General features: G+C 40.6%; 1 protein-coding gene, 1 long non-coding RNA gene and 2 pseudogenes across 3 annotated transcripts; all 4 read left to right on the forward strand.

Moving 5' to 3' along the window:
- The first annotated feature begins 10,896 nt into the window (after positions 1 to 10,896).
- Positions 10,897 to 13,200, forward strand: LOC143657936 (uncharacterized). Its single transcript, XR_013163027.1, has 3 exons — positions 10,897 to 11,140; positions 11,817 to 11,880; positions 12,891 to 13,200. It is a non-coding gene; the product is annotated as an uncharacterized LOC143657936 (long non-coding RNA).
- A 3,137-nt stretch (positions 13,201 to 16,337) lies between these two features.
- Positions 16,338 to 76,831, forward strand: LRRC2 (leucine rich repeat containing 2). Of its 2 annotated transcripts, none has more exons than XM_077129547.1 (9): positions 16,338 to 16,472; positions 23,153 to 23,296; positions 33,937 to 34,144; positions 35,068 to 35,224; positions 55,197 to 55,333; positions 63,357 to 63,502; positions 64,891 to 65,046; positions 70,318 to 70,454; positions 73,006 to 76,831. In XM_077129547.1, the coding sequence occupies exons 2-9, from the start codon at positions 23,172 to 23,174 to the stop codon at positions 73,053 to 73,055; spliced, it is 1,116 nt and encodes a 371-aa protein (XP_076985662.1). In that variant the 5' UTR covers positions 16,338 to 16,472; positions 23,153 to 23,171; the 3' UTR covers positions 73,056 to 76,831. The 2 variants fall into 2 exon arrangements, with proteins under 2 accessions (XP_076985662.1, XP_076985663.1); XM_077129548.1 differs by lacking the exon at positions 16,338 to 16,472 and adding an exon at positions 22,444 to 22,578.
- Positions 76,832 to 86,470: 9,639 nt separating this feature from the next.
- LOC143656806 (coiled-coil domain-containing protein 62-like) lies at positions 86,471 to 89,059 on the forward strand (annotated as a pseudogene).
- Positions 89,060 to 111,521: 22,462 nt separating this feature from the next.
- On the forward strand, positions 111,522 to 113,966 carry LOC143657937 (ATM interactor pseudogene; annotated as a pseudogene).
- Positions 113,967 to 144,179: the final 30,213 nt, after the last annotated feature.

Below are 144,179 nucleotides of genomic sequence, written 5' to 3' on the forward strand. Positions count from 1 at the left end.
ATCAATCTTATTGATTTTCTCATAGAACCAGCTTCTGGTTTTATTGATTTTCTCAATTGTTTTCATGTTCTCAATTTCATTTATTTCTGCTCTAATCTTTGTTATTTCTTTCCTTTTGCTTGCCTTGGGGTTAGTTTGCTGTTCTTTCTCCAGTTCTTCCAAGTGGACAGTTAATTCCTGAATTTTTGCCCTTTCTTCTTTTTTGATATAGGCATTTAGGGCAATAAATTTCCCTCTTAGCACTGCCTTTGCTGCATCCTATAAGGTTTGATATGTTGTGTTTTCATTATCATTTGCCTCGAGATATTTACTGATTTCTCTTGTAATTTCTTCCTTGACCCACTGGTTGTTTAAGAGTATGTTGTTGAGCCAGTGAGTTTAGATTTTAGGACCTCATTAACTGTAGGCCACCTTTGTGTTCAGACTCTGCTAGCCAATTTGGCAGACCAAGGGTCTGCAAACTTCAACTGCAAAGGGCCAGGTATTAAGTGTTTTAGGCTTTGAGTGTCATGCAGTCTTTGACACAACTACTCATCTCTGTAGTTATAGTGTAAAAGCGGTTATAGTGAGAACATAAATGAAGGGGCAGTACTATGTTCCAATAAAATTTTATTTACAAAAATAGACAGTAGGCCAGATTTGGGGCCATAGTTTGTTGGTCCTGGTGGTAGAATTTTTTTTTTAAAGATTGTGTTAAAATATATACAATGTGACAATTCATGTAAGTATGCAATTCAGTGGTGTTAATTACATTCAGGGCTCTGTGCTACCATCACCATCCTCCATTAAGAAAACTTTTCCATCACCTCAAACAGCAACTTTATATCCATTGAGCAGTCACCCTCCATTTCCCACCCCTGGTAACTTATAATTTTCATTCTGTTTCTATGAATTTGCTTATTCTGGGTTTTTCATATAAGTGAGACCATATAATATTTGTCTTTTTGTGTCTGGTTTATTTCACTCAATATGATGTCTTCACGGTTCATCCATGTTGTAGTATAAATCAGGACTTGATTCATTTTTATGGATGAATAATATTCCATTGTATGTATTTACCACATTTTGTTTGTCCATTCATTGCTTTCAATTTCAATCTATACCAAGCAATGGGATTGCCAGGTCATGGACAATTCTATACTTTGCTTGCTGAGGAACTGCCAAACTGTCTTCCACAGTGGTTACACAATTTTATATTACCCCCAGCAGTGAATGAGTGTTCCTATTTCTCCACATTCTCTCCAACATCTGTAGCTTTCTGTTTGTTTAATAGTGGCTATTCTAATAAGTGTGAAAAGAAATCTCATCGTGGTTTTGACTTGCATTTCCCTAATGGTTCATGATGTTGACCATGTTCTTATGTGCTCCCTGGGGTAGATTCTCTATTCTGAATTCCAAGTGAACCTACATGTCCTTCCCCACCAAAATAGATTCATCTCAATTGAGTCTCTTGGATCTTTTTTAAGAATACCTGCCTCTCTATCATCCCCATGCCCTTGTCAATATATTAATGAGATCTTGCATCTCTGTTGTGTAGGCTACCTCCTTCCCAGGAAGAACTGGGAGAGGTTCAAGGGAATTTGGGGTTCAATATTCTTAGCCTCATCCAAGTCTGCCCAAATGTCCCCAACTAGTGCCCTTAGCTTAGTGCAAGAGTCCTGAAGGGACTGGACACTTGATTAGTTTGTCTACAGCCCTTATTATCAGATCCTGGGCTTGACCTCAGTTTATTTCCTGTGCTTATAGGAGAAGAGCGTCTCTTTCAAAGTTACCATGGTTTAATTGTTTAAAATAATAAACTTTATTTATCAATCAACGAGAGAAAGAGTTTATTACTATGCACATAGTAGGAGGGCAGGTGGCCTAGCAGCCCAAAATCTGTCTTCTGGAACTGAAGTAATTTGGGTAATTTTATTAGAAAAAAGATGGACTGGGTTTAAGGCAATGAGCACAGTGGCCTCAGATGATGTAATTAGAGGTGATTTAATTATACAGCATGCTCAAATTGATTACATGCTGTTTTAGTTTGCCAGCTGCCAGAATGCAATACACTGGAAATGAAATGGATTTTAAAAACGGGAATTTAACAAGTTGCTACTTTACAGTTCTAAGGCCATGGAAATGTCCCAATTAAAACAAGTTTATAGAAATGTCCAATCTAAGGCATCCAGGGAAAGATACCTTGGTTCAAGAAGGCCAGTGAAATTCAGAGTTTCTCTCTCAAGTTAGAAGGCACATGGTGAACACAGTCAGGGTTTCTCTCTCATCTGGAAGGGCACATGGCGAACAGGGCATCATCTCTAGCTCCCTCTCCTGGCTTCCTGTTTCATGAAGCTCCAAAGGTTGCTGGCTGGTGGACTCCTGGTTCTCATGGCTATGTCATTCTGCAGTGTTCTGTCATCTTTCTCCGCTCTCTCCAAATCTCTCCCACTCTCCAAAATATTTGCTCTATTATAGGATTCCAGTAAACTAATCAAGACCCACCCAAATGGGTGGAGACATGTCTCCATCTAATTCAGTTTAACAATCACTTTTTTTAATTGATTTTTTTAAAATTTTTTCTTATTAATTAAAAAAAATAAACTAACACAACATTTAGAAATCATTCCATTCTACATATGCAATCAGTAATTCTTAATATCATCACATAGATGTATGATCATCATTTCTTAGTACATATGCATCGATTTAGAAAAAGAAATAGCATGACAACAGAAAAAGAAAGAAAATGATAATATAGAGAAAAAATAAAAATAAAAATAAAAAATACAAAAATACATAAGAAAAAAAAAACTATAGCTCAGATGCAGCTTCATTCAGTGTTTTAACATAATTACATTACAATTAGGTAGTATTGTGCTGTCCATTTTTTTTTTTTTTTTTAGAAATCATACCATTCTACATATGCAATCAGTAATTCTTAACATCATCACAGATGCATGATCATCGTTTCTTAGTACATTTGCATCGGTTTAGAAGAACTAGCAATATAATCGAAAAAGATATAGAATGTTAATATAGAGAAAAAATAAAAGTAATAATAGTAAGAACAAAACAAAACAAAACAAAAACCTATAGCTCGGATGCAGCTTCATTCAGTGTTTTAACATGATTACTTTACAATTAGGTATTATTGTGCTGTCCATTTTTGAGTTTTTGTATCTAGTCCTATTGCACAATCACTTTTGATTGAGTCACATCCCCAGGGAGATGATCTAATTACAGTTTCAAACATACAGTACTGAATAGGGATTAGAAGAAATGTCTGCCTTTACAAAATGGGATTAGGAATAAAACATGGCTTTTCTAGGGTACATACATCCTTGCAAACCAGTACACATGCTTAGTCACAGAATGTGTGTAAGAAAATGTCAGAGGTATAGGTGACTTGTAGGTTAAAGGCTAAGCTGCTGCTCATCATGTCAGGCAGGCCCCCTTTGGTTAGATCCAGTCTCGATTATCAAGATAACTTTAAATTGGGGGGGGTATTTCTGGGTTGATTGAAGACCCTTCATTAATAAACATTAGGGGCTGTTTTAGCAATGACAAGACTCTAAAGTTGAAAAACTGGATAACTGGGTACAAATGAAGGTTAGTCACAAGGTTTTTACAATCTCAGGGACAGAAGATAAGGGCTGTACGATCATTAACAGAGATTAAGGCAGAAGATTACAATTTAGAGGTTTCAGGAATTTCACTCTTTCTACTCCAATATACCAGAAAGCAAAAAGGAATATCTACATACTGATTCAGGAATCAAAATCATCCGTTAAATCCTAATTTCTTGGTTATAGTTCCTCCCTCTCATTTGATAATTATCTCTCGATCTTGAGGAGAATCTGGGTGATGACTCTCTAACTGCTTCAAGGCGGAAAAGGGGCATTGTTATTAAGGGGCAAGGGTTGAAACAATTAAGCCGGTTGTTATTCTTGCAGAGTCCAGTATCTCTGGGATTCAGAGCTTCTCTGGCATTGAAATAATCTGGAGGTTTCAAGTCTCTGAAAAAGAAACTTAAGCAAAATTTTATAGAGCACAGGATATCTTTCAGGGTTTCCAGGAATATTATTGGTTGGCGTTTGCCATATTGTGGCAGTTTGCAATATCTGGCTGAAACTTGCATAAGAGTAACCTCCAGAATGACCTCTCAACTCTATTTGAAATCTCTTAGCCATTGAAACTCTATTTCTTTACCCCTTTTTGGTCAGCTCATCCATGATGCCAGGGCCGGGCTTATCCTTGGAACTTGTCTCATGATGCCAGGGCCCATGATGCCAGTTATGTCTCAGAATGCCCATGATGCCAGGTCCGGTTATATTTTACACTGCCAGTGCCAGGCTTACACCCCTGGGAATTATGTCCCAAGTAGGGGAGAAACTCAGAGTTTGGCTTAGAGAGAGACCACATTTGAGCAACAGCGAGATTTTCTGGAGATGGCTCTTAGGCACTAATCCTAAGCAAGTTTAGTTTACTATTACAGAAATAAGTTTCATAAGGGCAAGCCTCCAAATTGAGACCTTGGCTTATTAAATTGGGAGCCCCTCTTGCTTAAAAAAATGTCAGGCACTCCCCAGGTGGGGAAGCTTAATAGCTCTATCTTTCCCAATCCTTCAAAGGACTTTGCAAGCACTTTTCATTTTCTGCCCAAAATACTCTGAAATGCATCATTGCATAACATTTATTTGTATAGAACGTTAAGATTTTGTTCATTATCCCAGGTTCTATATCAAATAAAGCTGAATTAGGTTGTTTAACTGACTAGACAGATTAAATTAGATAGTGCAAATTTGGGGCAAAATGAACATTTTTCTTTTTCTCTCACACAAATGTTAAAGCTTTAAAATATAGGCATTTATTCTTTACCTCATATATTGATTTACCTTAGTTTTAACCAGATCAGTTTTATCACATCATTAATTGGAGTTTGATCATTTTCAGTTTTTGTTTTTTTTAAACAGTTGCAGTGTGGATTTATGTTGACTTTCAGCACTGGAGAACTAAATCTGAGTCTCAGGTGTCACATGGATACTTAAAGTTTCAAGGAACTACTAGGTTATATAAAGAGCAAAGCATTTCAGAATTTAAAGATAGCACTTACAATCTGAGCTTTAATTTTTATAAGTATTTTTAAATGAAGCTGCTTTCATATATTAAGAAACCATAGCAGAGGTTTTGTTCTCTTTCCCTTTTACACATTTACCAGTTGTGTTAATTAACAGATACAATATAATATATATATATATATATTTGTAGTGCCTTTCCTTTAAAGTTTTTCCTTGTTGCAGATGGAGCTCTGACCTATAGTTGATCACGTTTACTTTTGGAGATGTATTAGAGCGAAGCAGTGCAAATGACAATTTGGCTGTTTCTATGACCTGTAGCCTTTTAAGAATAGCTAAAACCATGACTAACAACACTGTAGCATTGCTTACCATCATGCAGACTAGTGTCAGATACAACATGGGCAGTGAGAACATTGTCAAATTTTTATGAATTTTATGTAGTCTCTAAATATATGAATATTTACCTATATAATTTTAACCAGCAACAAGATAGAAAATCCCTTTTAACCACTGTAGTCTACCCCAAAACCTCCTTTGTAATAGGTTAAACTATTTGAGCACCTTACTTACACTAGGTGAAAGAACAGACTTTGTAATAGTTTTTCCCTTAACAGTGAGAAGATTTGTCTTCTGAAATAAAAGAGGAGAGGGCCAAGGATATTAACAAGAATATTATTCTGATGTAAGATCTATGTTTTATAGACAGAGTACTCAGATGATTAAGAAGAACTTTAAAAAAAAAATCTTTACATTTAAGAGCAGACTAATAACCCACGTTATTTTAACAGGAATAAAGCTAAACTTTAGTTTTGCCTGAATACTCGGCTTGATGCAAAAACTTTCTTTCTTCTTCTTCTTCTTTTCTTTTTAAATATATGATAATAAATTTACAAAGCTTTTTTTTAAACTTTTTTTATTAATTAAAAAAAATTAACAAACAAAACATTAAGATATCATTCCATTCTACATATACAATCAGTAATTCTTAATATCATCACATAGTTGCATATTCATCATTTCTTAGAACATTTGCATTGATTTAGAAAAAGAAATAAAAAGACAACAGAAAAAGAAATAAAACGATAATAGAGAAAAAAAAGATTGTGCATACCATACCCCTTACCCCTCGCTTTCATTTACCACTAGCATTTCAAACTAAATTTATTTTAACATTTGTTCCCCCCTATTATTTATTTTTATTCCATATGTTCTACTCTTTTGTTGATATAGTAGCTAAAAGGAGCATCAGACACAAAGTTTTCACATTCACAGAAAACCTTGTGAATGTTTTCACAATGAGAAAACATTCATTGTTAAAGCTATATCATTGTTCAATCATCATCAAGAAACATGGCTACTGGATTTACAAAGCTTTTGACCCTACGTACTTCCTTCCAATAACAGTACTCATGAAGGGGAGAATAGACAGAGATACTACAAAATAATGGAAGAAGGAAGAAATTTATGCTTGGGTTTGGAACATAGCCAGGCATCTATACACTTTATACTCAGAACACACAGGTAATTACTTTACAATATGTCTAAAATCTATCAATCCAATTCAGCACTACCTTCAAAGGTCAGAAAAGCCCCAAGCTTAAAATATAATCAGTTTTTTAATATTTAAGGGATTTATATCCAGAAAAAACCCTCAAATTTTTCTCTACATTATTCCCAACTACCTAATAATACCAGGAATGTGTTAATTTGCAAAATCAGGTATGGCTTCTAAAAAACTAGTTCAGAGCTCTATTTTTTTAAAATGCTAGTCTTTTATTTGGAAGTCTTACAAGTCTCATCTCTTCTATGAAGTCTTCTTAGGTCATTCTTTATCTATCTGCTTTTTAAAGTTTTCCAGCATTTTTATTCCTTCCTTATTACTCTCTTACACTATATGCCCTTGTACAACTAAATTCTAACTAGAATACAAACTCTTTGAAGCTAAGAACTAGGTTTTCTCTATTTATGACAGCAATTATTCACAGAAATATTCTGATTGACGTTAACAAAGCCACTACAAACTTTGAAGTTTTATTAAGTTTACTGAGGTGGGGTTTTATCCATGTCTAGTACATTCCAGACTGATTTAATTCTCACCCCCTTACTGTATTCCAGCTTCTGTCCCATTGATCCGAATCAGGGATTTGTTGTATTTCTGGTGTCCATGGCAAGGCTATTTATGTAGAGAGCAGAGATGACAGATGCAGCCATACTGGGGGGAAGCTGTAGGTCAGGAGACTTGGCTTCTGTGCCTGGCCTGACTTCTCAGTGTAGCACAATGGCTTCTATAGTCACTGGAGCAGTTTCAGACAGTCTATTTTAATCCCCACCTATCCAATCACTTCTTTCAACTCAACATAGATAATAGAGCTCATTTATTGGGCTGCATCCCATTTATTCTCTCCCCTCAACAACCCAGGAGAGAATTCCTCAGTGTCTAAGGCTCCCTCCCTTGGGTGCCTGTGGCTGATGGGGTAATGCCATATTAATCACCTTTCTGAGTTGACTATGTGGAATTCCTGCCAAGGTCCCAACTGGAGAAAGAGCAGGAAAAATTTGTAGGGCACTGGCAAATGGAAGAATTTTTTTCTTGTTCTCATTTTTTGGCTATTTTGAGTTCCTTGCATTTCTATATGAATTTTAAGATCAATTTGTCAATTTCTCCCAAAAAGGGCTCCTGGGATTTTGATAGAGATTGCATTGAATCTGTAGATCAATTTAGGGGGTATTCCCACCTTGACAATATTAAGTCCTCTAATCCATGAACATGGGATGTCCTCCATTTATTTAGATATTTAATTTCTTTCAATAATGTTTTGTAATTTTCAGTATATGTGCACTTCTTGTGTTACATTTGTTCGTGTGCATTTTTATCCTTTTGATGCTATTATAAATGGAATTGCTTCCTTGATTTCATCTTCAGATTGTTCGTTTTTAGCATATAGAAATATAACTGATTTTTTTGTATGTTGCTCTTGTATTCTGTAACCTTTTTAAACCCATTTATTAGCTCTTATGGTTTTCTTTTTCCCTTGGCCATGGTGATTGGCTCAGGGTTGACACTTGACCTAGACTAGTCCAATCAGAGTGAACTTCAGGGCTTCCATGGGGGATGCAGGCCAAAGACTGCTGTTTTTCCCAGGAGCTGGGGCTGTGGAGCTGTGAGACTTGGCCCTGCTGTAGCTGCCTGTTGTGTGTACTGCAGCACCCTACAGGGGGAGCCCTCCTGCCCCACTGTGATAACTGAGAGGAAGCTGAGACAAAACGTGGATAGCAGCATTGTAGTCTGAGTCCTGGATCAAGCTATGCCTGAGCTCTTCAGCCAGCACGAGTGAGGCATTAATCTGTGCAGTTAGTTTATTTAAGCCCCCACCTTGATGACTTTACTGCTCACCCCCTCGGCTCCACCTTGGTTCCCGTCACTCCTGGATCTGATTCTGGTGGAGTCTGTGCTGTCCCATCTCCTATCCCGGTGCTCCACTGACAGCCCTGAGGCCAAGTCCCCCATGACAGGACTTGGTCTCCAACTTGGATCGCCCCTCCTCATCCTACAAGTGAGCAGCTCACTATGTGGTCTGCCCCTGCCTGGTGGGGGAGACCCTGGAACCTTCTTTATTTCAATAAACTCTTCATATATAAAGAGACACACTGATGCTACATCTGACAACCTGAACACCAGTACATAACCATGATGGAAATTAATTAGCAAGATGGCCAGTGACACCAAGCAGACCAGCGTGTCTTAGGGTTTTCCTAAGAAGGTTTATTCTGGGGCTCAATCAAGAGTTGCTATTGGTTGGGCTTTGTTTACAAAGCTTTATTTTTAGGTATTCTTTGTGTCTGTGTTCCAGAGACACTGCTATGCCAGCTTGATGCCAACACATAACACCATGCTTCTTGGACTTTCTCAGCAAATACATTTAATGTGAGGGAGCCAGATGGATGCATACTCCTGGGCATATTCAACTTGCCTTAGGTTTCTTCAGTTCCTTGTCTTTAAAATGGGGATATTAATACCTATTAGGCAGAGATGTTCTAAGAGAAACAACGAATGTTACTCTCTTTTTACATACCTCTTCCTCCTAAGGCAGGGTCAAGTGGTATCCATTCATTTATTCTTTTATTTATTTATTATTTTTTTTATCATCACAATAGATTTTTTTTGTGAAAAATAGCATATACAAAAAAAGCAATAACTTTCAAAGCACATCACAACAATTAGTTGTAGAACAGATTTCAGAGTTTAATATGGGTCACAATTCCACATTTTTAGGTTGTTACTACCAACTGCTCCCAGACACTGGGGGTTAAAAGAAATTTCAATATAAAGATTCAGCACTTATACTCATTTGTTAAACCCGGTCTTCTCTGTATAACTCCACCATCACCATCTTTATCCCACTCTTTAGTGGTATTTGGGCTATGCCTATTCTAACATTTTCATGTTGGAAGGGGCCATCAATAATATGAGATAGGGGGATGGAACTTATTGATGTTCTGGGGAGGCTGGCTTCTCTGCATTTTAGGAAATATCTGGTCTAGGGACCCATCTGGAGGTTGTAGGTTTCTGGAAAGTTATCCGAGTGCATGGAACCATTGTAGAATCTTATATAATGTCCTAGGTGTTCTTTAGGATTGGCTGAAATGGTTTTGGTTGGGGTTTGGCAAGCTATGATAGGTAGTAAGGTCTAACTGAAGCTTGCATAAGAGTGACCACCAGAGTAGCCTCTTGACTCTATTTGAACTTTCTCAGCCACGGATACCTTATTTGTTTCACTTCTTTTCATCCTTTTGGTTAGGATGGAATTGTTGATCCTGTGGTGCCAGAGTCATCCCAGGAAGTCATCCCTGGAAATCATCTCCCATCCTGCCAGGGATTCTTTCACCCCTGGATGTCATGTCCCATATTGGCAGGAGGGCAATGATTTCACTTGCAGAGTTGGGCTTAGAGAGTGAGGCCACATCTGAGCAACAAGAGAGGTCCTCCAGAAGTTACTCTTAGGCATACCTATAGGTAGGCTAAGCTTTTCTGCTACATACATAAGCTTCACAAGAGCAAGCCTCAAGATCAAGGGCTTGGCTATTGATTTGGGTGTCTCTAATGTTTGATGCAGTACTGGGGGTTTCCCTGGTGGTAAAGTTTAATACTTTCATATTTTTTCTCCCATTCCTCAAGGGACTTTGCCAATACTTTTTAATTATCTGCTTAATGTACTTTGGGATGTATTCAGGCATTACATTAGGCTATACAGGATTAAAGGCCCTCATTCTTATTCTGGGCTCCCTGTGTTTGGATTGTTTAAATGATCTATCCATACAGGTTGAGTTGCATTATGTGCTACAGAAAATTTAGGTCCTGGACAAAATAAACCTTTCTTCCTTTGGTCTCAAAGACTAGGCGAAGTTCTAAAATACAGATATTAAAACAGACATCCTGCTCTCAGATGGACACTTACCCATTCATTTATTCTTTCATGTGGCAGGTAATGGGTAAGGTGCTATGGCTGCCAAGATTTAATCAAACAGACAATGTTCCTATGCTTGGGTTCACAGTCAAGAGGAAATGGACATTTAATTAAGTGAGTCTAATGTTGGAGGGTCTGTGGTCAGTACGCTATTGTGGCAGAAAGGAATAAGGAGCCATTTTTCTAGGAATGAGGGAGACAGAGAGGAAACGTGTTTGTAGGTGTATGAGGTAGAGAACATTTTTGGGAGAGAGGACAGAGCAAGGCACAGAAGCATGAATGAGCCTAGCTGAAAGAGTGAACAGGAAGTGAGGTTGAGCTGGCAAATTGTGATGGAGGTCAGTGACAAGTGAGGCCATGGAGACCAGCAGGAGACAGGTGATAGGGACCTTAGATCCCAAGGACCTTACCTTCTGATTGTAGAAATGCAAAGAATTCAAGCAGCAGGAAGGTGACCTGAGTACAGCTATGTTTTTAGAAAGATCTCTTTGGATCAAAGGGACACAAAGCTGGAGGCAGAAGCTAAGGAGAGACTGTTGTAATAGAGCAGAAATGCAGAGGCCTTAGGCGACACTCGGGCCGTGGGGATGGAGAAATGGGCAGATGGGATAGATGGTGAGACGGCAACTTCTGCAGGGTCTGCAATGACCTGCAGAATATGTTATAGGTTGAGAGAGGTGGTGGTGGCTGATTTGAAGACCAATGTGAGGTTCTAGTTTCCTAAGGGTTTGGAAACAAGATAGTTAAGCAGCAGTTTGTGTCTAAAATAAGGATAAATAGGCATGGTATCTCAGAAAGATCATTGGCTTTGAGTTTTACAGCCCTAAGTCCAGGGCAGTGTCCATCTGAGAGCAGGATGTCTGTTCTAGTTTCCTAGGCTGCCGAAAGCAGATACCATGACATGGATTGGCTTAACGATGAGAATTTATTAGTTTATACTTTTGAGATTGAGGAAATTGTCCAAATTAAGGCATCATCAAGGCATGCTTTCTTCCTGAAGACTGTCTGCCAGCAATCCTTGACTTTTCAGCCACATGGCAAGGCACATGGTAGCCTCTGCTGGCCCCTTCCTTCTCTTCTGGGTTTCATTGCTTTCACCTTCTTCCATGGCTTTCTCTCTCTTTTTTCTGAATATCATTTCATATAAAGGTCTCCATCAAGAGGATTAAGACCCATCCTGAATGAGCTGGGCCAATCCTTAACCAAAGTAACCTCCTTAAAAGGTTCTACTTACAATGGGTCCACACCCACAGGAATGGACTGAATTTAAGAACGTGTCTTTTTGAGGTAGGTACAGCTTCAAACCACCAGTGTCGTTGAGCAAGATGCTTAACTCCCCTGGCCTTATTTTCTTGGTGAGTAAAATGAATTGAGTAATGCCTCCCTTTCAATGTTATTGCCAGCATGAGATGAAATAAAGGTCAGAAAGTACCTGATATAGCTCCTGCAACATCTAGGATGGTGGTATATTTTATCTCCTGTTTGTTTCTGATATTTTCCAAGGTTAGATAGGATGTTATAAAGCACCTAGAACTGTGACTGGCATATAGTAGACACTCAAAAAATGGTTGCTATTATTTCTGAGTGTGCAAGTTTTTAAAATTTTTGCTTCATGTGTGTATGTTTCATTTTAACCTTCCGATAGTCATACCAAAAGTTGACCATACAGAAAAGTTAAACAAAATTAGCTTTCCAACCATGATTCCACTACTATACATATGAAGAGTGTCTGATGAAAATTTTTGAATTGGTGTCTGGTTGGAGTTTGGCTGAATGGAAATGACCAAAGCATCCTTAGACTTCTGTATAGATTTAATCCAGTGCAAAGTCATCGTCCAGGGGTGCTGGTCACTGAACGTGTGCCTGTTGGATGTATGGTCAGCTTCTGGTGTACAGATGACTTTGCCAGCAGTCCAGATCTGAGGGCTGGCCTCTTCCAGTTGAATTAGATTACGTCTGGGAAGAAACTTGGCCAGAGAAAAGCTGAATAAATATAAGTTTTGGTGAGAAGGGCAGGTACAGCATTCTACTCTGATCCTGGGCTTCCTGTGCTCTGTCTTTGTGGTGAAGGGGAGCAGGTGCCTGGAAACTGCCCACTGGCATAGACCAACTCTCGTTTCTGTGACCTGAGGCCATGCTGCCCAACAGCAATACCTCGCCAGCCACAGGGTATCAGTTTAAATATTCTGGTAGCCACATTTTAAAAAGTACAAAGAAACAGGTGAAATTAATTTTAATACTGTATTTTATTCAACTTAATTATGTCCCAAATATTTAATTATGCAATTAATGCAAAATGAAGAAAGAGATATGTCACATTCTTTTTCTCATACAAGTTGAAAATTGATGTGTGTTTTATACTTAGAGCACATCTCATTTTGGACCAGCATATTTCCACTGCCTAGATGGAGCTGAATTACATAAAGGCGTGGTGGGTTCTTGGAGGCCAGCCAGGGTTGGAAACCCCAGGCTGTGTATGAGCTGGGGTGTTAGCAGCTGTGAGGAAGGGGTGGCTGTGAGACAAGTTCGGGAAGTGACGACAATAGGGCACGTCCCTATCAGCCACCACGTGGGAGCTCAGAAGCTGGAAAGTCTTTCTGGATACACTCAGCCCAGAGGTGCAGCGATCTATCCTATATACAGCAAGCTTAATACAATAATAACAATTCCTTACATGAGCAGAAGGACATTTTGTATTTTAAAATAATTCTTGGTTCACATTCCTGGCTGTGAATCAGAATCAACTGTGGGGCGTGCTAAAAATATTGACCCTAGGGCTCTGCGCCAGATTTATTGAGTTAGACTCTCCCTGGTGGGGGTGGGGGTGGGGGAGGGGAAGGGCTTCTCTAGGCCATGCAGGAGGAGCCAGCCCTGGGTACCACTGCGTCAGACCACGCCATTCCAGAGTCTTGCCATTCATGGTGTGGTCTATGGACCAGCGACATCAGCGTCGCCTGGAGCTTATTAGAGATGCAGACTCTGAGCTCCTCTCCAACTCCTGAGTCACATTCTGGGTAGTTTGGATGTAGGGCTGCCAGATAAAATATAGGATGCCCAGTTATTTGAATTTCAGATAAACAGCAAATAATTTTTTTTTTTTGTATGCTGTATGGCAGAGTCACATTTCATTCTTTTTCCATGTGAGTATCCCATTATTGTTGCAGTATCATTTGTTGAAATTTTTTGTTTGTTTTGTTTTTGGGAAGTGCCTGGGCTGGGAATCGAACCTGGGTCTCCCACATGGCAGACAAGAATTCTTCCACTGAACTACCCTCGCACCCCCAATAAATAATTTTTTTAAGTGTAAGTATATCCCATGAAATATTTGGGACATACTTATGCTAACAATTGTTTTGTTTATCTAAAATTCAACTCTAACTGGACATCATGTTTCTTAGTTTGCTAAATTTTGCAACCGTATCTGGGTGCACCTTATAATTTGAGGAGCTGGGACTATACAATGGCACACCCCTCCAACACTAGCATCATAAAGCTGCCCCACTATAATTTGAATGCTTTTGTATAAAAAATAAATGTATCTTTACCATTTCAATATGATTATGCCTTTTGTAAGAGACTAGATTGCTTATAAAATTGAAATAGCATTAATTAGTATCAGAACTGAAATTGCCTTTTCAATTTATATATTTTTTGATCAGAATACCATGATAAAGAAGAGAAAAGAAAAGAAAACAAAAAATAACTAGTCACAAATTACTAAATAGGTAGTTTACACTATTTATCAAAAGAGAAAGATGATTTTAAAGTTCTATTCTAAATAATTACAAAACATATCCAACACTTCAAAGTTATGGTTTAATATAGTCAAAGATTTATTTGAGCCCCACCAAAGACTTAGTATAAATTTAAAATTATAATCTAATTACAAAAGTTATTATACATGATGCCTAATGAATGCAGGTGGCTGAAGAATGCACTGACTGAGAAGTAGGAAAAAAAAGTCAACAAACAAAATATTCCATAGAGAATATAACCCTTTCAAAATCAAACCTTTTTTTCTAATTAGAATCATTATGTATTTAATTGGATAAAAGCATTTTTCTCTTTTAGAGCAAATGATCTATTTTTGCCATTAAGGTGTACAAGGGGTTTGCACGGACTCTTGGAGCATTGAGGGGCTTGATGAGCCAGAGCTCTGTCTGCCGACACTCTCCAAGTCGTTTCCTGCAGGAAATGTCACACCTGTCCACTTTCCCCCCAACCTCCCCCAGCTTGCACCTCCCCTTGGTCTGTGCTGTTCTGAGAATTCCTGGTTGATGGTCACCAGTGACACAGTTTAGCACTGAATTCTTTTTTTTATTTTTATTGAGAAATCTTCACACACATACAGTCCATCCAGTCTACAATCAATGTCTTAGAATTTCATCGCATAGTTGTAGATTCATCACTATGATCATTTTTAGAACATTTGCATCACCCCAGAAAAAGCTAAAAAGAAAAAGCTCGTAATACCATATCCCTTACCCCTCCCTCTCATTGACCGTCAGTATTTCCATCTACCTAATTTTTTTACCTTTATCTCCGCCCCTGCCCATTATTTATTTATTTTTTATTCTTATTTTTTTACTCATCTGTCCATACCCTGGATAAAAGGAGCATCAGACACAAGGTTTTCACAATCACACAGTTATATTGTAAAAGCTGTATCGTTATACAAGAATCAAGGCTGCTGGAACACAGCTCAACAGTTTCAGGGACTTCCCTCCAGCCACTCCAATACACCATAAACTAAAAAGGGATATCTATATAATACATAACAGTAACCTCCAGGATAGCCTCTAGGCTTTATTTGAAATCTCTCAGTCACTGAAACTTCATTTTGTCTCATTTCTCTCTTCCCCTTTTGGTCAAGAAGGCTTTCTCAGTCCCTTGATAGCACTGAATTCTTGTAAGTGGGTAAGTTTTGCCTCTTGATTAGCTGAAGCAGTGCTTCTCAAACTTTAATATGCCTCCAAATATCTGGAGATATTTTGAAACTGGGATTCTGAGGTAATTAGACTTCAAGTTGGGCTTGAGGTTGTGCATTTCTAACTCGTTCCCAGATGATGTTGGTCTTAGGGACACACTTTGGGTAGACGTTTTAGAAGACAAGGACTTTGCCAGGGACATTTGTATTGCTACTCAGTGCTATGCAAATTGTAGATTTAAGTACATTTTTTTTTTGATAGATAAGGACCACTTAAATTAATGAATGAATCAGAATTCAAATACTTTGGATTCTATCCTTCTAGAAATGCCTTTGAATCTGTTGAACACAGGAAAAATGAGAAGATTTCTATTTTATTAGCTTATTATCAAATTGTCACAGTGTCAGATATCAGCGAAACAGATTTTCCCAATTAATAAAATCTCTAAAGAGAACGTAAACTCAAACATTTTAGGAAATTAAAAAGAAAAAGCGTAACCATGAAATCAAAGCTTTCAACATCTGTTGCTTCAAACATAAAAAAAAAAAATTACATTCCCTTGGGTCACATGGCCTTCTTATCCTGCTTTTTATTTGGTTCCTAGCTTAGAGAGCTAAGGACACAGGGCCCTTGCCCCTCTCTAGCCCTGCCTGATTTAATAAGTTTCAGGATATCCAACATAAAAAGGCCTAGCCGTCTGTCTGTACGTGACATGTGAATAATCCTGGGTTATCAGGCTCAAATTAGTGACTGGTCTTTGCTCTGTGCCAAGCGTCATCTACGAAATCTGTTTTGTCTCACACTGGGCTGAGTCACATAGAATAGAATAGATAGTTTATCAGCACATGTCCTACAGATCATATTATCAGCTTACAAATATAGCCTGTTAGCGCACAGGCTCTGGGCAGCTCAAGCCCTTCCGGCTCAAGTGTGTAGCTGCTGCTGGTGTAAACAGTGCCTGCAGCCCCCGGCTCCCAGGCTGCGGTGGGCACTGGGTTTCGGGACTGTCACAGTCACAGGTAAGTGGCCGGGTTTTGCAGAAGGCATGGTTCCAAGTGGCCGTGGTCGAGGCGGTGTGCGATGAGCAAGTCTGCACGGCTCCTCCTGAAACGCGGTGGGAGTGGATGGGGGAAGGGTGTGGTCCATGTGGGAGGGTGGGGGTGGAGAGTTGGTTAGCTGCACCCATGTACTGCGCTTATTTTGAGTCTCCCCTCTTCTGATGGTGACCTCAAACCAGCTCAACTGACAAGGATCTGCACTGGGGAAAACAATCCTAATGTGACATGGGTTGAGGATTATGCAGTTAGCTTTATTTGGAAGACAAGAACTAGAAGTGAATGGGAAAGGAGAGAACTAGAAGTGAGTGGGGTGGGCGGTGGCAGGGTCCGCACAAATCCTGCTCCTGGTTACATAGTGCTCCAGGATGCGAGGCTGAGCTCCAGACTTACTGGTCCAAAGTGCTGTCCAGGAGGAGTTAAACCAACTTTGTTTTTGTCTGCTTCAGTGCCCTGAGAAGTGTGATTGGCACCTGACCCAGGTCTTTCCTCCTGCACAGTGTCTTGGACCCTGGCATGGCTGGGAGGGTGGCATAGAAAAGGGATCGAAGCTCCCCAGGAAAACTGCCTGGCTTTGTAAGTCAGCAGCTCAACCGTGCCTCTGGCTCTTCTGCTGGACAAAACCTTTTCCCATAACCCAGGGGCTGGGGTGCTCTCCTTTCCCAAAGAACCTCTGCTAACCCCCTTAGGTGGAGAAATATATTTAACTGATGACATCAAGTCTGCCTTACTTGCTTTCTTTTTTTTGCTTGTTTAAATAACTGATTTTTTTTTGAGCTTTACTGAGTGCCGTGTTCTTTTACCCTCTACAAATTACACTTAATCCTCCCCACAATCCTACGAGTGAGGTGCTATTATTATACTCATGTCTAGAGGAGAACAGCGAGGTTCAGAGAGGGTAGGCTATGTTTTCAGGGACTTGCAGGCAGTAAGCCGGGTGGGCAGGGCTCCAGCATGAGCGGTCTGACCCTCAGTTCTTAATCCTACCCTGTACCCTCTGCCTAATCCGGCTTGGATTTTCTGGCTTAATAAATTGCCATGAACATAATCAGGTGTCCCCCAGGGGAACTCTGAACATGTGACATAAAATGTCATTTAACTCAGAATTTGTCTCTATGCTAATCTTTTTTTAATATTTAGCGCTTATTTGCCCCACCGTTTCTTTCAGAAAACTCATTCTGCATTCCAACTCTGGGGTCCAGGCTATGGCATTATATGAGGGCAGAGTGGAATTTGTGGGTCACCTTGGCTGCCAGGTTATCACCTCCAGTGTACCTTGGTGTCACAAGAAATTCCCATTGGTACAGCCAATCCCTTGATGGGTATGGTCTTCAAATCAGGAATACATCTGGAAAGGGGCTGCAGATGCAGGCTACACCTTGGGCTGTCTAGAGACCCCAGCCTCAAGTGACCAGGCGGGAGGCCTGGAGCTCACTGCCCAGGGGAACAGGAGGTCCTGGAAGCACGGGGCCTCTGGGGGGCAGATGGGGCTGAGGGGGGCCAGGCATGTCCCCGTGGCTGGTACAGGCCAGCCCTGGCACCCTCCTCTCCCTCCCTCTTTGCTGCCCCTCTCCCAGCTTCACGAAGGAACTGCCAAGAATGGCTTGGCAGCTAAATGGCCACCTCCCAGCCTCTCTCAGGTCCTTCCCACAATTATCCCAGGTGTTAGCCCTGCACTCCACCTCCCCCTGCCCAGTCCTTCAGTTGACAATGAAGGAGAGGACTAGCTGGCCTGAGGTCCCCCCACTCCTCCACCCCATGCCAGAACCCTGGCATATGACTCAGAGCAGGACCAGAGCTCTGTGCCAGAGGACATGTTTTTCCAGTCACACACCTCCGGCTTGAGATTGTGGATGGTTCTGTAAAGTGATTCTGATATATCTGGGTCATGGAAAGGTGCTGAAAATTATTCAGCCAAACCTGCAGTGGTGGCCCTTTCCTCTTGCAGATCCCTCTGCAGGACCATCCCGACCTGCCCCCACTCCATCCCGGCCGAGGGGACCCCTCCTCTTTGGCTCCCAGTGCAGTTTGCTCAGCCTCCGTTGTTCAGTCAGCATGCAACCTTGAAATGTATCCCTTTATGCATCTGTTCTCCCCTCTAGATTAAGAACTTGGAGGCAAGCTCTAACCCTCATTCATCTTTCTGTGTTTAATGAGTGCCCATAAATGTCAGTTATTTAAGGTTCCCAGGGATTGAAGAACATAAACACACACCAAGCAAACTGGCTCAGTAGACATGGCTTCTGTGTTGAGGTCCAGGAGCAGGGGCCTGGCCTCTGGGTGGCCCTTGCAGAACGAGGAGCGATCTCTGTGGGGGTTGGACAAGGTGGAGGAGACCCCCTTCCAGTTCTCTTACCACATCACCTGCTCAGGGCTGGGCAGCTGAGTCAAGGGGGGGTTTGAGCCCAAATCTGGGGACATGTTGGTGGTGGGCACTCTTATCAGAAAACCACGGTACTTGAACAGCTCGGTCCATAGACAGATAAAATATACTCAAACAAACAAATACTTGAACTTGCAGTAAGTGCTCTAAATAAGCCACAGATAGAGAGAGAATGTCGGGGGAGGGGAAGCTACCTTAGAGAACACTTAAGCTGCATTCTGGTGGTGAGGGGAGGAAGCCAGGGGAGTGGGGAACGGGCCTACTAGGTGGAGGGAGCAGCGGGTACAGGGCTCTGAGGTGGGAGAAGCACAGGGTGGATGAGGGACTGAGGAGGAGGGTTGGCCCAGAACAGGTCCTGTTAGGGCCTTGTTAACCCCTGTGAGGGGCTTGGCTCTCACTTTTGTTCCAAAGGGCAGGCTCTTCAGGATTTGAGCCAGGTGGTGGCATGAACTATTTCTCACTGGAAAATGGCTCATGGTTGTGTGGAAAATGGATTGGAAGTGAGTGAGTGTGAAGCCAGGAGAATGGTTGTGAGGCTGCTGCAGAACTGAGGCAAGATGTGGCACTGGCTGGTGGTGAGAAGAGCATGCCCTGTGAGACCCAGGTGACGGGTGTGAATGCTTGTGTGTGTGTGCACCTGCATAGCGGGAGGGCAGAGAGAGGGAACAGAAAGCATAAAGAAGTGCCCTCCAGATAGTGATGGAGACATTCCCAAGATTGGGAATTAAGGCAGTTGGAGAGGGATGTATTCTAAAGGAACAGCGTGGGAATCATGTTCTTTAAGATATGTGTGACATCTAAGTGGGGATGTCAAGGAAAAGCTGGAATAAGGACAACAGGTGTCACTATATAAGACTGATTTCTACAAGTATCTTTTATTTTACTATCAACTGTATTAGTTGTTTATTGCTGCATAATCCTAAATTACCCTTCAAATCAGAAGCTTACAACAAACAAATATTTATCTCGTCCTCCCCTTCTCTGAGCCCCTCCCCTTCTGCAGGGGGGTGGGGGCTGGGGTGGACACTGTGGAAGATGGGAGATTCTCAGTGTTGGGGGATCCAGTTAGAGCTGGGACTCCCCACAGCTGACGGCCTCTCTTTTCCTCTCATGCTGAAGCTGGGGCTGGTGGTCTGGGGGCCCTGACTCCTTGGAGGCCATGAGGACCATAAGGTCCACCATCCTGTTGTTGTAGCCAAATTCATTGTCATTCCAGGAAATGAGCTTGGCAGAGTGGTTGTCGAGGGCAATGCCAGCCCAGCATCAAAAGTGGAAGAGTGGGTATCACTGTTAAAGTTGCAGGAGATAGCTGGTTCTCAGAGTCACCAGGCTGCCCATTAGGGGGCCCTCTTACTCCTGCTTCACCACCTTCTTGATGTCATTGTATTTGGCCACTTTCTCCAGACGGCAGGTCAGAGCCACGACAGACACACTGGGGGTGGGGACACGGAAGGCCACACCAGTGAGCTTCCCACTCAGCTCTGGATGACCTGGCCCACTGCCTTGGTAGCTCTGGTAGATGCAGGGCTGATGTTCTGGGTAGCCCCATGGCCTTACGCCACATTTTGTAGGAGGGGCCATCTACAGTCTTCTGAGTGGCAGTGATGATGGTGTGGATGGTGGTCATGAGACCCTCCATGTTGCTAAAGTTGTCATGGATGACCTTGGCCGGGGGGCCAGGCAGTTGGTGGTGCAGGAAGCATTGCTGATGGTCTTGAGGGAGTTGTCATACTTCTCATGGTTCACACCCACCACAGACACAGGGGCATCGACCGAAAGGGCAGAGAGGACGACTTTTTTGGCAGTACCCTTCAAGTGAGCCCCAGCCTTCTCCTGAGCCGTGGAGACATCCGTGGACTTCACAACACATTCAGCATCAGCATCGCCCCATTTGATGTTGGTGGGATCTTGCTCCTGGAAGATAGTAACGGGATTCTCATTGATGACAAGCTTCCTGCTCTCAGCCTGGACAGTGCCTTTAAACTGGGTAGAATATACTGGAACTTGTAGACCATGTAGTTGAGGTCAATGAAGGGGTCATTGATGGTAACAACCTGCGCTTTGCAAGAGTTTCCAGCAGCCTTGGTGACCAGGTGCCCAATACGGCCTTTACCATCTTGTCTCAGGGATGTGGCTGGCACTGCATGAAAAGATGCAGCTGTCTGTCAGAAGGGAGAAGCAGGGAGCCTGAACTTCACTTTTAGTAAAAAGAAAATGCTTCTTATTCTTTAGATAGTTTGGGGGATATTGGAACTGTTAGGTCGGGGGAACAGGGAAGGTCACCATGACTCGAGCTGTGTAAAATGTGCCGCCCGTTCTAGACATCACCTAACCCCCTTGCTTAAAAACCGTCAGCACCAGGACCCAGTGGCGAGCTCACAACTCCCTACCTGGAGTTCTGTGAGCTCTGCCCGGGAGCGCAGGAATAAACTCGCTCATTCTAAGGTTTTTTGGTCTGCCTCTTCTCTCTTTCGCCTCCTAAATCTTACAGGAACAAATAGGGTTAAAAAGAGAAGAGGACAAATACCTGAGAGGTTACATTTGATTACCATAAACTCAAAATGAGTTTTAGGTAAAGGAGATGGAAGGGAGACAAGAGGTAGTCCCACATGTCAGAAATTAAAGGAAACAGGATAATAAATTGAGGTCAGCATTTTCCACTCTTCAGACTAAAATTATGGATTTCAAATGCTCAGCTGCACAAATGTAAGCCAGGTCTCCCACTCTTTTTTTTTTTTTTTTTTTTTTTAACATGGGCAGGCACTGGAAATCGAACCCGGGTCCTCTGGCAGGCAAGCATTCTTGCCTGCTGAGCCACCGTGGCCGGCCCTGCCACTCTTTTCGATAAGCCATTTATGCAGAGCATACACTGAGTCAGATGATTAAATATTTGGTTTAGTAACTCCACTGACTGCTATCTAGAATTTACAGTCTAGAATTTGGGAAGAAAACAATCAACATATGAGTACATATATGCAGTGAGCAAAAAATTGCTTAAAACAAACAGTAAAGATGAAGTGGGAAAGTAAAAATAAGAGGAAACTCCTTGATTGGCTCGAGCATGAAGCATTCCGGAGGCAAATATTTATTTACTCATTCATTCATTCACTCATCTACTCAACAGGTATTTATAGAGAGCCTATTTTGTGTCAGGACAGTGCTAGGTGCCCGGGTTACAGACATACGAATTTTCTGGGCCTCCCATGTTTCATTTGACGAAACGGAGCCTAAATCATCGCTAAGGTCCCACTTGGATGGGACAGCCAAGATGTACCTGAGCCTGACTTTCCTTTTGCTCGGCCAGCCAGGTAAACTGAGATCAGCAGCTTGGGAGGGTTCGTGTTGCAGGCGAAACTCAGGAGCCGTGTCCCGGCACTGCGTGGCGTGACCGCCGCAGGAACCGGCTCAGCGCGTCTCAGCGCGATGGTGGGTCTTGTTACTTCATGGCGGCGGGCGCGCAGATCCCTTCAAGTAACGTGGAAGGGTGCGGCAGGAAGTGCCGGGGAAGGGTGCGGCAGGAAGTGCCGGAGGCTGACCGGAAGCCGAGGGAGGAAGTGGGGTTAGCTCCGCGGAGTAAGCAGATGGGAGGAGGAGGGAGAAGGGGAAGAATCGAACTGAGGAATTGCTGAAGGAAGACGCAGTTGTGTCCATGTGTCTTGCGCTTAAAGGAAGGAAAGGAGCATTCAAGTATATTTAGGACAAATTTCTGACAAATAAAAGGGGGGTTTTCTGGTTCACCATTAGTTAAGTAGAAAAGTAATCATAATACTTATGTGACCTTGTGTTTTTATTGAGGTTTATCTAAGAACTGAAAGGTTGTATTGTATTCTACTTGGTGTGTGTGTGTGTGTGTGTGTGTGAGAGAGAGAGAGTATGAGTGAGTTCTGTTAATTTATTAAACTAACCCTTGAGTAAGTTACAACCTATTGGAAAGATTTGATGCATATGCTAGCAAATTTGATAGAACACGAAGCTGTGAGGCTTGGGGAATGCCGGATGGGCTTTGGGAACCCAGAGTTGAGCTGAAGTTTGGGGAAAGATGTGATGTTCTGGAGGAGATGACCCAGGGTGAGTGCTGAAGCATGATAGTGCTAGAGCACTATCAGACCTTAAGAATATTAGCAAACTGTCATCCTGGATGTAACAAGCATTCCACCATCACTTAAGACAGTCAATTTATTCGTGTTTCATTTAAAAATTCACATTTAACACTATTTTCTTCTGTGCGTGTATGAAGCTTACATGTATTTCTTTTACATAGGTAATTTTATGCTCCCAAAATGGGACATAAAGTGATCGTCTTTGACATTTCTGTCATCAGAAGCTTGTGGGAGACTCGCGTGAAGAAGCACAAAGCTTGGCAGAAGAAGGAGGCAGAAAGGCTCGAGAAAAGCGCATTGGAAAAGTACGTGCTTTCTGTTTTTAGTCTTGTCACTTCTTTAGGGGCTAGGGACTCAAGCAGGCAACCGCTGTGTTGCGTAGGAGGATGTCTTTCTTCTCGGATTTTTCACTGTCTGCGAAACACGTCTAGTTGGATTTCAGGACCCTTACACTGCTGCCTGCAATCAATAGCGAGTCCCTAACAGTTACACCTGCGATGATAAATGCCTGCCTATTCCAGGCACCATGCGAGGCATGGGAAAGACAGTGACGGACAGGATAAGTTCTTCACCAGTAAATACTGGAGAAGATGGTCAGTTGGCCTTCACTGAATTAACTCACTGGATTGTCTGATGCTTTCTACATCTGTGTCAGCCAGAGGAGGACAGGTTGGGGCTCCTCTTTGTCATGCACTTCAGCCCTCAGCCATTGAGCTGAATGTTAACTAAGATTCCTTGTGTTGGTGCCATTTTTATTTGTACTGTAATTATAGAATTTGATTAAATATCTTTCTACTCATGAAATATGACCAAAAAAAAGTTATAATTTAATAGGAAAGCTAAGTTGAATGCTTTGGGAAGATTCTGTTTTTGATAAATAGATGAATCACACAGTTGAATTAGCAGTGTAAGTGATTGATTAAATTCAGGTGGCTTTGCCTGTGTTTATACTTTTTATTCATTGCGAAGAAATCAATCAGACCAATTCTTGGATGGTTCCTTATGGATGTGGTTTGTACAAAAAAGGGAGGGTGGGATTGTGTTGTGCAGACTCACTGGCAAAGGAAGTCTGTGATTGTGCATCCTATTGACAAATGGTATGTTTGTGCTCTTTGAGTTAAAAAAAAAAGTGTCAGGTGTGAATGCATCTTTATTCTTGGTTCTCCACTTTTATGAAGTTTTTGGATTTATTCTGATCCTCTTGATAATTAAGCTCTACTGTACTCAGCACAGCTGTTCCAGGTAGTTAACATTACCCCCAACTTGGAGATGAGAAAACTGAGATCTAAGGAACTTGCTCTAGTTGACATAACTGGTGAGTGAGGATTTGGCCAACCCTTTCCCACTGCATAATGCTGTAATCACAGGCAGTTGAGACATCTTTTCACTTGCCAGTAATCTGAGATTATCCAATATGATGTGAATGTGACTTTCAGGATTGGAGTCTGCAGTCCCCAGGGTTGTGGGTCTGAGTGATCACAAGGTTCCAGGGCTCTAATAGCCCAAAGCGGCTCTCAGCCCTGCTCGGACATCCTCCCCACTCTGCATCTGTGGTAACTCTGGAGGAAGACAAACTTTTGCATGGGGACCCAAACTCTGGGGGATTAGAGAGAGTAGGAAAGTCTCGGTCACTGGTGTAACCTCCTGAGGGTTTTTGGAACCAAGTCCTCTGCAGAGAGTTGTGGTCTTCAAACCACATTCCCTAAGCCACTTTGGAGTGACATTCACCCTTGACTTCTGTCTTTGATATTAAACAGCTTTGGGCCAGCTTCGTACACCTCAGGTAGGCAGGATTGACCCCCACTGGGTTCTGCGTCATTGGGCTTGTGTGGTGTCTCATCTTAACCTAAGACAGAAAACTTAGGGATTTGCTTGGCTTTTTCCAGCTCACTCAAGAAAAACAATTACCATATTGGGTAGGCAAGTAAGGGGGAATGTGTGTATCTGGTGGAAATGGCATCTGATCCATTTTGATAAACTTGTTCATTTCTTAGACTTTCAAAAGTGGGTATAGTTAATTTACCTTCATCCCAAGTATTTTTGAGTTTTCACAGTATTATTTGCAATGTGATTATTAGTGCTCTGTAAAGGCTAAGCTTTAGTTTCTTAAATCTGTTGCCAGTGTGGAAATTAATATATTGAAAAACTGATGAATGCCTGATCTTAAAAGGCAAATAGCTGATTAATTTAAATTTACTAAAACAAAACCAAATAAAACCTTCCTGTTTGCTGTTACCTCACATCAAGATATCATTTCAATTTATAAAACTGTATTTGTTTTATGAAGTATATACCAACACAAAAGGTGTAAGTAGAGACAAAAATACAGAAGTTGACTCTGTTTGAATGAAACTCAGTCATTTAAGGAGAGTGAAGGAAAGAGCCGTTGTTAAGTTCTACATGAGAAATTTGTCATCCAATGAGGCTATATGCCACCCTGGCTAGGATTGTGGATTCATTTCCTAAGGAAAGAACATTTTGGGTTCGATTCCCAATGCCTGCCCATGCGGAAAAAAAAAAAGGAAAGAACATTTTATTGCACATTTATTGATTCAATTAGTAGCCCTCTAATGGCATTGTTTTATATTTTTATCTTGTATTTGAAGTTCTACTAAAATCAATTCAAGTGGAAGTTTTCATATGCAGTTATATAGATGATGAAGTAAAAGACAATGACATTTTATTTATTTTAATTACTCTCAAAGAAGATAATGGGAATTTAAAAAATTAATTTATGGTCTCATATTGACTTTTCTATCGTTAGGTTTTAGAGGAAACATAAAACATTAAAAACGTAAACCCAAAATATTGATTTGGTATATAATTTTAGTGGGATGTGTCTAATTTCCTCTTTTCCCCATTTTTTAATTGGCTGTACTAAGATATGTGAAATATTTATGCCAATTTGTGATTTGTGATAAAGGAAAGATGTATTATGTAGGGTTTAACTGGTATCGATTTAGTACATTGTCATAATCTACCTTCAGATTCAGTCTAAGAAACAAGGAAAGAAAAGTTAGAGGCATTAAATGGAAGAGCACTTAATGGATTAAAAAATTTGTAGTGATTGTGCTGTTGGTTGTTAAACTCTTGGGGCGGGGGGTGGGGGCGATTTCTTCTGAAAGATGTTCAGTAAGAATATCTTAGATCTAGGACATGTCCCTCACCCCGACTGCTGCAGTCAGATCTAGATCTTCAAGAAGATATTTTAAAAGTATTTAAAAAGCAGCAATCCCTGGCCCCTGTGACATTTCCCAGAGGAGCCCACTTCCAACTTTTAGCACTTTCTTCTGGTATTAAGTTCAGATCTTTCTATGTGCTGATGTTTTCTAATTTACCCCGTTTATTGTGTTATTTACAGACTTCATATGGAGATGCTGAAGCCCTAGCTGGTTGGTGGCTGAGTGCTTCCCCCCCATGGGCTCACTGTGATCAAGATCTGGGTTGGGTATTAGCTGTTGCTAGCCAGGCCATTGACAAAATATTCTATTTTTCAAATGCTCCCACTTCTTCCAGTTTACTGGCAAACATGAAACTCCAGTGATATTCAGAGTGACTTCTTATGAGCAAAAAGTCTGATTAAGAAGTGACATTTGCCTATAGACCTGGAGGAGACAACTCTTCGGAAATCTGGGGACAGGTGTTCCAGGAGGACACAACAGCAAATGCGAATATCCTAAGGCAGGAATTTGCTTGGGTGTTCAAGGATGAGCAAGGAACCAAGCATGTATGGGCCAGAAAAAACAAGAGAGGATGCAGTAGTCAATGATGTCAGACAGGGAAGGGGAGGGGCATAGACCTGTAAAGGCTTGTTGGTCATAGTAGGTCTTTTTTTTTTAATTGTAAAATATAATGTATATATAAAGTAAAGAAAGAAAAAAGGCAATAATTTTCAAAGCACATTTCAACAAGTAATTACAGATCAGATCCCAGAGTTTGTCATGGGCTACCATTCCACCACCTTAGATTTTTCCTTCTAGCTGATCCCAAACACTGGGGTCTAGAAGGAATATTTATATAGTGATTCAGTGGCCATTTGTTAAATTCCATTTTATCTGTTATACCTCCTCCCTCTCCTTTGATCCTTCTCCCAATCTATAGGGATCTTTGGGCAATGCCTGTTCTGACTTTTTCATATTGAGAAGGGGTGTCCACATTAAAGGATAAGAGGATGTAATTAGTTGATAACCTTGAAGAGGCTGCTCCCACTTGTTCAGGTCCTAACCCCAGGACCTGTGGTGTGAACCCATTTGTAAACAGGACCTTTGAAGAATTATTCCTTAAACTATGCCCAAACTGAATGAGGGTAGGCTGAAGTCCTTATGAGCAAAGGAAATTGAACATGGAAGAGAAGGCAATAGGGATCAGTGGGATGCAGTGAAGAAGTTGTGGCTGCAGATGTAAATTTGGGCAGAGATAAAGAAGAGAAGAAGCTCAAGGGCAGGGTCTTAAGGCACTTTGAAATTCAGAGGTTGAGGAGAAGAGGAAAAGGCAGTACAGTGGCTGGTCAGCAGAAAATAGGCTTCAAGGAGAAGGAAGTGATCAACTATGTCAAATGCTGCAGATGGGGCAGATAAGATGAAGACTGGGGTATGACCTTTGGAGTTTAGTGAAGTGAAGGTCCTTGAGGTCACCAGTTTCAAAAAAGTGGTGAGGGTTCCTGAAGTGGGTTCAACAGAGAATGGGAAGAAAAGAATTGTGAGTATGATGTAGACAACTCTTTCACAAAATTGTGTTGTAAAGTGGAGTGAAGAAGCAAGGCTGATGGGAGGCATGAAGCTGAGACAGGGTTTTATTTAAGACGGGAGAAATAACTGCATGTTTGTGTGGTGAAGGGGATGACCCACTAGAAGGGAAAATTGATGAAGGAATATTACTGTAGCAATGTCCTTAAGTCAGCAAGAGGATGCGTTTAGTGAACATGGGGAAGGGTTGGCCATGGGTGAGATCTTGGAGAATGAGTCAGAAAGAACAGACGGGAAGGCAGAGTCTACGGAAACTGATGCAAGTAGGAGGTTTAGATGTGGTGTTGGGAGTTAGTGGAAGTTGCCTTCTTTTTCATCTCTGTCCTACATGAAATAGGAGGCAGGGTCAGGAGCTGAGACTGAGGATGGAATAGATGGGGATGGAGGTTTGATTGAAAAGGAGGAAATGTGAAATAGTCATTGAGGGACTTGAGAAAATGAATGGGTCAGGGCCGCAGGGTGTGACTGCCCAGCAACGGTGAGAGGCTCCTGTGGCTAATGGTCATTAATTCAAAGTGATTCCAGTTTGCAAGGCTGTGGGTTTTCCTCCATGCTCATTTATTATGTGGGTACAGTTGCAGAATAGGGGGAGAATTAAATGTAAAGTAAATTAGGGTATGTCCAAGTGAGTATTAGGAACCAAGAGAGGAGCAAGGGAATTGAGGGTATATACTAGGAGGTATTAAAATGAAGAACCATGAAATTTATTTTTATAAATGCTTTTTTGAGGGGTAATTGACAAACAATAAACTACATGTAAAATGTACAATCTGTAAAGCTTTGGCATTTATACACCACTGAAGCCATCACCACAATCAATATAATTGTCATATTCATCCTCCAAAACCTTCCTCATCTCCCTTTGTAATCTTTTCCTTTTACCCCTCCTCAAATCCCAATCCCAGCCAGTCACTGCTTTCTGTCACTGTGGATTGTTTTGCATTTATTACAGTTTTATTTAAATGGAATCACAGGAAAATGTAATTTTCTTTTTCCTAGGAATATTGAGAGTCATTCATGTTGCAGTGTGTATCAGTAGTCCATTCCTTTTTTTTTTCCCCCTGGGATTTTTCGGGGCATCACTCTGGACAAATTTGCAAAATCTCATGCCCTATTCAAGGTTCCATATACTTATGGTGTTCAATTAAACTGTCCATATAAGTTAAATTAGGAAATGCACTATTCAAAATATTAATTTTGTACCAAATAAACATTTTTTGCTTTAGTCTCACACAAAAGTTAAAGTTTTAAAATATGAATTACCATCCATTTTCAACACCCTGCAATACTGACATTCCTTTGTTCTTCCTCAAGCAAAAACATTTTTAAATTTGTACATTTAGTCACTATCATTGTACACCTAGGCATTCCTAGATTATACCATCTCAGTCTTTATCATCTATGCTTCCTTCTGGTTTCATTTGTGCCCCCAGCCCTCCTCCCTCTGTCATTCTCACATTCAGCATTATTGTGCTATAATTAGGTAGTATTGTGTTATCCATTTCTGAGTTTTTACAATCAGTCCTGTTGCACAATCTGTATCCCTTCAGCTCCAATTACCCAATATCTACCCTATTTCTATCTCCTGATGGTCTCTGTTCCCAGTTGAAATTCTCCAAGTTCATTCGTTAATGTTAGTTCATATCAGTGAGACCATACAGTGTTTGTCCTTTTGTTTCTGGCTAATCTTACTCAGCATAATGTCCTCAAGGTCCATCCATATTGTTACATGCTTCATGACTTTATTCTGTCTTACAGCTGCTTAATATTCCATCATATGTATATACCACAGCTTGTTTAGCCACTTGTCTGTAGATGGGTATTTAGGCTGCTTCCATCTCTTGGCAATTATAAATAATGCTGCTGTAAACATTGGTGTGCAAATGTCCATTTGTGTTCTTGCCCTCATATCCTCTGAACAGATATCTAGCAAAGGTATTGCCCAATCATACGGCAATTCTATACTTAGCTTCCTGAGGAACTGCCAAACTGCCTTCTACAGTGGTTGTACCATCCCACCAACAGTGGATAAGTGTGTCTCTTTCTCAACATTCTCTCCATTTCTTGAGATGTATCAAAGGGCACTGTTAGGAAAAATGCTATTGCTATAGTGGGTGAGAAGCTGGAAATAATTTTTTCTTTGTCACATTGGAATATAGGTGAAGCCTAGTCTTGGAACCCAGCTACCTGGTAGGGTCTGGTAGGTAACTTGCCCATAGGAGGTTGGGTCCAGGAAACAGATAGAGGAGGTGGCATGAGTCCAGGCAAGGCAGTTTAGATCTCAAAGTAAACACAAGAACATACCACACAGCAGTGTATGAGACTCTGGCAATGGGTCTAATCTTGTGAGTTCCTCCACTTGGCTAGCTAATACTGGGAGCCCTAAATCCACTGATGTTGGGCAGGGCCGGGAGGAATAAAAAGCCTCACAGGGATCACTGTCCCCACCTGAAGCCAGAGAGACCATTGGAAAACCCTCGCATTTGCACTAGTTAAAATCGGGAAGGCTAAATCTTTCTCCTTCAGTGGCCAATTTTCTCCAAGGATCAATACACATAATTAAGTCAAGTAGATGATCAGTTAACTAGTTTTAATACAGGTGATTTGTTTGTGTTTGTGTGTGTGTGCATATGTGTACTTTGGATGTTTGCCAAACCTCTTTTTATATAGGGATTTCTTAAGAGTAGAGGTTGTTTGTGTCAGCTGACAGTGCTAATTACATCATTTCTATAACATCTGTAACAGTATGAAAATATTTTCTTCCCATGGGAATATCACTTGCTATTTACAATTTCAAAGTGAGTCCAGAGGAATATTTTAAGAAAAAAGACTGCTGAAAAATGTCCCTAAGCCCTTCAAAAGGGGGAAAAGAAGCTCTTACTGTGGTAATGTGGCTTTTACCCTGCATCACAAGGACTTGAGAATCATCCAGGCATGAAGATGGTTTTAGCCCTTTCTCTTAATATTAATGGAAGAGACTCTAGAAGAGCTTTCTCAAGTCATGTTTTTTTGGTAGAAAAGTCACTGAGGAAAGTGGCCCTTTGTTTCCATTTTTTTCCACGGAAGGAGGAATGCTGCCGAATGGGCACATCCAAGCTTCCCCATGACCCTTGGGTAATTCCATTATTACTATTTTATGATGGTCAGAGATTACTGGGAGTTCTCAAAGCTGGAATCCAAATAACAACTATAGCAGCAGCAATGCCAATGCTGGCTTAGCTGGATTGTTGTTGATGTGTAGCACTGAACGTTATAGAATGTGAGGCAACATGTGCCGTCAGGGGCTTAAAGAACTGTAGATGTGGTTGAATCAAACTTCTTTTCATAGGGCAATTGGGATGGTGTAGCAGTCTGTGCCCAATCAGGAGAAAGAAACCTAATGGTAGGTTAAACAGGGGAAGTTTACTGTAAGAGTAACTTATGATAAAACAGTGACTATGAGATAGAAGTAAACTCTCTAGGGCACCTCAGGACTGAGGGAGTGTCCTCAAAACGGACAGACCTCTTCGAGAAGGGGTGATTCAGCCCACCAGTTAGCAGAGAAGTTTGCTGGTTTGGTGAGGCTGGAGCTTGTCTGGAGCTGCTGGGCAAGCAAGCAAGCAAGCCCCTTCAGAATGCAGGCTGGAAGCTGCCGAATACATTGACAGCTTGAAGGTGACGATGGAGGCTCTAGAGGGACCCCTAGGGGCATCCTTCATCACACTGAAGGCCAGGTTGTCTCCTGCAACTTTAACAGTGAATTCCACTTTCCAGTTTTGATGCTGGGGCTGGAATTATTCTCAGTAACCACTAAGTCAACCTCATCTCCTGGTAGGACAATCAGTTTGGCCCCAACAACCACGCTATGGGCCTCAGGGTCCATGTGATCTCCAAAGAGTGAAGCCCTGGACCTCCAGCCCCAGCAACAGTACTGGAGAAAGAGCAAAGCCCTCAGCTCCTGGGGAATCCTTGCCCCACTTCCAAACCCAACACACATAGATCTTCCATCCTTGACCAAGTTCATAACTGAGTCAGTTATCAATTAACTGCCTCTTGGATTCAAGCATTTCTCCATTAAAGTGAGTGTGGCATCAACTTTTCCCAGTAGAGGGCACTGGTGGGGCACTATAGGAGGAAGAGGCTTCCTGTGGGCCAGAGGGAGAGTTGGCTGTGTTATCCATGAGGATAGCAGTGGAGTCTACCCCAGCCCCAGGCCCAGAGGTAATAATGCCTTGGTAACTTTGCAGCCTCAGCCTGGTGGTATTCTGCCAGCACTCCGCTCTTACCATGGAAACCAAAGCTTATTGCTTCCTGTGTGATGGGGTGGGGGGAAGTGGTGGGGGTGGGGTGAGGGGAGTCCATAAAGAGCAGCACTTCTACTGAGAGTCCCTCCTCCATGCACCCACCAGCTCTGGTGGTCTCCTGCCCTACTGGTGCCCAGTTCCCGTCGCATACCCCCACCTCTGGTGCTCACTGCCTGTTCCCAAGATGTGCTCAGTCTAGCTTAGTCACTGAGAAGTCATTCAGTGTCTTCTCTGTGCCATTTGAACTCAGGGCCTATCATCAATGTTATATGCCTGCTCCCCTCCACTCCCCACCTCCATACATGCCCCCAATTCACTGTTGTAAATATTAAGTTGATGTTTCGCCATTATAAAAAGAGCCCTATTGACCTGTGCATCTTTATGCATCTGAAAAAAGCATGGGAATTCAGAGGGGTGGTGTATGGCAGGGCGCCAGCTGTGTGGACCCCACCCCTGTCCCCTACCCCAGCTCCAGCTGGTAGCTGTATCTCACCCAACATCCACCACTCCTGAGGAATGAGGCTGAGCCCTCTCATAACAGTTACTGGCTTTTAACCACACCCTAGCCCTTCTACTAAACTCTTGTAAATGCTCCTAACTTTTGATCGGATAAAAAAACTCTTGTCTATGAAGCATTCATTAGAATGCTAGAACACGTGTGATTTCCTTAAAAAGAGTTATCTTGGCTTTGATACAGCATTCTCTTCAGGTGCTGCTAGATGAGCTGTGACAATCTGCTGGCTTTTTTTTTGGTAGCTTTGCTCTTCCAGTTTCCTTCCTCACTCATTCTCCTGGTATTTGCACATCACATTTAGTCAAGAGCAGGCGACGGGCTTGCAGGGGACCCCACAGCACCTCCCTTTAGCCCAGATTGCGGTTCTAGTCCACCCTTCCCTCTGGTACCAGCAAGTGTCTCTATAGTAGGACTGACCCTCCACTATAAGGTTTATTTAGCATTTATTTAGTATTCATACTGCCAGATGCCTGTTTTTTAAAATAGTCCCCAGAGCCCTGGATCCTGCCTGTCACATGTTTCCTGAGCTGGGCTGAGGAGGGTTTGGAAAGCCTTCTCAGTCTGGAAAGTACCTAAGTCCCTATCTAAGGTGGGCTATCTCATTTTGATACAGGCAATATCTATGTCTGGTGGATTTGAAGGAAACCTACAAAGAATCTTCTTTTGGCACCACGCAGAATATGAACTCATTAAAGGCTCCAAAGCAAAATCAAATCCCTAGACTGAGAAAGGCCCACCAGGGCCAAGGCAGGTCCTGATGGCTGTTTGGGCATCTAGAGGAAAGCAAGACCGGTGTCGTGGCCGGTTGTCAATACTGAGCTTATGATGCAGCTGGGGAGATAAGCCGTCAATGTGGGAAGATATAACATGATAATTCAGAAAATTAGCAACAAGAAGGTACTGAGGTGTGGTAGGACCGCGGAGTCCCCAGCCAGGCTATGTCTGATCAGACCAGGGGTGAAATTTCCCAGGGTGCCTGATGCATAACGTTCCAAAGTCGGGTATTTTATAGGCTGGGGCTGTCTAGATAATTCTCTCCAAATGTCCCTGAACAATCAGCAAATTCCTGTGGCTCAGCATTTTTTTTAAAACTTAGGTTGGTTTAAGAGAATATCAAAGGAAATTGTAATTAATCAAGTCCGTAGATAATTTCGGTAGAAATTTTGGCCAGGAATGACATCTAACTCATCTGTCGTACTGTTTTAGGATCTAAGACTTCCACTACACTTCCCACGGCTGAAGGAGGAGGCGAGGAGGGGCAGGGAGGAAAGTGGAGGGTGGGCGGGGGTGGGGGAAGCGCTCTTCGCCAGTGAGAAGGACTGCGCCTGCGCTCGGGGCAGGTGCCGGGCATCGCACCCAGACCCCTTCCCCCCGCTGACGGCTGCCTGTGCTGTCCATTTCAGGATCAAGGAAGAGTGGAACTTTGTGGCCGAGTGCAGGAGTAAAGGCATCCCCCAGGCCGAATACTGCAAAAATGGTTTTGTAGACACCAACGCGAGGCTTCTGGAAAGGATCGAAAGGCGTTCTCTCACAAGGCACAAAACCCTTTCCAAAGAGAGAGATGAAAGGAGGAGTGCGTTTGTCTTTGAACTTTCGGGAGAGTGCTGGAAGGTAAATCGATAACGTTTCTCTGCCCAGTGCGGCCTGGGGCTGGTGTCCGCTGCCCACCTGAGACCCAGGCACTGGCCTTGGTAGCAGGAATGCTTGTGCCAATAGAGAGCTTTCTGTGCAAGGGATTATCTGCTCCCAGCTGGGTCCTATGACCTCTTCCCCCCCAAACGCAGTATAGCCCTGGGAAGGACACTGCCATCCACTTGCATCCGTCTGAGGCTGAGGAGCTGAACCCCAGGATTGTACAGCCTTTAAGCATGTTGAATTCTGCTGTTTTTTCACTTGACATCTGAGACAATTCTGCCATTTTTTTTTTAATGAACTGAGCCTTTCATTTGTAGAACACCTCTCAGAGGCACTGACTTTGCTGCCTTGTCACAGTACTGTAGAGCTGCAAGGAAACTTCTCCAGACTCTAGTTTATTTTTAGAAGATGTTACATTGGTTTGCTGTCAATAAATGATAGGTGTTGTAGGGAAGAGGTGAGCCTGGCTGTGTATGCTCACCAGGTGTTTGATTTTAACCATATCATGAATTCATGGCAGTTTTGAAATGATTCTGATCTGCCTTTCTGAAATTAATGGCAACTGCAGTGTCTTTGCTTTCTTTTTAAAATGACTGGAGAGCTAGCATGTAAATCTGATGCTCTAACGCATGCTTGCTCCTTGTATGTTTTTGTTTTGTGTGGTGGGAATCACATTTCATTCTTTTTCCATGTGACTATCCAGTTATTGCAGCACCATTTGTTGGAAAAAATTTTTGTGGGTGGGGGAAAAGTGTTTGGGCTGGGGAACAAACCTGGGTCCCCCACATGGTCCTTGTGTTTTTGATAAATAGTATTTTATTTGACCGTGTGCACACTACCACTCAACCTTGACATATCAAGTAATTCGTTTTGATTGATATAACTTAATTCTATTTTAGGAGCTTCCAGATTCGTTGAAGGAGCAGACCCACCTGAAAGAATGGCACATAAACAATACTCTAATTCAATTCATTCCTGCATATATTGAGCTGTTTCAAGCCATGAGAATTCTGGATCTACCAAAAAACCAATTCTTAAGTCTTCCAGCTGAAATTGGTATGTTACTTAGCAGGAGTTTCAAGCCTCTTGTCTGTGGTAAGAAGGTACCAGTTTGGCAGGTAACACTGCACAAACGGTTTCCTCCTCTGCAGTGAATTTAAGTTTGAGGATTTCAGATCTGATAAAGAAAAACATTTAGCCATTAGATGGCAGTAGCACACAAGCTATTTATTAGGGTAGTGCTTTGGCAGATTGCTGAGAGAGGGGAAATTCCTTTCAGAAGACCTTCCAGAAGCTGCAGTGTGAGGGAACCACCAAAAGGGAAACAGGACAAGGAAAAGTCTTGGAGGAGATGGGAAACTGAAGAGGAGAGCTAGGCAATGCTGCAGAATTAGCATGGTGGGAGTCTCTGGGCTAGAGAACTCCAAGGGGCAGAAATGGCTTTGGGTCTTAGAACTATAGGGCTTATCTTATCTATGACTAGCAGATGTTGGGTGCAGCTTCATGGAGTATGCAAAGCAGACCAGCTCCAGTGGCTAAGAATTGCTTATTTGTACTACTTTTTTTTTTTTTAATTTTAAATTTTATTTTATTTATTAAACATACCAACATTCAAACACAAACATTCTTATCATATGATCATTCCATTCTACATATATAATCAGTAACTCACAATATCATCACATAGTTGTTAGTCATCATCATGATCATTTCTTAGAACATTTGCATCAATTCAGAAAAATAAGTGAAAAAAAAAAAACAGAAAAAAAATTCATACATACCATACCCCTTACTTCTCCCTTTCATCAATCACTAGCATTTTAGTCTACTAAATTTGTTTTAACGTTTGTTCCCCCTCTTATTTATTTATTTTTAATCCATATGTTTTACTCATCTGCCGATAAGGTAGATAAAAGGAGCATCAGACAATCACAGAGTCACATTGTGGACACTATATCATTACACAGTCATCTTGAAGAAACATGGCTACTGGAACACAGCTCTACATTTTCAAGCAGTTCCCTCCAGCCTCTCTGTTATGCCTTAACTAGAAAGGTGATATCTATATTATGCTTAAGAATAAACTCTAGGATAACTCTGTTTGGAATCTCTTAGCCACTGACACTTTATTTTGTCTCATTTCGCTCTTCCCCCTTTTGGTTGAGAAAGTTTTCTCAATCCCTTGATGCTGAGTCCCAGCTCACTCCACAATTTCTGTTCCATGTTGTTAGGAAGGTCCACGCCCCTGGAGTCATGTCCTATGTAGAGAGGAGGAGGGCAGTGAGTTTGCTTGTGTTGGCTGAGAGAGATGCCACATCTGAGCAACAAAAGAGGTTCTCTTGGGGGTGACTCTTAGGTCTAATTTTTTAAAAAAAATTATTAATAAAACCAATCAACATGCAGCATGAACAGTCTTTTTTTTTTCATCACATAGTTGTATATTGTCATCATGAGCATTCTTAGGCATAATTTTTTTTTTTAATTTTTTAATTAACGGAAAGAAAAAAAAAGAAATTAACACAACATTTAGAAATCATACCATTCTACATATGCACTCAGTAATTCTTAACATCATCACATAGATGCATGATCATTGTTTCTTAGTACATTTGCATCGGTTTAGAGGAACTAGCAACACAACAGAAAAAGATATAAAATGTTAATATAAAGAAAAGAAATAAAAGTAGTAATAATAGTAAAAAAACAACAACAACAAACAAACCAACAAGCAAACAAAAACAAAAAAAACCCTATAGCTCAGATGCAGCTTCATTCAGTATTTTAACATGATTACTTTACAATTAGGTATTATTGTGCTGTCCATTTTTGAGCTTTTGTATCTAGTCCTGTTGCACAGTCTGTATCCCTTCAGCTTCAATTACCCATTGTCTTACCCTGTTTCTAACTCCTGCTGAACTCTGTTACCAATGACATATTTCAAGTTTATTCTCGAATGTCCGTTCACATCAGTGGGACCATACAGTATTTGTCCTTTAGTTTTTGGCTGGATTCACTCAGCATAATATTCTCTAGGTCCATCCATGTTATTACATGGTTCATAAGTTTATCTTGTCTTAAAGCTGCATAATATTCCATCGTATGTATATACCACAGTTTGTTTAGCCACTCTTCTGTTGATGGAGATTTTGGCTGTTTCCATCTCTTTGCAATTGTAAATAACGCTGCTATAAACATTGGTGTGCAAATGTCCGTTTGTGTCTTTGCCCTTAAGTCCTTTGAGTAGATACCTAGCAATGGTATTGCTGGGTCGTATGGCAATTCTATATTCAGCTTTTTGAGGAACCGCCAAACTGCCTTCCACAGTGGTTGCACCCTTTGACATTCCCACCAACAGTGGATAAGTGTGCCTCTTTCTCCGCATCCTCTCCAGCACTTGTCATTTTCTGTTTTGTTGATAATGGCCATTCTGGTGGGTGTGAGATGAAATCTCATTGTGGTTTTGATTTGCATTTCTCTAATGGCCAGGGACATTGAGCATCTCTTCATGTGCCTCTTGGCCATCCGTATTTCTTCTTCTGGTAGGTGTCTGTTTAAGTCTTTTTCCCATTTTGTAATTGGGTTGGCTGTCTTTTTGTTGTTGAGTTGAACAATCTCTTTATAAATTCTGGATACTAGACCTTTATCTGATATGTCGTTTCCAAATATTGTCTCCCATTGTGTAGGCTGTCTTTCTACTTTCTTGATGAAGTTCTTTGATGCACAAAAGTGTTTAATTTTGAGGAGCTCCCATTTATTTATTTCCTTCTTCAGTGTTCTTGCTTTAGGTTTAAGGTCCATAAAACCGCCTCCAGTTGTAAGATCCATAAGATATCTCCCAACATTTTCCTCTAACTGTTTTATGGTCTTAGACCTAATGTTTAGATCTTTGATCCATTTTGAGTTAACTTTTGTATAGGGTGTGAGAGATGGGTCTTCTTTCATTCTTTTGCATATGGATATCCAGTTCTCTAGGCACCATTTATTGAAGAGACTGTTCTGTCCCAGGTGAGTTGGCTTGACTGCCTTATCAAAGATCAAATGTCCATAGATGAGAGGGTCTATATCTGAGCACTCTATTCGATTCCATTGGTCGATATATCTATCTTTATGCCAATACCATGCTGTTTTGACCACTGTGGCTTCATAATATGCCTTAAAGTCAGGCAGCGCGAGACCTCCAGCTTCGTTTTTTTTCCTCAAGATGTTTTTAGCAATTCAGGTCCCCCTGCCCTTCCAGATGAATTTGCTTATTGGTTTTTCTATTTCTGAAAAATAAGTTGTTGGGATTTTGATTGGTATTGCATTGAATCTGTAAATCAATTTAGGTAGGATTGACATCTTAACTATATTTAGTCTTCCAATCCATGAACATGGTATGCCCTTCCATCTATTTAGGTCTTCTGTGATTTCTTTTAACAGTTTTTTGTAGTTTTCTTTATATAGGTTTTTTGTCTCTTTGGTTAAATTTATTCCTAGGTATTTTATTCTTTTAGTTGCGATTGTAAATGGGATTTGTTTCTTGATTTCCGCCTCAGCTTGTTCATTACTAGTGTATAGAAAAGCTACAGATTTTTGAATGTTGATCTTGTAACCTGCTACTTTGCTGTACTCATTTATTAGCTCTAGTAATTTTGTTGTGGATTTTTCTGGGTTTTCTACATATAGTATCATATCGTCTGCAAACAGTGATAGTTTTACTTCTTCCTTTCCAATTTTGATGCCTTGTATTTCTTTTTCTTGCCTAATTGCTCTGGCTAGAACTTCCAACACAATGTTGAATAATAGTGGTGATAGTGGACATCCTTGTCTTGTTCCTGATCTTAGGGGGAAAGTTTTCAATTTTTCCCCATTGAGGATGATATTAGCTGTGGGTTTTTCATATATTCCCTCTATCATTTTAAGGAAGTTCCCTTGTATTCCTATCTTTTGAAGTGTTTTCAGCAGGAAAGGATGTTGAATCTTGTCAAATGCCTTCTCTGCATCAATTGAGATGATCATGTGATTTTTCTGCTTTGATTTGTTGATATGGTGTATTACATTAATTGATTTTCTTATGTTGAACCATCCTTGCATTCCTGGGATGAATCCTACTTGGTCATGATGTATAATTTTTTTAATGTGTTGTTGGATACGATTTGCTAGAATTTTATTGAGGATTTTTGCATCTGTATTCATTAGAGAGATTGGTCTGTAGTTTTCTTTTTTTGTAATATCTTTGCCTGGTTTTGGTATGAGGGTGATGTTGGCTTCATAGAATGAATTAGGTAGTTTTCCCTCCACTTCGATTATGTTGAAGAGTTTGAGGAGAGTAGGTACTAATTCTTTCTGGAATGTTTGATAGAATTCACATGTGAAGCCGTCTGGTCCTGGACTTTTCTTTTTAGGGAGCTTTTGAATAACTAATTCAATCTCTTTACTTGTGATTGGTTTGTTGAGGTCGTCTATTTCTTCTTGAGTCAAAGTTGGTTGTTCATGTCTTTCCAGGAACCTGTCCATTTCTTCTAAATTGTTGTATTTATTAGCGTAAAGTTGTTCATAGTATCCTGTTATTACCTCCTTTATTTCTGTGAGGTCAGTAATTATGTCTCCTCTTTCATTTCTAATCTTATTTATTTGCATCTTCTCTCTTCTTCTTTTTGTCAATCTTGCTAAGGGCCCATCAATCTTGTTGATTTTCTCATAGAACCAACTTCTGGTCTTATTGATTTTCTCTATTGTTTTCATGTTTTCAATTTCATTTATTTCTGCTCTAATCTTTGTTATTTCTTTCCTTTTGCTTGCTTTGGGATTAGTTTGCTGTTCTTTCTCCAGTTCTTCCAAGTGGACAGTTAATTCCTGCATTTTTGCCTTTTCTTCTTTTCTGATAAAGGCATTTAGGGCAATAAATTTCCCTCTTAGCACTGCCTTTGCTGCGTCCCATAAGTTTTGATATGTTGTGTCTTCATTTTCATTTGCCTCTAGGTATTTACTAATTTCTCTTGCAATTTCTTCTTTGACCCACTTGTTGTTTAAGAGTGTGTTGTTGAGCCTCCATGTATTTATGAATTTTCTGGTACTCCACCTTTTATTGATTTCCAACTTCATTCCTTTATGATCCGAGAAAGTGTTGTGTATGATTTCAATATTTTTAAATTTGTTAAGACTTGCTTTGTGACCCAGCATATGGTCTATCTTTGAGAATGATCCATGAGCACTTGAAAAAAAGGTGTATCCTGCTGTTGTGGGATGTAATGTCCTATAAATGTCTGTTAAGTCAAGTTCATTTATAGTAATATTCAGGTTCTCTATTTCTTTATTGATCCTCTGTGTAGATGTTCTGTCCATTGATGAGAGTGGTGAATTGAAGTCTCCAACTATTATGGTATATGTGTCTATTTCCCTTTTCAGTGTTTGCAGTGTATTCCTCACGTATTTTGGGGCATTCTGGTTCGGTGCGTAAATATTTATGATTGTTATATCTTCTTGCTTAATTGTTCCTTTTAATAGTATATAGTGTCCTTCTTTGTCTCTTTTAACTGTTTTACATTTGAAGTCTAATTTGTTGGATATTAGTATAGCCACTCCTGCTCTTTTCTGGTTGTTATTTGCATGAAATATCTTTTCCCAACCTTTCACTTTCAACCTATATTTATCTTTGGGTCTAAGATGTGTTTCCTGTAGACAGCATATAGAAGGATCCTGTTTTTTAATCCATTCTGCCAGTCTATGTCTTTTAATTGGGGAATTCAGACCATTGACATTTAGAGTTATTACTGTTTGGATAATATTTTCCTCTACCATTTTGCCTTTTGTATTATATATATCATATCTGACTTTCCTTCTTTCTACACTTTTCTCCATGTCTCTCTCTTCTGTCTTTTTGTGTCTGACTCTAGGGCTTCCTTTAGTATTTCTTGCAGAGCTGGTCTCTTGGTTACAAATTCTCTTAGTGACTTTTTGTCTGAGAATGTTTTAATTTCTCCCTCATTTTTGAAGGACAATTTTGCTGGATATAGGAGTCTTGGCTGGCAGTTTTTCTCTTTTAGTAACTTAAATATATCATCCCACTGTCTTCTAGCTTCCATGGTTTCTGCTGAGAAATCTACACATAGCCTTATTGGGTTTCCCTTGTATGTGACGGATTGTTTTTCTCTCGCTGCTTTCAAGATCCTCTCTTTCTCTTTGACCTCTGACATTCTAACTAGTAAGTGTCTTGGGGAACGCCTATTTGTGTCTAATCTCTTTGGGGTGCGCTGCACTTCTTGGATCTGTAATTTTAGGTCTTTCATAAGAGTTGGGAAATTTTCAGTGATAATTTCTTCCATTAGTTTTTCCCCTCCTTTTCCCTTCTCTTCTCCTTCTGGGATACCCACTACACGTATATTTGTACGGTTCACATTGTCCTTGAGTTCCCTGATACCTTGTTCAAATTTTTCCATTCTTTTCCGGATAGTTTCTGTTTCTTTTTGGAATTCAGATGTTTCATCCTCCAAATCACTAATTCTATCTTCTGTTTCTTTAAATCTGTCATTGTAGGTATCCATTGTTTTTTCCATCTTTTCTACTTTATCTTTCACTTCCATAAGTTCTGTGATTTGTTTTTTCAGTTTTTCTATTTCTTCTTTATGTTCAGCCCATGTCTTCTTCATGTCCTCCCTCAATTTATCGATTTCGTTTTTGAAGAGGTTTTCCATTTCTGTTCGTATATTCAGCATTAGTTGTTTCAGCTCCTGTATCTCATTTGAACTATTGGTTTCTTCGTTTGACTGGGCCATATGTTCAATTTTCTGAGCGTGATCCGTTATCTTCTGCTGGCGTCTGGGCATTTAGTCAGATTTCCCTGGGTGTTCGACCCCACAGGTTGAAAGATTTTTCTGTGCAATCTCTGGGTTCTGTTTTTCTTATCCTGCCCAGTAGGTGGCGCTCGTGGCACACGTTTGTCTATGGGTTCCACCAGTGAAAGTTGCTGTGGGTCATTTAACTCTGGAAAATTCTCGCCGTAGGGGAGGTTCGGCAGCCGAAGCGTCTTGGAAGAATGCCAGCCGGCCTGGGGTTCCGAATGCGGGGAGGGTCGCCGGCCGTCGCAGCACAGGAGAGCGTCCGGCCGAATTAGCTAGTCGGCCCGGGGCACCAAGCATGGCGGGAGGGCGCCAGCTGTCGCAGCCCGGGAGAGTGCACTGTTCCCAGCCGACGGGGGAGTCACGTGTTTGGAAGGGATCCCCCGGTCACTGTTCTCCGCAGTCTGGGGATTTCCGACCCAACTATCTCAGTTGTTCCGGGGGGCCTCGTGTGGTGGGGGCACCAGCCGCCGCGGCCTAAGGGGACCGCCTGTCCAATTCTACCAGCTGGCCTGGGAAGGTGGAAGGGAGGGACTCCGGTCGCTTGCCGTCCCACCCAGGAAAGCCCGTGCCCCTTGGTGATCTCACCGGAGCTGGTTCTCCCAGATAGTCAGCCGTTCCAGGATGGGGTACGCCGTCCCTTTGATCTCCCTCGTGGCTCCGGGAACTGCTCTGTATTATCTCCTCTCCCCCAGTAGCTGTTCTGGAGGAGGAAAGGTGAGGGCGGCAAGGCTGTCGAGGCTGGTGGCGGAGGAGCCGGTGAAGGCGGGGGAAGAGGGCACCGTGGTGGTTGGAGAGCAGCCGGAGCAGGAGGGGGAGGAGAGGGGAGAAGGAGGGCGGGCGGGTCGGCTGCTGCGGGGCGTGGGCGCCGTGTGGCGGGCCGGCGGAGAAAGAGAGGGGAGAAGGAGGGCGGGCGGGTCGGCTGCTGCGGGGCGTGGGCGCCGCGTGGCGGGCCGGCGGAGAAAGAGAGGGGAGAAGGAGGGCGGGCGGGTCGGCTGCTGCGGGGCGTGGGCGCCGTGTGGCGGGCCGGCGGAGAAAGAGAGGGGAGAAGGAGGGCGGGCGGGTCGGCTGCTGCGGGGCGTGGGCGCCGTGTGGCGGGCCGGCGGAGAAAGAGAGGGGAGAAGGAGGGCGGGCGGGTCGGCTGCTGCGGGGCGTGGGCGCCGCGTGGCGGGCCGGCGGAGAAAGAGAGGGGAGAAGGAGGGCGGGCGGGTCGGCTGCCCTTAGGCATAATTTTAAGTAGGCTTAGCCTATCCTTTGCGGGGTTGGTTAAGTTTCATATAAACAACCCCCAAGATTGGGGGCTTAGCCTATTGCTTTGGTTGTCCCCATTGCTTGTGAAAATATCAAGAATTCTCTACCTGAAGAAGTTGAATTTTCCCCCTTTTTCACCATTCCCCGAAGGGGACTTTTATTTGCACTACTTTTTAAAGCAATTAGATGTGTAATAATTTGAGTTTGGCACTGAAAAGTGTTTTTGGACTAACAGACCCAAGCTACTTTGAAGAAGTAAACAACATACTGGGCCAGTGCCCAGAAGCTGTCTGGCTCATTTATAAAACCATCCCCTTATTGTCCCAGAAGGTCACTTGGTAGGGTTGATTCACACTTCCCAGAGCTGTTCATTTGCAGTGATGCCTTTGGCAGTGCATAATTTAGCAAACAGACAAACATTTGCCAATTGCTCAGAAACTTAGAAGTCTTAGGAGTGAGTGAGGCAATGTTTAGGAACTTTATGGCTGTTTTTTTCTTTTTTAAGAATCTGTATTGTTTCTGTATATTAATTCACTGATAAGTTTAGTTTAGCCTGCCATTAAAATTTTTTTTAAATTGTGTAGTATAACATATATATATAAAGCAAAGAAAGAAAAAAGCAATAATTTTCAAAGCACTTTTCAGCAAGTAGTTACAGGACATATCCCAGAGTTTGTCATGGGCTACCATACCATCATCTCAGAGTTTTCCTTCTAGCTGCTCCAGAACATTGGAGGCTAGAAGGAATAAGTATTTTTTAAATCATCACAATCAACTGTTTGTGTGTGTGTGGAAAATAGCATACATACAAAAAAAAAAGCAATAAATTTCAAAGCACAGCACAACAATTAGTTGTAGAACAGATTTCAGAGTTTGGTATGAGTTGCAAGTCCATAATTTTAGGTTTTTATTCTAGCTGATCTAAGATACTGGAGACTAAAAAATATCAATTTAATGATTCCGCAATCATATTTGTTTGTTAAACCCTACCTTCTCTGTATAACTCTGCTATCAAGTTTGATCTTTCTATCCCGCTCTCTAGGGGTATTTGGGCTATGGCCATTCTAACTTTTTCATGTTGGAAGGGGCTACCAGTAATATGAGGTAAGGAGATGGAACTAGCTGATGTTCTGGAGAGACTGGTCCCTCTAGGTTTCAGGACTTATCTGGTCCAGAGACCCATCTGGAGGTTGTAGGTTTCTGGACAGTTACCCTAGTACATGGAACCTTTGTAGAATCATATATATTGCTCTACGTTTTCCTTAGGATTAACTTGACTGGTTTTGGTTGGGGTTTGGCAAGTTCTGGTAGGTAGCAATGTCTAACTGAAGCTTTTGTAAGTGACCTCCGGAGTAGCCTCTTGACTCTATTTGAAATCTTTCAGCCACTAATATTTTACTTGTTACACTTCTTTTCCTCCTTTTGGTTAGGATGGCATTGCTGATCTCATGGTGCCAGGGCCGGACTCATTGTTGGGAGTCATGTTCCTTGCTGCCAGGGAGACTTTCAACCCTGGATGTCGTGTTCCATGTAAGGAAGAGGGCAATGATTTCACTTAAACAGAGTTTGGCTTCGAGAGAGTGAGGTCACATCTGAGCAACAAAAGAGGTCCTCCAGAAGTAACTCTAAGGCACATCTATAGGTAGGCTAAGCTTCTCCACTACAAACATAAGCTTCAAAAGAGCAAGACTCAAGATTAAGGGCTTGGCCTATTGATTTGGGTGTCCCTAATGTTTGACCCAGTGTTAGGGTTTTCCCTGGTGGTAAAGTTTAATATTCCATATTTTTTCTCCTATTCCTCAAGGGACTTTGCCAATACTTTTGGATTATGTGCTTAATATATTCTAGGATATACCCAGGCATTACATTAAACTATATTGGATTAAAGGCCCTCATTGTTATTTTGGGCTCCCTGTGTTTTGATTAATGAGCCTACCCAGACAAGTTGAGGTAGATTATGTGCTACAGAAAATTTAGGTTCTGGACAAAATAAAATTTTCTTCCTTTGGTCTCAGAGAGTAGGTGAGGTTCTAAAATATAGATAATGTCTTCCTTACCTCTGAATTACCTTAATCCCAACCTGATTGGCTTCATTATTATCTCTAAGTACCATGTTATACATATATAAAACGCCTCTCAAAATCCAGAAATAATAATTACTGCTTTGGACTAAATGTGACTGCTGTAAGAGCTTACAATCTAGGCCCCTATTTTCTCATAAGCATTTTCTGAAGGAAACCATACAATAATTGCCCCTTTGTTTCTGGCTTATTTTGCCTCACCCAATGTCCCACAGGTTCATTCACATCATTACATGCCTCACGACTTTGTTCTTTTTTGTAGCAGCGCAATATTCGAACATATGTATACACCGTCATTCGCCAATCTACTTCTCAGTCACTGCATCCTTCAGCCACCTCCTTTCTTTAGGCATCATGTATAATGCCTGAAGTCCACAGAACATCAACACTCTCAATTTTAGATAATTCCATTGTTTCCAAGAGAAAGATAATCTATAAACACACCCTCACCAAATGGAAAATCTAAACTTCCCCTTAATTCTTGTCCCTTCCACCATTATTTACAGCTGGTGTTGCTGTGGAACTGCTAATGTTTTCCTATTAAGCATAGCCCATAGCATGCAATAGCAGTTTTCCCCCTGTACCCTGAACTTAAACCACTCTTTGTACAAGAATCATACCTTTGAAGTAGTTCTTGCAAGAACTTACTAATATTTGTAGTGTTAATCAGTGGGACACATAGGTCTATACAACCCCTTTCAATCCTGTTCACCTTAAATATGGTAATATTACTTATAAACCCACTAGTGAACTGCTTTCACGTCTCTCTATTCCGTTACCTTTGAGTTCAACCACATTAGCTAACCATTCACCCATCTCTAGCTTCTATGTATCTCTAAGTCCCCTATATTCTGTATTATAAGCCTGCGATTTTACATTTACCATGGTCATAAAAGTGGAATCATACAGTATCTATCCTTTTGTGTCTTGCTTATTTCACTCTGCATTATGTCCTCAAGGCTCATCCATCTTGTCATGTGTATCAGGATGTCATTTCGTCTTACTACTGCATAATATTACGTCATATGTATATACCACATTTTGTTAATCCATTCGTCTGTTGATGGGCATTTGGATTGTTTCCATCTTTTGGTGCCCTGAAGAACTTTAAACATCCAGATGTCCAGGCCCCACTGCAGTCCAATTCCATCAGAATCTCTGGGCCTGAGGTTCAGGCACTGGTGTTTTTGCAGCTCTGGAGATGATTACTGTTGCAGCCAGAGTTGAGAACTACTTGGCAAGGGAGTAAGGATGACATTCGGTGTACTTAAAGGAAGGAGAAGAGAATGAAAAGTGAGGGGCATCCTGGAAGATCAGTGTGTGATATGAGGCACTCAGTATACTCTCTCTGTTCTTCAGTTTTCTCATCTGTCAAGTGGGGTATCAAAATGTACTTTCTTTATTTGGTTGTTGGGAGGATTAGATAAGATTAGAAGCACCAAAATGCTGGGCATATAGTTGTTATGATTATTCCAAGATATGCAAAGCTATTTGGAAGCGTGATACATCCTCATGCCCACATGCATAGCAGAACAATGAAATTTAAAGTCAAATGCTTCTAGTAAGTATTGTTGATGGTTTCCTGGGTATCACCATTATACACACACCTGTATTCTTCTACAGATCTGCACTGTCACTATGTTTACTTATGTGTAACTGTGCATGTTAAATGTAATTATACAAATGGCCTTACGCTCTTCTCTTCAGTCTCTGCCTGGCATGTTTCCCTTGATCATCCCATTAGGATGGAGATAGACTGGATCTGTTTTCTGGATCTTCCATTCACTAAGGGACACTGGGCAAATCTCAGTTTTCTCATCTGTAAAATGGAGACAGTAATAGTACCTACCTGGTGGGGTTGCTGTGAGAATTAGATGAGATAATGCAAAGACAGCACTTGGAACAGGTAAACTTCCAACATTTGATGATAGTCGTTGTTATATTATTTATGCTAGAGTTATTTTTCAATATCAAAATGTTCAAACCGCCATGTTCTCCTTAAGGACTGAATGACAATTATGGCATAATTTATTTAACTTGTTCTTCAAAACATTTAAATTAAATTTAGTGAATTGAATACTGGTCCACGATTCAGAAAATGCACAATCTACTCTAGTCTTGAGTTAGACTTAATATCTTTATCTTAATTTCTTTGGATATTAGTATCATTGTTTGTATGATAAGGCATCATATCATTATCTTTGAAATAATTGCCAGCTCTAAAATTCTCTAATTGAAATTTTTTATATGTGTCAACCTGTGAGAGGGAAGGTGACAAAAAAATCTCAGATGCTTTGACCACTCTATACTGGGTTTAAATCGTATATATTTTACCCAACTTGTCATTTAGAGTGTATTTCAAGTCAACTTCATGTAATTCATCCAAATACAACCACGACTTAGGCAGGAAAGATAATTCTCTTCACAATTATCTTTTTTGTTCAGGAATGTAGCCACAATTTGGAGATTTCTATGACAGATGAGTCTCAAAGTTTTCATTGTTACATGGGGCATTCTTAACAAAATTAATAACAAAATAATAAAGAGAGATGCTCTTAGATTTAGGTGGTTTTTAAATCCGTATTTTCTTTTAGCAAATTATTTTCCTCAGTACTTGTTTCTTGGACACTGTTTGGATTATCAACTTGGCTATTTTGAATACGTCTTCTTTCTTTCCAGACATAAGTACTGTGGACATCTAGAATAATTGTTCTCAATATGCTGCAAGATGAAAAAAATTAAAAACCTATTGATTTAGGGTATGTTCTCTACAAACTAGAGATAAATGAAAAAATATTCAACTACAGATCCATGTGATAGCCAAGCAGGAGTGAGGAGCATGGGGCTGGCCAAAGGACTTCTAATTCTTCTATGTTGAGCAGTTGTATTTTGTAAAGGAAGTTGGCTTTGATCTCTTATATGTTGTCTAATAGAGGTGTCTGTGGACTGGTGAAGGGAGAAGGCTGGGAGGATCCATCAACAGACAGGGTTTATTCTTTTTCTCATTATTGGGACAATTATTTTATTTATTTATTTTTTTGATGCATGGTCCGGGAATTGAACCCAAGTCTCCCGCATGGAAGGCGAGCATTCCACCAGTGAACCACCTGTGCACCCTCGGGACAATTATTTTTAACTTTCAACATCAAGGAATTAAAAATGGCACTGAGTGGCCCTCTTAACTCTTTTGTGAAACTCCCAGAGAATTATCAGCATATGAATGTAAAATAGCTAATTATTGAAATCATTAAAAAAATTTTTATCCAAATATGTAAAAAATAAGTATGGTCATTTCTTACACTGTTCCTTGGGTCCTAGAAACCAGAGTCCTCTAGACAGTTGTGCCACAATTGGATTGTAGGTCTGTTTGTTGGAAGTTCGTTTGGTCTGAGGGCTTTGGAAGGACAAATGCCGTCCCCTGTAAACAAGCATCAGAGACCCCGATCGGCCCCATGTCAAGCCTAATTCCTAAACAAGGTGGTGTCCACATCATTAATATTATCTAGCAAATATTATCAGAGATAGCCCTGCCTTAAATGAACTCACAATGGTTCAAAGACCTAAATATAAGAGCTGTACCATAAACCTCCTAGAAGAAAATATAGGGAAACATCTTTAAAACCTAGTGATAGGTGGAAGCTTCTTGAACTTTATACCCAAAGCATAAGCTATAAAAGAAAAAAATAGATTAAAAAAATAGAATCTAAAGCTTCTGTGCCCCAAAGGAGTTTGTGAAAAAGGTGAGGAGGCAGCCAACTTAATGGGAGAAACTATCTTGTAACCACATACCAGGTAGAAATTTGATATCCTTCACTTCCGGGCCAATATGGTGGCTTATCAATGTGCGTGTTTTAGTTCGTCTTCCAGAACAACTAAATAACCAGAAACAGTACAGAACAGCTCCTGGGGCCATGTCAGTGCCCGAACACACAATGTACCCCAGTCTGGGCTAGCTGGACCTGCTGCGAGTCCCCCCAGAACCATGAGTTCCCCAAGCCATGGCAGCCGGTGCCTCTCCCCCATAGGCTGCTTCTCAGAGGGGAAAGGAAAGAGACTTTACCAGCAGCAGGGGCTGAGCCCAACCAAACGCCAGTTATGGAATTAATTAACAAATTCTGTCTACTGAAAATAGGCCCACAGCTCAGGTGAACCTGATCAAAGTGGAGGTCGCTCATTTTTGCCCTGGCACCAAGGGGTCAGGGCTGATGGAAAAAGAAAAAAAAAAAAAGAAACAGAGGTTTTTGTGGCTCTGTTTCTACAGAGGCTTAACTGCCTTTGGATACAAGCTCATTTGAGGGCTTGTCTGGAGCCTGTGCCTTCCCCAGGGGAGGGGTGAAGCCCAACTCAGGTGGAATCCCTCCCTCAAGGAATTTCAACACCAGGGCTTGGTAATTTGAAGCCATGAAAACCAGTCTACAACCTCTCCTCCGTCTCCACCACACCCCCAACAGGGAGAGTCTGCCAACATTAAAGGTACCACATCATCTTATGCTGGTGGGACCTGCAGGCAGACAAGCACCACCTACTGGGAAGGATAAGAAAAACAGAGCTCAGAGACTTCACAGGAAAGTCTTTCAACCTGCTGGGTCTCACCCTCAGGGAAAACCAATGTAGGTGACTCTTTCTTCCTGATAGGAGGCCAGTTTGGTCTGGGAAAATCTGGCTGGGGTCTATAATGCCTACGTAGACCCTGCTAAGGGTGGGGGGAAAAGGCACCATACAAGCAGGGCAAGAAACAAGAAAACAAGAACCGAAAAATTATCCTCTGTTAAACAAAACCTAAGCTAGAGGTCCAGGAAAAGCTGAACTGAATGTCATAGAACAGAGAGACAATAAATTCATCCAGCAAGAAAACCCTAGGTAAAAGAAGTGAAAGCAATCTCCAGAATAAACTAATTAAGGTAATTAAATGCCTAGATGCCAGCAAAAAATAACAAATCACGTAGGCATTATAGACCCCAGCCAGATTTTCCCAGACCAAAATGGCCTCCTATCAGGAGGAAAGAGTCACCTGCGTTGGTTTTCCCTGAGGGTGAGACCCAGCAAGTTGAAAGACTTTCCTGTGAAGTCTCTGGCTCTGTTTTTCTTATCCTGCCCAGTATGTGGTGCTTGTCTGCCTGCAGGTCCCACCAGCATAAGATGATGTGGTACCTTAAATGTTGGCAGACTCTCCCTGCTGGGGGTGTGGTGGAGATGGAGGAGAGGTTGTAGGCTGGTTTTCATGGCTTCAAATTACCAAGCCCTGGTGTCAAAATTCCTTGAGGGAGGGATTCCACCTGAGTTGGGCTAGGAAACTTGAGGGTATGGCCCAGTCAAAGGAACAAACCAACAATTCAAATGAGATACAGGAGCTGAAACATTTAAATCAGAATATACGAACAGACATGGAAAACCTCATCAAAAATCAAATCAATGAATTGAGGGAGGATATAAAGAAGGCAAGGAATGAACAAAAAGAAGAAATCAAAAGTCTGAAAAAATAAATCACAGAATTTATGGGAATGAAAGGCACGGTAGAAGAGATGAAAAAAGCAATGGAAACCTACAATGGTAGATTTCGAGAAGCAGAACATAGGATTAGTGAACTGGAGGATGGAACATCTGAAATCCGAAAAGAAAAACAAAATATAGGGAAAAAAATGGAAAAATATGAGTAGGGACTCAGGGAATTGAATGACAATATGAAGCGCATGAATATACGTGTTGTGGGTGTCCCAGAAGGAGAATAGAAGGGAAAAGGAGGAGAAAAACTAATGGAGGAAATAATCACTGGAAATTCCCCAACTCTTATGAAAGACTCCAAATAGACGTACTCCAAGACACTTACTAATCAGAATGTCAGAGGTCAAAGAGAAAGAGAATCTTGAAAGCAGCAAGAGGAAAGCAATCCATCACATACAAGGGAAGCCCAATAAGACTATGCGTAGATTTCTCAGCAGAAACCATGGAGGTGAGAAGACGGTGAAATGATATATTTAAATTATTAAAAGAGAAAAACTGCCAATCAAGAATTCTATATCCAGCAAAATTGTCCTTCAAAAATGAGGGAGAAATTAAAACATTTTCAGACAAAAAATCACTGAGAGAATTTGTGACCAAGAGACCAGCTCTGCAAGAAATACTAAAAGGGAGCACTAGAGACAGATACGAAAAGACAGAAGAGAGAGGTGTGGAGAAAAGTGTAGAAAGGAAGATTATGAGTAAAGGTAAAAAGAAGGAAAATTAGATATGACATAATATCCAAAGGGCAAAATGGTAGAAGAAAATACTACCCGTGCAGTAATTACACTGAATGTTAATGGATTAAACTGCCCAATCAAAAGACATAAACTGGCAGAATGGATTAAAAAACAGGACACATCTATATGCTGTCTCTGCTCAAAGGACATGAGGGCAAGGACACAGACGGACATTTGCACACCAATGTTTATAGCAGCATTGTTTACAATTACCAAGAAAGGAAACAGCCAAAATGTCCATCAACAGATGGGTGGCTAAACAAACTGTGGCATATACATATGATGAAATATACAGCTGTAAGACAGAATGAAGTTTTGAAGTATGTAATAACATGGATGAACCTTAAGGACATTATGCTGAGTGAGATTAGCCAAAAACAAAAGGACAAATACTGTATGGTCTCACTGATATGAACTGACATTAGTGAATAAACTTGGAATATTTCGTTGGTAACAGAGATCATCAGGAGATAGAAATAGGGTAAGATATTGGGTAATTGGAGCTGAAGGGATACAGACTGTGCAACAGGACTGAATATAAAAACTCAGAAATGGACAGCACAATACTACCTAACTGTAATACAATTATATGAAAACACGGAATGAAGCTGAATGGGAAAATGATAGAGTGAGGAGGGCTGGGGGCATAAATGAAATCACAAAGAAAGATAGATGATAAAGATTGAGATGGTATAATCTAGGAATGCCTAGTGTGTATAATGATATTGACTAAATGTACAAGCTTAAAAAATGTTTTTGCATGAGGAAGAACAAAGGAATGTCATTACTGCAGTGTGCTGAAAATAGATGGTAATTAATATTTTAGAATTTCAACTTATGTGTGAGACTAAAGCAAATAATGTTTATTTGGTACAAAATTTATATTTTGACTAGTGCATTTTCCTAATATAACTTATGTAGATTGTTGGTTGAACAACATAAGTACACGGAACCTTAGGTAGGACATGAGATTTTGTTGGTTTGTCCAGAGTGATGCCCCAATGGATCCCAGAGTGATTTGATCAGTGAGTGGAACAGTATTTGCAAAGTCCCCTTCGGGGAATGGTGAGAACAGGGGAAAATTCAACCTCCCCAAGTTGAATCCTTGATATTCTCACAAGCAGTGTGGACAACCAAAGCTATAGGCTGGGCCCCCAGTCTTGGGGTTTGTTCATATGAAACTTAACCCCACCAAGTATAGGTCAAGCCTACTTAAAATTAGGCCTAAGTGTCACACCCAAGAGAACCTCTTTTGTTGCTCAGATGTGGCCTCTGTCTCCAGCCAATACAACAAGCAAACTCACCACCCTCCCCCTGTCTACGTGGGACATGACTCCAGGGGTGTGGACCTTCCTGGCAACGTGGGACAGAAATCCTAGAATGAGCTGAGACTCAGTATCAAGGAATTGAGAAAAACTATAGAATGAGCTGAAACCCAGCATCAAGGGATTGAGAAAACCTTCACGACCAAAAGGGGGTACGAAGGAAATGAGACAAAGTGTCAATGGCTGAGAGATTCCAAACAGAGTTGAGAGGTTATCCTGGAGGTTGTTCTTGCACGATAAGTAGATATCACTACTTATTGTAAGTGATATACAATAAGGAACTGCCTGAAAATGTGGAGCTGTGTTCCAGTAGCCATGTTTCTTGATGATGATGTATAATGATATAGCTTTCACAATGTGACTGTGTGATTGTGAAAATCTTGTGTCTGATGCTCCTTTTATCTACCTTGTCAACAGACGAGTAGAACATATGGAATAAAAATAAATAACGGGAAAAAAGATGTGATATCCTTCATATATAAAGAAAATGTAGCTTAACAACAAAAGAACAAGCAACCCAATTATAAATGGGCAAAAGTTTGAACAGATATTTTTCCAAAGGGCAAGTACAAATGACTAGCAAGTACATGAAGAGATGTTCAGCTTCATTAGCTATAAGGGAAATGCAAATCAAAACCACAATAAGATGCCACCTCACACCTGTAAGAATGGCTGATATTAAATAAAGAGGAAACTACAAATGTTGGAGAGGATTTGGAGAAACTGGGACACTTGTACACTGCTGATGGGAATGTGTAATGGTACAGTTGCTATGGAAGACAATTTAGCGGTTCCTTAGAAAACTAAGTATTGATTTGCCCTGTGACTTGGCAATACCACTACTTGGTATATACACGAAGAGCTGAAAGCAGTGACATGAACAGACATTTGCACACCGATGTTCATAGTGACACTATTCACAACTGTCAAAAGATGGAAACTATCCAAGTGCCCATCAACAGATGAGTGGATAAACAAAATGTGGTGTATACATACAATGGAATATTATGCAGCAATAAGAAGAAATGATGTCCTGAAGCGTATGACAACATAGGTGCACCTTTTTGACAACATGAATGAACCTAGAGGATATCTTGCTGAATGAAATAAGCCAGACACAAAAGGATAGTTAGTGTATGATTTCCGTATTACAACTCTGGTAAAGAGAGCAAAATCTGTACTCATATATGGAAATGAACCAGATGTTGCGTCTCTAGAGCTAGAAAATGCAAATGACTTCACAAGCATTGGCTTCCATATGTTTTACATTTTTAATCTTGACCATTCATAATAAGGATTCTATATAAAAGAAACAATTTAATAAAAATAAATATGTGAATTTATAATCCCACACTAGTATTTTTCTCTACCCAAGAGAGTTAGGTAAATTTAAAGGTTCATAACCAGTTAAAGTTGCTCCAATTTTAGTGAATTTCAACCTCCACACCCCCCAAAAAAAAGAAATGGCCCTGCCTCCAATATACTGTCTTTGTATGTTTCATTTTCTCAAATGGCAAGGAATTTGTATTTCAAGTGCCTACTTTGTATATGTAAGCAATAGTTCTGATTTTCTAATTTTGAAAGTTTACGAATATTAATAAAGTATTCAACACCTTAGAACATGCATGACATAATTTTTATGTATTGAATATATTTGCTGTTTTACTAGTTCCTGGTTTGAAACTGATTACATATTCAGCCAAGACAAAATTGGGATGCAGTATTTCCTCATCAATGCAATTATTGCCCATTATTCTTTAGTGTGTTCACTTTCTGTCTGTGAAAGGGTATATTGTTCCAGATGTGTGATGTCATAAGTAAATCAATGCAAACACAAAACTAAAGATAAATGGTGAATTACATGTGATCTATAAACAATCAACTTGTTTGAATCATTTACAAGTTTATAGAGCTTTGAGCATATTTCGGGACCATAGCTACTAGTGTTTCCTAGGAGCTGTACTACTCTTCAAAGCCATTGCCTGGTATTTAATTTAAGTAATTGCTGAGAGAGTTATGCTTTGTAGGTGCTGGGTCTGATCCAAGTAACACAGAGGACAAATCTGCACTCACCTCTCCTGTAATTTCATGAAGAATTAAAGAATTAAAGAGTAAGCAAAAGCTGCTATGTGCAAGGACCAAAATGTTCAGGATAAAAGATGAGTAGACATTTACTAAAGAGTGCCAAAAAAACAAATGCAAAATTATTTTAGTGTTCTCCCCCCATCGTTAGTTACGCAAAAGTTTTAAATCTGAAGGCTTTTGTTTGTACTTAAAAGACCTACTCAATGGCTATTAACTTTTTCTGATGACAGGTTGTTTGAAGAACCTTAGAGAACTCAATGTGAGTTTCAACCATCTGGTGAGCATTCCTCCAGAACTGGGAGACTGTGAAAATCTGGAGAAGCTGGATTTTTCTGGAAATCTAGAATTAACCGAGCTCCCTTTTGAAGTAAGAAATATCATTTACTTTTATTTGGGTAATTACACTTAAGTGTTGGAAAACATGGGGCAGAAGCTTAAAAGATGAATCTATCTTTATTATGTCACATTATTCCAGCACTTTAGGCACTCTATTCAAGTTATTGTAAGATTCTTTAAAAATATTCCTACATTAGGCCAGGGCCTAAATTTTAAGTTCAGACTATCAAAGGAAAACTAGGCGTAACATCTTATTTTCATGCAAGATATTTTTATTTAATGTAATTTAATGTATGATGCCTGTTGTCTGCAAGGCATATCCCATTTTCTTTTCCTTCTTTCTTTTTTAGCGTGGGCAGGCACCGGAATTGAACCCAGGTCTTCGGCATGGCAGGCGAGAACTCTGCCTGTTGAGCCACCGTGGCCCACCCCTATTTTTTAAATTGGGTTGTCTCTCTTCTTACTGCATTGGAAGTGTTCTTTATGTATCTTTAATACAAGCCACTAATCAGATATACTGTTCGCAAATATTTTCTCCCAGTTTATCACATGATTTTTCATTTTTTAATATCGTTTTCTGAAGCACAAAGATTTTAAATTTTGATGTTCAGTTTATCAATTTTTCTTTTAGGCATTTCTATATAAATTTTAGGATCAGCTTGGCAATTTTTATAAAAATCCTGCTAGAATTTTCTTAAGGATTACACTGGATTTATAGATCAATTTGTAGAGAATTTCTTGTCAATATTGAGTCCTTCTGCTCTGAATATGAAATGTTTCTCTGTTTATTTAGATCTTTTTATTTTTAACAATGTTTAGTAGTTGTCAGTGTACAACTTATTTAGTTAAATTTAATTCTAAGTATTTTATTTTCTGATACTGTTTTATAATTGTTTCATCATTTCACTTTCAGATAGTTCATTAGCTATTAGGTAGAAGAAAACTGATATTTTTACATTGATCTCATATCCTGTAATTTTGCTAAACTTCTTTATTCTAGGTTTTTCTGTATGAATTCCTTTGGATCACAAATGAAGACTGCGAATAAAGACACTTTCACTTGTTCCTTTCTAATCTGGAGGACTTGAACTTTCTTTCCTTCTTTATCTTTTTTTCTTTTCCTCCCCTTGCTCCCTCCCCGTTGCATTAAATAGAATCTCCAGTACACTCTGAATTGAAGTGGCAAAATGCAGATCCTTGCTTTATCTGACTTTACCATTAAGTACGATGTTACCTGTGGTTTTTTTTGTTGATGCCCTTTATCAGGTTGAGAAAGTTTCTTTGTATTACTAGTTTGGTGAGAGTTTTTTCTATGAAGGGTAATGGATTTCGTTAGTGTTTTTCTGCACTTATTTTAAAATCACGTGGTTTTTAACCCTTTATTTTATTAAGATGGTGTACCGCATTAACTGATTTTCAGATGCTAAACCAACCTTGCATCCTTGAAATAAATTCCACTTGGTAATAGTGTATAAACCTTATATGTTTCAGGATTTGATTTCCTAAAATTTTGTTATGAATTTTTTGTGTTTTTGTTTATGAGGGACATTGGTTTGTAGTTTTCTTATAATGTCTTTTTCTGGCCTTGGTATCAGGCTTTTGGTATCTGGCTTTGGTCTCAGAAAAGTTGGGAAGTGTTCTTGCCTCTATTTTCTGAAGGAATTTGTGAAAGATTGGAACTGTTTGCTAGAACTTACCAGTAAAGTCATTTCTACCTGGGCTTATCTTTATGGGAACATTTTAAATTAGTAATTCAATTTCTTAACTTGTAATAGATCTATTTAGATTTTCTATTTTGTTATCAAATCATTTTCAGTAATTTTTGTCCTTCTAGGAATTTATCCATTTTAATTAAGCTGTCTAAGTTGTTGGCATAAAGTTTTTCATAATTTTTAAAATAATCCTTTAAATTTTTGTTAGGCAGTGAACCCTCTTTTATTCCTGAGTTTTTCTTGATCTGTCTAACCATAGTTTTTCCGGTTTTGTTGATCTTTTCATACATCCTATTTTTGGTTTCATTGGATTTTCTGTAATCGATTTTTCTTTTTTACTTCATTGATTATTAGTTCCTTACTTCTGCTTGCTTTGGGTTTAGCTTTTCTAGTTTCTTAAGTGGGGAGCTTAGTATACTGATTTGGCTCTTCTTTTGTGATGCAAACATCTAGAGCTATAAATTTCTAAGTGCAAATTTTTCCTACTCTCATACATTTTTTTTTTTTTTGGCATGGGCAGGCACCGGGAATCGAACCCAGGTCTCTGGCATGGCAGGCGAGAACTCTGCCTGCTGATCCACTGTGGCCCGCCCTACTCTCATACATTTTGTTATGTTATTTTTATGTTTTCACTCAATTCAAAATATTTCTCATTTTCCTTGTTCTTTCTTTCTTGGTCCATGAGTTATTTAGAACTGTTTAATTTCAGAATATTTGAAGATTTACCCTAATTTAATTCCAGCCATAAATGAAGAACAACTTTGAGTTCAAAGCTTTTAAATTTACTGAGACTTCTTTTTTGACCTAGTAGATAGTCTAGTCTAGTCCATGGGTGATTGGAAAGAATGTATATTCTTTCGTTGGTTGAGTGTTTTATAGTTATCTATTAGGTCTAGTTGATTTAGAGTTTTGTTGAAGTTTTATATTATTGCTAATTTTCTGTCTGTTACTAAGAACTTGATATTGAAATATCTAGCTGTAATTGTTGAATTGTCTTTGTCCTCTTAACTCTATCAGTATTTGCTTTAGGTATTTTCAGTTATTATATTCATATACATTTATTATTCCTATATCTTTCTAATGCATTGACCCTTTTATCATTGTGAAATATCCCTCTTCATCGCTAATATATCTTGTTTTAAACTCTGTTTTTTCTTATTTTTATATGACTACCCCAGCTCTTTCATGATTGTGCTTTACTTTATATATCTTCTTCATCCTCTTACTTTTAACCTATTTATATCTTTGAATTTAAGTTGTGTCTTTTATAGACAGCCTGTAGCGGGATCTTAGATTTTTTTTCCCCTTCTTCTCTGCTTTCTTTAATGTTAAAATTTTTTTTTTTAGTGTACCATTTTATTTCTTCTGTTGAAATTTTTGCAACTTTTTTAAAGTTATTTTCTTTGTGTTATTTTAGGGATTACAATATGCCTTTTAATTTGTCATAGTCTACTTTAGATTAATTAATATTAACTTAATTCTAGTAAAATATATAAACATTGCTCAAATATATTTCCATTCTCTCTCCTTTCCTTTGTGCTATTATCATATATATCATAAACTCAAAAATATAGTACAGTAATTACAGCTTCACACAATCTTATATCTTTTTAAAAAATTAGAAGAAGAAATTGAAAAGTATTTATATAGTTTTTTATATTAACCCACATGTTTACCATTCCCTGTGTTTTTTATTTATTGCTGTTGGCTCTTGTTACCCTCTTTTGTCATTTCCTTTCAGCCTGAAGGATTTCGTATTTTTTTTTTAAGGCAGGTGTGCTAGCCAAAGAATCCCATAGTCTTTTTTTTTTTTCAATCTTAGAATGTCTGTATTTCACCTTCGTTTTTGAAGGATGGTATTGCTCACTGTAGAATTCTTGTTAGCAGTTTGTTTTTTTCTTCCCGCACTTTGAATATGTCATTCCACTGCCTCTGGCCTCTATTGCTTCTGATGAGAAGTGCTGATGTGCTCTATGTGTGTTACGCCCAGTGTGGTTTTCCACTTGAATCCAGTGTGTGGAGTAATGTTTTCTTTTCGTTAAATTTGGGAAGATTTTTGACCATTATTTCTTCAAATTCTACCCCCTTCCCCCATTTCTGGGACTTCCATTATGTTGGTATACTTGATGCTTCCGGCAGGTCTCTGAAGCCCTGCTCATTTTTTTAAAATCTTTTTTTCTCTTTGTTGTCTAGATTAAATAAAATTATGTTGATACATCTTTGTTCTACCATTTCAGACCTGCCATTGGACCATTCTAGTGAATTTTACATTTCTCTTATTTTATACTTCACCTCCAGTATTTTACTTAAAAAAATGAATTTTAAGTTTTAAAAAATTTATATATTGTTATAGAGAATCTCTATTTGTTGATTCATCATATAAGTTACATTTTTTGAATGCTGTGTAATATGTTGCTGTGAAGTGCACATTTTTGATAATATATTTCGGCAACTCTGGGTTCTGATATTTTTCCCTTGAAGATTATTGCTGTTGCTGTTTATTTATTTCTTAGTATAGTAACTTGCCTAGGCTAGATTGGTAAAAAGTTTCCCCTATGCTGAGGCCACTGATGTCTCTGGTTAATTTTTTTTTCCACTCTTGTTTTTAATTTTAAGCCTGATTTCCTAGGGAATCACCCCTGTGTCAGTGTGGTCTGGTGGTCTGCCAAAGACTGGACAGAGGCTGTGCTCAAATACCCTGAGTCAGTAACGCTCCCGCCTTTTCCGATATATCCATGGAGGGTAGGAGAGTCTGTGCAAAATTGAGGCCACTTTCAGGTCCGCCTTGGGTTGCATTTTTTGCCTGGCCTTTTGGAGCCTTCAATGCACGAGTGCACAGCCGCAGGGCTGGCTGGTAGTGTGAGAACAGCTTGTGTCCGCTCCTGTCTGGGCAGCTTATCCGGGAATGTGATTGCGCCAACCATGACCACAACCGCAGGCTGAACAGTTGTCCCTCCCCCTCTCTCTTGCCTCTGAAATGTCTTTTCCACCTACAGTGCTTCTGGGTGTGAGCATTGCCTACCATTCCAAATTGAGTGAGCCCCCTTTGACCACATCAGAGAGGCCCCCTGCCCTGCTGAAGTAGAACCTCCATGCCCTGAGATGGGGGGTGATGGAAGCAGACCCAGGGCACAAAGCCAGCAGTTTTTCAGGCATAAATACTTCTCAGATTGTTGTGTGCCTTTGGGTAACTTTCAAAATGCTGAAATTCCTGTTTTTGTTAATTCTGTCCCAGTTTTAAGTTGCTTTTTAGGGAGAGGATTTGTCTGTCTCCTCACATAGCCATAGCTGGACATCTCTGCTTCCCTTCTATTCTCATGGCACTCAGAATTGTACTTTACAGCCGACAGATGCCGTATTCAAGTGCTTCAGTGGCTCCCAAGGCTCTTAAATAAAACCCAGTGTCTTTCCCACCAGGTCCCCCAGCATCCAACCTCCTTGCTCACTGTTTCAGCCACTGCTACAACCTGCCACTTCTCAGATATGCCACACATACATTTGCCTCAGGACCTTTGCACTTGCTGTTCCCTCAGACATTTACATGGATCACCCCTTCTCTTAATCCAAGCCTTAGCTTAGTGCTCCGTTCAAGAGGAGCAATATAAGTTAGTGGTTTAGGCTTATGGACTCGAGCCAGAAGGCCTGGATTTTAGTCCCAACTGTTGTACTTTCTAGCAGCATGACCCTGGGTAGGTTTCTTAGTGATTATTTAAGTTGTATACTTAGCTCATAGGCTTGTAGGGAGGATTAAATGAACTAATTGTTATAAAGTGCTTCAAACAAAACCTTACTCATAGAACACCATCTAACAAATAGTAAACCCTTTGGAAATATTACTAACCTACCTAGAATAATCCCCATGCCTCCACCCGACCCCCTGTTTTTTTGTTTTTTTTTTTTGTATGGGCAGGCACCTGCAAATGAACCCAGGTCTCCGGCATGGCCGTTGAGAACTCTGCCACTGAGCCACTATGGCCAGTCCCCCCTGCCCTCCTCTGTATTTCTTCATAGCACATATATTTTATTTGATATCACTTTGGTTTATTGTTGTCCCCTCAATGAGAGCAGGGCTGTGCTTTATACACTTATATCCTCAGATCTCAGAGAGTACTTTGCACAAGCAGGCAATTGCTAAATATTTGTTGAATGAATGAATGGATATGGGAATGTTAGTTGGAATTTACAGTTCGAACAACCTATATTGCATCCTCCTGTTTACAGGATGTACTGATTTCTTATTACCTAGCATTTCTAATCTAACCTTTAAGATCTAGTATTATGCTTACATATTTCAAACTCACCTTTTGCCAGCTCCAGCACCTCAGTCCATTTTGAATCTTCTGGTTTAATCAGACTGTCTCTACAGAGAGCTTCCTCACACTTCCAGCTCCTTTTTGTATCTTCTCATATGCTAAAATTTGCCTTGTCTCCATGAGTATGTTTCTGATACAGAGAATGGACATGATCCTGATTCAAAATTCAAATAAACATCAAGTAGAATGAATGCCTTATAGAGGGTTATGTGAAGGAACAACTAGGAATATTGGAGACAAAGGTAATATAAGGAAACTGCCCTAACAATATATATATTCTTGTGTAAATGAGTGTTCTCTTTACTTTGTCAGGTTTTGATCTATACAACATCAGAATTTTCAAGCCAATGTAATTACTGTTCAAAAGGGTTTGAGTACTGATTGCTTTTACTTTACCCTTGATGAAACTAGCTAGTGGGAAAATAACTTTTGTATCTAAGTAATTTCTCTCCTTGCTAGTTTGATGCTACTATTTGTCCTTATTTTAATTTTCAGAAATCTTACCTCATTTCCATTAAATATCCCCAGTAAATTATTTTATAGTCTAAAACTCCATAGCTTCTATATTTATTATAAAAATAGGAAAGAAGAAAGGAAGAATACTGATTGTAATTCAGTCCTGATTTTCCTGCTGATCTGATAATGCTGGCAACACAGAAAACCCTAGGCTGAATTACAGGCACCCAAAATATCTCTCCTGACTGATTATTCACCCTTTCAGCACTGTCTCCACCTTCATTTTTCTAAATTCAAAGCAAGAGCAAAATTAGAATGTGTCTATTTGATTGCTTCTGTCTCATTAAAGCAAATTGGGTGATATGGAATTGGGTTTTTATCTTTAATTAAAAGCATAAGTCTACTACTTTTTCCTCTGGATTTCAGTAATACTTCCTATTAACTCAACTGGCCCCAAATTTCGTAACAATTTTGAAAAAGTATTTAAAGAAACATCTCAGATTTTATTCATGTAATCTTAAAATAAGTTAATAAAAGATAGTAGTTAAAACCTCCTTCTTTGCTTCAGTAGTAACTTCCAAATTTACATAACTAAATCCAAGCATGAGATACTTTTCCTGTTTTATTTGATATTTACAGATTTGCATTTGAGATAAAAATGTGCTTCTTCGTGTATATTCTTCATTTACCATGTTAAAAACAAAAATTATGAGCATAAAAGATAAACCATAGAGATTTCAAGACATTTGTCATGTCACTTTATGAACCCAAACATCGGTCTCCTTAAGATTTTTAAAATTTATTAATGTAGCCCCTGCCAAATCACTCTTTCCTTCAAGGCTTGCTCTTTCTATTTTTTTTTTTTGTGACTTTGCACATGTTTTCCCCACTGGAGTTTCCCTCCCCATTTTTCCACCTTCCCAGGAATCTCAGGACACAGGTTGTAGACTCTATTCTCTATAAAATCTTCCTGACCCCTCACCCTCACCCCACTGCCACAATAGATACACTAGTTACATCTTTCTCTGCGTTACCTAACATTGCAAATTGGAAGATTCTTCACATTAGTTGCTACTGCATAAAACTGTATTGCTTATTTATGCAGGAATAAATTTCTTGAGGGTGGCCACAATGTGCTATTTATGTTAGCATCATAGCCTGTAGCATAATTAATGACACATCGTAGGTGCTCAAAAATACATACTATACTGATCTGGATCTATTCATAGAAAAGCCTCCTTTGGGGGAGAAACATCATTTTTGAAATTACTCATCTAAGGGTGCACAGGTAGTTCAGTGATAGAATTCTCGCTTACCATGCAGGAGACCTGGGTTCAATTCCTGACCCATGCACTCCAAAAAAAAAAAAAAAAAATCAACAAATGGTGCTGCAATAACGATATTCATGGAAAAGAATGAAATGTGACCCTCCCCCCACTGCAAAGCATACAAAACAAAAGTCTATTGTTTTCCCTTTTCTAGCAATGAGCAAACAAGTAAAAAAAAAAAGTATTAGTCTAATACCTCCCATTCTTATAAAAATTAATTGGAATATTTTGTTATTCCTTTCTAGCTAAGTAATTTGAAGCGAGTGACATTCGTAGATATCTCAGCAAACAAGTTTTCCAGTGTCCCCATCTGTGTCCTGCGAATGTCTAGTTTGCAATGGTTGGATATCAGCAGCAATAACCTGAATGACCTGCCACAAGATATAGACAGGTAGCTACCTGCATTCTGAAGGAGAGGTACAGGAGTTACTTACTGGCCCCTTAGACACGTAGCCTTTTAAACGTGCAGAACACGCGTATGTTCTTTGAAACTAATTTTCTTTGTTTTTCAAGGGTCCGTTTTTCCAGTTCGTTTTGTTCTTTATAGAATAAGACCATTTCCAGTTATTCTCACACGCCTGCATGTATATGTGCATTTGAACTCATCTTCATTGCATTGGTGATCCTTAATTTGCTTTCGTCCTCAGCTGAATGATGCTATTAACTTTCCTTTCTCTCCACCAAAATAGAAGAGTAAATTTATTACATACAGGAGAGAAACATGCCACTATGTTTAGAGTATCAGTGAGGGAAGTTTTTATTAGTTTTGTCAATCGGTTTGAATATAATCTTTCAAACAAGTTCATACGCGTAGTGAGGTTTTCAAATTATATATATCCTTGTAGCTATTTCAGCTTTAAATAACAATTATTGCACTGAATCATGTAAGATTCAGTCATTCATTTATTTGTTCATTCCACAAATGGTATTCGGCTTCAATACCCTAATATTGGTCCAGATGGTGGGCTGGGTTTAAAGTGATATCTGAAACGAATTCTCTGGCCTTCTGGAACCCACAGTCTGCTTTCTAAACTAGCATATATAAACTCTCCCAACACAGAGGTCAAAATGGTTTAGGCCTGAATGCTGTCTCCTAAGACTTGTCTCTACTCCTGGAGCAGCCATGTGTCAGTGCTTTCAAGGTTTATGAGACAAAGTGGGAATTGTTTTGGTTTGAAACATGGGAGAACTTTGGAAAATATTTGGGTGATAGTCAAGATTTTGCAAATAATAGAGGAAAAAAAACAGGAGGATATCACTGAGTTAGAATAAAATGGAAAATAGAATAAGACATGTCTAGAGGGTATTTTGCTCATTTCTTTTTCACTGTAGGTTTCTTCCTAAAGGTAGATAATTTAACAGGAGAATAACTGGGCTTTCAAAATGTCCAAGGGGAAATATATCGCCAGAATCTGTTTACTCTTACGATTTCTTTCTAGTGCCCCGTTAACCCTTAGGAATGTAGGGGATGGTTTAGAAGGAGAGATACAAGGATTTTTGAGGCCACACCTCAAAATGTACTGTGCAGTTTGCTTATCCTGCTGATGCGTCTGTGTCTTCATAAGCTCTGGAGATTAAGTCAATAAAAACTTTAAAAAGTGTGCTGCTTGGCATGATTTATTCATTCATTCCGTTTTTAAGGTGAGATTGTTCTCCTAAGGGGCATGCCTGTGAATAAGCTGAGTAGGAACGTCCTATTGGAATTTCTTTGTAACTGTGTTGGCTTTCTTAGTTGTGAAGCCAAGTGTTTGTATTGTCATCCCTTTGATTTCTTCTTAGACTTGAAGAACTGCAGGCCTTTCTGTTGTATAAAAACAAGCTGACCTATCTCCCTTACACCTTGCTCAACCTGAAGAAGCTTACCTTGATCGTCGTCAGTGGGGACCATTTGGTGGAGGTCCCCACTGCCCTTTGTGACTCGTCCACACCAGTAAAGTAAGTCGAGACCCTGAGACAGCGGGGCGGGGGCAGGAGCCCGGTGACTGTCTTAGGAACTGGGTCAGATTGGCCTCTGACTTGGAGAATCTGATCTCGGTTCATAGAAGTACAGATGATGTTTTATGTGATTTTGAAGTTTTTGGCAAATGACATGGGGAAGAGAGGGTTTCTGAGATGTTACTTCCTGTCACGTTCCTGAGGCCTCTGGTCTGTTAACTCAGCATTCCCATCACCCTAATGGTCTAAAAGGCCAGCCTGGAGGGGTCAGTGGCTGTTGAATGAATCCTGCTGGTTGCCTCACCTTTTTGGGGGGTTTCTTTTAAGGGTACCTGGAAAATATCCCAAACTAAGAAAAACCATCCATGCAAATGCCATACAGACAGACTTCAATCTGGAGTGAGGAATTGATTGGGCCTTCTTCCCTCTGAGGTGGAATTGAAAAGATCCAATTCCACCCTTCTTTAAGCTGACTCTGAGGCAGCCGACAATTCCCAGAAGCATATCCTGTTAGAATTTGGGGCCTTAGGGCTTCTGCCATCACCTCTGTCCTGAGATCATTTGGGTCCATCCGTAGCAGCTTGGATCCCTCCTGGGAATCCTCTAGTGAGAGCCACACCCTTAATGTGTCCTGAGAACCATCTGCCTCGAATGCCAGTTGCTAGTTGAACCCTCTGAGGAGATATTTCCCTAATACTCAGGTTTCTTGTGGCAAATGCTTACTGTCATTATAAAGTTATATGTTTATCTTCTGGGGCCTGTAATAAGACTCAAATAAAAGAGGTTTAAGTACTGGAAAGAGAGAAACCAAATTCATTCCTATCCGAGTGCATGACTAATAGGGGTGTAAGATCTCTCCTCTCCTCTCCCTCATCCTACCTCTTCCACTGGAATGGGTCTTCCCTTGGCCTTGGTTGTCTCCTGGAATGTTGTGTGGATAAGAAGAGTCCCGTTGGGAGGAGGGATGGCTGGACCCCCACTTAGGACCCCTTCCATATCAGGTACCAGGAGAGGCTTGGCAACCTTGTTCCCAGGAACAGAGAAGAACTGCTGCTCAGGGTAAAACTGTGACTCATGTACCGGTAATTAAAGTAACTTCAAATGATATATTGTAGAACTTGGAAATCTAAAGAGAACCAAATTAAAACTCTTTGAATTAGTAATGTTCAATAAAAAAGACTAGTTGCAAGTTTGCATAAAAATTTAATAATTTACTGATTTATTAGAAATGATCGGTAGAAAAGTTAGGGGAAAATGATGTTAAAATATAAAATTTCTAGGAAAAATCTTAGAGAAAAATAGTTCTCTGATTTAAAGGAAACTAAAAAGTATTCCTGGAAGATTATATGGAGATCTTGATTGTGTGGGAAAGCATGCTGTGTCTTTTCTGGATGGAAAGACTGCAAAGCTGTGACTCTTTCCAAAAATTATATTTAAGTGTAATATGATTCCACTCATAATTCCAATGGAATTTCATTTTGGAACTTGAAAAACTGATTTGAAAGGATATCTCTGAAAGGAAAAAAGCTAAGAATAGCAATGATAATTTTATAAAAACAAGAGTAATGTGACATAACTTGCCTTACACAGAATTGGAATGCAAGAAGTGTAATGGGTCAAAATGATGTTTGAACTGGACCATGGTTTGCAGATAAATTATTGAAGTAGAATAGCTAGTCCTGACATAGATCGAAATGCATGATATAGGGATTTTCATAAGCCAGTGGGGCGGTTATGAATGATTTAATACTGTATTGAGGAAATTAGCAAGTAAGAAAAAGATAAAGCCTGTTCTTCACTTTATAGTATAAACAAGAAGAAATCCAGATCAAGCCAAAAAATAAACAGAAAAAGAAACAACAAAAAGAATAAGAAACACCATGGTAGCGATGGTGGGTTGACCAAGTGTTCACACCTATGCTTCCTCAGACCCCATTAAAATGAGAGGAAAAGAATAAAAAGATATATAAATTCACAATGATGGAGACAGTGGGGGAAAGTCATTATAGGAGATTTTCATATGAACAGACAACTCCTCTCCATCCCCAACTTCCTTCCTGATTCCAACCATCAGAGCACCCAGCAGCCAGCAGTCTTAAGTCTCAGACCAAAAGCTTGAGGTTTCCTCTAGGAAAGCTCTAGAGAAAAAAACCCTGCTTTTGTGTTTGGAGATTCCCCACGGGCTGGCTAGCTCCCTCAGTGATGCCCACAGTCAGGCTGACCCTTGGCAAGCTGGTCCCCATACACAAGCTATTGGCAACCTTTTGTCACCTCATTCTCAAATATGAATGCATCACTGGCCTTACCAAATAATTGAAAAAAGTTGTCTATATGGGACAGTGGTCAAGATGAACGAATATATAATGCAAAGCTAGATAATTTAGGGTGGGGGAGGGGGGAAATGATAAAATATCCCTCAATAACTATTTAAGAGAAATTTGAGAAAATATTGCGTGCTTTAAACAACAAAATGATGGGAAAATACCTAATAAAGAACAAGTAGGAACTCTTGGTGATAGCAAAACAAACAACGAAAAAACAAACAAAAATAAAAGCAAACCAAAATAACAACAGCAACAAATCCTGAATGGAAAATTTGGAGGATAAAATTGAGCAAACTCCCAGAAAGAAGAATAAAAGGAGAGGGAGGGAAAGAGGAAGGGGAAAGAGAGAGAGGAGGGAAAGGGAAGGAGAAGAGATGAGAGAGATTGACATTCAACCAAGGAAATTCAAAATATGCTTAATCATGGATAAAAGATACAAGGGGTTTTATTTACTAATTTTGTGGCTTCCTGTGATCTGCATTCATTTCAAAGTAAGAAATTTAGGAATATATAAGCTTAATAGGAATCCCAAAAAGAGAGCAGTCAGAGAAATTTTCAGCAAAAATAACATAAAATCGTTTTCCAGAACTGAAGCAAACCATTCTCTAGTATAGATCAAAAAGCCTTGTGGAGTACCCTGCAAAATGGGAAAAAAAGCCACACTTAGCATATCATGAACTTTTAGTACATTAAGCTTTAGAAGGAGCCCCCAAAAGCATCAAGAAAGAAAGTATAAGTCACCTATAAGGTAACAGGTATCAGATTGGCATCAGGCCACTATGATAACACTGGCTTCTGGAAGATGATGGAGTGGAGTTCAGCCTAGAATTCTATACGTGGTCAACCCACCAATCCAGAGTGAAGTAAAATATATACATTTTCAGATATATAGAGACTTAGAAAATTTGCCTCTGACCCTTTCCTAGAAGGTATTGAGGATGTGCTTCCCTGAAACAAAGGAATAAACCAAGAAAGAGGAAAACAGAAGATGTAGGAAATAGTGGAACTGCCCCAGGACAGCTGGGCAGGAGAGTGCTCCCAGGGCCACTTAGCAGTAATTCAGAGAGCAACCCTTGAAGACTGAGCAGGAGAACAGGGAGTCCTGGGAGTGAGGGCTCTGGGGAGAGAGGAGAGGCAGAGAACATGCTTGGAGGGAGAATTTTAAGATATGAATGCTATGAGAAAAACAAATAGAGCAGCAGAAAGGCAAATAAAAACACTTAGAAAAATTTTTAAAAATCTGTATAGACAAAAGAAATGTAGTCCTCAGATACTTTGAAGAGAACGGTCTTTGCATTGCCACAAAAATACAAATATTATGTATTGATTTTTTTCAAGTTTAGAACTAAGCTGCCGAGAAGATTAGAAAATTTAAATAGAGCGCAGATTAGAATGGGCCTTCTATTGACCTTAACGATATAAAGGTTCAAAGCTTGTGTTGTGCTTTGAAATACACCCAAAAGCAAGATGGCTTGGCGGATAGCTAGTAGAGTGTGTTGATGAATGGCTGTGTGATAAAGCAAGTGTGAAATGCCAGTGTTAAACGTGGAATCTAGGTTGTTGGTATGTGGCTGTTTACTGCAGTTTTTTTTTTTTCCAAATTTGATGAATGTTTGAAAACTTTCAATGTAAAATTTTGAAAAATGGAAGAATAGATAAACATCCGGAGGTGGGAAGTTTGGAGAATGGAGAGGAGGAAAGCGATACCGTCCCTTGTTGAATATTAAACTGCTTGTCTGAAGGTAAAACCTATTTCTAACGGAGTAAGTGAAAATAGTGATAGGACCATTGTGAGTGGACAGAGTAGAGATGGAGTAAAGAGGTGAAATTTTATACACTATTGCCAGAAGCCAACAGATGTTTAAAATTGGTAAGGTAAGAGACCAGCAGTACAAGCTCAAAGAAGTAGAAGAAATTGCCTCTGGGATTTCAGGGTAGCCAAGGGGTAGGCTGGGAGGTTACTGCTTTAAAAAAGTATTTTGACAGTTTGAATTTTAAAATATGCACAGTGATTACTTTGATTTAAAAAGTTAAAAGATGATAAAATAGAGGTATATCTCTTATTTTTAAATAGGGAAGAATAATAAACAAATTCAATGAAGAAAATCACAAAGGAAAAGTTGAATAGATTTGTCTACGTAAAGCAAAACCTTTTTTTTTTTTTTTGACTTTCTCCATATTCAGATGTTAAATAAATTGAAAGGAAAGTGAACCTTTAAATATGCACACACGTATATACAAATATGAAAGCTAGGCGGCTCATATTCTCCTTACATACAAAACTCCTTTACAATGCTAGCATCCCAAGACAACAGGACCTATAATTGCAAAGACTATTCGAGAGATTTCCTATTTTCAATTAAAATAATTAGTCCATTCTTCACATCAAAGCATCTTTTTTTTTTTTTTCATGGGCAGGCACCGGGAATTGAACCGGGTCCTCGTCATGGCAGGCAGGAATTCTGCCACTGAGCCACTATCGCACAGCCCCAAAGCATCTTTTCAAAATTGTGAAGTTGGAAGATCAAATGCTACTTTAATGTCACTTCTTTAAATTCTTTTTTCATAACAATTTTAAAGAGCTTTTCTGTGGGATTTTCTCTGAATCCTTTTAAAGTTTGAGGTCACTAAATGGGACTAATTTCAAACATAGATAGCATGCAATTTTAAGGATGTGCCTGGCAGAAAATGTCATCATCCCCTGTGCAGCCTCTTGTCTTCTGTCCATGGTAGGTTGCTCTCCCTTCCTCATTAAGGGGAAGGCTTAGCCTTAAAATTGACTCCATAATGCTGCTGGTTTCTCTGTGGAGTTCCTCTGGTAACACTAATATTTTATGGTCAACTATGGCTTTGAAGGATTTGACTTTCAAGGATAAATCTGAAGTTGAGATTTAGTACCATGAAGGTTCTGATAAAAATGTGGTATTTCTCACACTTTCTTGAACAGATTTGTAAGCCTTAAGGACAATCCTATTGATAATTCCCAGTGTCAAGCTGGTGATGACGTGATAGAAAGTGAACAGGACCGCCAACATTTTGATAAAGAATTTATGAAAGCCTATATTGAAGATCTTAAAGAAAGAGGTGGGTCACTCTTATTTAAAATGAATGTATTATACATGCAACATAGCTATAAGTCACATTGTCAAAAATTCAGTTGGCTAGATGGAAGATTATTTAACTTTATACACCATTCTTCCCTTTACCACAAAAAAATCATGACTCATTTCCTTAAAATATCAAACTTCCCCAGAGCACTTGGATGTTTGATACATTTCAATAATTGGCAGAGGCTGGAAAACCTACATTTAAAATGTGAGGGTGGTCCTGTTAACTGTGGGTGAGTTTCTAAAATAATCTTTGCAAAGCAGTATTCCAAGTTAATGGGAAAATGATTCAATTTTAGAAATCCATTTGAATTCAACTTTTGAAAAGATGTTGTCTTACATAAACCAAGGTACACCTGGATTAAAAAAAAAAATCACAAAAGGAAAACCACGAGATGGCAGATTGGTAAACAGATCCATTTAGTTTTGGTTTCCTTAGGGTGGTGATAATACAGAGGTGCACGAGGGGTCAAAGTACTTCCGGAGAGGGTGGGGAAGGGGCTTTTTCCCTGTTTTCAAAGGAGAGGAGCAATTGGATGTGCTCTGGAAGCCCGGAGTCCCTTTCCTGTCAAAAGCACATGCACAGCAAAAAGGCATAATAGGTCTTTGTTCTACGAACCGCCGTCTCCTCTCTGTGTGTGGATACCTGAAAATTATTGCTTAATATTTCAGTTCCTTTAAGCATTTTTTGTTTTTTGTTTTTTGGTAAGCTAGGTGCAGCTCTGACAGAAAGAGACATGTCATTTTGTGGGTTTAGGGACGAGGCAGCATCAGCCCCTGTGCCTCTCGAGCTGAGCCTCTGCCAGCAGTTTCTCTCAACCACCCTCAGAAAATGTGCACTTGAGCATGTTTCTTCCCTGTTAGTAGCTGTCTGAAGGTGTTGAGTTAACATTCAGATATTCTGAGGTTTCAATGAAATTAATGAAAAATACCATTTGGGAAATTAAAAAAAAAAATTCAATTAAGTTAAAATGTATGTGAAGCATGAAGCTGAAAAAAAATTTATTTGTCAAAATCTATCTTTGGGCTGCAAAGTTTTCCTCTTGCAAAAAACTGTATTGTTGTATTTTATCTATTTATTCATAATTATACTTCAGAACTATTATGTAAAAATCCAAGAAGTTATTAGATGCTAGACATTAAGTTTTGGATCTTTGTGGCCGACAAAAAAATCATTTGCTTTTAAAAGTTAAAACTTAGAAGTTGCTTTTAATTTTAAACTTTAATGATGATAGATTTTAACTTTATTCACTTATTTCTAGATAAATGTGATAATTCTATCCTTCATATATTTATATTGGATTGAACCAAATGGTATTAATATTTGGCTGGCTTTGACCTACAAGAATGGCAGTTTCTTATGACTTAACCTATAGGGGATGGCATGTGCTTTCAGTCTTTTAAAAATTTGTTTTCGTTTTTTTTTCTTCATCATGGTGTCATACCTCTTTTCCCTCCCTCCTCATAAGACTAATGTCTGAGTTAGTCTATGGCCATCAGAGAAAATGGCAGATTTAGTCAGAACACATAAGGTCATTTAAGACTGATGAAGAAGCAAAGCCCTCTGGAGGTTCCCAAACTTTAGTTGGAGGCCCCACCACAGCATCTCTGGCTCAGCAGGTCTTGGGTGGGTCCCGAGAATTGGCATTTCTGACAAGTTCTCAGGTGAAGCTGATGATGATGGTCTGAGAACCACACTTTGAGAAGCACTGTTCTTTGTCAAAGAACATCCTTTGACAAAATTTGGCTTTGACGGGAGAGAGAGTGAGCAGTAACTCAGGAGTAAGGCTGAGGGAAGTTTTACATAATAAAATTGTACTTGGTTCAGGAACTTCCCAAGCTTTTCTTGTGGACCATACCCCTTTCCACCTGGTGTCCACAGCACCGAGTCCTTGTCCATCTTCTCTTTTGTCAACTTTTTATTACTATAGGATGATATGGTTTCCACGATCTTGATGTGGCTGTGTGGGTTTGTGTTTCAGGTTAGTTGGAAAGCTTACAAAAGAACAAGAGTAAATGATTTGTCTCTTTTATTTTATTTTTTTATGATTTGTTTCTAAATGATTCATTTCTTTTTTTTAAATTTATTTATTAATTAAAAAATTTAACAACAAATGAACAAAGGCATTAACATATGATCATTCCATTCTACATATGTAAATCAGTAATTCACAATATCAGCACATAGTTGCATATTCATCATCATGATCATTTCTTGGAACATTTGCATCAATTCAGAAAAAGAAATAAAAAGACAACAGAAAAAGAAATAAAATGAAAACAGAAAAAAAAATTATACATACCATACCCCTTACCACTCCCTTTCATTGATCACTAGTATTTCAATCTTAAATGATTCATTTCTAAAGCTTAACTACAAATTTATGGTGACTGACTTAATGGTGATAAAGGCATTACCTCTACCCTTAAAAAATGAAGTGGCAATAGTTTATGTATTGGCATAGGCTATGGCATGTATTTACATTTCATAATAAAGTGGTTGTGTATATTTTTCCCCTTTCTTACAGAATCTGTTCCCAGCTATACCACGAAAGTATCTTTCAGCCTTCAACTTTAATATCATCCAGCAGAGGATGGCAAAATCAGTCCTGTGGAGCTGCTATGGGTCATGTTGCATACAAGAATGATGGCTTGTGCCTAAGGACAAAATCTAGAAATCACTGTCATAGTTGTTAGAAAATATTATTTTCGAATTTCAGATATATGAATACCTCCCTCCATAGACTGGAGACTTGATTAATGGATTTATATATTGATATTTTCAGGTTCATTTGAATACACATGTTTCCAAATATTGCACATCTGATATTTTAGAAAATGTATTATTTTTTAAGATGTTCATTTAAAGACCAAATTTTGAAGTTGATTGTATTGTTTTCAGAAGTAAAAGGATAAGAGGGGGGATATGAAAAGAGCATTTATATTGGACAAGTCAAATGAGAGTTTTATTTTGTTATTTTGAAAGAGTTTTCATGCATTATTTTACTAAGAAAAATTTTCTTTAGTTTATACAAACTGCTATTTTCTATTGTTTTTAAGTTATATTTTAGGAAGTGTAGGCTCCCTTTGAAGCACTCAGGAGAGACTTTAGAAATAAACCAGACCTTGAAGGTGGTAAGAGGGGCTAGAAGGTCTGCCCATGCTTTGCTCACAAGATGCTTGGAAGCTGTGTTGGTAGCCCTGATTGAGAAAGTGGGGTCCGGCTGGCCACAGGAAGCCCTGAAGGGTCTGCATGGATAGTCATCCCATGCAGAGTGAATCTTCAGGGGTTTTGGAACCCACTCCAGAGCGAAGAGCAGAGGTGATGCCCACAAGGCTCCCTCCTTCAGAGTTCACCTTCCCGGGGTGGCCATGTAGAGCGACAGCGGGGAGGACTGGTGCCCGCTGAGGGTGAGCCCCCAGCAGAGCTTCCTCACAGTACCACAGGAGAGCCATGCACCTGGCAAAGGTGACACGCTCCAGAGGAAGCCCACAGGGATGTGCGTTACATGGGCAAGAGTGGATTCCTTCCAGGTTCTGGTCTCTTCCATCACAGTGTAGGCTTTGGAGGAATTATACCAATATCCCTATTTTTATACCATTTGTCTTCGGCCAAAATAAACAAGATTGCAACAGATTGTCTGGAAGATAAGCTTTAGCAAGTAGCGTTTTGTGATTAAGAAGGAAACATATGAAAACTGTCATATGTGTATCTGACTTCTACATGGTCTACCCCAGTGCTGCCCAGCAGACCTTCCTGCAGTGAGGAACTGCTCCGAATCTGTGCCAGCAAATACACATGTAGTTCTTGAGTACTTAATGGTGGCTGGTGTGTCCGAAGAACCAAACTTTAAATTTTATTTAACTTTATTAAATTTAAATTTAAATAACCACAGGTAGCTGCTATATTGGACAGAATTGGACAGAATTGGACAGAATTGAACTGTCAGCACCCTGCTGGCTGTGCCACACTGTTGGTCAGAAAGAGAGATGCATGTTCCCACCTCCAGGGCACAGCAGCCCTAGTTTGCAGGTGTTGGTGGTCACCAGCAAAGTAAGATTCACAGAAGCATTGGATGGAAAGGCGTGTTAATTACCTAGAGAAGAGACAGAACGAGGCCAGCTCCGCCAGCTTCCCCTAGGGCTCACACCCACAGTTGCAACAAAAGGAACGTGGTTTAGCCAGACTCCGCTGTGTCCAGTGAGAGTTTAAATATGCTCTGGACGATAGGGGAAGGAATGTGGGCACATCCTCATCTGCTGGGGGGTGTGTTTTATCTATAGGCACTCACGAGATGGGAGCCAGCCACATTCATCATCTCTCTTAAGAACCAGGCTTAATGGTTAACTCTTAAGAACCAAGGTTTATCCATGGGTCACGGGGAAATGTCGTGGGCTGACTTCAGACCGTCCCCTCCCACAGACAGCACAGGTGCAGCCAGTTGGATTTTTTAGAAGTTAATCTGGAGTAGACATGAAGGGTGAGTTTTATTTTTTCTTGCCTAAAGAACCAGTCTGTGCCCAGAGGCATGCACTTAAAAAGGGTTGCTATTGTGCAAGGGTAGTTCAGTGGTAGAATTATCGCCTGCCAAACCATGCACTCCACCCCCCCCAATCAATAAATAAATGGTGCTGCTATAACAGGATAGTCACATGGAAAAAAAAATGAAATGTGACCCCCATCATTCAGCATACAAAAACACCCCAATATTTTAGTTTTTTTGGGGGGGAGGGTGCTTAATCATAATTCCAAAGTTTTTATCCTAGCAAATGTAAAACAGGCAGAACACTCTATAAACCACTGGTTTATAGCAATCAGTAGAGGATTGCTTTAAGTTAAAAACAAACTTTATAAGTAGGTTAAGAGTTAAAAAGAGCAGGAAAATGCTAAATCACTTTGATTGAATCTTTTTTTCCTTCTTTTTATCACATAGTATAACATATACACGCAGCAAAGAAATAAAGAAGCAATAGTTTTCAAAGCACTCTTCAACAAGTAGTTACAGAGCAGATCCCAGAGTTTGTCATGGGCTCCCATACGATCCTTTCAGATTTTTCCTTCTAGCTGCTCCAGAGTATAGTAGGCTAGAAGAAATATAATTTTTTATCATCACATTTTTTTTTTTGTGAAAATTAATGTGTACACAAGAAAGCAATAAAGTTCAAAGCACAGCACAACAATTAGTTAGAACAGATTTCAGTGTTTGGCTGGGTTACAATTCCACAATTTTAGGTTTTTACGTCTAGCTGCTCTAAGATACTGGAGACTAAAAGAAATATCAATATAATGATTCAGCAATCATACTCGTTTGTTAAACCCTATCTTCTCTGTATAACTCCATCATCACCTTGGATCTTTTTTTTTTTTTTTTTTTTAAATACATGGGCAGGCACCAGGAAACGAACCCGGGTCCTCTGGCAGGGCAGGCAAGCATTCTTGCCTGCTGAGCCACCGTGGCCCACCCCACCTTGGATCTTTTAATTGAATCTTAATTGTGTTTTTTTAACATTTAAAAATATGTAAGTATAGATGATGGTGGAATTATACAGAGAAGGTAGGATTTAACAAATGAATATGAATGGTGAATCAATAAATTGATATCTCTTTTAGTCTCCAATATCTTAGAGCAACTAGAAGCAAAAACCTAAAATTGTGGAATTGTAACCCATGCCAATCTCTGAAATATGTTCTACAACTAATTGTGGTGCTGTGCTTTGAAATTTATTGCTTTTTTTTATATATGTCATTTTTCACACACACACACAAAAAAAGTCGATTGTGATGATAAAAAATTCTTTAAGCCTTCTAGCCTACTATATTCTGGAGCAGCTAGAAAGAAAAATATGAAAGGATCGTATGGCAGCCCATGACAAACTCTGGTATCTGCCCTGTAACTGCTTGTTGAAGAGTGCTTTGAAAACTATTGCTTCTTTATTTCTTTGCTGTGTGTGTATGTTATACTATACAATAGAAAAGTAAAAAAAAAAAATGTAGTTATAATGTATTAGTTGTATTACTTGAATGAATTTGGAATTTTATTTCATGCTGAGTGTATGTTTATAGGCAAATCGGAAAATATATCCAAAAATGGGAAATGTGGGTTTTCACACAAATTGACTATGCATAATTCATTTAAGTTTTATTTCATTGTCATCAGTTTTTTGTACAAAAATCCTGTCCTAGTTTTACTACATATAAATAAATGAAAAAATATTGCATTAATATATAATTAATTTAATGTTACATAATACCCACAAACAAATATATCTTTAAAATATGCTTTTAGAAATACTATTTTTTAATGTATTCATATAAATGTAAAAATGAATAAAGGTTCTAAAGTAGAATACGAATCACTGTGGAAATATATAGATTTGAAAATTGTAATTGCAAGTTTTACATGATATATATTAATTGATACATAATTTGGAAAAGTAATTTAATTAATAGAATATATGTATGAACATTAAAGCAATAAGATGAAAGAATGCAATATAATTCTTAGGAGAAAAATAATTCTCTGTCCCCAAGGCTTTTTATTATAATATCAATTTTTCATATCTTGAAAATCAAGGAACTAGGACACATAGATGAAGTCATTGGATAGTGCATTTTTGTTAATAGAAGACTTACACCAGGTTTCTTGATTCTAGTTTTAATATTTTTTTCCAGAATCCTTTTAATTTTGATGAGTTTGTCTGCTCCTCTTATCCACCTGTCTCCTTGTTACAAATCTTAGAGAGTGAGTTGATGTCATAAAGTAATAAGTAAAATCCTTACTCTCATATTTGTACCAGTTTGAATTGTGAACTGATCCAATATGTTTCTACCAAAAGAGACAGAGAGAGCCTTATAATTCTAATGACTGAATGTAGTAGGAGGTGGGCCTCTCTTCCTTTTCTGTATGAAAGGACCCAGCATTCTCTTAACTCTCACTTTGCTTTAGAGATGTCATCTTTCAGAGGACTTGACTGTTCTTTACCTGTTTGGTGACTTACTTAAAACAGACAATCACATGATATTCAGATTTTTTTAATTTCAAAAGGAAAAGGGAGGCCGGGCCATGGTGGTTCAGCAGGCAGAGTTCTCACCTGCCATGCTGGAGACCCGGATTGGATTCCCGGTGCCTGCCCATGCAAAAAAAAGGAAAAGGTTGGGGGGACAGGGATGTCCAAGGTCTTCCTTATTTTTTAGTTACATTGTATAACTGAAGGAATAAAAGTCAGGGATAATACATGGGGATAGAAATTAGTCATAGCAGATAAAGCTGTAAGCATAGCACACACACACAAGACAGGGCCAAAGCATCATCTATCAAGGCACAAATAAAGGGAAAAAAGTTTAGCAAAATGACCATTTGGGGTGCCCACCAAGCACCGTTTCAGAGTGGGATGGGACAACTGCAAACAGCTCCAGAAATCAGGTTACTCTTTTCCCCTTTCTGCCCATTTTTGTTCTTTTCTGCCTCAACTCACCTTGCTACTGCTGAGTTGGAAAGAAATAGAAAATTTAGATCTTTTGAGGTATTGTTTTGTGGTATATGCTTATTTTGTAGTGTATATATATATATATATATATATATATATATATATAAATCTGATATATATATATCAGATTTATTTATTTATTTATTGGATGGGCAGGCACCAGGAATAGAACCTGGGTCTCTGGCATGGCAGGCGGGGACTCTGTCTGCTAAGCCACTATCGCCCGCCCCAGATTGATTTTTAAAACTTGGGAAATAAAGTCTAAACTTGAAAATGGTCCTGAACTGCAATGTCATTAGGTGGCTCAAGTGTTTCCCTTAGAGTATTTAGCTATATCTTCAGAATGAAAAATGTAGATGCTTAAGACATTTTATTGCAATCATAGGTGAAGCAAATTATAGCTGGGTATGGACCCTTAGCACCACTCATAATTTTTAGAAAAGGCCATGAGAAAAGATTAATTTTAGAAAGAAACCAAGGAAATCCAGTTAGTAGTCTGCAGTGTGTTTTGTCCAGAGAAGATACCAAAAAGAGAACACCCCATCACTTTTCATTGCTTAGTGCTATTCCAGTGGAATTTATCTTAAGCTGGGGAAGAAATGTGATATAATAAATATTTACTCTAAAATCTAATAGGGATGAAAATGACCAAACACTGGTAAGTGAACCAAAAAAAGAAGATATGAAATGAAATAGATGAACTTGTCTTGATTGTCACGTTTGCCAAGGGAGACAGAGGTGCAGGCTGAGCTAACAGTGGCAGAGTAGTGCCTTGATAAAAGGATGGACACAATTTGGAGTTAGCACTCCAGTTGCCTCCTAATCTGTATTCATGGATGACCTTCTCCACCGCAGTCTAATTTAGCTGTGACTGGCTGATCCCAGATGGCTCCTGCAATCCAGGCTTAAGAAATGGATCTGTCCAATAAGACCTGGGGTTCCTTCCTACAGAATGTTTATTTTAATAACTTTGTGAGCTTCTCAAGGGGCCCGTAGTCTTTGACAGTCTTTTCTCTACACTAAGTACATCAGTGGAGACCTCACTTGTCTATTTGTCTTTCACTTGAAACCAAATGGCCTCTGATGAGAGTTTTCAGACAAGGCTTTGATGAAACCTGAAAATAAAGAAAGGCTTACAAAAGAGTTGTCTCTGTTGGAGAATCATCTACAGATAAATAATAAGCTATATATATATAAATACTCCTATCCTCGAAGAAAACATCATCATTAGATATTATTTGGTGGACTACTTGCCCACTCTTGGTTATTTGTCAGAAACATACGTTGCCTACTTTGGTTATCCATGGCATGTAGAAGAAAGGAAGGCATGGATTAAGGAAATTCATAAGCCCTGGGTTAACTCTTGCCAAACTCCTTTTAGGAGCTCAGGAGAAGGTAGGAGGATGGCCAACCTTAGCTTACACCATGATCTAAGGGGCTTCTTTCCTGTTCAGATTTGTCGGACAGAAACAGGGCCAGGGAAGATCTTGTACTCTTTGAGTCTCGTGTACATTCTTCGGGACTTAGGTTGGAATGAACATGTCCATTTTCCTCCCAGTTATCTTGGATTCCAAATGGGGTTTCATTTACTTTGCTTAAATTCTACTGCTGCTTCACTTCTGTGGAAGATATAAACAAAAGCAAAAGAGGGACATTGTAAAAATTAAAGGTGGAAATTTCAAAAGTTTATTAATTTCAATTTAATTGATTCCACCCACTTACCAGTGTCATGGCTTTCCTGAAAATTTATTTTATGGATGGTGAGTCCTTTGTGACAGTTATGAATAAGCTTGTCCCTGGATTAATGTGCAATAGAGACAAAAAATTAAGGAAACAAAAACATTAGAGGTGAAGGCATCACCCATGCAGAACTTCCCAAGGGCCTTGACAAATGATGTTCTCTGCAACAGGCTTGATATTTGGGGGGAAGCAAAGTGATTGATGCTCACTGTAGAGCTTATTATTTTCCTAAGATGTTATTTTAATACCATCAAATGAGAAGTACTTATATTTTTGTAAATTATTCAATAATTGTGCAGGGCAAATACCTCTCATCAAGCTGCCTTCTGCAAACTGCACAATGCTGAGAATAATTTGGTCTTGTTAAGGATAATATTAATGTCATGGAGTGAGCTGGAAGAAATTTCTGAGTCTTTAGGACCCTCTCTGGGATTTCCTTAGTTACCCGGTTAATGTAGCAAATGTTTGTATCCCTTGTTGAGGTATGTATTCTACTCGGTTAGAATGAATTTTCACCCGAAGACCTCATTCTCTATTTGACTGAATCAAAATTTTGTATTTATAATTCTACTGAGGGTAATTATTCTTTTTTTAAATTTTATGAGGATTTTAGTTTTGATATATAGGTGAATTTTAACTTCTCTATATAGTATCTCCACTTGGGAATCTCTCTGATGTCCAAAGCAAGCATAGTACAGATGAGTTTTTCTCCTGTTTTCCAAAAGTACATTAACAGTATTTTCTTGGTCTTCCAAATTGCAATTCTATATAATTGTCTTTTTAGAAATTATCTTTTTAAAGAATCCACAGATCTCACTCATTACTCCATTCTTTAAAACACTTGAATCTAGTTTTTCTAATAAAAATTCTGGTGCATTCCTGATTCATAACTGATGGCATTTTTCCTGGTTTCTCCTTTCCCAGCTTATCCCAACTTTATAATCTGTCCTACTTGGCACTAGGAAGATTTGTCATCAAAATAATATTTGATCATGTAATAGCCTTTCTTAAAGTTTTAAAGGGTTTTTCAATTCTTTCTTGAAATTAAAGCTCAGCCATAGTCTTCAGTGAGCTCACAAATTGTTTTCCATATGCTTCCTCATCGCTGTAGTTATCTGAGTTTCTTTCATTTTCTAATGTGTTTTTCTCTATTTATATGCCCAAGTCTTTACATCGATCCCTGCCTCTGTCCCTAAATGAGAGTCTTTTTCTAGTCAAAATAATATCTGCACTATTTTGCATCTGCCTGTATTTGCCATCTCTCTATTGGGTGAACATGTGTACATACACACACACACACTCCATTCTCTTCTGAAAGCTGGGTAGCAGTGGAACACCCAGGAAAACAAGAGTGGAAGTCAGTCTCTTCCTAATGCCTGGTAGATTGGGAAAATTACTTCACTTTGGGTGAGCTTTACTTTCCCCAACTGTTAAAAAAAAAAGAGAGTTGAATATGACAGTTTCTAAGGCTGATATTTTATGATTTGCTTTCCGCTAAGAACCTCTTTATAGGTTAATGACCCAGACCCTCTTTCCCACTTCATTGGTTACTCAGCTCTTAGCTGTTCATGAGCTGCTAGGGTATGCTTATTTCTCTTATAATAGGCGTGTGTTTGTATCTGCCTAGCCCCACCATTAAATCCTAAGTTCCTGGAGTTTGCCTAATACAAATGGCATACAATAAATGTCTGAAAATGAATTGCAAGTCTGTGAAGAACTTACCCATGCATTTCTTCTGTGTTCTCAATGGTTTTATCTGTGCTGAGATACACAAATATTATTTCTGACACTGCCTTGAGAGTAGGCACTTGCATCTATAAACAAATAGTATTTTCTTACTTTTGTGAATCACATGTCAAATCTGGCTTACAAACACATTCCATGTGAACCAAAGCTCTCTGCCACCTTGTTGTAAGTCTCAGTTCTCAGGTGAGCTAAGTGATTATATAGTACTTCAGGGCTAATTTTGCTTTCTCTTCACCCTTGCCATATTTTGCTTTAAAAATAGTCTCATATAGAAGAGAGGGCAATACTGTCATTAAATAATACTGTGCTTAAGGTGGCATGGCAATTTACATAATTAGAGTCTCCTGTAACTTCAGAAGCCAAATTCTCTGGGGCTGAGATGAAAACCTGGTAGCTTGCCTAGCAATGTTTAGTAATTTAATCTGATGAATTCAAACAACACTCTTTCACAGGGGATTACATTAATCGTCTCAAGTTCCTGTTTCTAGCAAGCAGATATTTCTTATTTGTTTAAGTACATTGCCTTTTGAGGCAGAGAACTCTTCATTTGAGAAACAGCTTCTGGGGCACTACTGTACCCTAGGAAAAACTGAGCATCTGATCATAGAACTCTTAGTGATGATGTGCAGGAGTTGTACACCACTGGCTGAGTACGGTTGGGTACACTAACTCAGGAAGTCAGGTGGGGAAAGCAACAATTTGTTGACCCATGGAAGCGGTACATATAAGGTGACACTTAAGCACATCTTGAACAGGTAGCCAAGGCACCTATGTCACCTCTATTGTACCAATGCCTTACTTCAGTACACACCTATGGCAGCATGGAGTTTACTTACCACCTCGGAGAAAGAACTTATGTGTAACTCACAGATTGGTTGTTATGGAATGCTGGTACGAGACAGGAATGAGCTGCTCCCACAATAAAGATCCACTCAGGGGTAGACATGAAGGATGGTGGTTAAGGTAAATCTTCACAGTGGGCAGAACTATGAATAAGATACTTGATAACACAGTTTTAACCTATTTTCTTAAACTTATTTATCAAAATTATTTAAAAATCTCAGGAAAATTTCCTCTTATGGTCAAGATGGAGTAACTAAGACCTACAGATATATCCTACTGCACAAAATAACTCAATAACCAGACTAAATATCTGAAATGGTTTTTAAGGCACTGGGCATCAGGCAATTAAGGACAGAAATCCATGAAGAAACAATGAGGTGAGACTTTGGGCTATCCTAGCTTATTGCTTTGAGAGTTTCCAGGCCATGGCTCAAGGAGGAGGAGTTGAAGTAGAGACTCTTGACCAATTGACTGGAAGAAATGGAGACAAGAGTCTGGGGAAACCAAGGCAGTTTGGGTTCATATGATAGATTACCAGAGAGGAGGAAGTGTTGGAGGTGAGGGTGGGTTTTGGAGAGCTACAGAGGCTCTCCTTCAAAATTCAGTGGAGCAATGATCAGTGCATGCATGAGAGGAAACTACCTTAAACTAGAGAAAGAGGCTTAGAGGTAGCAGTGCCTGGTAACACAGGGTTAGGTACAGTGCCTTCTCCCAACAGCCAGACTGAAAAAACTCATAATTTGAGGAAACTTGAATAGAGTATTCAGGAAGATCTTTCCTCAGTTGTAGGAAATAATTATCCCTAGACAGAGCACTGCTCCAGATCAACCTAACATATCATAAAAGCAAGTTCAGCAAGGATTAGACTCTTTTCAAATAACTTGACTGCATGCTAGAAAAAAGCTGAAGAATACTTGAAGGAACACAATATATCCAGTACCAATATGGAAAAATTCATGACTTCCAGAGTCCAATGATATGCAAAAAAGCATGAAAATATGACCCATAATGAGAAAAAAATCAATAAAAACAATCCAGGACGGACATGGATGTTAGATAATCTAATGTGCTATCCACGTACAGACATGTTAGATGATGGAAAACACAGACAAGTACATTAAAATAGTTATATCTGTATTTTCCATATACTCAAAAATTAGAGACAAAGAATATATAAAAAAGACAAAAATGAAATTTCTGTTGATAAAAATTATGCCTAAGATTAAAAATACATTGGATGGGATTAATGGTAGAATAAACATGGAATAAATGATTAAGAAATAGTAGTAGAAATTATGCAGAATGAAACACAGAAAGAATTTTTTTTTATTAATCAAAAAAAAGAAAAGAAATTAACACAACATTTAGAAATCATTCCATTCTACACATGCACTCAGTAATTCTTAGTATCATCACATAGACATATGATCATCATTTCTTAGTACATTTGCATCGATTTAGGAAAAGAACTAGCAAAACGGCAGAAAAAGATATAGAATGTTAATATAGAGAAGAGAATTAAAATAATAATACTAATAAAATATATATATATATATATATATAAAGGAAAAAGAAAAAAACAAAAACAAAAGATACAAACAAACAAACAAACAAACAAAAAACTATATTTCAGGTGCAGCTTCATTCAGTGTTCCAACATAGTTACATTACACTTAGGTATCACTGTGCTGTCCATTTTTGAGTTCTTGTATCTAGTCCTGTTGCACAGTCTGTATCCCTTCAGCTCCAATTACCCATTATCTTACCCTGTTTCTAACTCCTGCTGGTCTCTGCCACCAATGATATATTCCAAGCTGATTCTCGAATGTCAGTTCACATCAGTGGGACCATACAGTATTTGTCTTTTAATTCCTGGCTGGACTCACTCAGGATAATGTTCTCTAGGTCCATCCATGTTATTACATGCTTCATAAGTTTAGTCTGTCTTAAAGCTGCATAATATTCCATCATAGGTATACGCCACAGTTTGTTTAGCCATTCGTCTGTTGATGGACATTTTGGCTGTTTCCATCTCTTTGCCATTGTAGATAATGCTGCTATAAACACTGGCGTGCAAATGTCCGTCTGTGTCCTTGCCCTTAAGTCCTTTGAGTAGATACCTAGCAGTGGTATTGCCGGGTCGTAATCCATTCTGCCAGTCTATGTCCCCTGATTGGGAAATTCAGTCCATTAACTTTTAGTGTCATTACTGTTTGGATAATACTTTCCTCCACCATTTTGGCTTTTGTATTATATATATCATATCTGATTTTCCTTCTTTCTACACTTTACTCCATACCTCTCTCTTCTGTCTTTTCGTATCTGACTCTAGTGCTCCCTTTAGTATTTCTTGCAGAACTGGTCTCTTGGTCACAAATTCTCTCAGTGACTTTTTGTCTATAAATGTTTTAATTTCTCCTTCATTTTTGAAGGACAATTTTGCTGAATATAGAAGTCTTGGTTGGCAGTTTTTCTCTTTTAGTAATTTAAATATATCATCCCACTGTCTTCTAGCTTCCATGGTTTCTGCTGAGAAATCTACACATAGTCTTATTGGGTTTCCCTTGTATGTGACAGATTGTTTTTCTCTTGCTGCTTTCAAGATCCTCTCTTTCTCTTTGACCTCTGACATTCTAACTAGTAAGTGTCTTGGAGAACGCCTATTTGGGTCTATTCTCTTTGGGGTGCGCTGCACTTCTTGGATCTGTAAATTTAGGTCTTTCATAAGAGTTGGGAAATTTTCAGTGATAATTTCTTCCATTAGTTTTTCTCCTCCTTTTCCCTTCTCTTCTCCTTCTGGGACACCCACAACACGTATATTTGTGCGCTTCATATTGTCATTCAGTTCCCTGATCCCCTGCTCAAGTTTTTCCATTCTTTTCCCTATAGTTTCTGTTTCTTTTTGGAATTCAGATGTTCCATCCTCCAGTTCACTAATTGTAGCTTCTGTCTCTTTAGATCTACCATTGTAGGTATCCATTGTTTTTTCCATTTTTTCTTCTTTTTCCTTCACTCCCATAAGTTCTGTGATTTGTTTTTTCAGATTTTCTATTTCTTCTTTTTGTTCAGCCCATGTCTTCTTCATGTCCTCCCTCAATTTATTGATTTGGTTTTTGAAGAGTTTTTCCATTTCTGTTCATATATTCAGCATTAGTTGCCTCAGCTCCTGTATCTCATTTGAACTATTGGTTTGTTCCTTTGACTGGGCCATATCTTCAATTTTCCGAGCGTCATCCATTATTTTCTGCTCGTGTCTGGGCATTTAGTCAGATTTCCCTGGGTGTGGGACCCGGCTGGTTGAAAGGTTTTTCTGTGAAATCTCTGGGCTCTGTTTTTCCTCTTCTGCCCAGTAGGTGGCGCTCGTGGTGCTCGTCTGTCTGCGGGTTCCACCAACAAAAGATGCTGCGGCTCCTTTAACCTGCCAATCCAAATCTCGCAGTCGGCCCGGGAAACCGCGCGTGGAGGGGTGGTCGCCGGCCGCTGCGGCTTGGGGGAGTGCCGGTCCAAATTGCCCAGCTGGCCCGAGACGCCAAGCATAGCGGGAGGGCCCCGCTATCCAACGTTCCCAGTCAGACCAGGGAGCCACATGCGTGGAAGGGACCCCAGTCGCCAGCCGCCCTGGCTGGGAAAACGCGTGCCCCTCGGGTATCTCACCACAGTGGATTCTCCCTGCCCGTTCAGCCGTTCCAGAATGGGGTACGCTGTCTTTTTGGTTTCTGTCGTGGCTCCGGGAGCTGTTTTGTATTGTTTCTGTTTCTTTAGTTGCTGTTCTGGAGGAGGAACTAAGACCCGCGCGTCTTACTAAGCCGCCATCTTCTCCAGAAGTCCAGAAAGAATTTTTAAAATGAACAGTAAGAGTGAGAAGTTGGGCAATTTCAAGGGACATATATGGGTACTTAGAGGATGGGAATGAGGTTGGGGAGAAGGGATAGGAAAATATTTGAAGAAATATCTATTGAAATGTTCAAAATTTGTTGAAAGCAATAAACCCACAGATAGAAGAAACTTGACAAACACCAAGTCAGGAAACAGGAAGAATACTACACTTAAGAAGGTCATAGTCAAATTGCCTGAACCCAGTAATAAACAGAAAAATCTTAAAAGCAACTAGAACAAAGGCAGATTGCACATAGAGGAACAAAGTTACTGATGGCAGCAGATATCTCACTGGAAACGATGCAAGTGAGAAGACAGTGGAGCCATCTTTAAAATACTGAAAGGAAAAAAACTGTCAAACTGGAATTCTATACCAGCAAAAAATACCTTTAAAGTATTAAAGTGAAATAAAATCATTTTCAGGCATATGAAAACTAAAAAAATTCATCACTAGCAGACATATACTGCAAAAAACTTTAAAGGAAGTCCTTCCAGCAGAAGAAAAGGAAATCAGAAGCAAATAGAAATCCACACAAGAAAATGAACAGTGGACCAGGCATGTCTGAGTTGGGCAGGCAGTTTGTGTGGGCTTGCTGGGGCCGGCCGGGGGGCTGCAGGGCTGCTGGGCTGCGGGGCTGCGGGGCTCCTGGCTCGTCCAGCTGCTCCTGGTGGGCATGCCTATGGCGTTTCTAAGGTGACACTGCCCACACTGACTCTACACCGCGGAGGAAACACCTACGAACTCTTTGCGACCTACCTCTCCCGGAGTTAGAGATGCATGCTGAAGTTTGTACGAGTGAAATGGTGTATTTCTTGTCAACAAAGGAAAGAAAACAGAAAATTGAAGCAGATGCTGCAAAATCTTGGTAATGATAGAATCTAGGACATTGGGTCAGAAACTGAGGTTTCCACTATTGAGAAACAAAGGAAAGAATTGCATCTGCTAACTGGAGAATTGAAAGATCGTGATAAAGAGCTCAGTGAGATGGCTGCAGTCCATCAAAGACAACTTCTTTCCTGGGAAGAGGATCGGCAGAAAGTGTTGGCTTTGGAAGAAGGATGCAGCAAATTAGAAGGTAAACTGCATAAAAGAAGTGAGCTAATAAGGTCGCTCACAAAGAAGGTAAAAATCCTTGAATCTAATAAAAACGAATGCCAAATGGTTCTTCAGAAGACTCAACTACAACTTCAAGAAATGGTTTAAAAGGTAACCCAACCCATGCTTCTCTCCTCTCTGAAGACCTTGAGGCTAGAAATAACAATCTCAGCAATACCTTAGTGGAACTTTCTGGTCAGATAGGACAGAGAACAGGCACTGACTCCAATGATAAAGCTAAAAGACGAAGATATCGAGGCAGTCAACCACATTGCAGACTGTTTGGGCAAATTTAAGTTGTTAGAGCAGGCATTACATGATGCCAAGATGGTGGAGACTTGTATTATGAAAGAAAAGCAAGATTATAAGCAGAAACTGAAAGTACTTAAGAGTGAAATTAATAAACTAAAAGATGAGTTGAATGAAAAGACAACTGAAAATAATGAATGAGAAGAAATCATTCGCCTCAAACAAGAGAAAAGTTGCCTACACGATGAATTGGTTTTTACTGTAGAGAGAGAAAAGAGGAAAGACTAGTTACTTGATATTGCGGAATCAAAGCAGGAGCGTACAAACACTGAACTGCATAATCTGAGTCAGGTTTATGTAAAACAACAGTGTGATCTTCAGTTTCTTCATTTCAATGTGGAAAATTCTCAGGAATTAATACAGATATATGACTCAAAGATGGAGGAGTCAAAGGCTCTGGAATCCAGCAGAGACATGTGTTTATCAGACCTTGAAAATAACCACCCACAAGTTGATGTTCAAAGAGAGAAAAATCAAAAGTTACTGGTTAGAGACCAAAAATTTGAGACCACGTTGGTTCACCAAACTAAGTCAGACAAGAACTCTTGTGATATATGCGAAGAGGAGAAATCACAGGTTAATCCTTCATTTGGGGAAAAAAGTGTAACTGCTATCTCATGTCTATTTACCAAAGACTCAGTGGAGAAGCAAAAGTTCTGGCCTCTGGAAGGGAAAATTGAGATCGAACCTGAAAACAAAAGTATGTTGTGCAAGATCCATGCAAAATCACCAAAAGGTAATGAAATTGGGATTCAAAATGGAAAGAAACAACTATCCGAAGCAACTATATCTGATGAAAAGCAGTGGCATGATTTCAGTGTTTACCTGGGCCTGACTAATTGTTCCAATTTAAAACAGCCAAAAAAAGTTAGATGCTGCATGTCAAGATCTGATGGAAAAATCTGAAGTCTCTTGTTGCCAGAAAAATGAAGCCTGTCTGGGTGACAGTAACATTTGTGAAGCTCAGTGCTGCCACCCTAGTAACTTCATAGTTGAAGCCCCAGGCCACCTGTCTGATACAGAGTGGGTGAGTATTTTCAAGCCTCCTAAGGTGGAAAGAATTGTTTCCCACAAATCTGTGTGCGCTTGTTCAGAAAACATCAGTGGAACAAAATCTAACTCCTCGACAAGTGAACCAGTTGCCACCCCACATTCCTTTTGCTTGAGTTCTTCAAAATTTACTTTAAGAGGGGATGAGAATTGTATAGAGACAGACTTCTCTTCTGATAAAAAGAATTCACCTAAGATTTTATTAATCAACAAAGATGCAGCCTTGCCCAGTGAAAAGGATGATTTTTTTCTCCCATAAGTAAGCTTCAGCATTTGCTAGCAGAATCTCTCGTCAGGTGGTTACTGACCTGGAACTGAGTATGGTACTCCCCATTAGCTCTGAGATTGTCAGCAGCAGTGCCCAAAATAACTTAGACTTCTCAGGAGAGTCAGCTCAAAAAAGCACCCTGACAATTGAAGAATGCAAAAGTTGACTTCACTATTCAGTGTGATCATGGAGACAGTTTGCTCATCTATGTGGAAGGCAGGAAGCAGACATCAAGACCAAATACTTAACCTTGCAAACAAAAAGGGCATTTTAACCTTTGGAAGCAACATTTAATACCAAGGGGAAGCAGAAACGGAAATCCAAATTTTTAAACATCTATGTCTTGTTTTCAGCTAACCATTTTCATGGTTAAGAAATATATATTTGGAAATTAGACCTTGATGTATATTGTATAAGTACAAACTTGGAATTATGCTAAGAAAAGAAAAAGACTTTAAAGATGTGGACTACAGTTAAATACTAGAGAAGCTCCTTTAAAGTGTGAACATAAAACAGAGAACCCCTGCATCTGGTAATCAATGGTATAAAATGCTATTTTAACTATCTAAATCTTTTAAACCTGTGTCTTGTCTGGGGCTATAGTTTTCTCATCTACTTATGCAAACGAAAGCTTGTTAGAAGATTATGTTTTATGTGCATTTTAAAAAATCATTAAAAATTAGAACACTTTAAAGTTTTAACTTGTAAAATAATTTAATATTTTAAAGAATATACTGTGTGCCTCTTTCCCTTCTCAGAGAACTGATTGGCTTCAGTCAATAAAAAATATTTTAATAATAAAAAAATAAGGAAAGAAAATGAATAGCACTGGAAATGGTACATTGGTAAATACACAGGTATTTTTATAATTATTTAAATCTCTAATGGTTATGTAATCTTTTAATTATTTGTTTGAAGAAAAATAATAACATAGTAGGAATGTACAAGGGGAAGAGCTGGAGGGATTACAAAGGGATATAAGGAGAAGGATGTAAAGACAGTTGGGGAATGATGAATATGCTCATTATCTTGATTGTGGTGATTGTTTCATGTGTATGTACCTGTGCCAAAACTTATCAAATTGTACATTCTAGATATGAGCAATTATATGTCAATTATACCTCAATAAAGCTGTTAGCAAATTTGTGCTGATAACTCCAATATCTGAATTGACTGAAGGTCTGTTTTGATCGTTGATTTTGGTCTTCAGCTAATTCCTTACATGACTAATAATTTTATATTGAATGCCAGGCATTTTATATAATTTCTAGAGAGTACATGGAGGATTACCATTATTCTGACAGGTATATATATATTGTGGGCAAATCACCTGAATCTAATCAAAGCTGACTTTTTCTAGTTTTCATTGCTTTTAGTGTATCCCAGGGTTCTGAGGGAAAACTTTTGCTCTTATCCCATGGCCTTGTTTTGGTGGGCACCAGCTTCATTTTTGCACCCACACATTAGGAAAGCGTCCAAATCTTCCCTTAGCTTCCATCCTCTTGCAGCTGTTTTATGCTTGGTTTTCTGCATATGCTCTACAAATGCCAAAATAAAAAGGTTCGTAATTACCTCACAAGGAAATTGAATGCATCAGGTTCAGCAGCTCACTCTTCCTTGGTTCAGTTCTCTTTGGGAACTTGTTTCCACAGGGCCTGGCCGCCGTGGTAGCCTTGGATCCTAAACTAGCTCAGGAGCCTGCCTCTGCTTTCTATTCATCCTCTACGCTGGGAAATGTGGATAAGCAAAAGCCCCGAGGGGGAAGCGGTGGAAACCTCAGCTCATCTTCATATGTTCTCCTTATTCTTTCATCTTTGCTACTTGAGTCCTGGCTACTTTGGTTCTTCTCTGATATCTTCAAATAGTTTATTAAAAAAAAACATGTTGTCTGTATCTCTTAGAATCGTTCCTAGTAGGAGAGTTAATTGGATACTAGCTAATCCATCATATCTGGAAGCCAAATTCCCTCAAATGATATTTAAAACGATCCAATACATAGAAAAAAGAAGGAAAACTTTAAAAAACTATCATTTTATTTCACCTGTACTCCTACCCATCATCCCTCATCCCAATTTCTTTAAAGCAAAGTCCAGATATCATATAATTGTACATGCTAGTCTAAAAGATAAGGATATTTTGTTTATAACTTGTTCCTTTGGATCAGAAACCAAATAAATAAGGTACAGGCACTACAATTAGTTCATTCATCTCTTAAATCTCCATAGGTTCCCTGATCCTCCTTTTCTTCCTCTTCTGTCTACTTTTTCTTTCTCTTCCTCCTCTTCTTCCTCTTTCTTCTTCTGTCTCTTTACTTCTCTCTCTCTCTTTTTTTTTAACATGGGCAGACACCGGGAAACCGGGTCTCCTGCATGGTAGGCGAGAACTCTGCAGGCTAAACCACCATGGCCCACCCTCTTTCCTTCTCTTTTAAACTCTTTCTTTTGAGATAAATTATAGATTCACATGCAGTTGTAAGAATAACACAAAGAGATCCTATGTACCCTTTATTCAGTTTCTACCAATGGTAGTGTGCTGGTTTGAAATGATGTATGTACCCTAGAAAAGCCATGTTTTAATATTAATCCCATTTTGTAAAGGCAGCCATTTCTTCTAATCTCTATTCAGCATCGCATGCTTGAAACTGTAATTAGATCATCTCCCTGGAGATGTGATGTAATCAAGAGTAGTTGTTAAACTGAATTAGGTGATGACATGTCTCCACCCATTCAGGTGGTTCTTGATTAGTTTCTGAAGTCCTATAAAAGAGGAAACATTTTGGAGAATGGGAGATTCAGAGACAGCAGAGCAGAATGACATACCTACGAGAAGCAGAATCCACCACCCAGTGACCTTTGGAGATAAAGAAGGAAAACGCCTCCCGGGGAGCTTCATGAAACAGGAAGCCAGGAGAAGAAGCAAGCAGATGATGCCGTCTTCACCATGTGCCTTTCCAGATGAGAGAGAAACCCTGACTGTATTCACCATGCACCCTTCCACTTGAGAAGGAAACTCTAAACTTCATCAGCCTTCTTGAACCAAGGTATCTTTACCTGGATGCCTTAGATTAGACATTTCTATAGACTTGTTTTAATTGGGACATTTTCTCAGCCTTTGAAACTAGCTACTGTAAAACTGTAAACTAGCTACTGGTTAAATCCCCCTTTCTAAAAGCCATTCTGTTTCTGGTATATTGCATCCCGGCAGCTAGCAAACTAGAACAGGTAGTAACTTGCAAAACGATATGACAATATCACAACCAGAATATTGGCGTTGGTACAGTCATGATACACCCCTCATCACAATGGTCCCTCATGATGCTCTTTCACAGCAAGACCTACTTTCCTCCTGTACCCACACCCACTTCCCCCTTTACCATTGGAAACCATCAATCTGTTCTCTCTTTCTTTAATTTTGTCACTCAAGAATGTTTTATAAATGAAATGATACTGTATGTAACCTTTTGAGATTGGTTTTTTAAAAATTCAGCACAATTCACTGGAGATTCATAGGTTGTTGTATGTATCAATAGTTTATTCCTTGAAGTTCTCATTCATGCCGCCACAAGGGTGAATCTTGACAACATTGTCTTGAGTAAAATAAGCTGTACAGAAAAGGATAAATAAGTACAAGCTAATTGATATGAAATAATTAGAATAAGCAAATTCCAGTTGTATCAGGACAGTTGAATTATGGTAGGTGAAATTATGGCTATGATTCATTCTCTTTAGAGATTAAGGATGCTTTAAGTAGATGTATATGGATGCCAAGTTGACATAGTTAAGTTCATGTGTCAACATGGCTCAGCTATGATGGCCAATTGTTTGGTCAGGTAAGCACTGACCTGATTTTTACTGTGAGGCTAGTTCATGGACTTAAATCATTAGTCAGTTGACTGCATCTATCATCAACAAAGATAATTGCCTTCACCAATGAGAGATGTCTCATCCAATCAGCTGAAGGCTTTAAAGGGAGAATTGATGATTTCAGCAGTCAGAAAGAAGTATTTCTTTCTCTATTTCAACCAGCCAGCTTCTCCTAGGGAATTCATCAGAATTTTCACTGGTGTTCTCAACTCAGGGCCTGCCCTATGAAATTCATACTTGCTAGTCCCCATGGTCATATGAGCCAGTTCCGATAATGAATCTCATAATATATACATGTATTAAATTACACGTAAATTTTTACATGTAAAAAGGTGCTATACATTTTCCACAAATTTTGACAGTTTGTATTTTCATTCTCATTCTGTTCAATGTATTTTTAAAATTTCTGTTGAAGATAAACTGTTTGGGGCAACACATAACATGAGTTTGGAAGTGATATCAAGCCTGTAGCAGGAGGGAAAACCTTGCAACTAAAGCTGGTGAAGGTCACTGAGTGGTATAAAGGATCACCTTCCAGGAAGCAATTCCCTGGGGGTAATTCTTTGAGAATTAATGGCCAAATTGTCTTTAAGAAACAGTCATTTCCTATGTCAAAATGAATGATTTCATATCCTATGTTGTTATTAACATGTATATATTTTATCTCCACAAGTTCAAGAAAAGAAGAAAACACTGTGTAGTAAACAGGTCTGGATTCATCTGAATCAATTAGGCCATTTACAATAACCAGGTTTATCAGCAAGCATCTGCTCCTGTCATGGTTAGGGACAGGTGTCAACTTGGCCAAGTTGTGGTACCTGTTCATCTGATTGGGCAAGCGCTGGCCTGTCTGTTGCAATGAGGACATTTCATAGGATTAGGTCATGATCACGTCAGCTACATCCACAGCTGATTCCATTTGTAATCAGCCAAAGGGGAGTGTCTTCTGCAATTAGTGATGCTAAATCCAATCATGGGAAGCCTTTTAAGGAGGACTCAGAGGAGACAGGTTGCATTCCTGCTTTGGCTGGTGAGCCTCTCCTGTGGAGTTCATCCAGGCCATCCATTGGAGTCATCGGCTTCGCAGCCTGCCCTGTGGATTTTGGACTCTGCACTCCTACGGTCACGTGAGACACTTTCATAAACTTTATATTTGCAAGTGTTCCCTGTTGATTCTGTTTCTCTAGAGAACCCTAACTAATACAGCTCCCTTCCACGGAATCTCGCTGTCAGGGAGCATGTCATGACAAAACAGGTCTAAAACTGAATTCTGCCAAAGGAATGAACATTCACTGGCAAGCAGGCCCCATGTCACTTGGTCTGTACACCTTCTGGTTTTTAGGTGGTTCAGGTATGCTTCTCGCATATGCGACAAAGGCTAGCAGGACTGTGTTCTGATGTCAGAAACACCTTATCAGGCCACAGAATCTTCTGTTTAGTGGGGAATATGGGGCCAGTGTTTTAAATCCATCATTCTCATCTCCAAGTGGGACGCTGGGTACTTAAGGTTCTTGTACGTCAGCTGTGTGTGAGGGAAGAGATACCTGTATAACCAGATATGATGTTATTTCACAGCACTAATTTCACCCATAAAAATGATGTCTAATGTCTTTTATGCTAACGTGCAGTCCCTTGTAGAAATATTTGAAATTAACCACACCATGTCTGGAGTGAGGACCTCAATTCGGGGCTAACGAATGCTAGATAACTGCTGGGATGTGCATTGCTGACCTGTGACCTTCAGATGCTGACCAACCATCCCCAGGGTGCAGGTGACCCAGCCAGTAACACAGATACACATCAACACACACTCACACACACACACACATGCGTGCACACACACACACACACACACCCCAGGTCTGTAGTGAAGTATTCAGAAGTAAATCACGATGAGTGGTAAGGAAGAGGTGGTCTCCAGGAGGGAAAAGCAGACCGGGCGGGTGGGTGGCGGGTGCTGGCAGCCTCGGGGCCTGGAAGGGCAGTGACAAGCCACAGAATGAGAGTTAAGAGCCCCGATGCCGTCCAGCAGCCCCAAGAAGCCAAGTTACCTTTTGTTCAAATGTTCCAGATTTATACTGCCTGAAATGGTAGCCACTGGCCACGTGTGACAATAAAGCACTTGAAAGTGGCTGGTGTATCTGAGGAACTGAAATCTTAATTTAGTTCAATTTAAATGTAAATTTTAAAACATATTCTCCATTCAGTTACTGGAGAACTTTAAATATGTTTGGAACAGCTTAGGTATGCGAATCTACTTTTTCAACTGTAAATTTTATGAAATCTAAATACAGATTCAGTATTTCTGAAGAAAATGTAAGGTCTGAATTGTGTTGTGAGTGTAAAATACACATAGATTTCAAAGACTTGGAACAAAAAGAAGAATGTAATATATTTCACAAATAATTTTTAGATTGGTCACATGATGAGTTGATAATATTTTGCATATTTGGGGTGAAATAAAATGGATTTTAAAAATTAATTTCAGCTGGTTCTTTTTACTTTATTATTATTATTTTAAACACAACAACATACAAACACAAACATTCTTACCATATGATCATTCCATTCTTGGCACATAATCAAAAACTCACAATATCATCACCATGATCATTTCTTAGAACATTTGCATCAATTCAGAAAAAGAAATAAAAAGAAAAATGAAAAAAACATATACATACAATACCCCTTACCCCTCCCTCTCATTGACTGCTAGTATCTCCATCTACCCAATATATTTAAGCCTTTGTTTCCCTTATTTTTTCTATATCCCTTACTGTTCCTTTTCATTGATCAATAGCATTTCAATCTACTAAATTTATTTTAACATTTGTTCCCCCTATTATTTATTTTTATTCCATTTGTTTTACTCATCTGTTGATAAGGTAGATAAAAGGAGCATCAGACACAAGGTTTTCACAATCACACAATCACTTTGTGAAAGCTATAACATTATACAATCATCTTCAAGAAACATGGCTACTGGAACATAGCTCTACATTTTCAGACACTTCCTTCCAACCTCTCCAATATACCGTAACTAAAAAGATGATATCTATTTAATGCGTAAGAATAACCTCCAGGGTAACCTCTCAACTCTGAAATCTCTCAGCCATTGACACTTTATTTTGTCTCATTTCTCTCTGCCCCCTTTTGGTTGAGCTTTTCTCAATCTCTTGATGTTAAGTCCCATCTCATCCTAGGATTTCTGTCCCATGTTGCCAGGAAGGTCCACACCCCTGGGACTCATGTCCCACGTAGAGAGGGGGAGGGCTGTGAGTTTGCTTGTTGTGTTGGCTGAGAGAGAGAGGCCACATCTGAGCAACGAAAGAGGTTCTCTGGGGGTGACTCTCAGGCCTAATTTTTTTTTTTTGGTAGTAAATAAATCTTTATTCCTTATATTTGAAGAAGTCTGATTATAATACTTTTGTGGCCTCCTAGTGAATCTTTAATTATCAATGGATTAATATTTATTTATTGAACATAATACCAATTTATCTATAAGAATTAGTCAAACAATGCCAATTTCAAGCTAATGGATACAGGAAACTTTAAGACAGAACTTTAAAAACAAAACACAACAGCAGAACTGTAATACTTTATTGTCAGCAAGTCCTCCCCCTCCTGGCAGAGAGTGGGCACCTTGCATTTCAGTGATAATCTACAATCCCCTGCAGTAAGCACATCAGCCCTACACCTAATCAGGGGTGTGCTAATTTGAAATGATGTATGTACCCTAGAAAAGCCATGTTTTAATCCTAATCCCATTTTGTAAAGGCAGCCATTTTTTCTAATCCCTATTCAGTATTGTATGTTTTAAACTGCAGTTAGATCATCTCCCTGGAGATGTGATTTAATCAAGAGTGTTTGTTAAACTGGATTAGGTAGAGGCGTGTCTCACCCCTTTGGGTGGGGCTTGATTAGTTTCTGAAGTTCTATAAAAGAGGAAATATTTTGGAGAATAAAGGAGATTCAGAGAGAGCAGAGCAGAACAACATAGCCACGAGAAGCAGAGAGCCCACAAGCCAGCGACCTTTGGAGATGAAGGAAAACATCTCCTGGGGAGCGTCATGAAACAAGAAGCCAGGAGAGAAAGCTAGCAGATAACGCCTTGCTTGCCATGTGCCCTTCCAGCCAAGAAAGAAACTGACTGTCTTCGCCATGTGCCTTCTCATTTGAGAGAGAAACCCTGAACTTCATCAGCCTTCTTGAACCAAGGTATCTTTACCTGGATGCCTTTGATTGGACATTTCTATAGACTTGTTGTAACTGGGAAATTTTCTCGGCCTTAGAACTGTAAACTAGGAGCTTATTAAATTCCCCATTCTAAAAGCCATTCTGTTTCTGGTACATTGCATTCCGGCAGCCAGCAAACTAGAACAAGGGGCAATCATAAGCAAGATTATTTTGCACCATTTGGCTATAATTAGACTGGTTTTCTTTTCAGCAATTCATTAACATGACACTTTGCGTTCAGAGCCAGCAAACTCAATATAAATTCCTCCTCAAGTAGCTGCAAAGCCGTGAACTGGAATGAGAATTATTGGTAGATAACAAACAAGAACGACCAACAAGGAATCAAAAAGGAATATTGCTTGTTTTCTCCTCAGTCTTCAAACTGCAAATTGTGAGGCTATCTGCCAGCCTTGTTTAACAATAACCTTTATATATGCTGCTCCCAATGGAGAGCTGGTTGACAGTGAGACCACAGGGCATCGGCGGACTTTCTTATACAATGATTTTAATCCCGACTTGTCATTTCTATTTCAGGAAGGAAAATATTATATGCATAGAATTCATATGACTTAACGTCGACCCGGTCATTGTTTTGTGTTGTCTTTAGTGTTTGGGGCATATACATTTGTGAATTCTTAATGGAATTACTTGTCACACAGGCAATATGTACACTGTCATCTCAATATGAAAAAAGCAGTTATAAGAAAAGGAATATTTGATTGTTTATTGAGGTGGTATTTAGTGAGCACTGAATAAGCCTAATTTTAATTAGGCTTAGCCTATCTCTTTTTACTTTTTAAAATGTGGCTGCTGGAAATTTTAAATTACATGTGTAGCTGGCATTATATATTTCTATGAGGCTTCACTGCCCTAAAAGAAGGTGATCCTTAAAGGAGAGGAATGTAAATGTATGAAGACGGCTTAGCTTTTACCTCCACGCCTGCATTAGAGAACAGCAGCCTGGGTTGTAGGTGAGGCACTTGGCCACGCTACAGAGATTGACAAAAACTTCAAAACTCTTTCAGGTTCTGGCTGTCGCAGTGTAGCTAGGGTTGGACCAATTCTGCCACCAAAAATAGCTACACAAGCTGGGGAAAGGCAAGAAGAAAACAAAGGTTAGAAAGCACGGAAGAGCACCCAGCATCGACAGGCCTGGAGAAGCTGGGGTCCCACGAGAAGCGAAGCGTACAGGCTAGTCCCACATCACCCCAGCCTTGACCTGCGGACAATTTCTAAATTGCTGTGCAGGAATAAAGTAAAACAGGTGATAGTTTTATTTGATTTAGGAGACAGAAGTTGGAATTTGAGGCCATCCAAGCACCTGGAATTTGAAGGGCAAAATCCTAGACAGAGAGGAACTGCAGAGAAGAGGTCTCAAATTCTGCATTCAAACTTCCCTCAAACCTTTGGCTGGTTCCTAAGATAGGCATGCATTCCAAGGACATTCCAAGAAAAACCAGAAACATGAACAAAGCTGGGAATCTAAGGGCCCGAGCAGAAATGTGGGCAGCCGTGCTGTGCTGGGAAGTCAGAAACCGGAGTGAAGGCCCAGTAAGGTGGGGGGCCTCGGTAAACACCCCTGGCTTCCAGTGTGACCAGGAGGAGTCCCAGCTGGGATTAACAGCAGTCGTGAGTAAGGACCACCCCCCAGGAGCACGGGCCGGCCCCCCTGAGGAAGGGCGAAAGTGAAATAGACCAGGTTTTCACAACGTCTAAAAGCAAGCCTGACAGGATTCCTTCTGACACGGTAATGGCCCAGCCCTCTGCGCTCAGCTCTTTGCAAGGACAGCGACAGCTGCTGCAGGGGCAGTGTCGGCCACCGCAGGGCCCTCTCAGCACGGGTGGACCCCTGCTTCCTGGTCGTTGCTCAGAGCTGTCTGGCCATTCCTGTGCCAGCATCCTCCTGTCATAATGACAGAGTGGTGACGTCCGGTAGGGCAAGCTCTCACTCACCATGTATATATATATATTTTTTTTCTTTTTTCTTTCTTTCAAAACTAGTTTCTCAATTTGGGTCATTTGTTCTTCCATACGAATTAAACAATTTTGTTGTTCAGTTTCAGAAAAAGTGTGTCCTTTGCCATTGGGTGAGCTGGGATCAAACATTAGTACGAAATGAGGGAAGAGACAAAGCAGCGAATAAACTGAGAAGCCCCATATTTCACTTTAAAGCTAGTTACAAACCAGAGTGCAGAAAGAAGCCACTGCTCAGATGAGATGTGACACCTTCACTCCTTCACGCGTCCCCCGTGTGTTCTCTGAGCACACGCTGGCAGGAGCCCCTCCACCAGGCTAGGAAGCAGGGAAGTGGGAAGTGGGCACTGTGGAAGCCAGTTGGCACTAGAACTAGATGGAACAGAACAGGTGCCAAACAGATGAAGCAGCCCACGGACACCAAAGGAATGAAAATCTCGCCAGAAGAATGAAAGGAAACACCACGGAGGTGATGGCACTGAAGCCGGGGATTGAAAGCTGGAATATGCTGTCATGAGTAGCTAGGAAGGGACAGAGCGTACGTGCAAGTAAAAGGCTAGTAGTCGGAAAGAAAAACTGCACCTGGGGATGGTTGGAGGGGTGGCGACAGGCGGGGAATGGCAGTGGTCAGGATTGGCAGCCCAGAGGGACAACTTCAGGTCGGGATATGCCCCAGGCGGAGCCACCAGGTGCACCTACCTGGTCGATAGGGAGGGAAGAGGAGTGAAGGGGTGGGAATGGGGAGTGAAAAGATGTATCTGCCACAAATTACTTTAATTTTAGCCACATAAACAGAAGGATTCACATTTCTAGGTAAAAACATGTGAGAATGAGTCTTAAAATAATTCTCATTAATCAGAACCGAACATTTTTTTAAGAGCTACTTGTTCTTTATTTTTGATCATTCCATTCTACATATATAATCAGAAATTCACAATATCATCACATAGTTGCATATTCATCATCATGATTATTTCTTAGAACATTGCATCTATTCAGAAAAAGAAATAAAATGAAAACAGAAAAAAAAATGATTCATACCATACTCCTTACCCCTCCTTCCTTTCATTGATCACTAGCATTTCAAACTAGATTTATTTTAACCTTTGTTCCCCCTATTATTTATTTTTATTCCATACGTTCTACGCGTCTGTTGACAAGGTAGATAAAAGGAGCATCAGACACAAGGTTTTCACAATCACATAGCCACACTGTGAAAGCTATATCATTATACAATCATCTTCAAGAAACATGGCTACTGGAACACAGCTCCACATTTTCAGGCAATTCCCTCCAGTCTCTCCACTACATCTTAAATAACCAGGTGATATCTACTTAATGTGTAAGAATAACCTACAGGAATAACTCTGTTCGGAATCTCTCAGCCATTGACACTTTGTCTCATTTTACCCTTTCCCCTTTTGGTGGAGATGGTTTTCTCAAACCCTTGATGCTGAGTCTCAGCTCATTCTAGAGTTTTTCTCAATCCCTTGATGCTGAGTCTCGAGCTACTTGTTTTTAGGTCCTGGTGAGGGTCGACTTGCAGACTTCCACACTTGGTCCTTTAGACCAGGCGGCCCCCAACATTTTTGGTTGTGCAGCACTATCAATGTTGAGCACACACCAAATGCATGCATATTTATTTAATTATATGTTATATAGTATACTAATGTATTCATGTACATTATAAAACGTGCAACAAGGAATATTCAATTTTAAAGAAAGAAATAAAACCAAAATTACATGGAGTTTTAAACATCCCTCCTCCACCTCCGGGGGTCGTCTTGCCTTGTCCCTCGGTTGTGTGTACCCTGCTGGGGAGCCCTGGGAGGCTTCATGTTCTGAGTCCTCCTGGCTTCACGCAGGGTACAAGAGACGTCTCCTCTTCTCAGTAGTGGGGAGAGCAATGTTCTGAGCTAATAGATTTGGATGAATACGTTATGCAAGTGGAGAGTGGAGAAGGTGAATTTCTTTCACCCCACCCAGGACAGGAATTATTGGAGAGTAGGTGTTTGCAGTATGGCAGAAACACTGCTCACCGAATTAGCCATGCTTTCCCTCACACGTCCCAGCTTCCTTGCAGTTAGACTGGGGCCATCTGGCCAGTTGGTCAGTTGGGTGTGGGCAGATGTGATTTATGCTACGTCCAGATTTGGCCGCAGAAGCTCTTAAGACTCTCTAGCTCCTTCTTCCTTTGCCTTGCTGATCCTGGAAGCCACGCGTTAGATAAATCACTGATATTTCAAGGTTATATGTTCCTGCAGCTTAAGCCTAGCCTCTACTGGATTCATGCAGGGCCATCCAAAATCTGGGATGGTGAATTGGAGGTGCCTAGGAAGAATGAGTTAGTAAAGATTTCATGTCTTGAATACAGCACCAATCCAGAAGGTGCTGGTGTATGCGAGGGTGAAATGTGGGGACATGCTAGAAAATTGGACCATTGTGTATTGCGGGGGGCCTCTTGGAGTCAGGGGTGGAAAGGGGCCTGGGCCGTGTTCTCCAAGATGTAGTCCACTGCCTCCCCTCTGGGTCACACTGGTCTCCAAGTATGCCAGCTCACATTTCAAAGTCCTCACAGATAAGCGGACTGAGGCTTTGCTCAGACGCCCCGATGCCAGCACCTGGCCTTGGAAAACCACAGGTGGGAGGAGAGCTACGCTTCCTCTGCTCGGACCCTCTGCCAGAGAGGGGGCAGCAGGCAAGTAACAAGCACCTGCCCCAGTGTCTTGGATACAGTTGCAGGACTTCACCTTTTGTGCATCTGGGCAGCCACCCCCTGTCCTTGAGGTTTGGCTTTCCCACCTGGAAAAGAGAGGGCTAAACTTTGGATGGTATTTAAGAATCTTTTTATTTCAAAAAAGATTTCATCAATTCAGTATAGAGAGGGGCAAAATAGCTGCATGTTGCTCAGCTCTTTCTGCTCTTCTGACTTGTTGCTGATGGGATTTTCCCTGTGCTAACGGACTCTCCCCTCCTAGACTCCACGGCCCACCCCCGTGTTTCCCAAGGCAGGAGACATGTCTACCAAGCCTCGCCTATCCAGTACTCCTGGAGTTGAGCAAAATATATGCTACCCACCTCCCTTCTCTTTTCTTAATGCTCCCCAAACCCAACCCCTCACAGTCGCATTTTTCTATACCCAGACAATAGCCCACACCTACAACTGTTTGGGGTTCATTGTATAGGAAAAAAGTCTTCACTGGAGCTGAAACTTCTTGAATGAGTGGGTACTTTTCTAGCTATAATCTTCAATTTACAAATATCGAATGGAAGAGGAAAAGCAAGAGGTAAACATAAGAAGGAATAAGTAAGAATCCCTTGAATGTCACATCACAATCCCTGCTTACCCGGGGAAGGTGTATTGTATCCACCCCTGCTGCAGGATGCGGGGTTGAAGGTCCTTGCCGAGTTTCAGGGTGCAACTATGCCATGGTTCCACCTCCTGAATGAATTCCTGAAACACCTGCTTCCACACCTCAGTGTCCTGACGCAGCTTTGCCATGATGTGCCCGGCAGGCTCAGTCTCCTGGCTCTGCAGCAGGAGATGAGGTTCTCATTTCAGAGAGTAAGGGCTCAGACCTGCTTTCCGTGAGTAGCTGGACTGGTTTTTGCCCTCATGCGAGAGGCCAGTTGAGTCTGGCTCCAAGGTCAGAGGACAGCATCGGGCTCCACATGGAATTGTGAAAGACATGGATTGCGTGATTTCATCTATCACATCTTACCATAAACAAGCTCTGCACTGGGAATCAGGAGGGGTAGATTTCAGTCTGAGCTCTGCTGTTGACTCACCTTCAGCCTGGAACACACCTTTTATTTACCTCCTGAGCCCCTGTAGATGGTGGGAGGGAGGCTGCAGTTATTCTTTCTAGTTCTAACATTTGAACATCCTCATCCACTGGGCTGCTGCAATCATGAGCAGGGGAGCAGAGGTGCTGAGAAGAAGGACATAGCCATCACGCAGCCTCTCTTGGGATGCTTGCCTCCCTGCTCAGGGCCTTTACTCCCTACCACATGCCCAGCCTCTGTGGGACGGCACGGACACAGTGCTGCCCAAGGCTGCCCAACTCTAAGGGGGGGAGGAAGACCTGAGACGAGGTCTCCCAGCCATTAGAAAGCAAAGCCGATGAGTCAGGGTGCTGCCAGGAGATGAGGCAACAAGGACTCCAGACAGGCGGGAAGCCACTGATCACAGCAAACCCAGAGCCAAGGCCCTCCTCTCAGGGTGCCTCACCATCACCCCACCTCCTTCTGGAGAGACCAGAGAAAGGGGAAGGAGCAAGGGCGAAAGGATGGGGTGAGTGCAGAAGCAGGCCAACACCCAGGGGAGATGGATGACATTCTGGGTGTCTCAGCACAGGAACAAGTCCACAGATGGACATGGGTCTTCCTCTCAGCCTGGCCACTGACCGATGACCTTGACTACCTCCAAGAGGAAGGATTTAATCAGGCAACACCACACCCTCAGCGCGTCCTTCTCTGGCCTGCCCCAGTGCACTGCTGAGATCCTCTGTCCCCATCTCAGCTCAGGCCATCGTAACAGGCTCTGTCCAGGTCTCCGGGCCCCATCCACTCTCCACACTACAGCCGGGTGGGTCTTTTCGAGGTAGAAGCCTCCACTTCCACCTCCACAGTGCTGCTTAGCACGGCGCCCGGAGGCCTCACAGCCCAGCCCCTGCTTCTCACCAGCCCTGCCACGCTCATTCTCCCCTACACCCTTTCCCCTGACCACCCTCACAGCACCATGGCCCTCACGAGCCCAAAGCCTTTGCCCCTATGCCTGGTCCACCCAGAACAGCTGTCCTCCTCTCCTCCAAGTCCCAGGGGCCATGCAGGGCGGTGCCTGCTCTGCATTCCATTCCCTGATTCCCGTGTGCACACTCCTAACTTCTGCTAGAGAAACCTCAGCAAGCGACGTGACAATGGCCTCCTCGCTGGCCCCTACAGCTGAATGGATGCAAACACCCCTTGGCCTCACAGAGCTACTTCAGACAAAGAAACTGTCTTACTTTCTGATCCAGAGTACAGTCTTGTGTGAAAATGTTAGATCAGTTCTGTTTCATAAACCACTCTTACAAGTATTAGTGTGAGCAAATCTTCAAAGAGTGAGTGTTTCTGTGTCCTGTAAAAGTGACGTTTATTCCCTGGCTTTGCTAGGAACGTTCTGGTTGAAAAACTCTGCATTTTTACGTTAAACAAATACTTGAAAACATTTTTTTAACTAAGAATGAGAGAGAAGGTTTCCACATTTCAATGAACATAGCTTAAATGTTTCCCCTTTGTTTTAGTTAGTAAAAGTTGCCAGAATGTGATATATCTGAAATGGGATGGCTCTTAAAAAGGGGAATTTATTAAATTGCAAGTTTACAGCTCTAAGGCTGTGAAAATGTCCACGTTTTTTATTTATTTATTTATTTTTAACATGGGCAGGCACCGGGAAACGAACCCCGGTCCTCTGGCATGGCAGGCAAGCATCCTTGCCTGCTGAGCCACCGTGGCCTGAAAATGTCCAAATTAAGGCATCAGGGAGAGATACTTTGGTTCAAAAAGGCCGATGATATTCAGGATTTCTCTCTCAGCTGCAAAGGCACATGGTGATGTCTGCTACTTTCTACCCAGGCATCTGGCTCCGCCTGTTCTGGTGGCTCTCAAGCTTTTTCCAAAATGGTTCCCTCTTATAGGGCTCCAGTAAGCAACCCCACCTTGAATGGGTGGAGATGCATCTCCATGGAAACCACCTAATCAAAAAGTCCCACCCACAATTGGGTGGGTCACATCTCCACGGAAACAACTTAATCAAAAGATCCCACCCAGCAATATTAATCAGGATTAAAGAACATGGCTTTTCTGGGGCACACAACAGATTCAAACCGGCACACCCTCTAACTACCATGAGTGCACCACAGATTTGATTTTCTAGGGAATTCTGGGTCTCCAGGCAGGGGATACTAGGACCTTGGAAAAGGCACTCCTGCCTCATCCTGGCTGAAGAGAGACTGATATCCATGAGATTAGTAGTTCTCAGTCCTGGGGGCACACTGGAATCACCTATCAATCCCAGTCCCAAACCCCAGAAGTTCTAATTTAATTGGTCTGGGCGTGAGCACTTTAACAAATATTCCGTGTGTAATGCAATATGTAGGTACAGTAGAAACTGCACAGGCAGGCTGATGGGAAAGAAAATCCTGGGACATCAATGGTTGGCAATCAGAGGAGGAGGGCAGAATTATAGAGAGAGATGGTCTCCTCCCTACCCCACCATGTGTGTGTTCGCACGAACACACACACACACTACTGTGTCAGATTCAGCAAGGCTTAGACAATCAGTCCGAGGGGAGCATGGCCTCCTCCACCAGCAGGTCAAACTCAGGCCTTCAGAACAGTGGGTCACACAGTGAGCTCAGAGGGGGAGGGGCAGGGGGCGCGGAGGGGAGGGTCTGGGAGGGGGGGAGAGAGGAGGATGCAGAGGAAACGGAGGGGAAAGGGAGTGAGGTGGGGAGAAACGAAGGGAAACAAGGAGATGGGGGGAGGGAGGAAGAAATAACCTGAATAGTGTCGGGGTCCTCAACAATCACTTGAATGAATGTTGAATGGTTCCGTCCCAATTCTGTTGCCATCCGTAGGCCTGTTCCAGTCTGAAAATGGGAAACCTCCAAAGCCAGCAGTGGCTCTGCCTGCCGCAGTCCCTTTAGCTGCTCTTAGTACCTCTTTGTTATTTTTATGTTTGGAGTTTATTTCTTCATAATTCTGCTATCATCCGTGCAAATAAAAGAAAAGAAAAGAAAAAGAAAAGGTGAAGGTATCAGCGACAGTTTCCTCATTAAACTTCATTGGTGAGAGCCCGGGGTGGGGGTGGGCGGCTAGGGGTGCTCGCGGGAGGTGCGCAGGAAGTCGAGTCCGGGGTTCTGGCCTCGCTCCTGCCTAGGGACAGGGTAGGATTACTACGTAAAACACACGGCGCCCAGTTAAATTTGAACTTGAGATATACAACACATACAACAAAGAATGTTTTGACCTAAGTATATCTCATGAAATATTTTGGTACATAATTATACTAGAAAATTTTTTGTTGTTTATCTGAAATTCAAGTTTAACTAATCGCCCTGTTTGAGAGTGTGTGTGTGTGTGTGTGTGTGTGTGTGTGTGTGTTTGTGCTAAATCTGGGAACTCGGGACTGGGGCCTTCAAGCAAAGCGAGGCGGATCGGAGGCACCCTCAAGTCTGACGCGCTGTGGGGGGCTGGAAAACAAAAGCCGGGGAGCCGGAGGACTCAAGGCCGGCCGCGGGCGGTGCGCGGAGAAGCTGATGGACCCCACCCCGCCCCGCCCCGCCTAGCGCACGCCCTCCGCCTCACCTCGCCCCGCCCCGCCCAGCGCACGTTCTCCGCCCCGTCCCGCCCCGCCCCGCCCCGCGCGCGCCCTCCGCCCCGCCTCGCCCCGCCCCGCCCAGCGCACGTTCTCTGCCCCGCTCCGCCCCGCCCAGCGCGCGTCCTCTGCCCCGCCCCGCCCCGCCCAGCGCGCGTCCTCTGCCCCGCCCCGCCCCGCCCCGCGCGCGCCCTCCGCCCCGCCCAGCGCGCGTCCTCTGCCCCGCCCCGCCCCGCCTCGCCCCGCCCCGTCCAGCGCACGCCCTCCGCCCAGCCCCTGTGGGCCGCGGGTGCCTGGCGGAGGAATGGTGGAAGGAGGGCCCCGCGGGGTGCGAGAGGGTGCATCCTCGTGGCCCAGTCCTGCCTCTGCGCCCGGGTATCCTGATTCCCTGCTCTGTTGTTACTGCCAAGTTCTCTTATTCCGGACCGAGGTAAACAGGTGAGAAGAGTCAAGTTCCCCCAATTTGAACTGAACGTTGATGGGCTTAGGTCTAGAAGCTACGTAATACGAGCAAAACCTTCAAAAATAATACAGTATTTCAGAGCTTCAGAGCTTGTATCTTTGTATCCCTCAAAATACACTTTAGGCCATCCTGGTGCAGGGAAAAGGAGAGGCCCGAGGGAAAAGGAGGAAAAAGCGACGCGGTGACCGGTGGTGGAAGCACGGCCTGGCTGAGGGGTGGTGGGGTGGTGGGGTGGTGGGGTGGGGACTCTAGCCCAGGCGGCCGCAGGCGCACCCTTCGCAACATAGTGGCAAACTGATTACACATTTGAATTCGCAAAGCAGATTGAAACACGGACTCATACTAATCCCACTCTGCCCGAATTTGAGCCTTTCCACGCCCCGCCACTCCTCCACCCCCACCCCGCGCCATCCCCACGGGTATTGGCTTATGGAAAATTAATTTTGTATAATCTTTGGTATATTTCACGCATCCTCCTTAAAAATTATTTTTTTAACCAGCAGCCACTCTTAGGGTCCTAAATATATCTAAAATACTCTTCCTATTTGAACCTTATTTTAAAAAATTACTAGCATGGGTTCATATCCTTACCTCTTTCTTATCTCTCTATCCTGGCTTCTAAGACCCTGACTTTATTTTCTCTTCTACTGTAAAATGCAACATACATACAGGAAAGTAATAAAACATACATGCTCAGCATATTGAATAATTATAAATCAAGCACTTGTATACATATTACCAAGTCAAGAAAGACAACATTGCCATAATTCTAGATGCTCCTCAAGTATTCCTTCCCGTCAAAACTCCCTCCTCTTCTCCAAAAGTAACCACTCTCCTAATTTTGGTGTGTAATAATTGCCGCCTGTGTATACAACCCTAATGTGGTTTATTTTTGACTTTTAAAAGTGCTGTGTAAATACAATAAAACAATATGTATTATTTTGAGTCTTGCTTTGTTTATTCAATAGTATATATGTAGGAATCATACACGTTGTTCCATGCAGTAATTTATTCATTCTCAGCGCTGTGTTTTCCGTTGAATGAATAGCTTACAATGTATGTTTCCATACTGCTGTTGTTGGGTGTGTAGATCGTTTCTAGTTTTTTCTTGTGAATAACGCACTATGTATATGCGTATACATGGCTTTTTATTAACCTGCTGATGTCTGGGCATCTGATTATCTTGATGAGTTGACTCTGAAGGTCAGTTTCTTCCTCTGGTCTAAGGTTTTACTGTTGCTTGGGTTGGCGTTAATGCTTTTCCTGGCTGCTTAGTCTTATTCTAGACCTTTAGAATAGCCTGTGCTTAAGATTTTCTTAGCTCTTCTTCATCTGAATCTTGCTGTGGTTAGGAAGTGTGATTTTTAAGATTGCATATTTTTGCAATGGTTTCATCTCCAAGAGAGGGCTTCCTTTTCTCTCTCCCTTCTCCGGGAAGATCTGGGAATCCTCATCTGTTCTGTTTGTTTTTATGCAGATTTTCTCCCTGATTCCCAATTCTTTTTGGTTCAGGGACCCATCCTATTTTACAGCAGTTCAATTTAATCCTCCCCCCCCCCCCCCCCACCTCTCTCTCTCTCTTTTTTTTTCTGTGAGGCTTGTCTACCACCGTTTTCTTCTCTGTTGGGTATCCAGGCCTGGGGAGCCAGGCGGGGTCAATAATCCAGAAAGGTGGGTCACTTCAGAAAAGTCCATTTTGCTGCACAACAATTCTTACCAGTCATTCTATCATGGGTTCTCTCCCTCCCTTCCTCCAGGCTCCATGCCCCCTCTCTCACCACCACTCTGGGGACGCTTTTGTCTGTTCTGGTGGGTCTAAAACTTTTTCCAAAGTGGTTCCCTCTTAGAGACCTCCAGTAAGTAATCCCACCTTGAATGGGTGGAGACACATCTCAGTGGAAACCATCTGATCAAAAGTTAGTACCCACTGTCGGTGGGCCACAGCTCCATGGGAACAATCAAAAAGCTCCCTCCTAGCAATAATGAATGAAGAGTAAAGAAAGAACTTGGCTTTTCTGGGGTTCACAACAGATTGAAACCAGCACAGTATCTCACTATGATTTATGATTTCCCCAATTACTCTTGAGTTTGAGCACTTGTCATAAATGTTGATTGATCATTTGGATATTATCTTTTGTGAAGTACTTGGTTAAGTCATTTCCTCATTAAAAAAATTAGGTTGCCTAATCTCCTTTATTGACTTGTAATTTTTAAAATATATTTTGCATACTGGTCCTTTTCAGTTACATATGTGACAAATATATGTATCTTGTCTTTTGGTTTAGAAATTTTTGTAACTATAGATTTGAAAGCCCAGAGGAAATGGATAATTTCCTAAAATTGTAGAACATATTAAAATTGACTTAAAATCTGAATATTCCTATGATTATTCAAGAAAACCACAAAAAGTGAGTCTAGGTTATGTGGTCTAGGTTGTTTACTAGGTATGTTCTACAAAATATTCAAGGAACAGATAATTCCAATTTTATATCATTTTTTTCATATCATAGTGAAGAAAGCCACATGTGATAACTTATTTTATTAGGCTGGTATCACCTTGATTCCAAAAGCAACAAGAAGACAAATTACAGGGCAATCTCCCTGAAGAACTTAAATAAAATTTTAAAAACAACTGAAAATTTCAAAGTGAACCTAGCAATGTACTTTACTTTTTTTTTTTTTTTCATGGGCAGGCACCGGGAATTGAACCTGGGTCTCCAGCATGGCAGGTGGGAATTCTGCCTGCTAAGCCACCATGGCCCACCCTAGCAATGCATTTTAAAACCTTTCTTGACCAAGTTGAGCTTATGTTAGGAATGCCAAAATGTTTTAGCATTAGAAAACATATTATTGTAATTCACCATATTAAATAGGGTCTTCAAAATAGATGGAAAACAAACAAAAATAGTATTCAGCAAAATCCAATGTCCATCTGAGATCCCCCAGCCAAATGTCCATAAACTAGGAATAGAAGAGAATTACTTAGTCTGATAAAGAGTATCTAATAAAAAACCTGCAGCAAAATCATTCCACAAGGTGATATAATAGAATAGCTTTTAAAATCAGAAATAAGACAAGAGTACCCATCATTATTTAACATGCAAACTGCTATTCAATATCTTAAAGAGGAGAGCTAGCCCAATAAATTGCTAAAAGGAAAGGGAAGAAAAGAAAAGGTTGCAGGGATTGGGAAGGGAGAAAGGAAGGCGGTCATTATTCATTGGCAATATGAGTGTTTAAATAGAAAAAAATCCCCCAAATTATAGAGATAAATGATAGGAATTAATAAGAGTTTAGCAAGTTTCTTGGACATAAGATGCATATATGAAAATGAAATAAAAAAATAGTATTTACAATAACAATAGCAAAAGTAAATAAATAAATAAAAGGGACCTAAGCATAAATGAAAGATGCTGAAAAAATTTATGGAAAGATTGTATATCTTTAAAAAGACATTTTTAAAATTGTCTTTTTAAAAGACCCAGATTTCTCCCAAATGAAGAGCAATACCAGGTGCATGGACCAGATCATTCAACATCATAAAAATGTTAACTCTTCCCTAATTAATCCAACTGTTCAATGTGATTTCAATCAACACCATGAAAGGATTTTTCATGGAATTTGACAAGTTTGGTTCTAAAATTTGTACACAATGAAGGAAGACAATTTTAAAGAGGATCAAGATAGGGTGGGATTCTCATTATTAGACATTAACACATTCAAAAAGCAAACTATACTAATCAAAGCATTGTGCACAATTGCTTAATTAAATAGGATAGAACACTCGGAAGGGGGCACAAGCGTAGCTAGAAATATGATATGTGAGAGAAGTGGCACTGAAAGTCATTAGGAAAAGCTACAGATACCAATATATTGTCTAGGGAAATATGGTATTCCCTAGAATACAAATTACAATTAGAGCCTTACTTTAAATTCTTCTGGATAAAGAGCCTAAACATGAAAAGCAAAATTTAAAAGCTTTTCAAAAAGCTTCAAAGTACACGCTTTAAAAAGACACACAAAAAAGATCTATACGTTTGACTATAATGTAATGACTTTTTCCTCACAAGACACTGTTAAAAATTGAAAAAGATGCCACAAAATGGAAGAAGGTATTTTCAACACATTTAAACAAAAAAGGCATTAGTGGCATATATTGAAAACTTTTAAAGACAAACGAAAAAATATAAACAACTGAATAGAAAAATGGGCAAATGGTATGAATAGGCAATTTACAGACGAGCAAATATGAAAGGTCAGTGAGCACTTGAAAAGATGTTCAATCTCATTTGTAAGAAATGACAGTCAAAATGATACAGCATTATACAGAAGCCACATTCACAAAATCTGAAACATCTGAAACCCCAAGAGTTTATAAATAGGTAAAGTAACAGAGACAAAAAATATACACCGCTGGTGTTAGTAGGAATTAGTACAGCCACTTTGGGAAGCAGTTTAGCTTTGAAGATTTACTTGCCTTATGCAGAAATTCTACTTCATGTACTGTCCGGAGAAACACTCAACAGGAGGCACAATGTGTGGTATATAGATAATAGCATCAATTTTGCCTCTTGGCTCCCAAATCCTAAACTATTTATTATATAAATAACCCTTTGAGAAAGAAGTTTCCGGACTCGTGAACTAGAATATTTATAGAAATATCGTTTTAATACCAAAATAAAGTGAAATAAAACCAGTGAATAGAGCTCCGCCCGGCTGCCGTGCGGGAGCCATGGCGGCCTCTGAGGCGGCGGCGGCGGACCCCGCGGCTCTGTGCTCGGGCGCCCCGAGCCGCCGCCGCCTCGGGCCCGTGGGGTCCCCCGGGACGGCTGAGGGGCAGTCGGTAGCGGCCCGCAGCGCCACGGCAGCAGCCCGCAACCCCAGCGCTGCCTGCCCGGGAGCTGATCCAGCCGTCGGTGAGCGAGCTGTCCCGGGCCGTGCGCACCAACATCCTGTGCACCGTGCGCGGCTGCGGCAAGATCCTGCCCAACAGCCCCGCGCTCAACATGCACCTGGTCAAGAGCCACCGCCTGCAGGACGGCATAGTAAATCCAACTATAAGGAAAGATTTGAAAACTGTACCGAGATTCTACTGCTGTCCCATTGAAGGATGCCCTAGAGGCCCCGACAGACCATTTTCTCAATTCTCTCTTGTTAAACAGCACTTTATGAAAATGCATGCTGAAAAGAAGCATAAATGTAGTAAGTGCAGCAATTCTTATGGTACTGAATGGGATTTAAAAAGACATGCAGAGGATTGTGGCAAGACCTTCCAGTGCACGTGTGGCTGTCCTTATGCCAGCAGAACTGCCTTGCAGTCACACATCTACCGAACTGGCCATGAGATCCCTGCCGAGCACAGGGATCCACCTAGTAAGAAAAGGAAAATGGAGAACTCCATGAACAACCAGAAGTTGTCAAAAAAGACCATTGAATCATTGCTCAATAAACCATCCTCCACACCAGACACACAAGAACTAGAAACTTCAGAAATAAAGCTGATGGCTTCCTTTGAAGACTCCTGCAGTTCTAATGCCAGAAAACAGACTCTTACAACACCTCCAAGATATCCTCAGAAGTTGCTTTTACCAAAGCCCAAAGTGGCTTTGGTTAAACTACCAGTTATGCAATTTTCTCCCATGCCTGTCTTTGTGCCTACTACAGCCGACTCCTCAGCCCAGCCTGTGGTAGTGGGTGTGGATCAGCAGGGCTCTGCCATGGGCACCATTCACTTGCTTCCCTTGTCCATAGGAACCCTGATGCTTGGCCTAGATTCAGAGGCTTGCTCTCTTAGGGAGGGCCTGCCTCAAAAATTGTGAATCCCATGAATGTGGAGCCAATTAGCACAGGTATTCAAGTGAACTTGGGTAAAAGTCCACCTAGTACTTTACAACAACTAGGGAATACATGTCAGAAGAACAGCATTTCTTCCAGCAATGTGCAGACAGATCTGTCTTATGCCTCACCAAGCTTCATGCCTTCTGCACAATGGGCTTCCCCAGACTCCTCTGTATCGTCTTGTTCTCAGACTGATTTGACATTTGGTTCTCAAGTTTCACTTCCCATTAGTGTTCATACGCAAACACTGTTACCCAGTTCCAGAGCAACTTCATCCGTCGCTGCTCAGACTGATCCTTTTTTAGATGCTGGTTTCCCGTCAGGTGGGATCTCCAGAGAAACTCAAACTAGTGTACTGCACAGATGACGCAGTACACATGGACCAAGCAGTAATGTGTGGAGACATTTTTGAGAATGTCCATTCTTCATTCAGGGTTTCTACAGACAATATTATAAGCAACAGTTTGGTAGTAGAGACCATAACTCATGATTTGTTACCTCAGAATGACCCTAAGACTTTAAATCAAGATATTGAGAAATCTGCACCAATTATAAACTTCAGTGAGCAGAACAGTATACTTCCTTCACGAAACATGACAGATAATCAGACCCAAACCATAGATTTATTAAGCGATTTAGAAAACATCTTGTCAAGTAACCTGCCAGGTCAGGCATTGGATAATCGCAGTCTTTTGTCTGACACGAACACTGGACCGGACACCCAGCTCCCATCTGGCCCAACCCAGAATCCCAGAATAGATTTTGATATTGAAGAGTTCTTTTCAGCCTCAAACATCCAAACTCAAACAGAAGAGAGTGAACTTAGCAGTATGAACACTGAACCAGTCTTGGAATCACTGGACATAGAGACCCAAACTGACTTTTTACTTGCAGACCCCTCTGCTCAGTCCTACAGTTGTAGGGGAAATGCTAACTTCTTGGGCCTTGAAATGTTTGATACGCAGACGCAGACAGACTTAAACTTCTTTTTAGACAGTAGCCCTCATCTGCCTCTGGGCAGTCTTCTGAAACACTCCAGCTTTTCCATGAGCACTGATTCATCTGACACAGAAACCCAAACAGAAGTGATTTCCACTAAAAACCTCCCTGCTCTAGAAAGCAAAGTTCAGCTGAACAGTACAGAAACACAGACCATGAATTCTGGTTTTGAAACCCTGGGGAGTTTGTTTTTCACCAGCAATGAAACTCAGACAGCCATGGTTGATTTCCTTCTGGCTGATTTGGCCTGGAACACGATGGAGTCTCAGTTCAGTTCTGTGGAAACTCAGACATGTGCAGAACTACACACAGTCTCCAACTTCTAAAAGTGAAGTCCACATGCAGGATGCCATTTAGTTTTCTTCTGGATTTAGAAAATGGGAATTGAGGACAACAGTATTAATTACTGAATGTAGGTGTCTAGATTCTTTGTGGTTCTTTTGCCTTTTGTATTTGTAAACATGAAATTTGCGTATAAATGTGAGTGTATTATAAAGTGTATGATATTGATCTAAAAATGATTTCTGTGTTGCCTACCATTGCCCCTTCAAAGCTAGTCTTTCCTTCTAAAAAGTAAATGTATTTCACACCTTTAAAAACAATATTAGCCATTTAGCTAAAGCTAAGCTTAGCAAGTACAAACTAACTTTTCAAGAAAAAAAGTACAAACTTTTCAAATCTTTAAATGTTTTTATGGTGGAGTGCAACATACTTAAATTAAATTACACCTATAATATTTTTTTAACAGTGCTTGTTAGAAATTCCTATTTCCTGACAGTAACCTGTAAAGTGGATTTAAACCACAACACTTACATGGTTTGAGACTCGTGCCGCCTACAGCTTCATCTCCTTTGCCATCTCACCCTTCTGACTTGAAGACACAAAGGAAAACTATAGTTGTCTCTAATTTTTGAAATAATTTTCATGTAGTCAACTTCTCTACATGAGCTGTCATCGATACCAATGTTAAGTGTACAGTATTTTATTCACAAGAGGCTCATGGCTGTAAAATTTTGTGTAAAGGAATAACTGCGAGGACTTATGTGTAAATAGTGATCCTCCCAGTTGAATTAGCAGTAAGTCATCCACAGCATGGAAACACTGGGGTGCCCTACCCACACCCTGCTGTGTAAGTCGTAGTAGTTTAGAGTGCTCCCCAGAGCTGTTCCCAAAGTGCACCCACAAGCTGAATCTGAGCTTATTATGCTGTATGTTTAAAAAAGGGAGGGGGGGGGAGGACACTTTCCCCTAAATTTCAATGTGTAACACTTCTACTAAGCTTACTAGGGCAAGAATGAAGTAACCAACCTTCCTTCAACCACCACCCATCTCTTTTCCTTGAATGATTTCTGAAAGACATCTGTCTAGCAAGGGAATTACTTGTGCCTTGAGGGTAGCAATTATAGAATAGAACCACTTAAAATACAATAGCCTGCATTTTTTTCTCAAAAAAAAAAAGTTATACCCAACAGTCTGCTTCAAAGAGAAAAAAGAAGGCAAAGACTGTTGTTTCAGTCAAGAAGAACATTTTTTTTGTTTGTTTTGAGATAGGAACATGGTCAAGTATGCTTTCAGGGTTTTCTGTATTTAGGAAATTGTGCTTAATTGTTGGCCAACATTCAGAAAAGTAAGAATCAGTGCAGTTTGTAAGTGTTCTAAGTTTACAAAGAAATGCTTGGTCCCTTCGTTTATACACACTTGTGCTACCGAAGGCTGAATCTCAAAAGAAAACCTTGCAAGGGGACTAATAATTTCTTAAAGTAAAATGACGGCATTACTACTAATTCATACTCCATACATCAGATACAGAGGACATGTTGGCAGTGGGTAAATAACATACATCCTGGGCAGATGAACTCAATTTAGTAGAAGAAAGAGTTTGCTTTGATCACAGTTGCCTATGAATATGGGTTTCAAAATAAAGCCTTAACTTAGAATTTCATTATGATTTGGAATCATCACTGCCTTAATGTTTAAACATCTATTTAAGAGCTCCCAATAAAGGAGAAATGCATGTTTGTTTATGGCTTTTTGTAAATATAAATGCATTGATCTATGGCTTAAACAACAACAAAAAACACTGTTTCTGTGGCAGTATCTGTTAATCTAGCCAATAGAATTATTTGCAGGAGCATGTAATAGAGTTCTTCAAGAACTGTTCCCCCCAAAACCTTAGTTACCTGAATTGTTCTAAAAGTATTTGTAAAAACTGAAATTCAGTGATTAAAAAGAATTCTACCGTTAAAAAACAAAACAAAACAAAAAAAAAACAGTGAATAGATAAGTTGTATTAGTCATCCAATGGGATTCTGTACAGCTATGAAAATGAATGCTCTAGAGCAGGAGTCAGCAAAGGCAGCCTACAGTCAAATTTGGCCCATCACCTGTTTTTGTTTGGCCCATGCTCTAAAATCAGTTTTTATTGTTAAATTGTGAAAAATAATGTATATACATAAAAGCAATACATTTCAAAGCACACTGAAACAATTGGCTGTAGAACAGATTTTAGGGTTTAGTATGGGCTACAATTCCACAATTTTAAGATTTTACTTCTAGGCTGCTAAAAGAAATATCAATATAATGATTCAGCTATCACACTCATTTGTTAAATCCTAACTTCTCTATATAATGCCACCGTCTCCTTTGATCTTTCTCCCAATCTTTAGGGGTATTTGGGTTATGCCCATTCTAACTTTTTCTAATTTTTTCATGTTGGAAGGTTGTTGTCGATAATATGAGATGGGGGATAGAACTAGTTGATATTCTTGGAAAGGCTGGCCCCTCTGGGTTTCAGGATTTATTTGACCTAGGAACCCATATGAAGGTTGTAGGTTTCTGGAAAGCAATCATAGTGCATGGAACCTTTGTAGAATCTCAGATAGAGCCATGGGTGTTCTTTGGGTTGGCAGGAATGTTTTTGGTTGGGGTTTGGCAAACCCTGATAGGTAGCAATGTCTAACTGAAGCTTGTGTAAGAGTGACTTCCAGTGTAGCCTCTTGACTCTATAAAATCATTTTTTAAAGATGAGCATTTACAATTGATAAGGAGCTTGAAATTTGATGTTATTTCTCCAAAAAAGAATTCCATTCGTCTCATTAGTAGACATGCACCTCAAAAAATTGTATTAATTATTGTAATACATTTTGCATTTCATAATTAAAAGTTTTGTTGAGATTTGTCTTCTCTCTTGTTATGTCTTTTCTCTATATATAATAGCCTCAATTTTGTCTCTTGGCCCCTAAATCCCAAACTATTTATTATATAACCCTTTGAAGAAAGAAGTTTTCGGGCTCCTGAACTAGAGTTACATATATCAACATGGACATATGTCACAATCATATTAGTCAGCAAAGAATTCAAGTTGCTGGAGAATACACCGAGTATGATACTATTTCTGTGAAGAACTAAACCACACCACCATGTTCTGAGTTGCTTAGGGAACCCTTCACATGTCAAAACATAAGGAAATTCATAAACATAAAGGAGGGTGGGTGTGATTAAGAAGAGAACACACAGGGGCATTTCTATATTGATAATATTCTAAAGCTGAGAGGACAGTCCGTGATTCTTCATCTTTGCTATCTTTTTGAATGTTTTACATAGTTTGTACTAAATTAAAAGCACAGATATAAGCTGCGAAAGACCATAGTGTCTCTTGAGGACCCCTGGGAGAGACTGGCTGTGCAGTGGCACTAGACAGTGTTTGTGTCTCAGGCTTGGGCGGGTGAAAGCTACCTGCACCTGTAAACGCTGCTAAGAGCATCGCTGGGCAAAGGATGACAAGGTTCGCATGGGGAGCAGAGAACACACTGGACTCAGGTAGGAGAAAGCTTATGTGTAATGTTGGGTGCCCTCTGAGCCTCGTTTCCTTATTGGCTCTGCTCCCCTCATGGCCAACGCTATCCCCAAGGCCAGCCTGCTAAAGAGAAACTCACCCCCAGGGACATCAGACACACTCTCCATTCCCACACAGCAAAGCCAGGGAGAGCCACCCAGGAAGAGATCCTTGATCAGAGGCTCCTGGAGCCAAGCTCAAGTGACCACTCCTCAAGGTTGGAGTTTAGGGCTCCTGGAGTCCAAGTCTCGTCTCACTGGCCTTGGTCCCTGAGGTGCTTTGTGCTGCTTTGTGAGATTAAGACACCTTCCTCTGTGGCTGTGCGTGGCCTTTCCTCCTGGTGGGACTGCTTTTAGGGCAGCAGAGGCATCAATAAAGAATTATTAACTATGAAAAAGAGTAACTGTAAGATATAAGGAAACTCCCTAGAGTGTACACCAGTGCAGAGGGCCAAACCTAAGCAAGGTCAAACTCAGGAGTGATTCAGACCTCATTGGAGGAGGTGGGGTCCAGCCACGGATGGCAGAGAAGTCCACTGGTTTGGTCAGGCTGAGCTGGCCAGGAGCGGCTGAGTACTCTGAAAGGCGGGTGGGGAGCCAGCAATCAGCAGCCAGGGACCTAGCTGTGCAGCACGAGCCTGGGCGTGGCGGGGCAGAAGGCGTTTAGAGGGCATGAGCCATGAGGGGACTTGGAGAAGGAGCAGCAGCTCAGTGTGAGACACTTTAGGAGCCACATGGAGGCTTGAAGTGGGAGTCTGAATGCCAGAGCAGACAAGATGCCGGCAGAACTCATGGACTCCCTTACCATGGGTGGATCTGGTTTCTGTGATGACAGGGCTGCTGACAAGGTCGTCACCAGACCATGGCTGCAAAGTTCCAGGCACGACGTAATGTCCTTTAACCCACACCGCAATCCCTAGCTCACAGGAAGTAGCTTTCTCCTGTAGTGTCCCTCCAGCACCCTCTACTGAGAAGGTTTAACATCGTGCTCACTTTAAAGGAGATACTTAAAGGAATTCCATTTATCTCAGAGCTTGTATTGAAGGGTGCATTTGGAGCTGAGAGGCGATAAATTGATGACTGATGCAAACTTTATTACAAATGCATGGTATAACAGGAGCAGACATAAACAATTTTGGAAAACAGTGTTTTGGCTGGAAATTGGAAAGTTAGAGATGAGAAGAACTGTAAACTCTGTACCTAATTAGTAAATTTACTTTTCACGGGGGTACAGGGTAACACTTAGGAAATTGCTTACTAGTGTCCTATGGTTGAACAAATAGGTAGAAGGATGGTGGGTGGTCGAGCCTCTGACAGGTTTTCACTGTCACAGAAGGAAGCTGGAATGAATCCCAAGGACTGGATAGAGTTGGAGACATCAGAATGAAGCTATATACACACATACACACACATATACAAATGGATAGTTACAGAATCCATTATAGATTATAGATATGTGTGCATCATGGGTTAATATACAAATATACTTCCTAGCTCTGACCACTAGAGGGCCTGGAGGCAATGCTACCCCACAGCTACAGGCGCACCCAGCATTCCACAATAAAGTGGAATGGAGTGAAGGTTCCTTGGAGAAATGTCTGAATCTAGGATTGGGGCAGGGAAAATTCAAGATGAGCCTGGAGCACCTTGTAGTTCCAGAAAGTAAGGAAGTTCTCAGAAAATAACAGGCTGGGGCATGTCAAAGGGACATAGGACCAATCCTGAACGACGGCCCAATGGCCAAAGCTGAGACAATCTGAGTAATAAAATAAACACCATGGTACTGAAATGTAACCCAAAGTATAGAACAAATGTATTTGAGTCCGTCCTGATATAAATAAATGATTGAATAAATATATAAATGGGGAGACTAGACAACTCTTCTTTACAAGGGAATCCCAAATGACATGTGCACACTCGCCCCTCCAGTAGGGGAAATCTGCCTCCTGCCTGCCCCCACCTCCTGTTGAGAGGGGGCTATAGCCTTGGTGACTCACTTCCAAAGAAGAGACTCTGGAAAGGGAAAACCAGCAGACAGTGGAGAAACCTACAAAGGCTGTCTTCACCGGGCACTCCGCATTAACATATCCAGTGTGCTCGCAGGGGGCCCCTTCTCCTGACAGGGCGCCGTGAGGCTGCTCCACTCCTGCCATTTTCTTTCCAAAGCACATAAACTCAGTTTAATCATGAGACAAATCCAGATTGGGGGCTTTCTACAGGACACCTGGGCAGGCCTCCTCAAGCTTGTTGTTCTAGTTTGCTAGCTCCCTGAATGCAATATACCAGAAACGGAACGGCTTTGAAAGGGGGAATTTGATGAGTTACTAGTTTATAGTTCAAAGGCTGAGAAAATGTCCTAATTAAAGCAAGTCTATAGAAATGTCCAATCTAAGGTATCCAGGGAAAGGTACCTTGGTTCAAGAAAGCTGATGAAGTTTAGGGTTTCTCTCTCAAGTGAGAAGGCACATGGTGAACACAGTCAGGGCTTCTCTCTCAGCTGAAGGGGCACATGGTGAACACGGTGTCATCTGCTAGCTTTCTCTCCTGGCTTCCGGTTTCATTAAGCTCCCTGGGAGGAGTTTTCCTTCTTCATCTCCAAAGGTTGCTGGCTCGTGGACTCTCTGCTTCATGATGTTGCAGTATTCTCTGCTCTCTCCGAATCTTCTCCAAAATGTTTTCTCTTTTATAGGACTCCAAAAACTTCTCAAGACCCACCCAAATGGGTGGAGATATTTTGTCACCTAATCCAGTTTAACAACCACTCTTGACTAAATCACATCATCCAGGGAGATGATCTGATTTTAGTTTCAAACATACAGTATTGAATACGGATTATTCTACCTTTATGAAATGGGATTTTGTTTAAAACACAGCTTTTCTAGGGGGCATACATCCTTTTAAACCAGCACAGTTGTCAAGGTCATAAAAAAGAGGTAAGACTGAGAAGCAGCCACAGATCAGAGCGAGTAAGAAGGCATGACAACTAAATGCAGTGGGGCTCCCTGGATTGGATCCCGAGGCAGAAAGAGGAGATTACCAGCAAAAATGGTGGAATCCAAATAAAGTCTGGGGTTTAGTTAATAGTGATGTATAAATTGTCAACTTCTTTGTTTTGACAAATGGGTCAACAGAGGCTATTCCCTGCAGGTTGAGGCACAGGGGCTGGACAGTGGGGATGCTGAGGAGGCCTGGCTCTGTACCTCTAAAGAGGGAACCATGGTCTCTCCCACAGGACCGAATTGGACTTCCCTCATCCCCATAGCTTTCTTCACCCCCACAGGCGGGCCTTGCAGGAACTGTGGCTGTCAGACCAGAAAACACCTGCATCACCAAGTCCCCTCAGGACCTTACAGCTGAAACACCCCGTGATTCTAAATCCTGGGCAGGGTGAGTTCCCGGCCTGTTCTAGTGACACAAGCACAGAACCATAAGATATGTGGGTCCCACCCAGCTGCCATGCCAGCAGAATTTGTTCTAGCCCTCTGGGCTCTAGTGAGGGTGGAAGAAGATGCCAGGAATAAAAATGCTCAGGCCTGGGCTGTGGGAAACCTTGCTGGCAGTTGCAATCCTGTGCTTGAGTGGCCTGGGATGTTTGTATTATCTGTTTATTCCCAACCCCACAGCCCCTTGAATGGCAGTTCCAAGAGGGAAATGACTCCTGCGGTCTCTGGTATGTCCTCAGGCCAGCTCAGTGTTTGATCAATGTCTGTTGAGTGAATGGACAGCAGAGACCCTCCAGCTGTGGCTGAGCCATGGCAGGGGAAGGACGCCAGGGAAGGAGCTCGAGGTCTGCTGCCCCACCTTCAATGGACAGGCTGAGGCTCCTAGCTTTTTACTGTTGGGAGTTAAAAGCATTCCTGAACTCCCCCGAAGTCCTGAGGTCTGGGCTGCCTGAGCCTCGACTTCCTCTGCTGAAGGCAATGGGAACAGGGTCTTGTGCTTAGCTAGAGACAATTTGCAGCTGTCTCTGACAGGCTTCTTGGCTTCCCGGGAGCCTGCAGCTCTGGCTTTTAGGAAGGGCATCTGTTTTATTTGAGAGAGATAGATAGATAGAGGGAGAGACCAAAACATCCCCAACTTCTATGCTCTCACCCTAGTCCTTCAGGGGTGCCATGAGGTTCCACAAAGAAGAGATGCAGGGACTTGCAGTAAGATAGCTGAGGAGAGGAGGCTGGCATAGCCCATCTCCATGCAAACACTAGACACCAGATAGAAAAATGACCGGATGGTGGATCCAGGGTGCGAGCAATCTTGGATGGTCTTCTACCGGGCAAAGGGAAGCCCTGGCAAAGCACCGATAAATTGGGAAGGAGAGAATGGGGTGAATGTGCTCAGTCACGACTCTACCTAATCCTGCAACTGGGTCGGGATGATTTTCCCTTGGGCTTTGTAGCTGGGAGTGCCCATTGCAAACTTGGAAGATAACAGACAAGCTTTTCCTGGGCATGGACTCGAGTTGGTCAGTGTAAAGTGCTTGTTCCCCACCCTTGTGACACGCTGCTGTGGGCACCTATTGTTTTTTTTCTGTTGTTTTTTTTGAAGACTACAGGGGTCTCTTCCCTGGGGAGGTAGGGCAGACGTGGAGTGTGCTGGAATCTGGGGGCCACTAGACCCATCGGCTGCACAGGAGGAATCTCCCTTGGGAAATAAATTTGCAAATTAATATTAAGACATCAAAATGCTCCGTCCACAACAGAGGGTTATAAGGCAAGTGAAGGTCCAGGCAGACACGGCTCAGTCAAATAACCAAGTTAGATCACCTGAGGAGATCCGGAAATTGGAACAGCTGTTTAGGATTACTCAGAAAGAAATGAAGGACATCCTGAAGACACTGGAGAGCTGGATATGGCTCAGCAAATGAGCACGTTAAATTATCCGATGGGACTCAGAATCCAGAACAACTAGTTAAGGTTGTTCATAATGATATATGTGCTGCTTTGAAGGATTATGTACCCTAGAAAAGCCGTGTTTTAATCCTGATCCAATCTTGTGGCAGCAACTTTTCTTTTAATCCCTATTTAGTACTTTAGGTTGGAAACTTGATTAGATTAATCTCCACAGAGACGTGACTCACCCAATTGTGGGTATTGACTATTGATTAAATGGGCGACTCCACCCATTCCAGGTGGGTATTGATTAGTTTACTGGAACCCTTTAAATGAGGAAGGATTTTGGAGACAGTGAGAGCCACGAGAACCAGGAGAGCTCATGCACCCAGAGACCTTTGGAGATGAAACGCCCCTAGGGGAGCTCATGAAATAAGAAGCCTGGAGAGAAAGCTGGCAGATATCACCACGTTCACCATGTGCCTTTCCAGTGGAGAGAGACAGACCCTGAACTTCATCGACCTTTCTTGAAGGTAATCTCTTGTTGGTGCCTTAATTTGGATATTTCTATAGACTTGCTTTTCACAGCCTAGAACTGTAAACATGCAACTTAATAAATTTGCCCTTATAAAAGCCATTCTGTTTCTGGTATATTGCATCCCAGCAGCTTGCAAACTAGAACTATATGAAAGCTATAAAGAATTTACTAGAGGAGCATAAAGAAGAATTTTGTAAAACTAAATAGAAAAATATCAGACATAGAGATGAAAGATATAGTAGACCAAATTGAAAACATATTAGAGGCTCACAATAGTAGATTTCAAGAGACAGAAGAAAGAATTAACAAATTAGTAGAGAGGACAAATGAACTCGAATGTTCAAAAGAACAAATGGCAAGAAAGATTGGGAAAATGCAACTTGATTTCAGGGAAATGATAGATTGCATGAAGTGTACAAATATAAGGATTATTGGGGTCCCAGAGGGAGAAGAAGAGAGTAAAGGGACAGGAAGGCCAGTAAAAGTATAATGGGGAAAACTTCCCAACCCTTATAAAAGACATAAATATCCAAACCAAACAGGCCCAATGAATCCCAAATAGAATAAATCCAAAAAGGCTTACTCCAAGAGATATAATTATCAGAATGTCAAATCTTGAAGAGAAGCAAAAAAGTCATGAAAGCAAGAGAAAAAAAGATTTATTACATCTCCAAGGGAAACTATTTAAGACTGAGCTCAGACTATTCAGCAGGCACCACGGCGGCGAGAAGGCAGTAGTATGGTATATTTAAGATGTTTAATGAGAAAGACTTCTAGCCAAGAATCCTTTATCCTGCCAGGTTGTCCTACAAGATTAAGGGAGAGATTAAAATCTTCACATATAAACAACGGCTGCAAGAATTTGCCAACAAGAGACCTGCCCTACAAGAAATATTAAAGGGAGTTCTGTTGACTGAAAAAAGACTAGAGAGGGAGGTTTGGAGGAGGACACAGAATTGAAGGGTAACTTAAAGGATAAAAAGTCGAGGAGACAGAAAATATAGATCTGTGTTCTAGTTTGCTAGCTGCTGGAATGCAACACACCAGAGACGGATTGGCTTTTTTTTTTTTTAAATTTTTTATTAATTAAAAAAATTACAAGAAACAAACATTCCCAACACATACACTCAGCAATTCACAATATCATCACATAGTTGCATATTCATCATCATGATCATTTCCCAGGACATTAATATCAATTCAGAAAAAGAAATAAAAAGACAACAGAAAAATATAACAGACAGAAAAAAAAAATTTTACAAGCCATACCCCTTACTGATCCCTTTCATTGATCACTAGCATTTCAAACTAAATCTATTTTAACATTTGTTCCCCCTATTATTTATTTTTATTCCATATGTTCCTCTCATCTGTTGACAAGGTAGATAAAAGGAGCATCAGACATAAGGTTTTCACAATCACACAGTCACATTGTGAAAGCTATATCATTATACGATCATCATCAAGAAACATGGCTACTGGAACACAGCTCTACATTTTCAGGCAGTTCCCTCCAGCCTCTCCATTACATCTTGGATAACAGGGTGATATCTACTTAATGCATAAGAATAACCTCCAGGATAACCTCTCGACCCTGTTTGGAATCTCTCAGCCATTGATACTTTGTCTCATTTCACTCTTTCCCCTTTTGGTGGAGAAGGTTTTCTCAATCCCTTGATGCTGGGTCTCAGCTCATTCTAGAGTTTTTCTCAATCCCTTGATGCTGAATCTCAGCTCATTCTGCGGATTGGCTTTTAATAAAAGGGGATTTATTTTGTTAGTTCTTCTTTGTTAGTTCTTCAAAGGCAGCTAACTTTCCACTGAGGTTCTTTCTTACATGGAAGGCACAGGATGGTCTCTGCTGGTCTTCTCTCCAGGCCCCTGGGTTCCAGCAACTTTCCCCGGGGTGACTTCTTTCTGCATCTCCGAAGGCCTGGGCTGAGCTGCGAGTGCTGAGATGAGGAATGTTGAGCTGCTTAGCTGTGCTACATTGCGGTCCCTCATTTAAGCACCAGCCAATTAAGTCAAACGTCCTTCATTGCAGCAGGCACGCTTCCTAGCCCACTGCAGATGTAAATCAGCAACAGATGAGGTTCACATACCATTGGCTCATGTCCGCAGCAACAAAACTAGGTGCCTTCACCTGGCCAAGTTGACAACTGAATCTAACTACCACAATCTGATAAATAAAAACTATAGAATAAGACCCTAGACCCAAGAATTACTTTTACAGTAGTAAAATTTGAATGTTAATGGACTAAACTCACTAATCAAAAGAGATTGACAGAATGGATTAAATAATACGACCTACTATACGGTGCTCATTAGAGATTCATCTTAGACCCAAGGGTATGAACAGATTGAAAATGAAAAGATAGAAATAGATGTTCTACATAAGCTGTAACTAAAAGAAAGCACTAGTAGCTAAAGTAATATCAGATAAAATAGATTTTAATGTTATGATATCATGAAGTAATATTTTCATGTTAATTATAAAAACATTTGTATCTTTATAGTTTCCTGAAATCAAAAACTTGAAAACTTTCAGTAACATAGGTCATTACTATAGCAAAGTTGATGTTTCTAATAACTTTCTACTTGATATTTTGAGGATGTATACAGTTTTGATAGCTAATTGAATGGTATTTAAGTTAGGGTTTAACATTTAGAGTTCAAAAGAGTCTGATACCAGAGCAGGCAACAGCGGCTCAGTGGTAGAGTTCTTGCCTGCCATGCTGGAGACCTGGGTTCAATTTCTGGAGCCTGCCCATGCCAAAAAAAAAAAGTTATTATTTCTAGATTTTTTTTCCTGGTTTGCCTTAATTTTAAATTGGTTTATGAAACTTACTGTACAAACTCAGGCTTTATCATAATTATATTTTATTTAATATGCCTATGGATAAACTAATCAAGATATCCATTTTTGGTGGTTCAAATTTTCATATATTAATTGTAAAAACATTTGTATCTTTATATTTTCCTGAAATCCAGAACTTAAAAATGTTTAGTAACACAGGTCATTATGATAACAAGGTTGATATTTGTAATAACTTTTTACTTGATATTTTGAGAATATTCACAGTTTTGAAAGCTAATCAAATGGTATTTCTTAGCACTTAATATTTAGAATTTAAGAAACTCTACTATACTTATAGATATACGATAAGATGCTAAACCCAAGAATTGCTTTTACAGTAATAATTTTGGGTATTAATGGGCTAAACTCATTAATTAAGACACACAAATTGACAGATGGATTAAATAATATAATCTACCTTTATGCTGTTCAGAAGAGACTTATCTTAGACCCAAAGATACAAACAGCTTGAAAGTGAAAGGATCGAAATAAATGTTCTATATAAGCTGTAATCAAAAGAAAGCACAAATAGCTATAATAATATTAGATAAAATGCATTTTAAATGTTATGATATCCTAAGAGATAAGATTTTCATATGTTAATTATAAAACATTTTTATCTTGATATTTCCCTGAAATAAAAAACTTGGAAAATTTCAGTAACACAGGTCATTACTATAGCAAAGTTGATGTTCTTAATAACTTTCTATTTGATATTTTGAGAATGGATATAGTTTCAGTAGCTTAACTGAATAGTATTTAAGTTAGGGTTTAATATTTAGAATTTAAGAAATGCTAATACCTGGTATCAGTAAATTTTTTTCTTTCTTTGCCTTAATTTGAAATTGGTTAATGTAACTTACTGTACAAAGACAGGCTTTACAATGATTATATATATATATATATATATATATATATATATATATATATATATTAGAAGAATTCAAAGTCCTCTCCTTATTCAATATACCTGTTAAATTACAGAGACTTCACATGAATAATAAATAATATTTATCTCAAATTAAGCACCTACAGGATAGCTATGAGTTTTCTAATGGAGTCATCTTTACTAAACCAGGCTAAGGCAAAATTACCTAATATTTCAATGCAATATATTCTTTGGCTTTAGAAATTCTAGCCAAAGAAGGGGCCAATTGTGAGCCTAGGCTGAATTTGACCATTAAGCATTCTATATTTGACTTGCTTGGCATTTTAAAAATTTAGAATACATTTTCAACACTCAAAAGATTCGTAACTTTTGCATAATAAAGCCCTGATCTCTGGCATATCTTTAAAAAAACAAAGCTGACATTCTTTCAACACCAGGTCTATTTCCCAAATGGCAGTACTTGGTTGGAGCTGAGTAAGAGCTTTCCCCTTTTGACGAGGCCTGTTTCCTGTTTGAAACTTTGCCTGGCCCAATTAATATATTTGTGTTACTTGCTCAGGCCTTATGGGAATCTGAATCTCTGAACCCACGCTGTATGACAAAAAATAGAAAAAGAGGTATAAATATTAAAAAGGGGACACCATTATCATTATTATTTTTGAATGAAGTGATTGCCTACCTCTAACCATCATTTTTTATTACATAGTTGTATATTCATCAAGATAATTTCTTAGAACATTTGCATCAATTCAGAAAAGGAAATAAAAAGAAAACAGAAAAAAATTCATACATACCATACCCCTTACCCCTCCCTTTCATACAATGATTATATTTTATTTAAAATGCCAAAAAATAAAGTGTACAATATAAAAAAAAAGAAAAGAGAAGATGCAGACTCTGCAATCTCGGAGGCTCCTGGGAACTACCCGTTGGCTCCTCGTGCTCCTCTCCCACTGGTGACTGGGCTCTGGTCACACGGGGACCTTGGCAAGCCCATCAAAGTCTGCAGGCTTCGGACAGAGACCCAAGGAGCGTGGAGAAAGAGGCTGGGGATGAAGTACCCCGGGCCTCGCATCAGAAGATGGTTGTGAGTTCTGGGTCACCCTGGAGGCCCCCGGAGGTCCTGAGGAATCTGGAAGTAGAATCTGTATTGACTAGAGTATCTCCCCTGACCGTCCTTCCTTCCCCCGCCTCCCTGCCTCCTATCCTTCTTGCCCCCCGCTCATCCCCACTTCCATTCATTCACTCCATCATTTATCCCCTATCGAGTGGTTGTACCACACCAGCATAGGTGCGTTGTGGGTGGTGGCGGGGGGCAGGCAGGGAGGAAAGGAAGACAAAGCAACCTTTCTTTAGTGGGTCAGACACGATGCCAAGTGATTTTTTTTTCACATAAATTATCTAATCCTCAGGGAAGAGAATTACCCCCATTTTAGAGATGAGAAAACTGAGGCTCAAAGAGGTCAATTAGAAATGCCGCTCAGCCCCACGGTACTTTTGGGGAGCTGTAGGCTGCCGTTCATCTTGTGGCTGGCTTTTCAACCCTCAAGCTTCGGCTGACTTCCACTGTCCAGGCTTCCATCCCACTCCCAGCGCCCAGTACTTCACAGGGCAGCGTTTCTCCCTCGGGCCTTCCAGTTTATACTGCCGGGCGTAAGGAGGGTTTGGAGAGTTGGAAAACCCTAGAGCTGCGTCCTTGTTTCTGGCCTGGGCGGCCCATCAGGATACCGGGGTTCCCAAGTACAAGCAGACCCTTCCCTGGTGGGGAACAGCAGCCCCTTTCACAGCCCAAACACCCGCGCTGGTCTAGAGCACAGACCTGGGGTCCCGGGGTCACCCTCCTGCTCCCTCGCCTTTCTGCTCTTCTTTTTCTAGGGCTGCCACAGTTCTTTAGAAGACGCCAAGGAAGGTTCTTCATGACATTTGTCTTCCAAGTTCCTTCCTGAGCCCTTTCCTGGGGAAGCGAGGAGGGTGGCAGTAATGGCTTGTATCTCACCTGAGTCCTCCCAGCTTGAATTCAGCCTCGTGTCTCAGTCCCTCCTCCTGGAAGAACTCAGCCCCGAGATAAAGCCTGGAGCACACTCAGGCTTGTTCACAGGCCGGGAGCTGCTTGCACAGTGGGACAGGGGCCTCCGCTGGAGCCATGGTGGCCAGACAGCACACCTGCCTGGGCCTTGGCTTCTACACCTAACAGGTGGGAGCAACACTTAATCCACAACACCAACTGCCAGGCAGTACCACAAGGAACCGTCACCCCAAATCGGGGGGTGATGGGCATGCATCGCAAGCCCTCCCCACCGTGGGAAGCAAAGGAGTGGTCAACGTGAATAGGTCCTGTCTGGCACGGGAGGGGTGAGGTGCCCACGGAGGAGGGCCTGGAAGCTCCCCCAGGAGCCATGCCGGGCCCTCGGCCCCTGCGCCCAGCCTCAGTGTCTCTCTGACTGGCTTATGGGAGCAGATAATCCTGTCACAAGCCTGTGGGTGGACACCCTGCACTGCAGAGCTCTCTCTTTCCCCCCAGTTCTCCTCCTCCCGTCCCCTTGGAAGAGCTTCCCACGATCCCCTCCCTTGACCGACTGACCCCTGCCTTAGGCTCCGCATTCTCACTCATCCATGCCCCCAGTTGGTGCCTCTGCCCCGTCCCCAGTGGGCCGTGGCTTGCAGCCCTCACAGCCGCCTCGGTCTGGGCCCAGGGTCCAGCAGGGCCAGAGGAGGACGAAGCTCATGGGCCAGTCAGCAGACCTTTTCACCCACGCTGCACCCTCAGCTTTCTGCTACCAGCCTCCCCGACCTCTGAAAACCAGCTGGCACCCTGCACTAAGGTCTGACTCGATCCAGGATTTAATCAACACGCAAAAAGAAAAGCTCCTTTGTTGGCATGTGCTCCACAGAGCAGGAATTGCTGCCATGCCTTCTCTTTACTGAGCAGCTGGGCCCAGCCAGAGGGCAGAAGGCTGAGGAAGTGGGGAGCCAGGTCTGGGGCTTACTTTGCAGCCCCCAAAGGTGTAGAAGAGGTAACCCCTTTTCCCCAAGGCAGCTGGATTTTCCCTGCGGGGAAATGAGTAGGGGTGGCAGGAAGGGGGCGTGAGATGAGACAAGTTGTACAGCTTCAGGCTGAGAATGCTTGACATGATTTTGTGGTTTTTTTCCCCCTTATTCCTCCCTGTGGGCCCTTTTGATGTTCCTGCTTCATCAACCACAGTTAGTTTTGATCCACAGCATGAGATATGAGATCTGGATCTATAAGAGAAGCCTTGAGGGGGTAGGGGGTAGGGCTGCCTCAAACAAGGCATTTGCCCCGTTGACAGTCCAGTTCAGGTTTCCTGCCCAGGTGGGCTGCGGGGCTGGTGCAGAAAGGACAGCAGGTGGGGACATGTGTGCAGTGGAGGGACCCCCAGATCACAAGGCTCAGGTCCAGCATGGGAGGAGGGTAGAGACTGGCCAAATTTCCAGGCTCTCCACTGACTGCCCAGCAGGGACCTGACGTTTTGCACGGGACCAGCGGTGAGGCGTGGCGAGGAAAGCACAGCCCTTGGTTCCTGTGAGAGCACCCGGCCTCACCTTGCTGCTGTGCCTCGGTCTCCCCTTCTGTGAGATGGGCAGGATGGCCAGGGGACCTGCCTCACAGAGGGGTCTAAGGATCGACTGAGTCGGACCCACAGTGCTCAGAACGGTGCAGGTCACGCGGTAGGTGCCCGGAAGATACTAGCCCAACATCCTCAGAGCTGTTAAACATTGGCCAGCACAGCACTGGTCACAGGATATGCTCTGATTTAGCCGACACTGCTGAACAGTTCTCTACAGTGGTTGTGCTAACTTACAGGTCAGTAAGCGGGGTTTAAATGAGATTCCACTGCACTCGGTCCTCCCTTCTCAGGACTGGCTATGACCCGGGAGACAAGGTGACACAGGGAGCTTCACCATTATCCGCCAAAGATTCTGCGAGCGGGTGCTGCCTTCCAGGGAACCGCTAGCCGAGGTGGGTGCTCAGGAAGCCCAGGGAGCAGTAGGATGGAAGAGGTCGTGGAGGTGCAGCTCCTAAATTTCCGGCACCCTGCACTAAGGTCTGACTCGATCCAGGATTTAATCAACACGCAAAAAGAAAAGCACCTTTGTTGGCATGTGCTCCACAGAGCGGCACAAGAGTTTGATTTGAGGGGGAGGGAGAGGAATCCAGCGTCCTGGGCAGGGGCAGCATTTGAACACTGTGGGGCAGAGAGGATGGCTGGTGCCAGGATGCCCATAAACAGAGCTGGAGGGCTGGTTGCCTCCACTGCACACATGTCGCCACCTGCTGTCCTTTCTGCACCAGCCCCGCAGCCCAGCTGGGCAGGAAACCTGAACTGGGCTGTCACTGGGGCAAATGCCTTGTTTGAGGCAGCCCTACCCACTACCCCCTCAAGACTTCTCTTATAGATCCAGATCTCATATCTCATATTTCACTGCCCAGATCTAGGCTCAATAAACCCTTTTGTGCAGAGACACTGCGGACCACGCACAATGGCTCATGAACGAATGAATAAACATTGTCCAAAACTGCACACAAACCTTGGGGAGCTTTGTCCATGTGCCAGTCGGCCTTCTCGCTGCCAGAACACACATTCCCTGCTCTTTCTATCCTGTAGAGACAGTCTAAAATCAACCACAAATTTTAATTATGAAACTGCCAGAGACAACCTCCCTACCAGGAATGGAGAGTCCAGAGAAAAGCTGCAGCCTCCCTCTGAGTTCATGTGCAAGGAAGGAACCAACATGTTGAAGTCACTGGAGATGAGCAAAGGGCCCCGGTAGCCACAGGTGGGAGTGGGAGATGGGCTGCTCCAACGCCACAGACATGTGGGAGGGGAGGTCAGAGCGGTGCTTGAGGGGCCACCTGGGACATTGTTGATTCCCAGACTCCTGAGATGGGCAAACACAGACAATCCATGAACGTGCTGCAGGGTGCTCTGCGAACACCCAGAATTGGACATAGCATTTGTGTGAAAAGACATTGCCTGGGAGAAAATGGACCCATGGGCCAAAATAGAATTTTAAATGAAGCTCCAGACCTCTGCCTTTTGACATCCACGTGGCCCCAGGTCGGAAGGCTGGTGCCCTCCCGGTCTGCTTGGTTGTCCCAGGATCTGCCAATCTTATGATGTCCAGAACAGAACTTCTGGTATGCTCCTTCCCAATCTGTTTCATCCGCAGTCCTCTCCAGCTCAGTGAATGTAGCTTCATCCTTCTAGCTTCTCAGGTCAAGCACCTCAGCATTAGCCTTCACTTCTCTCCTTCACCTTCCACATCCAATTTGTAAGCAACTTCCATTATCTCCATCTTTAAAGTAAGTCCAGAATCTGACCCCTCTCACCTCTTTACTGCTGCACCCTAGTCTGGCCACCTCATCTCTCTCCTGGGTTATTGCTAGAGTCTCCACAACTTGTCTCTCTGCTCTCCATGTGGATCTCCCTCTTGGCCCATATTTAGTCACTCTAAACGGCTCCTACCTCGCTCAGAGTAAAAGACAAAGTTCTTCCAGCTGTCCACAAGGCTCCACAATTTCTGGTTCCTGTACTCTCCCCCTCAGTCACTTGGTTCCAGCCAAGGTCATCTTGTGGAATTTGCTGGAAAATGCCAGTGTGGGGTAGGCTGGGCTGGACTTTCCCTGTCTCATGCAGGTCAGGCTGTCCCTTTTCCAGAGCTGCCCCAACTTGAAAGCAGATCCCCCTCCATTCAGCCCTTCGTGCCTCTTCTATTGCTGCAGTCGGTGACATTCTCACTTCACTGCCCCAGCACTGACCAAACTGTGGTGGTAACTGTCTGCTCCATTGTTTTTTGCCCAAAGGCCGCGCCCATTTGTAAAATGGCTTCAAAGGGCACCTCCAGCTCTGAGCATGTCTGATTTTTTTGGGTCAAAGTATTTCATAGGAGCAACCTCAAGCCAGGGTATTTCCAGAGATCCTGGAAATTGCTCATTTCCTTGACTTTCCTCCATTTCCAAATAGACATCAGGTTCTGCTTTAGCTACCAGTTCCCCAGACTTTGAAATAATTCATTAAATTGCACCTTTATGTTTTTGCAGTTTTCTCTATGTGAGTTATTAAAAATAGGTTTAAAAATGGGCAGGGGCCATGGTGGCTCAGCAGGCAGAGTTCTCACCTGCCATGCCGGAGTCCTGGGTTTGCTTCCTGGTGTCAGTCCATGCAAAAAAACCAAACCAAAACAAAGCAAAATAAAAAGACTACCTGGGGGTGGGCCACGGTGGCTCAGCAGGTAAGAGTGCTAGCCTGTCATGCCCGAGGACTCGGGTTTGATTTCCAGTGCCTGCCCATGTAAAAAAAAAAATAACCTGGTTGGCTTGAGTCAGGTGATCTCTGATGGTCCAGCTGGCTGTACCCATATTGAAAGAGCCATGTGGCTCATATGCTAGCCCTTTGCAGAGCTGAGGAGGTGGATGCAGGGAAGGGGTTGGTTAATGGAAATGGTGGGGTGGAGGGCATACAATTTTTTTTTTTTTTATGTTTTCTCTTTGGTATCTTCTAGACTCTGATTTCTGATTCATTCATCAGGACTGTGGAGCAGATTTCTCCAGCTCTATCTGGGAAGGACATTTCCTGGAAGTTCCCCATTTCCTGTAGCACCATGAATGAGTTAAGGAAAAGGCAAGGGAGGGACCTGATAACCCATGCTTTTGACTTCGATTCTCCGAGTTTGTGTATTATAGTTAGCCCATATGAGTGAGGCATGATAATATCTGTCTTTTGTTTCTGCCATTTCATTCAACATACAGTCCTTAAGTTTCAATCACCCAGTTGCATGCCTCACAACTTCATTTCTTCTAACTCAGTAGTCCATTGTATGTATATACCACAGTTCCCCTATCATCTCTTAGTCATTGTACCCTTAGGCCACCTCTAGCCATTGCAAATCACAGAACACTGCTGACATAAACACCAGTGTGCAAGTGTACATTCGTGTTCCCACTCTCAGTTCCTCCAGGCCTATAGCAACAGGGTTGCAGAGTCATATGGCAACCTCACCCCTAGCCTCCTGTGGAACCACCTCACTGCCCTCTAGAGGGGCTGCACCTCTCAGCTTCCCTCCCAACAGTGAATAGCTACCTCTCTCCCTCCACACTTACCACACAGTCTTTTTTTTCTTTGAACCTTAGCTATTTAATGCACAGTAAAAACATGGACAGCTTTCACAATCTCAAGAAGAAAGGCATTCAAAAGATGAATAAACACGTCAAAAGTTTAGCTAAATTTTTGTTTTTACAGGAAACAATTATTTTTTACTGGAAGCAAGTAGCATCAAATAAAGTACCTTTGGTAAAGTCTGAGGTAACGTTTAGAAATTCCTTTGTTCCTAAAACTAAAAGGGGATTTTCTGACCTACCATGCTACAAATTCCAATGCTGCAAGAATACACCTCTATGGAAATACACCCCCATCTTTTGTAAAGAATTCCACAGCATAAAATAACAATACTTTTCAAGTCTCGACTGTTTTTATTATTTTTTTAAGTATGAAATGGTATATATGTCTTCTTTTTAAAATGTTTATCTTTGGAATGGCATATAGAAAATGGCACCCTGGGACCTTTAGCTTTACGTCCTCAAAATTCTTTCAAGAATCTAATGCATGCAGTTTCTTTAAAAAAAAGAGGATACTACACTTGGCTTGAATCAAAACAATCTGAAAAACAGATGTGCCCCAGCAGAAATCCTCCAGTTTTTTCAAGTTCCTCAAAAATGCCACTACAAGCCACTCTACTATAGGTCAAGGAAGATGGATATTCAAGGGTATCACTAGTTGATATTTCCTGATATTTCAGGTTTATTATATAATCACTGGTTCCCACGCATCATTTCCTGTAGATAAATGGTATTCATGTGATAGGCTGCCATCCAATTCGGATGTCTCTGAGCATTCCAGTAATATGACTGAGAAGCAGCAGCATAGGATTCCTACCATGCCCTGACGTAAACTCTCCAGTACTCCTCATAATCTTGACAGGTATCAGCAAAACTTGGATGTGTTTCCCTATGGCAGTCACACCAACCCTCTTTCCAGTGTTCTGTCTGCAATCGATAGGAAGACCGCCTGGGAAGGTTTCTCCGGTTCTGCCTGGTTCCCTGGTTGGCCCCCTCTTTATGCCTTGCCTTTATCTGGATTTCAGATGGTGCTTGATATCCCTCTAGATTGAGGGTGTCGTTTCCATTCAGAGGCTGCTCTAAAGAGTTATGGCTATAAACAGAAGCAGGTTCAGGGTCTTTCAGCAGAGTATCAGAAGAGCCTTCCATGTATGATTTATTTCCTTTGCTCTAAGAAGAAGTTCTTGAATTTTAAGAATCATTGTCACTCGTAGAGTCTCCAGATTGGCTACTACTCGCCAATATCTGCACTCTCTCTTAGTAACTCTATTTCTCACAAAACCGTTTTGAGGATTCATAGTCTGATCCCCAGGACCTGTATAGTGCCTGATGATTTCCACAGGTTTTTCTAGCCCCTCTTTAATATAGTGTTCATAATCCTCTACCAATTCTGCAAAAGTCAAAGTGCAGGGTAAGCGGATTTTAAAGGAAGACAGACAAGGAATGTGGGGGACTGACAGAGGTAAACCCTTTTTGACCTGGTGCTGATTATTGATAGAGTTTTCAGCAGGACTCTGAACAGAGTTCTTCATTTGCTCTTCCAACTGTATGGCACAGCCTAGTTCTTTTGGTGACATTGATTTTTCTATGATTCCACACTCTGAGTGGCTTTTTGCAGGAAGCTTTTGTGTGGGGTTCATTTTTTATTTGATTGACAGTGCAGATCCAGAAGCAGTTCTAGTTTCCTGTCACCCTCTTAATTTATATCTAGCTTCATTCCATGTGGCCAAAGAAGATATAATTATATGATGTCAATAGTTTTTGAACTTATTGAGACTTGTTTTGTGTTTCCTCTTTTATAGAACTCCAGAAACTTATCAAGATCCGCCCAAATGGGTGAAGACATGTCATCACCTAATCCAGCATAACAACCACTCTTGATTAAATCACATTTCCGGGGAGATGATCTCATTACAGTTTCAAACATACAGTACTGAATAGGGATTATTCTATCTTTATGAAATGGGATTTTGATTAAAACATGGCTTTTCTAGGGAACATACATCCTTTCAAACCAGCACACCACCCCAGCTCTCTTTCACATAATGTATTTTTTCCATCCGTTCACTTTCAACTTTCTCATATCTTTTTTTCTTATCATTATCATTTTAATAGGAGAACATAAGTTGAAAGGAAGGGAGGCAGAGCTATCATTTCAGTATTAAAGGTGTAAACCAAAAGGAAGGAAGTAGTTAATGGCCAACTTCATTAGCATCAATTTACTCATGTCTTTGAATTTAGATCAGTCTCTTGTAAACAACACACTGTAGGGTCATGCTTTTGAAAGTCCATTTTGCCAATCTCTGCCATTTGACTGGAGAGTTTAATCCATTTACATTTAAAGAAACTATTGATAATGCAGGACTTTCTACTGTTATTGCTATTTAGATTTTGTCAGTCATACCTTTTTTCACCCACAGTTCTTTCATTTTTGCTATTTTCAATTTAATCTTTTTTTTTTTGTATCAGACCCTTTTGAATCCCTTCTCATTTCTTTCTGAATATGTTTTCTATGTGGTTACAACTTACTGATATTATATTTTTAAATGAGTTTCTTGCAGTTAGCCTAAAGCTCTCTACTTTTGGCTTATGTTTTATTAACTGGTTTGCCAATCTCTGTTTTTTATTTTTAAATTAATATGTTTAAATTGTTTACATTTAATGTAATTATTGATACACTGGGGCTCAAGTCTGCCATTTTATTTTTTGTTTTCTGTTTGTTCCTTCTATTTTAAATTTTTGTGGGTCATCCCCTTCCACCATCCTGTGGATTACTTAACAATTTTTTTAGAATTCCATTTCATTTTATCTATTATGTTTTTGAATGTATCTCCTTGTATAATTTTCTTAATGGCTGCTGTAAGTATTACTTTGTCACACATAATTTACCATAATGTACTCATCTGGTAGGCTGAATAATGGCCACCAAAGATGTCCATGTCTTTGTCACCAGGTCCTGAGACTATGGTGTTTTAGTTTCCTAAAACTGCTGGAATGCAGTATACCAGTGATGGAACAGGTTTTAAAAAGGGAATTTATTTAAGTTGCAAGTTTACAGTTCTAAAGCCATGAAAATGTCCAAATTAAGGCACCAACCAGAGGTTACCTTCACTCAAAAAAGGCTGATACTATCTGGAACACCTCTGTCAGCTGCAAAGGCATGTGGCTGGCATCTGCTGGGGTCTCCAGCTTCTGGGCACCTGTCAACTGGGAAGGCACATGGTGAAGTCGATTAGCTTTCCCTTCTAGCTTTTTCAATGGCTTCCCTGGGGGCATTTTCTTCCTGCATCTCCAAACGTCTCTGTTTGTGTGGGCTCTGTTGGCTCTATTTGCATGGAAGTTTCTTCCAAAAAGGTTCCCTCTTAAAGAGCTCCAGTAAGCAATCCACCATGAATGGGTGGAGACACATCTCCATGGAAACAATCAAAGAGCTCTCACCCAGCAATATTGATGAAGAACATGACTTTTTTGGGGGTACACAATAGTTTAAAATCAGCACACATGGCAAGAGGACATTGTAGGTGTGATTAAATTAAGACTCTTGAGATTGGAAGGTTATACTGGGTTTTCCAGGTGGGACAATTGTAACTTCATGGATCCTTAGAAGAAGGAGGTAAGAGGGTCAGAATGAAAAATGGAGATTTGGTAATAGAAGCAGAGGTGGGAGTGATATGGGGCCAAGAACTAAGGAATGTGTGAAACCATTAGGAGGTGAAAAAAGATGAGGAGGGTGGTCAGAAGGAATGTTGTCTGCCAACCCATTGATTTCAGCCGATTGACACTGATTTTGAACCTCTGACCTTTAGAACTGTAGGATAATAAATTTACATTGTCGGAAGCCATTAAGTTTGTATTATTTTGCTTTAGTGGCAATAGGAAACTATATAAGTGTTGTTGATATCTCACCAGTTTGTGTGAAATGTAGAAACTTTACTTTACTTTAAATCTATTTACCCTCCCTTGTTTATAATACAATTGTATTAAATATTTCTTCTACCTATCTTGAGATCTATATCAGATAATGTTACTGTTTTGGTTTTACTGTCAAACATAATTTAGAAAACTTTTGAGGATAATATAAAAAATAGTTTAATCATATATTTGCCCTTTGCCATCTTTTTATTTCTTCCTAATGGTCCACGATTCCTTCTTTTATAATTTATTTTTTCTGTTTAGAGAGTGTCCTTTATCCATTTTTTTTTAGGTTAGGTTAGTTGGCAATGCATTCCTTTAGTTTTCCTTTATCTCATCATGTGTTTATTTTCACTTCATTCCTGAAAGACAATTTTCCAAATGAAAGAATTTGATTTCGACAGTTATTTTCTTTTAGCAGTTGAAAAATGTGCCACTTCCTTCTGCCTCAGTGATTTCTGATGAGAAATCTGCTGTCTTTCAAAAAAATTGTTTTCCCTATAGATAGGGTGTCATTTCTGTCTTGTTGCATTCAAGATTTTTTCTTTCTTTAATTTTCAGAAGTTTGATTATGATGTGTCTTGGTGTGGGTTTGTTTGGGTTTATCCTGTTTGTGGGTTCTCTCAGCTTCTTCCTTTTTAATGTTCTTCTTTATCACTCATAATAATTTTTGTCTTATTGTCAATTTTGCCTAATATCAGTATAGACACTCCAACTCCCTTTTGTTTACTGTTTATATAGTATATCTTTTGCCATCCTTTCACTTTCAGCTTGTGTCTTTGAATGTAAAGTGAGTCTTTCAGAGACAGTATATAGTTGGAGCATTGTTTACTCCATTCTTCTAGTTTATGTATTTTTTTTTTTTTCCTGAAGGCCATTTCTTTTTTTTTTTTTTTTTTAATTTTTTTATTAATCAAAAAAAAAGAAAAGAAATGAACACAACATTTAGAAATCATTCCATTCTACACATGCACTCAGTAATTCTTAGTATCATCACGTAGATGTATGATCATCATTTCTTAGTACATTTGCATCGATTTAGGAAAAGAACTAGCAAAACAGCAGAAAAAGATATAGAATGTTAATATAGAGAAGAGAATTAAAATAATAATACTAACAAAATATATATATATATAAAAAGGAAAAAGAAAAAAACAAAAACAAAAGATACAAACACACAAACAAACAAACAAAAAACCATATTTTAGGTGCAGCTTCATTCAGTGTTCCAACCTAGTTACATTACACTTAGGTATTATTGTGCTGTCCATTTTTGAGTTTTTGTATCTAGTCCTGTTGCACAGTCTGTATCCCTTCAGCTCCAATTACCCATTATCTTACCCTGTTTTTAACTCCTGCTGGTCTCTGCTACCAATGATATATTCCAAGCTGATTCTCGAATGTCGGTTCACATCAGTGGGACCATACAGTATTTGTCCTTTAGTTTTGGGCTAGACTCACTCAGCATAATGTTCTCTAGGTCCATCCATGTTATTACATGCTTCATAAGTTTAGTCTGTCTTAAAGCTGCATAATATTCCATTGTAGGTATACGCCACAGTTTGTTTAGCCACTCGTCTGTTGATGGACATTTTGGCTGTTTCCATCTCTTTGCAATTGTAGATAATGCTGCTATAAACACTGGTGTGCAAATGTCCGTCTGTGTCTTTGCCCTTAAGTCCTTTGAGTAGATACCTAGCAGTGGTATTGCTGGGTCGTAATCCATTATGCCATTCTATGTCTTTTGATTGGGAAATTCAGTCCATTAACTTTTAGTGTTATTACTGTTTGGATAATATTTTCCTCTACCATTTTGGCTTTTGTATTATATATATCATATCTGATTTTCCTTCTTTCTACACTTTACTCCATACCTCTCTCTTCTGTCTTTTCATATCTGACTCTAGTGCTCCCTTTAGTATTTCTTGCAGAGCTGGTCTCTTGGTCACAAATTCTCTCAGTGACTTTTTGTCTATAAATGTTTTAATTTCTCCTTCATTTTTTTTTTAATTAATTAAAAAAAGAATTAACAAAACAATTAGAAATCATTCCAATCTACATGTACAATCAGTAATTCTTAATAACATCATAGTTGCATATTCATCATTTCTTAGTACATTTGCATCGATTTAGAAAAAGAAATAAAAAGACAACAGAATAAGAATTAAAACAATAATAGAAAGAAAAAAAACAAAAAAAACAAAAACAAAAAACCTATACCTCACATGCAGTTTCATTCAGTGTTTTAACTTAATTGCATTACAATTGGGTAGTATTGTGCTGTCCATTTCTGAGTTTTTATATCCAGTCCCGTTGTACAGTCTGTATCCCTTCATCTCCAATTATCCCTTCTCTTTTTTTTTTTTAATTAACGGAAAAAAAGAAATTAACCCAACATTTAGAGATCATACCATTCTACACATGCAATCATTAATTCTTAACATCATCACATAGATGCATGATCATCATTTCTTAGTACATTTGCATTGGTTTAGAAGAACTAGCAACATAACCGAAAAAGATATAGAATGTTAATATAGAGAAAAAAATAAAAGTAATAATAGTAAAATCAAAACAAAACAAAACAAAACAAAACAAAAACCTATAGCTCAGATGCAGCTTCATTCAGTGTTTTAACATGATTACTTTACAATTAGGTATTATTGTGCTGTCCATTTTTGAGTTTTTGTATCTAGTCCTGTTGCACAGTCTGTATCCCTTCAGCTTCAATTACCCATTGTCTTACCCTGTTTCTAACTCCTGCTGAACTCTGTTACCAATGACATATTTCAAGTTTATTCTCGAATGTCCGTTCACATCAGTGGGACCATACAGTATTTGTCCTGTAGTTTTTGGCTGGATTCACTCAGCATAATATTCTCTAGGTCCATCCATGTTATTACATGGTTCATAAGTTTATCTTGTCTTAAAGCTGCATAATATTCCATCGTATGTATATACCACAGTTTGTTTAGCCACTCTTCTGTTGATGGAGATTTTGGCTGTTTCCATCTCTTTGCAATTGTAAATAATGCTGCTATAAACATTGGTGTGCAAATGTCCGTTTGTGTCTTTGCCCTTAAGTCCTTTGAGTAGATACCTAGCAATGGTATTGCTGGGTCGTATGGCAATTCTATATTCAGCTTTTTGAGGAACCGCCAAACTGCCTTCCACAGTGGTTGCACCCTTTGACATTCCCACCAACAGTGGATAAGTGTGCCTCTTTCTCCGCATCCTCTCCAGCACTTGTCATTTTTCTGTTTTGTTGATAATGGCCATTCTGGTGGGTGTGAGATGATATCTCATTGTGGTTTTGATTTGCATTTCTCTAATGGCCAGGGACATTGAGCATCTCTTCATGTGCCTCTTGGCCATCCGTATTTCCTCTTCTGAGAGGTGTCTGTTCAAGTCTTTTTCCCATTTTGTAATTGGGTTGGCTGTCTTTTTGTTGTTGAGATGAACAATCTCTTTATAAATTCTGGATACTAGACCTTTATCTGATATATCATTTCCAAATATTGTCTCCCATTGTGAAGGCTGTCTTTCTACTTTCTTGATGAAGTTCTTTGATGCACAAAAGTGTTTAATTTTGAGGAGCTCCCATTTATTTATTTCCTTCTTCAGTGCTCTTGCTTTAGGTTTAAGGTCCATAAAACCACCTCCAGTTGTAAGATCCATAAGATATCTCCCAACATTTTCCTCTAACTGTTTTATGGTCTTAGACCTAATGTTTAGATCTTTGATCCATTTTGAGTTAACTTTTGTATAGGGTGTGAGAGATGGGTCTTCTTTCATTCTTTTGCATATGGATATCCAGTTCTCTAGGCACCATTTATTGAAGAGACTGCTCTGTCCCAGGTGAGTTGGCTTGACTGCCTTATCAAAGATCAAATGTCCATAGATGAGAGGGTCTATATCTGAGCACTCTATTCGATTCCATTGGTCGATATATCTATCTTTATGCCAATACCATGCTGCTTTGACCACTGTGGCTTCATAATATGCCTTAAAGTCAGGCAGCGCGAGACCTCCAGCTTCGTTTTTTTTCCTCAAGATGTTTTTAGCAATTCGGGGCACCCTGCCCTTCCAGATAAATTTGCTTATTGGTTTTTCTATTTCTGAAAAATAAGTTGTTGGGATTTTGATTGGTATTGCATTGAATCTGTAAATCAATTTAGGTAGGACTGACATCTTAACTATATTTAGTCTTCCAATCCATGAACACGGTATGCCCTTCCATCTATTTAGGTCTTCTGTGATTTCTTTTAGCAGTTTTTTGTAGTTTTCTTTATATAGGTTTTTTGTCTCTTTAGTTAAATTTATTCCTAGGTATTTTATTCTTTTAGTTGCAATTGTAAATGGGATTCGTTTCTTGATTTCCCCCTCAGCTTGTTCATTACTAGTGTATAGAAATGCTACAGATTTTTGAATGTTGATCTTGTAACCTGCTACTTTGCTGTACTCATTTATTAGCTCTAGTAGTTTTGTTGTGGATTTTTCCGGGTTTTCGACGTATAGTATCATATCGTCTGCAAACAGTGATAGTTTTACTTCTTCCTTTCCAATTTTGATGCCTTGTATTTCTTTTTCTTGTCTAATTGCTCTGGCTAGAACCTCCAACACAATGTTGAATAATAGTGGTGAGAGTGGACATCCTTGTCTTGTTCCTGATCTTAGGGGGAAAGTTTTCAATTTTTCCCCATTGAGGATGATATTAGCTGTGGGTTTTTCATATATTCCCTCTATCATTTTAAGGAAGTTCCCTTGTATTCCTATCTTTTGAAGTGTTTTCAACAGGAAAGGATGTTGAATCTTGTCGAATGCCTTCTCTGCATCAATTGAGATGATCATGTGATTTTTCTGCTTTGATTTGTTGATATGGTGTATTACATTAATTGATTTTCTTATGTTGAACCATCCTTGCATACCTGGGATGAATCCTACTTGGTCATGATGTATAATTCTTTTAATGTGTTGTTGGATACGATTTGCTAGAATTTTATTGAGGATTTTTGCATCTGTATTCATCAGAGAGATTGGTCTGTAGTTTTCTTTTTTTGTAATATCTTTGCCTGGTTTTGGTATGAGGGTGATGTTGGCCTCATAGAATGAATTAGGTAGTTTTCCCTCCACTTCGATTTTTTTGAAGAGTTTGAAGAGAATTGGTACTAATTCTTTCTGGAACGTTTGGTAGAATTCACATGTGAAGCCATCTGGTCCTGGACTTTTCTTTTTAGGAAGCTTTTGAATGACTAATTCAATTTCTTTACTTGTGATTGGTTTGTTGAGGTCATCTATGTCTTCTTGAGTCAAAGTTGGTTGTTCATGTCTTTCCAGGAACCCGTCCATTTCATCTACATTGTTGTATTTATTAGCGTAAAGTTGTTCATAGTATCCTGTTATTACCTCCTTTATTTCTGTGAGGTCAGTAGTTATGTCTCCTCTTCCATTTCTGATCTTATTTATTTGCATCCTCTCTCTTCTTCTTTTTGTCAATCTTGCTAAGGGCCCATCAATCTTATTGATTTTCTCATAGAACCAACTTCTGGCCTTATTGATTTTCTCTATTGTTTTCATGTTTTCAATTTCATTTATTTCTGCTCTAATCTTTGTTATTTCTTTCCTTTTGCTTGCTTTGGGGTTAGCTTGCTGTTCTTTCTCCAGTTCTTCCAAATGGATAGTTAATTCCTGCATTTTTGCCTTTTCTTCTTTTCTGATATAGGCATTTAGAGCAATAAATTTCCCTCTTAGCACTGCCTTTGCTGCGTCCCATAAGTTTTGATATGTTGTGTTTTCATTTTCATTCACCTCGAGGTATTTGCTAATTTCTCTTGCAATTTCTTCTTTGACCCAGTCGTTGTTTAGGAGTGTGTTGTTGAGCCTCCACGTATTTGTGAATTTTCTGGCACTCTGCCTATTATTGATTTCCAACATCATTCCTTTATGGTCCGAGAAAGTGTTGTGTAAGATTTCAATCTTTTTAAATTTGTTAAGACTTGCTTTGTGACCCAGCATATGGTCTATCTTTGAGAATGATCCATGAGCACTTGAGAAAAAGGTGTATCCTGCTGTTGTGGGATGTAATGTCCTATAAATGTCTATTAAGTCTAGTTCATTTATAGTAATATTCAGATTCTCTATTTCTTTGTTGATCCTCTGTCTAGATGTTCTGTCCCTTGATGAGAGTGGTGAGTTGAAGTCTCCAACTATTATGGTATATGAGTCTATTTCCCTTTTCAGTGTTTGCAGTATATTCCTCACGTATTTTGGGGCATTCTGATTCGGTGCGTAAATATTTATGATTGTTATGTCTTCTTGTTTAATTGTTCCTTTTATTAGTATATAGTGTCCTTCTTTGTCTCTTTTAACTGTTTTACATTTGAAGTCTAATTTGTTGGATATTAGTATAGCCACTCCTGCTCTTTTCTGGTTGTTATTTGCATGAAATACCTTTTCCCAACCTTTCACTTTCAACCTATGTTTATCTTTGGGTCTAAGATGTGTTTCCTGTAGACAGCATATAGAAGGATCCTGTTTTTTAATCCATTCTGCCAATCTAAAT

This window comes from Tamandua tetradactyla, chromosome 15, assembly GCF_023851605.1.
Source record: "Tamandua tetradactyla isolate mTamTet1 chromosome 15, mTamTet1.pri, whole genome shotgun sequence".
Classification (NCBI taxonomy): Eukaryota; Metazoa; Chordata; class Mammalia; order Pilosa; family Myrmecophagidae; genus Tamandua; species Tamandua tetradactyla.

What these genes read in the sequence shown, in the direction of transcription:
- LRRC2 (XM_077129547.1), top strand. Translation starts at nt 23,172, where the DNA reads ATGGGACATAAAGTGATCGTCTTTGACATTTCTGTCATCAGAAGCTTG. An exon ending in TTTCGGGAGAGTGCTGGAAG is followed by an intron (nt 34,145 to 35,067) that starts GTAAATCGATAA and finishes ATTCTATTTTAG; the next exon opens with GAGCTTCCAGATTCGTTGAA. An exon ending in AAGTCTTCCAGCTGAAATTG is followed by an intron (nt 35,225 to 55,196) that starts GTATGTTACTTA and finishes TTCTGATGACAG; the next exon opens with GTTGTTTGAAGAACCTTAGA.